General features: G+C 38.8%; 5 protein-coding genes and 1 long non-coding RNA gene across 17 annotated transcripts in view; 3 read left to right on the forward strand and 3 right to left on the reverse strand.

Annotated features, from left to right (window-relative positions):
- LOC108384345 (olfactory receptor 2D3) overlaps positions 1-715 on the forward strand; it is a 936-nt gene extending 221 nt beyond the window's left edge. The window contains exon 1 of the mRNA XM_036996500.1: positions 1-715. This exon is cut by the window's left edge and continues 221 nt beyond it. Coding sequence (XP_036852395.1) covers positions 1-715 — 715 coding nt within the window.
- Positions 716-5,365: 4,650 nt separating this feature from the next.
- ZNF215 (zinc finger protein 215) lies at positions 5,366-41,881 on the forward strand. 6 transcript variants are annotated; one of them, XM_036996463.2, is made up of 7 exons: positions 5,366-5,614; positions 9,899-10,000; positions 13,867-14,391; positions 25,041-25,126; positions 26,472-26,604; positions 26,896-26,979; positions 40,271-41,881. In XM_036996463.2, the coding sequence occupies exons 3-7, from the start codon at positions 13,992-13,994 to the stop codon at positions 41,221-41,223; spliced, it is 1,656 nt and encodes a 551-aa protein (XP_036852358.1). In that variant the 5' UTR covers positions 5,366-5,614; positions 9,899-10,000; positions 13,867-13,991; the 3' UTR covers positions 41,224-41,881. The 6 variants fall into 6 exon arrangements, with proteins under 6 accessions (XP_036852358.1, XP_073072189.1, XP_036852357.1 ...); XM_073216088.1 differs by lacking the exon at positions 13,867-14,391; XM_036996462.2 differs by lacking the exon at positions 9,899-10,000.
- On the reverse strand, positions 7,319-9,920 carry LOC140844377 (thymosin beta-4-like). The gene has a single exon (XM_073216090.1). It carries the CDS (start codon positions 9,918-9,920, stop codon positions 9,744-9,746), a length of 177 nt encoding a protein of 58 aa, XP_073072191.1. The 3' UTR covers positions 7,319-9,743.
- An 857-nt stretch (positions 41,882-42,738) lies between the features above and the next one.
- Positions 42,739-50,717, reverse strand: LOC140844378 (uncharacterized). The gene is made up of 3 exons (XR_012122594.1): positions 47,176-50,717; positions 45,901-46,029; positions 42,739-44,854 (listed from the first exon to the last, which is right to left on the reverse strand). It is a non-coding gene; the product is annotated as an uncharacterized lncRNA (long non-coding RNA).
- A 94-nt stretch (positions 50,718-50,811) lies between these two features.
- Positions 50,812-66,296, reverse strand: ZNF214 (zinc finger protein 214). Of its 7 annotated transcripts, none has more exons than XM_017643489.3 (5): positions 64,720-66,296; positions 64,289-64,347; positions 63,608-63,689; positions 54,278-54,438; positions 50,812-52,689 (listed from the first exon to the last, which is right to left on the reverse strand). In XM_017643489.3, the coding sequence occupies exons 4-5, from the start codon at positions 54,402-54,404 to the stop codon at positions 51,002-51,004; spliced, it is 1,815 nt and encodes a 604-aa protein (XP_017498978.1). In that variant the 5' UTR covers positions 54,405-54,438; positions 63,608-63,689; positions 64,289-64,347; positions 64,720-66,296; the 3' UTR covers positions 50,812-51,001. The 7 variants fall into 7 exon arrangements, with proteins under 7 accessions (XP_017498978.1, XP_017498977.1, XP_017498976.1 ...); XM_017643488.3 differs by having other exon boundaries at positions 64,716-66,296; XM_017643487.3 differs by lacking the exon at positions 64,289-64,347.
- Positions 66,297-73,739: 7,443 nt separating this feature from the next.
- NLRP14 (NLR family pyrin domain containing 14) lies at positions 73,740-110,243 on the forward strand. Its single transcript, XM_036996485.2, is given in 32 exon segments — positions 73,740-73,815; positions 73,818-73,956; positions 73,958-74,012; positions 74,163-74,168; positions 74,297-74,300; positions 74,745-74,807; positions 76,717-76,776; positions 76,779-76,878; positions 76,880-77,192; positions 77,194-77,249; positions 77,251-77,323; positions 77,325-77,404; positions 77,406-77,476; positions 77,479-77,667; positions 77,670-77,908; positions 77,910-77,949; positions 78,616-78,654; positions 78,657-78,839; positions 78,842-78,907; positions 78,910-78,961; positions 81,822-81,888; positions 81,891-81,985; positions 82,908-82,910; positions 84,077-84,118; positions 84,120-84,235; positions 84,411-84,451; positions 97,478-97,506; positions 100,418-100,585; positions 102,342-102,512; positions 109,242-109,262; positions 109,264-109,410; positions 110,108-110,243. Coding segments are annotated over 32 exon segments (2,940 nt in total).
- The last annotated feature ends 23,032 nt before the right edge of the window (positions 110,244-133,275 follow it).

Raw genomic sequence — 133,275 nt, forward strand, 5'->3', positions numbered from 1 at the left:
TACTAGCATCGTCCCTCAAGTGTTGGTCCACTTCCTTGTAAAGAGGAAAACTATTTCTTTTTTTGGGTGTATGACACAGATAGTTGTCTTCCTTCTGGTTGGCTGTACAGAGTGTGCCCTGCTGGCAGTGATGTCCTATGACCGCTACGTGGCTGTCTGCAAGCCCCTGCACTACTCCACCATCATGACCCAACAGGTGTGTCTCCAGCTGGCCATAGGGTCCTGGGTCAGCGGGGCACTAGTCTCTCTGGTGGATACCATCTTTACTTTCCAACTTCCCTACCGAGGGCTGAACATTATCAACCACTACTTTTGTGAACCTCCTGCCCTTCTGAAGCTGGCTTCAGCTGATACCTACAGCACAGAGATGGCCATCTTTGCAATGGGCGTGGTCATCCTCCTGGCTCCTGTCTCCCTGATCCTTGTCTCCTACTGGCATATCATCTCCACTGTGATCCAGATGCAGTCTGGGGAAGGGAGGCTCAAGGCTTTCTCTACCTGTGGCTCCCATCTCATGGTCGTTGTCCTCTTCTATGGATCAGGAATATTCACCTACATGAGGCCAAACTCCAAGACCACAAAAGAGCGGGATAAGATGATATCTGTGTTCTATACAGTGGTGACTCCAATGTTGAACCCCATAATCTATAGCCTGAGAAACAAGGATGTCAAAGGGGCTCTCAGGAAATTAGCTGGAAGGAAGTCCTTTTCTTAGAGACAGATTGGTCATTGGGAGCTCTTTCACTTGGCTCCTGTGTGACTTTGAGGTGCCCCAATAAATGTTTTTGAGCACTTTACTTTCTGACACTTGCAGATGCACCAGGCTCATTGTGTGTATTTCCTACCCCAGTCCTAGAGTCGGCCACTTCTCCATGGAGTCCTGGTTTCTTTTATTGAAGGATGGTATTAGAAACAATTATCTGGGAGCTAGGTGTTCTTGTTGCTCCTGGGATGTACTTGTTTCTAGGCCTGCTCAGCTGACAGCAAGGAAATATATGTGTGTGTACTAACCCTCATACATACCCATATCTATAGAAATTTCTGTATGTAACCATCTTTACCTGTATTAAACTAAACACAAGTTCATAATATCTGTGACTCTATAATCTGTGGCACTTGGATCATTTTGGCCTCCTTCTCTTGGTTTTTTGTAAACACTGAGAAGCCTGACTCATATCTTCAGTCCATTTACTTATTGTTCAGTTCCAGTATACATGTGTAGCATTGTTAATCTATACTTTTATGAGAAATAAAAAGAAATAAGATATGGCTGGAATAGTGGGGTTGGGGGTATTTAAAAATTTTTTATTTTGGATTCCTATGTTGCTCCCCACTTCCTTGAGGACTTTTTCACCCCTGGCTCACTGCCACTTTTCCCAACACACTGCTCCTGTTACAGATCTTGGTTATTTTAATTTTCACATAGAATGAAATATTCAAATATTCTGCACTCTTAAAATTCCTTAATCTTCTTTCTTCTAATGATGTCAGACATTCACTCCCACGGCCACATCTTAGAAACTGCTATTGCTGATAGTTGCTAGACCCATGTCCAAATTCTGAACCAAGAGAATCCTGAGCAAAATAAAATTGTTGCTTTTTTAAGACACTAAGGTTTGAGATGGTTTCTTATGGAGCAATGGGTAACAAACGCTGAAAGAATCATGCTCCCATTCATTCCACCAAACTCGTTGCTAGTGGGGCCTTTTCACATTCCTACTACTACTACTAAAAACCTCTACCTCTCCTACAAACTTCCGATTATAACATAAATAAGTCACAGGGTAAAAAGTACAACATAGGGAATATATTCGATAATATTGCAACAACTTTGTATGGTTACAGATTGTAACTACACTAATGTGGTGAGCATTTCGTAATGTTAATAATTGCCAAATTGTTATGTTGTACATCTGAAAACATTACAATATTGCTTATCAACTATACTTACAAAAAAAAAGACTACCTCTTCTGCTATGGAGGGAGAGAGAGAATAAAAGGCCAGAAAACCTTTCTAAAGAAAAAATTCGCACATACACCCAAAAATCATAATAACGATGAAGTATAAGTCAGGGTTCTTAGTTGCAGGTAACAGAACCAGCTCTACGTGATTTAAGCTCAGAGAAACAATACTAAAATAAAGGCAATTTCAGCCCTACAGTCAGAACCATGGTTCAAACTACTATCACAGAATGGGTCTGATGAGAGTGTGACTGCCATTTAGCAATAGATGGCACAATTTACGTTGGCGATGGCATCAGATGCTACTTCCTTGTCACCGATAGAAAAAGAGAAAAGAAATTGGGGACAAACCCTCCTCAGTCAGATGATCAAGATTAACATCAGTAGTGATGTCACGTCTGTAGTATGTACCCTTGAGGTGATGTGATGGAAAATAATACTTTATCTCTGTTATCTTCCTTGCCCAAACCCATAACCTCAGTCTAATCATGAGACAAATTCAACTTAAAATTCATGAAACATCATATTCTAATAGATGGGATTCCTATAAAATATATGACCAGGACTCCTCAAAACTATCAAGGTCATGAGAAACGAGTCTGAGAAACTGTCACAGCCAAGAGGAGCCCCAGGAGACATGACAATGAAATGTAATATGCTATCCTGGATGGGATCCTGGATCAGAAAAAGGACATACTGTAAAAAATAAAAAAATAAAGGAGAAAGGATATACAGTAAAAAAGAAAGGAAATACAAATAAAATATGGACTTTTGATAATTATAAGATATCAGTTATTTTCATAATTAAAGCAACTATACTGTACCATAACAATGTAAGATGTCAATAAGAAGGAAAACGTGTGTTGGGTGTATATGGGAAGTCACTATACAACATCTTCTCAATTTTTCTGTAAATGCAAAACTGACCTGGGAAATAAAGTTTATTTTTTAAAAAGAAAGGAAAAGACTGTTTGCTGTCCTTGCTTTTTCTTGTCATTAGATCTTAATTTAAGGTCTAGACTGGGTATATCTGATTGAATCCAAGTTACATGCTGTGCCCTAGCTGTGATGGAGACAAGGAAAGTGAATTTCAGGTCTACTCAGCTTATTTGCAGAGACAGGCTTTAACTTCCCACTAGACTCACAGAGGACTACAAATATGAAAAAGGGGATTCAAATGATCAGAAGCCAAAATTTGACAAATGTCCATTACATCTGCCTATGAAACCAAATCACCCCCACTAATGTCTGGACTACAAATTCCACACTGACCAGTGCAACTTCCAATCTACACAACACAATATTCTTAGGATATGTAGAACACAGAAGACTGGGTGAAGAGATACAATAGCTTAGCATAGGGAATGCTGTTGGGTGTTAAGGAAGTCCTTATCTGATTGTGTTTATTAATACCTATATTCCCAATTGCTAGTTCAGTATCTACCACATACTAGATTCTTGATAAATATTTGCTGAATGATTATACAAGTGGACTAGGAAAAGTGTTGGTTTAAATCAGGTCAAGTTTTCTCTGTATTTTTTCTTAAATACAGATAGGGTCTAATTCAGAAGATATGGATTTCATGAGGATAGAAGGGAAAGGAGTTTGTAAAATACAATTCTATGCATTTTAAGGATTTGGTCCAAAGGTGGCTTCAGAGTCCTTTACCTTTACAATGAAAGTCAGAAACCTTATAAAGTTGTGCCATTAAAAAACAGCTGGAGTTTTACTGAGATAACCACAAGCTGAAGATGACCCTTGTCCATTTAGAGCAGTTACTAGGTTTTGGCAGGCTTTTGAAGACACACAGTCATAAAACTCATATCAATGAGATGTGTGAGAGAAAAGCTGGGCATTCTCTCTCTGACTTGGTGCCTTTTCCATTTCCCTGTGCTCTTAATTGGGTATAACCATGTTTGAGGCTGTTTATTGACAATAGTTAGAAGATTTTTATTTTTCCCCAGATGAAGAAAAGTATCTGAGCGCAGCCCATGTCTTCATTGTGTCAATTAAGTCATGCCATTGTAAGATTTACTTTAGCTTGCTAAAAGGCCCAGCTTATTCTTTAACTTCACCTATGCTGTTTTTCCCTCTTCCAGCCCCTAATCAAGTAATCTGCAACCTGGGCAGGAGACAGGCATCACGATTAATTTAGCAAACATGCCCAGTTATAAAGAGCATAGTAAAAAGAGGAAAGATTCCATCTTAAAGCTAAAATGGCATTTTAAAACCTAGGAAGTTAAGAAGTAAGATTCTTAACATATTCTTTAGCAAATAGACAATAAGCCCACTTTGGGGGTCCGGCAGGTGGTCTTGATTGATATGTTCTCAGAGGAAAGCTACTATCCTGGGGAGGAACCAGATCAGTAAATTTATTGTCTTGTTAATTTTGCAGAATTACCTAGATAACTGATAATAGAAGAGACATAATTTCTCTAATCAAAGGTAAAGATCTTGAGAGCACTTCACAAGTCCATACCCCTAGCTCTTTGTCACATTCCTGAAAAATCCTTAAAAGGGGGAACCCCTAGTCTTTCAGTGTACCTCTTCTCTGAGGTAGCCCACACTCCCCTTTTTCCAAGTATGCACTTTTTGCTTTAAATAAATTTTTTTCTCAGCCTTTCAGGGTGCTCCTCCTCTCTGAAGACGCCCACACTTTCTCTCTCTTTAAATAAAACTTTTACTCTGTTTCACTACTGTGTCTCTGCCCTTCAATTCTTTGTTGTGGTGGCGACAAGAACCGAGGAAAATAAACAATGCCTGCCTGACAAACTCGTGGCCTAGATATAAAGCTCTCTTCCTGACTTTTCCTGATTTACTAGTTTGAGTTCTTCCTCTGGAGCTCAATCCTAGACTCATCTTCCACTGTTTCCTCTTTCTTTCTGCCATCTCATTCCCACTCAGCATCAACTACTGTCTACCTGGAATTGACACACATTCACACTTCTGGCCCTACACCTCTAAGCTCCAGACGCCTATATCTGGAGCCCACTGACCCAGATTCTTGGGATGGCACAAAGTATTTTACACGCAACAAGCCAAAACTGAACTCATGATCTGCAAGATTTCTTATCTCGATACGTAACTGCATGAATAAATGAGTCAATCAAATCAGTGAAAACCATGTTAACTCAAGTTGCATACAAGACGATAACTTTTCCATACTATGTAATTGTCTTTCGATTATGGGCAAGTTGGGTGGGAGCGGAGGGTGACAGGAAAAAAGAAACCTTTGGCCAGTTGTCCCGGGCGGGACGGGGAAGCAGGGAAGTTCGACACGCCCTTCTGCGCCCACCCCAAGCGAACAGGAACCACCCTTTCCTAGCCCTGGGGTGGGACACAGGACTAAGGGTGGGCGGAGCCTGGCTGAAGGGGCGGGACTGGGGGAGGCCCCCAGGGTCTACATTACAGATTCGGGCCGCGGGGGCTTCTGGGGACTCCTTCCACGGATGGTGCGCAAGCGCGGGAGGTGGTGGGAGGGTCCCGGGAGCAGAGCCGCCGGGTGCGTTAGAGGGCTGGGTTTGGCTTCTTGGTTCCGGCGCGATTACCGACAGCGCTCCCTTCACGACCCGGACTGCGGCTTCCGCGGCTCCTCCCGGAACTGGCTCCAGGTGTACTGAGCGGATCCCTGGCAGGGAACCGCGCTCGCAGGTATTCCCCCGGGTCAGCGGGCGGTGAGAACGCGGAATTGGGAGTCCCGCTGGCGGGCGTCCCCGCGGAGCGCGCAGTTCTCGGCTTGTCGCCGGTCCCCCGGGTTCCCACCGCACTCGCGGGCTCGGCCGGAGAACCAGGAGGCTGCGAGAGGAGGGTCGGGGTGGGTCCCCGGGGTCTGCTTCTGTCCTCTTCCGTGCGGTAGGGGGGCGATCTCCAGGCGCTTAACCTGGTAAATCTATCTTGATTGGCTGGTTTTGGAATGACTGGTGTTTATTCCTCATGGAAACACCAAATGTGACGGGTCAGCAGGAAAAGAAAATGAGGAAAAGTTCATTCCACTTGCCTCGCTTTCTCAGTCAGTCCTGGTCCCTCTCCCAAAGCATCATTAAAATCTCCAGGCGTCTTACTTAAGACATTCGTTTGCCAACTGCGTTCTGCTTCTCTAACTGGGCTAATCTCGAAAGGCTCTTCTTCCCTCAAGCCGCTGCCCAACCTATGTCCTATCCCATTAAAAACCACTCTCTGCGTAGCCAAATACTACCTTTTCCTCATAATTAGCACCTGTTCAAGTTCCTTGAAGCTGTAAAATCCTTTGAATTCACGTCGCCTGATTATTTAATCTCACTCTCTAAATTGCTGTCACCTGCGCTTTACTGCGCCCTGGCTCACCCACCCTCTGGTTTAACTCTTCATCCTGCGTCCTACCATCATCCTCAGAGGCGTCTATTAAGTACTTTAGATTTTAGACTTGAACCGTTCTTGACGTTGTTTATTTTAGTATTCATCCCTTGCAGACCACTTACGGTAACTCGCAGTCAGTCCACATTGGACCGTCTGTCATCCAAACTGTACCTCCTCCAAAATTTTAAATGCAAGCATAACATCTTGACTAGCTCTGCCTGCCATCCTAGCTCTGTAATTACTTATACTGAATATAATTTAATTGTATTTTTAATCTTTAAATCCTTAGTGGAGTTTGCTGCTCTTTGTCACTTTGAGTTGAATATTTAATTCATCTCATTCTTGTTTAATTATATAAGTAAGGCTTTGCCATTGCCTAACAGTGGGGCGTGAGCTGTGTGCCCTGCGTATTGATAAGCTATGTTTTTTATTGTTTTTGAGTTGTATTTTAGAAACAAAATTTAAATTCTGAAGTAGTTGAGAGTGCTTTTTTATGCTTGTATTAAATTCTCGTTTTTATTCTAGTAATCATGTAGTGTGTACTGCTTGTATACATACATTTTTTGTTACTTAGGAGTTTTTCGGTAGCCTAACAAATAGTGCTTTTGTAAATGTTCTTAATAAGACCTTGAATAGAACCTACATCCTACCTGGTTTTATATATCAGACTAAGCATATTATTTTATTCATCCACTTCATTACCTAATTTGTTATCTGTTAAGGACTGAGAAAGTTGATTTCATCTCTTGTTTTCTGAGGGTTTTACTATAAGTATATGACAATTATGTCACTTGGTACATTTAATAACAGTTATATTTCAATATGAGTTGTACCTTCAGTCATTAAAGTTTCCTTTGTCTTTTATTCAATATATTTTGATTCAACATATCCCTGAAGATTTTGTTGCATACTTACATTAGCTTGTTATATTTTTAATAATCCCTTTATTTTCAACTTTGTAATTAGTCTGTTTATATGGTTAAGTTTAAGTTTATACCCAGTACATTTATTAGGATTGCAATGACATCCTTGCCATTAATTCTACCTTAAATTTTTAAGTTTTTCTGTTTCCTTGGATTTTTGTTCTATTTTTAACATATGGCCTGTGAACTTTTTTCCCTCTTCTTTTACGTTGATTTTAGAAGCAGCTGGGCCTGTAGTACATTCTTTTGCAGGAGTTTAGTGATAATAACTGAAGCACTTTGAAACTTTTCTTTTTTTAAATGAACCTGTAATTTCCTTAAGCTTTGGAGAGGGTTTGTGTTGGATCTCAAAATCTGCCCTCAGTTGATACACTTTGCTCTGTACTGGTAGACATGTAATTGGGGTACTAATGAGCATTTAAATGGTGTCACTATATTCTCAAGATGGAAAGTGGACAGAAACATGGTTTTTAAGAAACAGCGTAGAAAAAGCCACAACATAGAATATGCTATGAGATGACCACAGTGGAGGTGGAAACCCATCTGCCTGTGTGTCTCATAAGCAGTTCCAACACAATGTGGGAGAATCCAACAGAATTTATGAGTCAAGTGAAGGATAACATGAAACATTTATTCCAGTCATCTCCTCAACTTCCCATTCCCCTTCCAACCTACATTCAGAAGCAGTTTAGCTCCAGTACCTTACTCCTACAAAAAGTTCTTTGCTAAAGGAGTTGAATGTACCACTTGAGGAGAACTAAACTTTTTAGTGTAGGTATTGACATTCCAAACTAAAACTTTTCACTGTGTTATGAGGGGGCCTACAGCCTGACAGCCAGCTTCCCCACTCATGCTAAACCAAAGTCGGCCAATCTCTGTGTCTGATCCTCATACACATGGCTCTCAGGGCTCTCATTTAGGGTAGACTCCCATTATGAAACCAATCTATTGATACAGCAGCAGCAGACATTCATATGACTCTGGAGTAATCACCCTAACACTTCATTCTTAAATATGAGGAGAGAACAAAGGAATACCAAGTATCAAAAAACCAAGGCAAACTGAAACCCTGATCACAGAATAAAAGGGAATTGAGGAATCAAATTAGAATTGTCAGAGAAATTTGAAATATAACAACAGCCAAACAAGCACAATGCTACGGAAAAAGAACCATCAATAAACAAGAAAGAGCTCTGAAATTTTAAACTAGGACAGGTAGAAATGTTTTGTTTTTTTAATCAAAAGGAAATCTACAACATCAAGTGATGGAAATTTTCCACAATGCAAAGAGAAATATTTCAAAAATTTTTCAAGAAAAATCACCTCTGTGGAGTAAATCTGTCCATAGAAAGGAGAGTAGAGTAAAAGACTTGATTTTCTTCATAAAAGTTATCATGTGTTTTTGATTATTTTTCCTTTTCCTATATGCACAGGTCACTTTGATATGAAGAAAATTTTCCATGATTTTAATTTGTTTTTCACTGTAAAATTTTGTTATCTCTTTACCTCCACATTTTGGAAGAGACTTTTAGGTTTGTCTACCATATTACTGGTCCAATGAAATGTCCTTTCTGCTCTTTACTGATTGCAATCAAGATATTTAAGTCTATTAGTCTATTTTTATACCTACCTTCCTTGCATACTGTTTTACCAAATGGCTCCCTGATTCCATTTTGTGAAGTAACCATGCATCCTTTTGAATCTACAGGCATAGGCAAGTGTCTTCTAATTTTTTTAATACAATTTTATTTTAGAACAATTTTGAATTTACAGAAAAATTGAGAAGATAGCAGAGAGTTCCCATGTCCCCTGTGCAATTTCCCGTTAGTAACAACTGAATATGGTACACTTGTTTCACTTAATGAATAACATAGATCTATTAACTGAAGTCCATTCTTTATTTATATTTCTTTAGTTTTACCTAGTGTCTTTTTTTCTGATCCACGATCCTATCCAGCATGCCACAATTACATTTAGTTGTCTTATCAGATTTATCAAAGACTTATCTTTCAGACTTGTTGTTAATGACCTTTACAGTTTTGTGGAGTTGTCAGGGTTTTTCCTTCCACTTTTAAAAACTTTATTTGCATATTAAAAAATTGTGCATCCCAATAATTAAAATCATTTGAACAAAAAAAATGGCACTCTGATTAAACTGCATTTTATAGCCTGCAGGATACCTTGGACCAGCTTGGTTTTTACTCTTCATTTCACTGTCGTCCCACCCAGCTTCTTCTTTCACCAACATTTTCTTTTGCTGGTGAAACTTCACCAGCAGTTTCTTTTCCTTCTCTGCCCTGGCAGCCAGGCAGGAGGGAGAGGCAAGAGCGACCTTCTTTGTCAGTAGTTCTCAATTCTTTAATGTATAAAGGGGCAGCACAGTCATTTAAACTCAGTCCAATCTCTTTACATCTTACAAAGTTAAACAATTAAAAAGTAAAATAAGAAGGCTGTGCTTGTGGAACATACAGTGCATATTGGCAGCGCACACCTCATTACTATTCGCCTGCTTGCTTCTCCTGTCAATCCTTTCTTTTGAAGGCAGTGTGTTTTTCTCTTGCATTTCTGTCTTCTTCAATTTTGCTTCTCCTGTCAATCCTTTCTTTTGAAGGCAGTGGGTTTTTCTCTTGCATTTCTGACTTCTTCGATTTAGACTTACCGAATTTCTCAATCTCAGCCATATCGGGTTTGTCAGACATGGTTGCAGAGGATGCGGAGTGAGATGCGCGAACAGTGGAGTACTATTCGCCCAGAGGCTGCTGCAGAGTGCCTGTGTCAGGTATTATAGAATTAAAATTTGAATTTGATGTTTTTCTCCTCATTAGACTGGAGTTACGGGTTTAGGGAAGGAAGATCACAGAGATAAAGTGTTATTTCTGTGACATTATCTCAAGGGTGCATACTGTCAACATGACATCACTATTGATGTTAACTTAATCACCTAGGTAAGGTAGGATATGTAAGGTTTTTCCTCTTTAAATTGACTCTTTTCCCCCTTCCCATAGAATAAGTCTTTGGAAGGAAATCACTGTGTAGAGCCCACACTCCAGGCATGGAGAGTATGCTCCACCTGCTGGAGGGCTGAATATCTACATAAATGATTTGGAATTCTGCCTGGGAGGTCGTCTGTTCTCCCCCATTTATTTACTAATTAATTCGGTCGTGTGTACCAGTATAGCTTATGGATATTAAAGTTTGGGTTAGTTATTCTGTGCTCATATTGCTTCAGCTTTGGTCATTGGGAGCTCTTTCACTTGGCTCCTGTGTGACTTTGAGGTGCCCCAATAAATGTTTTTGAGCACTTTACTTTCTGACACTTGCAGATGCACCAGGCTCATTGTGTGTATTTCCTACCCCAGTCCTAGAGTCGGCCACTTCTCCATGGAGTCCTGGTTTCTTTTATTGAAGGATGGTATTAGAAACAATTATCTGGGAGCTAGGTGTTCTTGTTGCTCCTGGGATGTACTTGTTTCTAGGCCTGCTCAGCTGACAGCAAGGAAATATATGTGTGTGTACTAACCCTCATACATACCCATATCTATAGAAATTTCTGTATGTAACCATCTTTACCTGTATTAAACTAAACACAAGTTCATAATATCTGTGACTCTATAATCTGTGGCACTTGGATCATTTTGGCCTCCTTCTCTTGGTTTTTTGTAAACACTGAGAAGCCTGACTCATATCTTCAGTCCATTTACTTATTGTTCAGTTCCAGTATACATGTGTAGCATTGTTAATCTATACTTTTATGAGAAATAACTTTATCAGTTAGAATATAGTAGTGTTGTACATTTTCTTTTGCCTTTAGTCTTACAGATTTCACAATCATTTCCAAACTTATTATTTACTTAGAAAGTCATATTCTGTATGTTTTCTTGCCTTCTTTTGAGCATTGTGCATTTTTCTTCTACTCTACTGTCTTTTCTTAACCCTGCATATATCCTTCCCCCATTCTGTTTACAAACTCTTATTCAAATATCGAATGATCTATTTAAGTGTAAATCACCAAAGGATGGGGACAGGAACTGTGCACAAACTTTTGGCTAATTTGTAAGAAGTAATAAGCAGACATAACATTTGTATACATGATAATTTATTGAGTGCTTTTTTTAAAAAAATGGATGTTATGAGGTTGCAACAAGACAATGGAATATATTGAGAAATGATACACTGTCCATTTGCTTCTGGCTTTTTTTTTTTTAATTTAACTCTTTGACCCCCTTCACCTGTTTCTCCTACCTCCTACCCCCATCCTCCGGCAACCACCAATCTGTTCTCCATATCTGTGAGCCTGTTTTTTTTCTTTTTTTGATTCCACAAGTAAGAGAAATCCTGTGACATTTGTCTTTCTCTGTCTGACATTTCACTTAGCATAATGTCCTCAAGATACCTCATGTTGTTGCAAATGGCAAGATTTCATTCTTTTTTTATGGCCAAATAATATTCTATTTATATATAATATGTCTATGTCTCATGATTTCTTTATCCATTCATCCACTGGTGGATACATAATTTGCTTCTATATCTTAGCTTATTGTAAACTGTGCTGTGGTGAACATGGTGGTACATATGTCTTTTTCAGTTAGTCTTTTCATTTTCTTTGGATATACTCAGAAGTGGCATTGCTGAATCTTATACTAGTTGTATTTTTAACTCTTGAGGAACCTCCCTACTATTTTATATAGTGGCTGTACCAATGTACATTCCCACCCACAATGCAAAAGGTTTCTCTTTTCTCTCCACATCCTTGCCAGCACTTTAACTTTGTTATGTTGACACCAGCCATTCTGACTGGTGTGAGGTGATACCTCATTGGTTTTGATTTGCATTTCCTAATAGCTAATGATGTTGAGCATCTTTTCATGTACCTGTTGGCAAGGTATGTCTTTTATGGATGTCTTCTTTGGAAAAATGTCTATTCAGATCTAATGCCCATTTCTTAATTGGATTATTTGTTCTGCTATTAGGTTATATGAGTTCTTTATATATTTTGGATATTAACCTATTATTAGTTGTATGATTTGCAAATATTATCCACAGATCAGTCAATGTGATACACACTAATAAAATGAAGGATAAAAATCATATGATCATCTCAACTGGTACCAAAAAAATATTTCACGAAATTGAACATCCATTTGTAAAAACTCTCAGCAGTGCGGGTATTGAGGGTTGACTATCTACCAAGAAGTGAAAGGAGTGTTATTTTTTAATCTTTATGATTCAGTCATAGGTATTGCTATATCCATGTTACAGTTGAGGAAACTCAAGCTTTGGTTAAATAATTTGCTCCAGTTCATACAGGCAGTAACTAGTACAGCTGGGATTTAATTAATCTCATGTCTGTATGACTCCGAAGTATGTACTCTTAGTCACTATATGCTGCCTGTACCAGGGTTTCTTTCCCTCAGAATCACTGACATTGTGGGCAGGAGAACTGTCTGTGACACAGGGCTGTTTTGTGCATTGTAGGACGTTTAGCAGCATCCCTTGGTGCCTCCTACTAAATAGCAGTGATAGCCCCCTATTGGGACAACCAAAACTGTCAGACATTGCCAGATTTTCCCTGGTAGCAAAACCACCCCTGAAAACCACAGTTCTGGAAGCATACAATGAAAGTGAATTTGGTAAATTGTATCTGGGCCAGGACAATTGTAAGTCAGATACAAAGTTGTATCTGAATTTCCCTGGCCATGACTCATAATTGGTCAGCATTTTGGAGAACCCTGAGCACTGTGCTCATAGAGTTGTTAGAAGAGATTTGGCTTTCCATTCAAGATGCTTTCTGCACAACCTATGTAGATCTCTTGACTTCAACTGTATGTATTCTTGTGAGGGCTCCTGCTAAATAAAAATGCCAGTTACCCTACTAGCAAACTGTGTTTTCTGTAATAGCTGTCTGACTAAACTGATGCAAAATATGACCCATGGTATTCTTGCAAGACTAAATGTTTAGTTGAGCCTAAGATCTCACTGTGGACATTGCAGACTGAACCACAGTGAGTCCTAACAAGCAAAAACTTCTAATTATTACAGTCTGGGAATGAACTTTGATGTATCTCTAACAATGAAATGGTTTGTAGATATTTATTCTCTTTTTAAAAATAATCATTTCTTACCTTAATTTCTAGTTCTATTGCCAATTTTAGTCATTTTATATAACTTGATTGGTTTTTAATGAGAGCATAGGAAGTTTTTTGGGCATATCTACTATGAAGCATTAATAACCTTAAAATCCTGCCTGAAGATTTGTTTTCCTTAGTTTTAAAGCAAAATGAGAGTAGTTACCTGGTATGAGAGAAAATCTAATTTTAATTAAATTAGGAGGTTTGTTTTAATCAGAGGATTATTTCATATACAGCATTTTTATGTGATGTCTGTGTTTGTTTCTTTGCCTCTTCAGTGGGTAGCTGGGAGGAAAGGACAGCATATTTTCCAGTTCTAAGGAAGGGAAACAAGAATGGAAGGCGAATCCATAATATTTTCTTAGGCAATTTTAAGAATACTTTTTATGCTGTTTTATCTTTTATCACTAGCTAATCCATGTTATCATTTAGGTTGTATTTGGGTCATTTCGCAGTTTGTCAGGTACCTGAATGTTGGCTTTGTGTCTGAAACTCCTGGAACTTTTCTCTTTTTCAGACATAATTTGGCTCAAATCACACTGCATATATAGAGAGTGGATGGGTGCTTAGCCCAAGCCTGAGAATTACTGGAATCTTCTGGTAAGACAAATTTCAACTACAACGGGAGTTCTGTCTAGGAAGATGCAGCCTCTGAATAAGTTGATGGCTATTTCAAAACCTCAAAACCCGGCTCTGCATGAACAGAGTGAGGTCCTGAGTACTGATATGTCTTGGCAGCAGGAAACCATCTCCATCATGGAGACATATGACTGTGAGGCCTCTCGTCAAAAGTTCAGACACTTCCAATATTTGGAAGTGTCTGGGCCTCATGAAGCCTTTAGCCAACTCTGGGAGCTCTGTCTTCAGTGGCTGAGACCAGAGCTTCATACAAAGAAGCAGATCCTGCAGCTGTTGGTGCTGGAACAGTTCCTGACAATTCTCCCTGAAGATGTCAGGACGTGGGTGAATTTACAGCATCCAAAGAATAGCAAAGAGGTGGTGACCCACATAGAAGAGGTGATGGAGATGCTTAAAGAGGAAGGTGAGCATAATAGAAAATTGGCAGTAGGATACTTGACTCTTATGTGGAATCTTTAAAAATACACACACACACACAAAAGTGAGCTCATTGATACAAAGAGCAGATTGGTGGTTGCCAGGGATCAAAGGGTACAAACTTCCAGTTAAAAATAAGTCATGGGGATATAATGTAGAGCATGGTGACTGTAGTTAATAATACCGTATTGTATATTTGAAAGTTGCTAAGAAAATAGATCTTAAGAGTTATTACTAGAAAAGACAATTTTTATAACTATGTATTGTAACATATGTTAACCAGACTTACTGTGGTGTACCATTTTGCAATACATATAAATATGAAATCATTATGTTCTATACCTGAAACTAATATAATGTTATGTTGATTGTATCTCAATTAAAAAGATAAAAGAGAAACCTTGAAAGAAAAAGAATAGACCCTCTCCATACAAAGAGAAATTATCTAAAGGGTGTCAAGAACCAGATCACTGATAGATTTTACTATATCAGGAAGCATGGATTTTATTCTGTAGACAAGAGAAATAGAGAATGAGATCTTACAGATTGGGTAGGGGAGTAAAATGATTTGATTTGCCTTTTAAAATATCATGTTGGTAACAGTATAGAGTAGGGGTCAGCAAATGATGGTCCACAAGCCAAATATTTTTGAAATAGTTTTATTGGAACTTAGCCACCCCCACTGATTTACATTTTGTCTACAGTTGCTTTCAAGCCATGACCAGAGTTGATTAGTTATAGCAGAGAGATTATTGCTTGCAAAAGTAAAAATATTTATTACCTGGATTTGTATCAAAAAACTTGACCAACTTGTGTGAAGGCTAGACTTGAGGGCCCTGAATAGGAAAACCAGTTAAGATACATCAAGTGTTAGAGAGTGAGGGAGCATTGGGAAAACAGAAGTTTGAACCTAAATAATTTACTGACTACATGTAAGATATGAATGGGATAAGACTTATAAATGCACATGTTCTGGCTTGTATGAATGGTGCATAACTAGCAGATTATTTTGAGTGGATGTTAATGATGTGGGTTATTGAATTTGATTTCTCTATGGGCCATTGACAATGAATAAACTGATATGTAGTTAACAATATGGCTTTAATGTTTAGAAAGAGATTTGAAAACATATGTATAAGCAGAAGTAGGAGAAATATACATCCTTAGGGAGAATCAGTATTTAAGAGCTGACATAGATCTACCTACCTGTTATAGAAATACAGAGGATAGAAGAACATGTTAAATTATACCATGGAATTGCCATTAGTAAAATCTAAACTCTGGGAAACTACAAAACAATTCAGTTTGTAAAGCAAAATAATTTCCTAAGAAGGAAAGGGGTATGGAAGAGGGATTTAGAGATTAAAAGAATTGTAAAAGATGTATAGCTAGTTGTGTGAATGTGTGGACCTTATAAAACGTGAGGCAATTGACTGGATATTTGACAAGGAATTATTGATTGAGGACAGTGATGATATAGATATTATGGCTATATTTAGTCCTTATCTAAAAAATAAAGAAAGGACTAAGAAAGGAGAAAAGCCAGGCTAGAAAGGAATAATCTAGGAAGTCAGATGACCCAGAACTACTGTTTTTTTTTTATACTTCTAAAGTTTTTTTTTTATATATTTGTTTAATTACTTGAATTACAGAATGTAAATAATACTGTATTTGCAATTTGGTTTCTATTTTCCATTTATGCTATGATTATTTCCTCATGTTATTAAACATTCCTTGATAACATCCTGTAGACATACTAAAATAAACAGATCCTTTAGAGAATATTTTGAAAGCATTATAAAGCAATATTCAAATGATTCTATCACACATAGATTTTAGAACATAAGGGATTCACTGTAGAGAGTAGGAACAGAGACTTTGTCCTTTAAAATACTTCCCCTGGCTTTACGTAATCTTGCCAACCGATAACTGTTTTTTCTCAACTTTCGTCCTAGATTTAATCTTTTCTGAGTAAATATCACACTAATTATGCAGAACTTTATTATTTAACAGTACTCTCTTCAGAGATTTCCCTCATTGTGATTCCAGAAAAAATAAGAATTTCATCAATTAAACATAATTAATTACCAGGGTTTTTTGGTTAACTAGATTTTTAAAAACCCTTCATTAATTATGTAGATATTGACCAAGACCTTCAGTACATTTTTACTTACAGAGTTTCTGACCATAGTGTGTGTGTTGTTTAAATATACACATCCACATTGACAACAAAACAAATTCCCTATTTTTAATATAGAGACCATCTCAAGATTGTATATTACAGCTCTGAGGTCAACATCCTGTGATCTTCAATCATCCTGGTAAACTGCATTTTTAAAAATCCAAATTATAAACAGTCAAAAGTTCTCATTTTAGCGTTAATTCTTTAAAAAGGAAAAGGATTATAGAACTTGTGTAAAGGCTGTAACTACCTCAGAAATTTTATAAAATGTTAGATTACAAAGGAAATCCAATTAAATAGTATCAAAACTCAGAGTTTCTTGTCCTCTAAATATTTGTTTGGATCATAGTAAATGCACATGTGGATTTATTCAAAGTTATTTACATACACGTTATAGAAAAAAATCTTCAGTGAACTGTCATGTACTCACAAGCCTTCATAACTTGCCACTGCATAATGGATAGGGTCCAAACTCCTTTCTAGATCAGGATATGTATAGCAGATCAAGCCTCATCAGACCATAACAGAAATACTGTATTTTGAGTTAATAAAGGAAAATCTTCAAAAGGTAATATTCACAAGTAGTGATTCTATAGCATTTTACTATCTGATGGACAGTGACTGTAATGGGGTATGTGGGGGGGACTTGGTGAAGGGGGGAGCCTAGTAAACCTAATGTTCTTCATGTAATTGTAGATTAATGATAACAAAATTAAAAAAAAGGTAATATTCAACAATAGTGCAACAAAAAGGTCCTTTTAAGGTGAGTATTGAAAGTAATTTATTGAAATTGTAGATACTGAAATAATTGTTAAACTTTAGATAGAACAGTTTCAAAGGAGTTGAGGGGGTGTGTATTTGTATTGAGTTTTACTAGTTTTCTTCTACTGCCATAACAAAATACCAGTCACAGTGGCTTAAAGCAACATGAATGTATTATCCTACAGGTCTGTAGATCAGTGGGTCCAGCATGGGTCTCTCTGAGCTAAAAATCAAGGCATTAGGAGGACTGCATTCCTTCCTGGGCCTCATGATCCCTTTCTCCCATCTTCAAAGCTGGCAGTGGTGAACCAAGTCCTTTTCATACTATCATGTCTCTGACCCTCCATTCTCTTGTCTTGGCATGTGTACCTGCTTTTGGTTGGCCTTGTGCTGGCCTTCTTGGCCTGTGCACATAGCTGGGACTGATTTTCAGGATTTGTGTGATTAGATTGGGACCACTGAGATAATTTGGGATGATTTCTTCATCTCTAAGTCTTTAATTATATCTGCTGAGTCCCTTTGCCATGTATCCAGGAATTAGGGTGTGGATATCTCTGGAGGCAATTATTTTACCTTTCACACGGGTCAAAAAATATAAAGTGTGAGGTGGGAATGTGATAAGTATAGACTATTCTTGAAGTTTAGTTGGGAAGGAAATGAGAGGTTGAAGTATAATAGAAGGACTGAGAAAGGCAGTTAGTTTCTTTTAACCTGTCATGGCTCTCTGAAGACCCCACTCAAACAGCTTGTCCTTTTTTAGGGTCTCAGGGCTGAGGCAGCTACCTGAGGGGTATTTGTCAAAAACATTTAATGGAAGATGTGGAACATTTGATGGAACAACTAGATAAAAGATAAAAAAGGAAATAGAAGATGTGAACAACATGATAAACTTAACTAGACATAATAAATATAGAAGGCGCCCCACTCAACAATAGCAGAATGGAGTGCACATGGAACTTTCTCCAGGTTAGACCAAATGTTAGGCCAAAAATAAGTCACAATAAATATAAACATTTAAATCATACAAGGTATTTTTTCTGACCACTACAGAATGAAATTAGAAATCAAGAGAAAGCAATAACAAAAGAAAATCTGGAAAATTCACAAATATATAGAAAATCTTAAAACTCTTCAACAACCAATGAGTCAAAGAAGAAATCACAAGGGAAATTAGAAAATACTCTGAGAGGAAAGAAAACAAAAACACAAGATATCAAAGCTTACAGGATTCAATGAAAGTAGAGCTCAGAAATTTATAGCTGTAAATGCCTATGTTAAAGAAGTTTCAATTAAATAACCATGTACCTTAAGGAACTATCAAAAGAAGAGCAAATGAAACACTTATCAAACAGAAGGAAGACAATAAGTGATTAGACAGAGATATATAAAATAGAGAATAGAAAAACAGAACCAATAAAACCAGAAGTGGGTCATTTGAAAAGATCAACAAAATTGACAAAGGTTTAGCTATACTGACCAAAGAGAAAAGACTCAAATTACTTAAAATCAGGAGTAAAAGTAGAGATGTTGCAACTGATCTTGCATGAATCAAAAGGATTGTAAGAGAATACTAGGAATATTTATGTGCCAAGAAATTTGATAGATTAAATAGAAAAGTTCTGAAAACACTAACAGACTACCAAAACTGACTCCAGAAGAAATAGAAAACATAAATTCATCTTTAACAACTCAGGAGATTGAATTGGTAATCAAAAAACTCAGGGACAAGATAGCTTCACTGGTGGATTCTATTAAACATTTAAAGAATAATTAACACCAGTCTTTCTCAAACTCTTCCAAAAAATTAAGGAGGAGGGAATACTTCCTGGCTGATTTTATGATGTGAGTTTTAACCTGTTGCCAAAGCCAGACAAAGGCATCACAAGAAAACTAGCAAACTAAATCCATCAGCCTATTAAGAGGATTATACACTGTGATCAAATGGGGTTTATCCCAGGAATACAACAATCATTGAACATATGAAAATCAATGCTATACATCATACTAATAGAATGGAGAGGGGAAAATATCACAATGTTTATTTCCATTGATGCAGAAAAAACATTTGACAACATTCATCTACCCTTTTATGATAAAAAAAACACTCAACAAACTAGGAGTAGAAGAGAATTACCTCCACCTGATAGAGGGTATCTGTGAAAAATCTACAGCAAACATCATACTTAATGATGAATGACTGAAAGCTTTACCTTCAGGATCAGGAATACAAGAAGAATGCCCACTGTCACCACTTCTATTCCCCATCATATTGGAGGTTCTGCCAGTGCAACTAGACAATAAAAAGAAAGAAAAGGCATCCTAATTGGAAAGGAAGAAGTAAAACTACTGGCAGATGACCTGCTGTTATACAGAGAAAATTCTGAAGAATACAATAAAAAATTATTACACCTAATAAATTTATCAAAAGTTTCAAGATACAGGATTAACATGCAAAAATCAGTTACTGTACATTGGCAATGATAATCCTAAATGAAATTAAGAAAATAATTTCATCTATAATAGCATCAAAAAAAATAAAATACTTAACTATAAGGAGGTGTAATACTTGTCCACTATAACTACAAAACATTGTTGAAAGAAATTAAAGAAGACCTTAAGTGGAAGACATTTTCTGTACACTTTACACAATGTTTCATGCCGTTTTTTTTCACTAAAAAATAATTTAAAAAGGACATATGTGTTCATGGTTTGGAAGACTTAGTGTTAAGATACTACTCACCAAATGATCTACAAATTCAAATGCAATTATGTCAAAATTTCAGTTACCTTTTTTTTTTTCAGAAATGGACAAGCTGATCTTGAAATTCACATGGAATTACACAGGACCCCAAGTAACGAAAACAGCCTTGATAACAAAATTTGAGGATGCACACTTCCCAATTTCAAAACTTACTACAAAGCTACAATAAAGCCACGTGGTAGTATAAGAGGATAGACTTATGGATCAATGGAATTGAATTAGGGGTTCAGAAATAAACTCATAAATGTGTGCTCAGTTGATTTCATCAAGGGTGCTAAGAAGACTTGTTGAAATCAGGAAAATAGGAAAATAGTTTTTTAATGAATGGTGCTGGAACAACTTGATATAGGGAAAAGATTGAAGTTGGACCTCATACCATGTATAAAAATGAACTCAAAACAGATTGATGGATCTAAAAGTAAGATCTAAGGTTATTCCTTAACTCTAAATCACTTTGAATTTGGTAATTGATGCTTAGACATGACACCAAAAATAAAAGCACCCAAAAAGCATAAAACATTGAAATTAAAAAGCTCTGTCCATCAAAGGATACAAGAAAGTGAAAAGAGAAACATACATAATGAGAAAATACTTGGAAATCATACCTAATAAAGGTCTAATATTGGGAAGATATAAAGAATGTTTATACTAAACCAGAAAAAGACAAGCAATGCAATTTTTAAAATGGGCAATGGACTTGAATAGATAATTCTCAGAAGATGTGCAGATGGCCAAGTATAGGAATAATTGCTCAACATCATTAGTTACTGTTGAACCTACAATATTAAACCCACAATGAGTTACCATTAGACATCCACTAGGAGAGCTGTCATAATAAAAACAACAAAGAAAAAGAACTGTTGGCAGGGATGTGGAGAAATTGGAACCCTCATATGTTGCTGTTGGTAATGTAAAGTGATGCAGCCACAATGGAAAACAGTTTGGTGTTTCCTCAAGAAGTTAAACATAGAATTACCATGTACCCAAGAGAATTGAAAATGTGTATGTTTACACAAAAATTTGACCATAAAAGTTCATAGCATTATTTATAATAGCCCCAAACTGGAAACAATCCAAATGTCCATCAACTGATGAATGGATAAATAAACATGGTATATCCATACAGCCATAATAATTAAGTACTGATATGTGCTACAGCATTGGCAAACCCCCAAAACATTATGCTGATTTAAAAGAGACACAGAAAGTTACATACCATATGATTCAATTTATATGGAATTCCCAGAATAGGCAAATCCATAAAGGTAATATGGAAGAGAGGGGAGATAGGGAGTGACTCTTTAACAGATACAGGGTTACTTTTGTGAGGTATTGAAAATGTTCTGGAACTAGAATGTGGTTGCGTAACATTGTGAATATACTAAAAGCTACTGAATTGTATACTTTAAAATGGTTAGTTTTGTGTTATGCGAATTTTACTTCAATTTTTTATGGTAGAAAAGAGACATCATTAGGTCAAACCAAAATGGGATAATAGAATGAATATAAAGGATAAGTGTTCAAGGAACTAAAGACTCTGAAAGAGTGCTGGAAGTGATCTCCCATGAAATCCAGGCTGCACAAAGTGACTTCAGAAAAGGGGTGATAGACTGGGAAAAGATTAAAGAACCAATGTATTATGGCAGGACCTTGATAAAAGCGGGAGAATGTACTAAGATCAAGAAAGTGAAAACTCAGGATAGGAAAATGTAGTTAGGGATTGATTTATTCAAATTTGTTCTTAATAGAATAATTCTAAATAATAAGGAACCAAGTATGAGCAAGGAAGTAGTTTCATTGCTGATGGTTATTAGAAATAGGGTGTTAAGAGTCCTCAGGCTGGGTTGTTTGAAGCGTCTCTGCCAGTGTTAAAGTACCTATCATAATGTTGGTGGGTTTGGGGTGGAAAGAAAATGTGAGGTAGGTAACCACAGTTTTTAGTACAATTACTTATTTAATGTGTGTCATTCACAATAGACTAGAGGCTCTCTGAGGGTGGGAATTTATGTGCTTCACACAAAGGAGATACTCAGTAAATAAGTGATGAATAAATAAGTGAGCAAAAGTTTATGAAAATCTTTTTGTAGAGAGTAGGAAAGTCTTTGTGAAGAAGTGGGAATGGAGACAAATGAGTATATCAAAACAGCTTCCAAGCCCATAGTACTGGAGGATGAAAAGAGGTGCTTGTGATGACAACCAAGATCCATTTTATATCAGAAGAGAGAAGGAATATTTTTTTGAAGAGCTTGAGAATGTATATGAATTTTTCATTGAACAGAATGAGTTTCAGGGAACACAAGTGTAAAGGCTCAAGGAGGTCAACAGAGAAGAATAATTAAAGGAAGGAAAGTGTTCAGTAAGAGCAATAAATAAGGGAACAGCTGATTGAAGGTTTTGTGCCTTCTCAAGATAATGTATTTCCAAGAATGACCAGAATAGGAAACTGTTGTGTTGACTGTCCTGGGGATTATGGGATTTAGCCGACTGAGATTTCACAATGTGTTACCAGCCGGAATAAAGTTAACAAACTAATCTTTCTGCAGCATTCACATGGTATGTTGCTGAGAAATTCAATTATTTTTTCAAATTCTGCCTTTATTTACCAAATGGTCTGATAAAATATTCCCCCTACTGGAGGGCTGTACAACACAGAGAAGACAAGTAGTGATTTTACAACATCTTACTACACTGATGGACAGTGACTGCAATGGGGTATGTGGGGGGAACTTGGTGATAGGGGGAGTCTAGTAAACATAATGTTCCTCATGTAATTATAGATTAATGATACCAAAAAAAAAGAAAGAAATATTCCCCCTACCCTTACTTAAAGTACCTATCAGAAAAGGTCTTTTCTACAGCAGGCTTCACATACTGATTTTAGCATTGTCAGTAACACAATTTATTTATTATTTAAAATCAAGATTTCATTTTGGTTACTACTGAAATTGTAATCGTTTACATCTGTAGATGAAAAAAGTGATCATACAGGGACTGTGCAGTTCCTTCTAAACAGTTGTTTGATCTTTGAATCCAGTTATAAATGTACAACGGAGGCTTAAGGCTTATTGCTATGGACTGCAAGGCTTGGTTCGTGGTCTGACATTTAAGGATCACTGGTATAACTTGCATATCTTGGAAACTTCAGGAAAGTGGTTTATTTTGGGTTTACCTTGGGTTTGCTTTTCACCAAAGGGCTGGAGAAGAGAATTGGTTATGACACAGATTTTTATGTTCTGAAAGAGTTGCTAGTTCAAGGTGGCGAGACAGCTTAAGTGTGCACATAGGCTAGACAGAATAATTTAGAGGAAAACAATCCTTGAGTGGAATTCTCCCCAGTGTGTTTGAAGAAGATGATTGGTTAGATAAAATATTCTTAGTTCTCAGTAGAATTACAGCCTGTGTCAGCTAAGCCTTAGTTAGGCCCTCTAGGACAGGATTAAAGTTATTTTTTGAAATCTGCTACAACCACAGATGAAGCCTCTGACTGAATTTTTCAACCTCTTGTAAAATATCAGCATTGCTTTTAAAGTTTTTAAAAAAATGTAAGATCTGGGCCCTGATTCCTGGCAGGGCCTGACATTTTTTTGAAGTTTTAAAGGTGATTCCTATGAATAGCATGTTAAAACTACTACTGTATCATCAAATAAAACTCTTAGAAGAAAACATAGGCAAAAATCTCTTGAATATAAGCACGAGAAAGTTTTTCCTGGACACTTCTCCTCAGGCAAGGGAAACAAAATAAAAAATGAACAAGTGGGATGTCATCAAACTAAAAATCTTCTGTAGAGCAAATGATACCATCAACAGAACAAAAAGGCATCCTACAGTATGGGAGAATATATTCATGAATGACTTATCCGATAAGGGGTTAATATCCAAAATACATAAACAGCTTACATGCCTCAACACCCAAAAAACAAAAAACCCAATTAAAAAATGGGCAGAGGATCTGAATAGACACTTCTTCAAAGAAGAAATTCAGATGGCCAACAGGCTCATGAAAAGATGCTCCATGTTGCTAATCATCAGGGAAATGCAAATTAAAATCACAATGTGATATCACTTCATACCAGTTAGGTTGGCCAACATCCAAAAGACCAGAAACAAGTCCTGGTGAGGATGCGGAGAAAGGGGAGCCCTCCTACACTGTTGGTGGGAATGTAAATTAGTTCAACTCTTATGGAAAGCAATATGGAGGTTCCTCAAAAAACTAAAAATAGAAATACCATTTGATCCAGGAATTCCACTCTTAGGAATTTACGCAAAGAAAACAAGGTACCAGATTCAAAAAGACATATGCACCCCTATGTTTACTGCAGCACTATTTACAATAGCCAAGGTATGGAAGTGACTTAAGTGTCCATCTGTAGATGAATGCATAAAGAAGAGGTGGTACATAACAATGGAATATTATTCAACCATAAAAAGAAATACTACTATTTGCAACAACATGGAAGGAGCTAGAGAGTATTATGTTTAGTGAAATAAACCAGGCAGAGAAAGACCAGTAAAATGACTTCACTCATCTGTGGAGTATAACAGCAAAGCAAAACTGAAGGACCAAAACAGCAGCAGACTCACAGGCTCCAAGAAGGGACTAGTGGCTACCAAAGGGGAGTGGCTGGGGAGGGTGGGTTGGAAGGGAGGGAGAAGGGGATTAAGGGGTACTGTAATTGGCAGTCACCATATAGGTAGGTCATGGAAAGGCAGTACAGCATGGAGAAGACAAGTAATGACTCTTAACATCTTACTACGCTGATAGACAGTGACTGCAATGGGGTCAGGGTGAGGACTTGATAATATGGGTGAATGTTGAAATCTTCATAAGATTGTATATCAATGATAGTATAATAAAAAAAATACCAACTGCTGTAATAAGTTTCTCCACAGCAAATCTTGTCCTCCTGATGTTTTCCTTCATCTTCCTCAGAGATACCCTGCAGGAAATCTGTCCTCCAGAAGGGGAGCGTCAGGACGGAAAAAATGGAAGCTGACTCACTAACAGGCAAATCCCAGGTGAATTAGGAGTCCAGTCTTCACTGAAATGACCTGCTTTTCTCTTTTGATCTTTCAGTTTTTGCCAGACAGCTCCATCTAAGGACATAGACTGTTATTTTACACAGGACATTGAACACTGGACTTATTTTATTTTAGTTAGTTATACATTCTTTGGAAAATATTTAATCTTTGTATATTCTCTGTGCATGTTTTTCCTCAAAGTTGTAAACAATAATTGTAGCTATAGAAATACAGCCTCCCAGAGAATTAAATTTTTAAGAATTTTAGAATGAGAAGTGAAGGGGGCCAAGGGCAGAATCTTGAGCAATGTTGTTTGATAAGCAGGAGCAGAGGAAACCTCAAGGATACGCAAATGAAAAGACTGTAGTGGACTGAGAAAATATGCTGTTACATTGAAAGCAAAGGCTGAGAATATTTCAAGGAGAGATTCTTTAGAATATCAGGGAAGTTCAGCCTGAGTAGTGTCTATTAATTTATCTTCATGGAGATGCTAACACACATGGGAACTGAAGCCAGGTTACAGGGGATTGAAGAATGAGAAGGTGAGAAAGCCGGCAAACTCGTGTAGATGACAGATTCGCAAGGATTGTTGTGAGGTTGAGGGAAGGATAGCGATGGGGTTGAGAATGCACAGAGCGAAGTACAGCAGCTGTTGACAGGATGGCCCTTGTAACAAGTGTTTATGCCATGCCTCCTATGCCAGACACTTCTGTAAGGGCTGGGAATATGATGGCAAGTGAAAGAATGAGTGAGCCTGCAGTTGTGCAGGTTGCATTCTAGCTGAGGTGGATGCCAGCAAGTAGGGCAATTGCAGGGAATCCTTGTTCCAACAAGAGGCAGGAACAGTGCGGTGCAGGCTGACGAGCAGGAAGGCCACCTTGGGCATCGGGAGAAGTCTGTGTGACACAGGGACACTGGGCTGTGAGACCTGAGTGATGAGGACTTAAAAGGCTGCATCTCAGGGTGCCCTGCCTCTTAAGCCAGCAGAGCCCACACCCTCAAAAATCTCCCTCAGATCTCCCTGAAATTCTTCCTGTTCTCAACTCTGTTAATGTGAATTATTTGTACTCTGTAGTAATTTTTTGTTCCACAATTACTCCAAGTGTCTTTTTCTGCTCAGCCAAAATGTAATGTAGAGCTTGGACCTCATTCACTTTTCTTCTGCAACACTCACAGGGTACCAAGTTGATAGGCCCTAATATAACTTGACGTTCACCACTTAGAGCCCCATACATTGTTCTATCGATTTCTTGTATATTTTGACTACCTATTGCAAATTTGTTCCTCCTCTTGTAATATTTTTGGGAGTGATCTTTGATTAAAAAGGAATTTACTGTTTTAGGAACCAGTGACATTCAAAGATGTGGTTGTGGCATTCAGCGAGGATGAGTGGGGGCAGCTGGACCCTGCTGTAAAGAACCTGTACAGGGATGTGATGCTGGAGAACTATAAGAACCTGAACTCACTGCATAAAGGTGGCTTCTGCATGTTGGCCTCATCTGCTCATCAGGAGTCTCTTCGTCTACTGTTACAACCTAGGACCACTAAGTGGTTCAGGGCACTGGGGTTTGGGCTCAGGTTTCCTGATACTGCTGGGCACAATAGCAAATTTCTATGTTTGATTGGAAGTCCTTTCTGATGTAGAGCTGTGGTGACCTCTGGCTTTATCTTCAGCAGCTCTTAGACTATTACATTGGGTGGACTTCTCTTCCTTGTACAAATGTCTGAAGTGCCTTCGTTATTGTTTTCATTTCCCCCATGAACAGAGCATCTACTTTGCAAACCAGTTGAGATCTCTGAGGAAAAAAGATGGATAATGAAGAAAGAAATCCCAAGAACAACTGTTTTTGGTAAGAACCAAGCCAATACAAGGCATTTGTAAGAAGCTTCTGTTTTTAAACACACAGGTTCAACCCTGCCTTTGAGTAGGTAGTTAGGGAGGTGAAACAAAAGCACCTAAGCTTTGAAAAAAAAGTCAGTATTGCTTTTCATTCACAGATTCTTTTTCTTATGTGGACAGGCAAAATAGTGTTGCAGGCTAGGAACACAGACACTTAAGGCTGTGTGGCCTGAGGCAACCTGTCCTGCCAGTTTCCTCATCTGTAGTGTGGATTTAATATCAGTATTTACCTCCATGCCCCTGTGAGGATTCAATGAACTGATATGTGTAGCACACTTAGAATGGTGCCTGGCCTGTGGTGCTAAATAAACAAATATTAGCCGACCTAACATTGAAAGCCTCTCTGTTGAAAGAAAACAGTTCTGTTTTATACTATAGACTTCAACAATTTATTTTTCCTTCTTTTAATAGAGAACTCTTTAATATGTGCCTCAACTTCCTACCATTTGTGTTTCTTTCTACCTCATCATCATCTCTTTATTAGCATTTTGTTTGTGAGATTATAAATTTATTGTGTGCTTAAGATCTAGTAAGTATAGGAAAGTATGTCATAACCTCATACCCAGAGCTATGTAATATTAACATTTTTCAAAAATTTTTATTAAAGTATCATTAATATATAATCTTATGTTGGTTTCAAATGTACATCACAGTGGTTCAACAGTCCCCATGATCAGCTTATATTGTGACTGTGAATTACTGTGCCCTTTTGTCCCCCTCCCTCTCCACCTCCTGTACACGCCCCACCCCTCCCTTTGGTAACTGCTAGTCACATCTCAGTGTGTATAAGTCTACTGGTGTTTTGTGCCTTCCTTTTGCTTTGTTATTATATTTCACAAATACTTGAAATCATGCAGTATTTGTCTTTCTCTACCTGCCTTATTTCACTGAGCATAATACCCGCTAGATCCATCCATGTTGTTGCAAATGACAGGATTTCTTTTCTTTTTATGGTTGAATAATATGCTGTTGTGCATATGTACCACCTCTTCTTTATCTATTCGTCTATTGATGGACACTGAGGTTGTTTCCATATCTTGGCTATTGCAAATAATGTGGTCATAAACATAGGAGTGAATATATCTTTTCAAATCAGGGGTTTTGTTTTCTTTTCCTAGGTATTTTATTCTTTTTTTGATGCAATTGTAAATGGAGTTGTTTTCTGGATTTCTCTTTCTGCTAGTTTGTTGTTAGTATATAGGAATGAGACAGATTGCTGTGTATTTATTTTGTATTTTGCAACTTTGCTGAATTCAGTTAGTGGTTTTTGTAGTTTTTTGGTGGATTCTTTAGTATTTTCTGTGAACAGTATCATGTCATCTGCAAATAGTGGTAGTTTAATTTTTTCCTTACCCATTTTGATGTCTTTTATCTCTTTTTGTTGTCTGATTGCCTTGACTAGGACCTCCAGAACTATGTTGAATAAAAGTGGAGAGAGTGAGCATCCTTGTCTTGTTCCTAATCTTAGAGGAAAAGCTTTCAGCCTTTCACTATTAAGTACAATGTTGGCTATGGGTTTGTCATTTATGGTCTTTGTTATGTTGAGGTACATACCCTATATACCCATGTTTTATCATGAATAGATGTTGAATTTTGTCAAATGCTTTTTCAGCATCTGTTGAGATGATCATGTGGTTTTTATCCTTTTTGTTAATGTCATGTATGATATTGTTTGACTTACTAATATTGTACCATCCTTGCATCCTTGAAATAAATTCCACTTGGTCATGATGGATGATCTTTTGATGTATTTTTGGATTTGGTTTGCTAATATTTTGTTGAGGGTTTTTGAATCTATATTCATCAGTGATATTAATCTGTAATTTTCTTTTTTTGTGGTGCCTTTGTCTGGTTTTGGTATTAGAGTGATGCTGGCCTCATAGAATGAGTTTGGATGTATTACCTCCTTTTCTACTCTTCGGAATACTTTAAGAAGAATGGGTATTACCTGTTCTTTAAATGTTTGGTAGAATTCAGCTGTGAAGCCATGATGACATGGAATTTTGTTTTTTGGGAGTTTTTGATTACCAGTTCATTGCTGGTCATTTTTCTGTTCAGATTTTGTTTTTTCCTGGTTCAATCTTGGAAAGTTGTATTTTTCCAGGAAGTTGTCCATTTCTTCTAGGTTGTCCAATTTGCATATAGTTTTTCATAGTATTCTCTCATAATGCTTGTATTTCTGTGGTATCCATTGTGACTGTTCCTTGTTTGTTTCTGATTCTGTTTATGTGTGTACATCTCTTGTTTGTGGCACCTCTGGCTATTTTGTTTATTTTCTCAACCTGCTCCTGGTTTCTTTGATTTTTTTCTATTTTATTCTTCTCTATTTTATTAATTTCTACTCTGATCTTTATTATGTCCCTCCTTATACTAGGCTTCATTTGTTCTTTTTCTAGTTTAATTTTTATTTTAGATTTTTTTTTTGGCATTGTTCTTGTTTCTTGTGGTAAGCCTTTATTGCTGTGTACTTTCCTTTTAGAGCTGCTTTTGCTGCCTCCCACAGATTTTGGGCTGTTGTGTTTTTGTTTTTGTTTCCATGTATTGCTTGATTTCTGTTTCAGTTTGTGCACTGATCCATTGGTTATGTAGAAGCATGTTGTTTAGCCTCCATGTGTTTGTAGGTCTTTTTGTTTTCTTTGTGTAATTTCTAATTTTGTATGATTGTAGTCTGAGAGGCTGTTTGATACAACTTCAATCTTTTTCAATTTATTAAGGCTCTTCCTATGGCTTAGTATGTGATCTATTCTGGAGAACATTCCACGTACACTTGAGAAAAATGTGTGTCCTGCTGCTTTTGGGTAGAGTGTTTTGTAGATATCTGTTAAATCCATTTGATCTACTGTATTGTTCAGGGCCTCTGTTTCCTTATTTATTTTTTTTCTTTTTGATATATTGATGTGAGCAGTGTGTTGAAAGTCTCCTAAAGTGAATGTGTTGCATTATAGTTCTGCCTTTAATTCTGTTTGCTTTAATTTGCTTTACATATTTAAGTGCTCCTATGTTGTGTTCATAGATACAATGTTTGTATTCTCTTCTTAGACTAATTCCTTTATTATTATATAATGTCATTCTTTGTCTCTTGATACTTTCTTTGTTTTGAAATCAATTTTGTCTGAGGTAGGTACTAATAATCCTGCTTTTTTCTTCCTATTATTTTCATTTACTGTCTTTCATCCATTCACTTTTAGTCTGTGTATGTTTTTGGTCTAAAATGAGTCCTGTAGGCAGCAAATAGATGGATTTTGTTTCCTTATCCATTCTGCCACTCTATGTCTTTGATTGATGCATTCAGTCCATTTACATTTTAGGTGATTATTAATAGATATGTGCTTATTGCTATTTTATCAGTTATTTTCTAGCTGCTTTTTATAGTTCCTCACTGTTTCTTTCGTTCTCTTTTATATTCTTGTTATTGATGGTTTTCTTTAATGTTGTAATTGGGTTTCTCTCTTTAATTTCTTCTGTTGATTGTGTGTGTATTTATTGTAGGCTTTAGTTTTGTGGTTACCAAAGGTTCAAGGATAGCTTCCTTGCTATATAATAGTCTACCTTAAATTGCTGATTGCTATATTTCAAACACAATCTAAAGGTACTTTTTTCTTCTTTTTCCTCCACATTTTTTAAAAAATTCATTTTATTATCATTAATCTACAATTACAAAGAACATTATGGTTACTAGACTGACCCTTCACCAAGTCCCTCCCCACAAACCACATTATAGTCACTGTCCATCAGCATAGTAAGATGCTGTAGACTCATTATTTGTCTTCTCTGTGTTGCACATCCCTCCATATGCCCCCCCACATTATACATGCTAATCGTAAGGCCTCCTTTCTTTTTCCCCGCCCTTATCCCTCCCGTCCCACCCCTCCTGCCCAGTCGCTTTCCCTTTGGTAACTGTTAGTCCATTCTTGGGTTCTGTGATTCTGCTGCTGTTTTGTTCCTTCAGTTTTTACTTTTGTTGTTATACTCCACAGATGAGTGAAATCATTTGATACTTGTCTTTCTCCACCTGGCTTATTTCACTGGGCATAATACCCTCTAGCTACATCCATGTTGCTGCAAATGGTAGGATTTGTTTTCTTCTTATGACTGAATAATATTCCATTGTGTTTATGTACCACATCTTCTTTATCCATTCATCTACTGATGGACACTTAGGTTGCTTCCATTTCTTGGCTATTGTAAATAATGCTGCGATAAACATAGGGGTGCATCTGTCTTTTTCAAACTGGAGTGCTGCATTCTTAGGGTAAATTCCTAGAAGTGGAATTCCTGGGTCAAATGGTATTTCTATTTTGAGCTTTTTGAGGAACCTCCATACTGCTCTCCACAATGGTTGAACTAATTTGCATTCCCACCAGCAGTGAAGGAGGGTTCCCCTTTCTCCGCAACCTCGCCAACATGTGTTGTTGCTTGTCTTTTGGATGGTGGTGATCCTTACTGGTGTGAGGTGATATCTCATTGTGATTTTAATTTGCATTTCTCTGATGCAAGCGATGTGGAGCATCTTTTAATGTGTCTGTTGGCCATCTGAATTTCTTTGGAGAACTGTCTGTTCAGCTCCTCTGCCCATTTTTTAATTAGATTGTTTACTTTTTGTTTGTTGAGGTGTGTGAGCTCTTTATTTATTTTAGATGTCAAGCCTTTATCGGATCTGTCATTTATGAATATATTCTCCCATACTGTAGGGTACCTTTTTGTTTTATTGATGGTGTCCTTTGCTGTACACAAGCTTTTCAGCTTGATATAGTCCCGCTGGTTCATTTTTGCTTTTGTTTCCCTTGCCTGGGGAGATATGTTCATGAAAAAGTCACTCATGTTTATGTCCAAGAGATTTTTGCCTATGTTTTTTTCTAAGAGTTTTATGGTTTCATGACTTACATTTAGGTCTTTGATCCATTTAGAATTTACTTTTGTGTATGGGTTAGACAGTGATCCAGTTTCATTCTATTACATGTAGCTGTTCAGTTTTGCCAGCACCATCTGTTGAAGAGACTGTCATTTCCCCATTGTATGTCCATGGCTCCTTTATCATATATTAATTGACCATATATGTTTCAGTTAATATCTGGGGTCTCTGTTCTATTCCACTGGTCTGTGGCTCTGTTCTTGTGCCAGTACCAAACTGTCTTGATTAATGTGGCTTTGTAGTAGAGCTTGAAGTTGGTGAGCGAGATCCTCCCCACTTTATTCTTCCTTCTCAGTATTGCTTTGACTATTCAGGGTCTTTGGTGTTTCCATATGAAGTTTTGAACTATTTGTTCTAGTTCATTGAAGAATGTTGTTGGTAATTTGATAGGGATTGCATCAAATCTGTATATTGCTTTGGGCAAGATGGCCATTTTGACGATATTAATGCTTCCTAGCCAAGGTTCCTCCACATTTTTTATACCAGATGTCATATTCTGCACTTTTTGTGTGTCTGTTGACTGCTTTTGTGAATAGTTGATTTGCTTGTTTTGTTTCAATTTTGTATGTGCTTGATAATTAGTTGGTCTATTACCTTTACTATGGGTTTATTTTCATTGGTGAAAGCTGTTTAGCCTTATGGATATTTCTATCTACAGCAGTTCCCTTTAACACATCCTGTAATACTGGCTTAGTTGTGGTGAATTCCTTCAACTTTTCTTTTTCTGGAAATTGCTTAATACCTTCTTCAAATTAAATGATAATCTTGCTGGGTAGAGGATTCTTGGTTGGAGTTCCTTCTGTTTCAGTACATTAAATATTCATGCCACTCCCTTCTGGCCTATAGAGTTGTTGCTGAGAAGTCTACTGATAGCCTGATGGGATTTTCTTTATTAGTAATCTTTTTTCTCTCTCTGGCTGATTTCAGTACTCTGTCCTTGTCCTTGATCTTTGCCATTTTAATTATTAAATGTCTTGGTGTTGTCTTGCTGAGGTTCCTTTTGTTAGTGGATCTCTGTGCTTCCACTACCTGAGTGTCTACTTCCTTCCCCAGACTGGGAAAGTTTTCAACAATTATTTCCTTAAAGAGACTTTCTATCCCTTTGTCTTTCTCTTCTCCTGGTATCCCCTTTACGGGAATATTGTTTCATTTGGATTGGTCACATCTCTCTTATCATTCTTTCATTCCTAGAAATCCTTTTTGCTCTCTATTCCTCAGCTTGTTTTCCTGTTCTCTAATTTCCATTTCACTTACTGTTTCCTCTACATGTTCTTGTTTACTCTTAAATCCCTCCATTGTATGTTTCATTTCAGATACTGTATTCTTAACTTCGAGTGTCTCTTTTTCAGGTTTTCTCTCTCTTTGTTGATGTTCTCCCTAAGATCTTGAATATTTTTCTGTAAAACCATGAGCATGTTTATGACTTTTATTTTGAAATTGTTATCAAGAAGATTGGTGATCTGTTTCACTAAGCCCTCTTTCTGGGGTTGTGTCTTGTAGTTTTGCTTGGATCAAATTCCTCTGCCTGCTCATTTTGTCAGGGATTCTGTGTTTCTCCCCTCAGATATCTCTGCTATGCTTTCTGGCTATAGGGTAATAGCTTTATAAAGAAGGGGTGCTGTGGTTCCCAGAAGCTCAAGATTCTTTACTCTCTAGTGCCTGGTTCTATTTTGCAGGGGCCCCAGCTCTTGGCATGCTGTGGGTGGGGCCACCTGTCTGTCTGGTGTCTGTAGTGGTCTAAGTCTGGGCAGTTTGCTTCCAGTGCTGCCATCATGATGAGATCACTATGGGTGGAGATACCCTCTGTCTGGCCTTCAGCAGTGGCAGGGCTGCAGGGATAAGGGGGTGGGCAGGCTGATGTGCAGCTCTGCCTCGGCTGGACCCACAGCACTGGGTTTGGACACCTGCAGAGAGGAAGGAGCTCTTGGGGCTGGCTCCTGCAGGCACCTCCGTGGTTTGGCTGAAATGGAGCCAAGTAAGCTGGGGTGGTCTCCCTCTATATGCCAGGCAGCAAAGTGTGATGCTGCCTCTGAGCCAAATGGGTTGTCTGTCAGCAGCACACAGGGAGGTGCCTCAGGGCTGCATTGCCAGCAAGGGGAATGGAGCATCTGGGGTTCCCGAGAGTGTCTGATCTGTTGGGCTGAGTAAGGGCTGGGGAGGTATCCTCTACCTGGCCTTTAAGGTGAGGAGAGAGAGTTCTATTCAACCCTTGCTCCTCTCATGCCCCTCCCACTGCTGGAAACTCTTTCAAACTGCCTCCTCTGCTTTGGGTCTCAGGACTGGTGGAGTGTGCCTGCCCTCCACACTGGCTGAAGTCTCAGCCTCCCAGAGTGTTGTTCTGCCTGCCCCTGGTGTCCAGCCCCACTGATCACCAGAACCTAATGTAATGTGGGCTTGTGTGCTCCTGGAGCAGATCTCCAGGGCCAGGTGTGCAGTGCCCCTGAGCTACCCCATTTCTGCTCCATTCCTCTTTCTTCTACCTGTAGGTTGGGGTCAGGAGAGGATTTGGGTCCCACGCAATCTTGGCTTTGCCACCTCACCCTTTTGTGTGTGGTCCTCTCTTCTTCCTCAGGTGCAGGGGGTCTGTTCTGCAGTCTTCAGGTCATTTTCAGGTCCAGTTGCCTTTGCTATATTTCCCATTTTTATGTGTGTTTTGGAGGAGGTTGCCTTTCTATTCCACAACCTTTCGATTGTAGTATTAACATTTTTGTTTTCTTAAACCTTTTTCTTTGTGCCTCTGTAGCTTGTGGAGATTTATTTTTTCTCAAAATTGGGATCATCAGGAATATGTCATTTTGTGTCCTGTTCTCCTTACCTAGTATGATATGAGCAGTTACCTGTTGTACTAAATAGTCTATGAAAATGTGGTTTCTAATCCATATACTACATTTCATAACATACATGCATCATAATGTACTTAACCATTCCCCACCAACTGTTGAACATTCAAGTTGTTGCCAATTTTTCAGGCATAACTCATAACTTCCATAGGATACTTTATATGAACAGAAACTACCATCAAAGTGTATAAGTAAATTTAACTGTCTTGTTACATGATGCTGTTGACTACAGAAAGACCATACCCATTCACACTCTCTCTAATAATATTATTGATTATATCTCTTTCTTTATTGTTACCCTTGCAAATAGTGAATACTGTTTACTTGAAATCTTTATTAATTTGGTAGGCAAAGTGCTCTGTTTCTTCCTTTCTAGGTAAATCCTCCCCACAAGTTACCCTTTAAACCCCAAATCTCTCTGCCTTCTTTCAGTTATATTTTCACCATTTTTTCCTCACCTTCCCTAGGTTATCACACCCACAACTGCAACTTCAATTACCACATATACATAGGTGACTTAGAAATCTATATCCGTAGCTCAGGCTGCCTCCCTGAGCTGAAAACTTACATAGACATGACATTTCTTTGGGATATCTTAAAGATGCCTTAAATTCCACAAAACCAAAGTCATAATTTTTCCCTTTCTAGTCGTCTTCTGTTGTTCTCTCTCTGAGTGAGTGGCACTGCCAACCATCCAGGTATGTAAGTGTAGTTTGTGTTGTCATTGACACAACTTCATCATCATCTCCCTAATACTTGTGTTTAACTTCCTGTACCATTCCTACTCTTCCTGGTAATGAGAATGTTATCTATCTCTATTGACACCTTAGCAAACACTGGGTATTGTTTCCCTGAAACCTTTATTAACTTGATAGACAAAGTGCTGTTTCTCCCTTTCTAATGTAAATCTTCCCCACCAGTTATCCACTTGGTGGATATCTCCACTTTGTCCATCAGCAATGCCAGTACCCTAGACCATGTACTATCATCATCCCACCTCAGCTGTCACCATAGTCTTTTAATTAGTCTAAATAAAATATCTTGGCATGCCTTTTAGTTGTATCTCTGTTTTCCCCCAACTGCACTGTTTAAGCCACATTGCAATCAGAGAGTGTAAATTTTGTCATGTACTGGCTTAAATTACTATATTGATTTGTTTTGCTTACTTCATAATGCACTAGTCCCTACCTACTCCAGCCTCATCCTCCCCTTGCTCACTGTACTTGATCCATGCTGATCTACTCTGAATAAGTCAACATCAAATATGTATTAGCACCTACTGTGTCCTAAGCACTCTGGTAGGTGTTGGACTACAGCAGAGGACAGACAAGCCCATAGGAGACCTTCCCATAGGACAGACAAGCCCATAGTTGTTCCTTGAGTGTGGCTTGCACTCTGCCATCACAAGACTTCTGTACTTTCTCCTATTCTTTGCTTAGTTGACTCCTGCTCTTTAGCGCTTAAATAGGTCCACATTTCCTCAGGGATGCCTTTCTTGATCAATCAGGTTAGTTTTTTCTGTTATATTTTACCATAGTAGCACCATATTCTTTTAGCATTTGTCACATTTGTAATTTACATGTATCTGCGTGAGTTTTTGTCTCCCACACCAGGCTTTATGCTCCTTGAGGGTAGGGAACATCTCTTTTGCCCCTCCTTTGTATCTCCAGCCCTTTGCACATATATAGGAACCAAAGGAAAAAATGGATACTGAATCATAAGAAAGATAAAAATTTTTTCATTTGTTTTCATCATTATTGATTCAGTAATTGGTTATTTTATGTCCTTTTAAAAACTGTAGATATTTTAATGTGTTAAGATCTTAATGTAAATTCTTACTCACTGTTAACCAGAGCTGTGGCAAATAAGTAATCTCTGAGAGTTCCTTTTTAAAATTCATTTTTGGTGTCTGCTGTACATATATTGTTAAAGTTTATGTTGTCAGTAATCTTCCTCCATCATTTTATATGCTAATTTATACATAAGAAGAATTTTTCCATCCCCAAACTAAGAAACATTATTTCCTGATTTTATTCTAATTTTTATCTTTTCATCATTTAAATATAATGCTTTAATCAATTTGGAATTTTCTTCAGTAAGTATAATTTATTTTCCCAGTTAATGGACTGTAGTGGATTAAAGACAGCCACAAAATCTTTGTCACTCTTCTCCATCCAGATGTAGACTTTGTTTCCCCTAGTCTTGAATCTGGGCTTGTAGAAAACTAAATATTTCATCTGCAAGATGGAGCAGAATTGATGCTGTGCCGGTTGTAGGTCTAGCCTGTAACAGTACTTGCAGCACCCTCCTACTCCTCTTGGATGTCAGCAGCCACTAATTCAACTCCCCTGGTACCACTATGCTTGTGAGAAGCCCCACTTAGCCACATGGAATGTACATACATAAACACAAATACACATATATATTTTAAAGGCTTACCAAATAATTCTGATGCACATTTGGATTAAGAGCCAGTGATCCAGGTTTATTAGAGACAGTGTAAGGTAAATTTGGATAGAGAATATAAAACCAAAGTTTTGATTGCTTAACTAGTTGAAATCTATGGGTTTTGATCTACAAGTACAGATAAGACACTAGAGTGATTTTTTAAAATTGGGAGAAATTGTCAGACCAAAGAAAGGCAGAGAGGTGGTTTGGCAAGGGCTGTTCTCCAGGAGAGTTGTAGGCAGAGACCCAGGATTCAGATTATAGGCTATGGGGTTAAAGTGTTCATTTTGTTTTAGATTAGAGACAGGGATAAAGTCTTGTAGATAAAGCACAGTTTGAGAGCTTGGAATTGGTGGTCAGGAGTAAGCCAGTAATTTGAAATGTATATAGAGCAAAAGAAAAGTCATGGGCTAATATGTGTAAAGACAAACCATGATGTTACCACTAAAATCAACAGGTAAGAATGCCTGCTACCGCAGTTACTGCAGATGACCTGAAAGACTTAGCTGTGAAAAAAAACTAAATGAAACAAGAGAAATTGAACAGAGAAGCAGACAAAAGGCTGTTACTTACAAATGATAACTATTTAGAAATCTGAGACTTAGTATCAAAAGTATCATATCTATTAAGAGTTTTATAAAGTGGCCAGATGGCAAATACAAATAGTAGCTTCCCTATATATGAGAACTAAGTGACATGAAAATAACAATACATGAAAGTGATTTTTAAAATAGAAGTTAGGGAGTTACATGAAAAATGGGTTTTGCAAACATGTGGAGAACAACAGAAATTTACTTGGGGATATAGTTAGGAATTTTGCCATTCAGTAAATACTGCTGGAACAAGTTACTGTTTGGGTTATCTAATGCTTCTAACACATTACGCCGAAATGTTGTGACTTAAAGCATTTTATTAATTCTCAAAGGTTTTGTGAGTTGACTTAGGAATTCTTATGCCCCGTTGGATGATGGCTGAGGATGCAGTGTGTGATGGGCATGGAATAGTCAAGATGGCTCCTCATGTAGCTGGAAGTTGATGCTGGCCATCACCAGGAACTTAGCTGGTTCTGTGGACCAGAGCATCTACATGTGGCCTCTTGCATGGGCTTCTAACAACATGATAGCCACATTCTGAGAGGGAACATCCTGAGAGGAACTGGAAGCTGTCGGTCTCCTGAAGGTTAGGTGCAGAAGTGGCACAGTATCACTTCTAGCACATTTAGTTGGCTAAGCGGTCACGATCAGCATGGACTCAAGGGGAAGAAAAATAAACATACCTCACTTTACTATAAGAATATAGCATATAATACATACAATGTACAAAATATGTATTGATTATTTATATTCTGGGGAAGTTTTCTGGTCAACAGTAGGCTATTAGTAGTTAACAGTTTTGGGGAGTCAAAAGTTACATGCAGATCTTCTATTGTAGGGTAGGGGTTGGCACCCCTAATTCCCACATTATTTAGTGGTCAACTGTACATAATTTTTTCCCCCTTTAAATACATTCCTCTTGCCTAAGACTTTATCTCATGGCATCAAGGTTGAAATCCAAGATCTCATCATTTAAATTAGGGCCAGGTTTGGAAGAGCTTCCTCTCTCTCTCTCTCTCTTTCTGAAGGCCTATGAATTTAAAGGGACAAGCTGTCTGCCCCCACATACCAAGTAGACACTGGTGGAACCAAGCAACAGGAAATCTGCAATTGATACTCTCATTATATTCTTAGGCTCTACCCCAGGAAATTCTGGTTTAATAGTCTAGTGTCTAGTATGGGTATTGCACAAATAATAATTTCTGCTAGAAATTAGACTAAACTAGGCTGAATTGATAGTACTTGACAAGGTTGGATGCATCAATGGGGCTGCTTTGAGATAAGTCATTTTATGAAATAAAATTACAGTATCTAAGGACAGATTCTGTATGAGAGATAAAGAACAATGGTTATTCAGGACTCTTTGGGGACTCTGGTATAAATATTAGAACAGTGATTCACTGAACAATAATGACACTGAGGGAGGGAAGTTCCACATGGATGATGATATTTTCAGGCTCTCATTTATGACACGAAGAGAGTAGAAGAGTAGTCAAGTGGAGTTGTCTTGGAGACTGGTAAAAACAATGGTTGATAATATATGTGAGACTGCAGAGCTAAAGATGTGATTTGGCTAACAATAAAGTGCAGAAGATAAAATCATTAGATACACGCTGTTATGTGGAAAAGAAAAGGGGAGTCAACTTTTTAAAAACTGCTAGAATATATAGTGTACTAGGGATATTCCTACAGAAGCGAAGTGAGAAAGGAATTTGAGAAGGGAAGTGGAACATAATCAAATGAAACAAACTGAAGACAGGTGAAAACAAGCAAACCCAATCTTAATCAAAATATTTTGAGTTCTAGGAAATACATAGAAAAATATTGTAGCTCTGTTAGAATCAGGAGTAATTTTGAGCCCAGAGGAAGGATGGTTTCCTTGCCACCTTTTACTAGTTTTGTCTGCCTTTATTAAGCACAGAAAATAATTGCAGCTGTGTGGAAAATTAGGGGCACAGTGACAGTAAGTTTGCTTTTAGCTGCTGAAGGCATGGTGCCTGTAAATGTAGACATGTTCCTAAAGATATGATTAAACTGGTATTTTAGAAGGGCTTATTTACTTATTGATGGACAGCTTGGTTTGAAAGAGATGAGATGCTAGAGAAAGGAAGATTAGGTATAACTTTCACAGACTACTTATGAACCAGTGATAATTTGAACTATGCTTTGCCACCCCAATCCTGTTCATATGCATCCTGGTTCATACTCAAGCCCTGTGTGTTCTTTCTACTATTACTAATAGCTCTCCTCATAGTTACACTCTCTTAACCCTTTTAAAAATATTTTTACCTTTATTTTCTCTGTAATTCTTTCCTAATCTTGTCTCACATTTCCATTCTGTGTTTAAGACCCATAAAGTATGCATATACCTTTAATACGGGTTAGAGTCCCATAATAACAATTAAACAATTGACCTTCTAGTTCATGGAATTTTTTATTTCTGTTTAGACACAGAGACATTTTCAGGAAACCAAGATTCAGTTCCAAAGCAGAGGATTTCTGGAGAAGAATCTTCCCATGGAGTGATTATGACAAGACTGACCAAAAGTGGACAGCCTTCTTTAGATGTCTGGACAGGTGATGACTGGTTGTATAGGAACCAGGAACACTGGGACATAAATTTGGCACAACAAGCTTTCATTCATAAGACAGTCTACCCTGAGGAGGGAAACTTTGAATGTTGTGAAAATCAGAAAAGCTTTGATGTTAAGTCAGCTAATTCAATTTTTGATAGACAACAGAGAATTTCTATGAGAAAGAGGTCTTCTAAGTGTGACAGGTTTAAAAATAATTTCAACTTTAATTTAGACTCAGTAGGTAAGCAACATTCAGAATATAATGATTGTAGGAATGCCTTGAGCCTGAGTATAGATATTCAACATCCACAAGGTAATACAGTGAATTCCTATGAATGCTATCAGTGTAGGAAAGCCTTCAGCCGGAGTTCATCCCTCGTTCGTCATCAGGTCATTCACACAGGAGAGAAACACTATAAATGCAGTGAATGTGGGAGATCATTCAAACGACGTACAAACCTTATTAAGCATCAAAAAATACATACTGGTGCAAAGGCCTGTGAAGGCAATACATGTGGAAAAGCCTCCAGTAAGAGTGAAGATGGTAATAAAAATCGAAGGTTCGTTTCTGGAAATAATCTTTATGAATGTGTTAAGTGTGGAAAATCCTTTACCCGGAGCTCGTCTCTGAATCGACATCAAATAATTCACACTGGAGAGAGACCATTCAAATGTAAGGAATGTGAGAAAACCTTCAACAGGCGTTCAAACCTTAAACAACACCAAAAACTTCATATTCAGAAGAATATGAACACAGGATTACCTTCAGTCAGAGAGCAGAACTCATACAACATCAATGAATTTATGCTGGAAGGAATCCTATGAATATAGGAAATGTAAAAGAACATCTGTTAGATATTTAATTGATGTGACTGAATTAATATTGGAAAGAAATGTTACTGTACAGAAATGTTTGAGGGAGCTTTACCAGGCCCCCAGATGAAGCCATAAGGGTTTGAAGTTGAATTTTTCAGTGTACAAGTCAAAGTCTATCATTATTCTGATAGCCATTGCTGTTGTTGTTCTCTGGTTTGTAATTGGGACATATGGCATATTTATATTTATCTGATCTTTGAAGTGGGTGGGTATTAGGGAAGAGTCAACCAATATCCTTGGAGTTGATATTTAATAAAAGTCAAACCTCCAGTCCTTATAAGAAGGTCACAAGAAACTAGGAGTTTATGAGAATATAGGGGGACTATATTTCTAAAGACTGAACTCTCTAAATTAATAGCTAGGACCACCATGACAGCCAGTGTCTCTACCCCCAATAATATCCCTGGCTGTGCTGGTGCTGAGTGGGGACTAGGATTGGAAGAGGGTTATCAACTGCAGTAGGAGGTAAACTAACAAATTATGTATTCTTCAAAATCACACTTTTAAAAGTACTACTGTGGAATATATGGTGGACAGAGAGCCATAGCCATAGGTCTATCATTTTACCGCAAACATTAAGAAGTCAATAAAGTGTCTTAATACTCTTGTGCACCCCACTTCCTCTTTCTTCTATAACCTACATCAGGATCCCTAAGGGTTTTTAAGCCAAGATGCTTAACTTAATGTGCACAAAAATATTCTTACTGAAGACATTCCCAATGAATGATGGAGGTGGTTATTTTGCCAGAGTTTATACCTTATTCAAAACGAAAAAAATTATACTGGAGTAAACCCCTATGATGAGTTAATAAATGTGAAAATGATTTTATATTCATTTATTTATCCTTTACATCACAAAAGAAGTTGTATTAGAACAAAACTCTACAAAGGTAATTGATATGGAAGTTCATATAAATAGAAAGCAACTTGTAGAGCATCTTAACAAGAGGACCACTCTGAATGTGGTCCTACTTGTTATTTTTGCTTTTGTTGCCTTTGCTTTTGGTGTTAAATCCAAAAATTCATCACAAAGACCAATGTCAAAGAACTAACTTCATATGTCATTTTCTAGGACTTCTAGTGTTTCACGTCTTAATTCAGGTCTTTAATCCATTTTGGGTTAATTTTTGTATGTGTTGTTAGGTAGTGGTCCAGTTTTGCCAACGCTGTTTATTGAAGAGACTGCTGCTTCCCATTGTATATTCTTGGCTTTCTTGTAGTAAGTTAGTTGACCATATATGTGTGGGTTTATTTCTGGGTGCCCTATTCTATTCCATTGATCAGTGTGTCTTTTTATGCAAGTACCATACTGTTTTGATTACTATAGCTTTGTAACAGTTTGAAATCAGGAAATGTGATTATGTTCTTTCTTAAGATTGCTGTGGCTATTTGGGGTCTTTTGTGGTTCCATACAAATTTTTGGTATTTTTTCTATTTCTGTGAAGAATGAATGCCATTGGAATTTTTAAGGGATTGCATTGAATCTGCAGATTGCTTTTGTATGGACATTTTAACAATATTCTTCTAATCCATGAGCACAGAATATCTTTTTATTTATTTGTGTCTGCTTCAGTTTCCTTCATCAATGTCTTAAGTTTTCAATGTGCAGATAGATCTTTCATCTCCTTGGTTAAATTTATTCCTAGGTATTTTATTCTTTTTATGCAATTGTAATTAGGATTTTCTTAATTTCTTTTTCTAATAGTTCATTGTTAGTGTAAAGAAATGCAACTATTTTTTAAGCATAAATAAAATTTGTAAATTGTCCTCAGAAGGAAAATACTTAGCTATATTAGTTTTTAAGAACATGACTGACAGATCATGTTATGCCATAGAATTATGTCACATGCTTTGAGAGAAATCTGTGCCTCACTAAAGAGCCCACAGAAGACAAACACTGGGACTTTTCTTTCAGCTTTTACAATGAACACATTTCTGGCACCATGTACTGTGCAAGATCTGAACTAGTCATCCAGCTATATATAACTTCATACTGTGACCACTGTTTAGGCCCTGGATAATTACACTGTTGCCTACTCCATTTCAGTCTCTGACCTCAGAGGAGCTGACTTTCAACATTTTAAGCTGATTCTTGTAATTACTACCTTATTTCTGAATACTGTATGTTATACTGTTGTTTCTTGATTGACAATTTGAGGGACTACCTTCTGATATTCTCTTATGGGAGATGGGTGCTCTTAGACTCCCTCTCACCCTCCCATGATGCTATCAGTGTGGTTTCTCTCAATTATTTGTTCATCTATTTTCAGTATATATATGTCTGAACTAAGACAAGTAGTATACTATGATTACATTTCCTTTTCCAATTTTTTGTTCTTTCATGGAGTTAAACTGCTTTGGTTAGGATTGTTCTATCTCTGAAAGTTCAATGCGAAATATGCATTTTCTAAGCACCATCTATTTTGCAAGACCACTACTACTACAGCCTTCTCCCTGTTTATAGACCTTTCCTTCCTTTTCTTTTTTCTATGTAGGTGAGACCCATGATCCATGTAATGTCAAATAATCTCTTCCATTCTCTTTCCCTTGATTTCTTTTCTTAGATCTGTTTGATAAAAACCTGTACCCTGGAATGCCCATTTACAAATCAGATATTGCAAACTGTAGAGGAAAAGTGGAGAACTATTAGATCAATGCCACCATAATTAAAAGTCTCTAATCTTTACTGGGCATCACTCCTGACTGGAAACCCTTTTGTTTCCCTCAGACAGCAGTCTCTTCCTCTTCCCATGACATATTTTGAACCCTTTGTTCTTCCCTAACATTGCTTAAATCACCACACCCAACACTGAGCAGATCAGCTTGCTTCTAGCAGAGAAGTTGGGTACTGTCAGACCAAAAGTGCCTCCACATCTTGCCACCAAACCTTCAGAGTGAATCTTTCTGCAACAGTGGAAGAAGAGTCCTTTCATCCCATGTACCCTGAATCTACCTTTACACCTTCTTGGGGAAATCAAGGCCAGACCTCAGGTCGCCCCAGGCAGCCTTTTTCAGTATGAAGATAGGGCAGGCGGGAAGGCTCGAATTGCCTCCTACGGCAGGTACAGTACTTGAGTCTTTCCCTCAGGAACACTGTCATGGCATAAAGGCACCTTCCGATGCGCCCCGGGTAGGACTGGGAGGCCGGAAGTGGAGCTGCGGAGAGGGGCCTGGCGCGCGCAGGCACATGCGGTTGCCTTGGCGGGTGGGTTTGTCCGTTCGGAGGCTGTTCCTGATCTGCGAATCTCGGTATCTACAGGCTTTCCCAGGAAAGTCAGGTAACCATTTTGACTCTTGGACTTTTCTTCTCTTACACTTGCTAATGGGAGTGTATAATGACCTCTAGTCTCCAATACCATGAAACACTTTTGCCGCTTGGTGCCTGAAGATTTAGGGAGATTGCCAGCTGGGTCTCTCCACTTGGTGTCTGTTAATCTTGAACCTTTATGAGGTGATTTTTCTTTCATACAGAATGCACTTAGTGGAACTTTTCTTGAAGTGATTGTGAAAATGATATCAAACTGTTGAGAAGATACCTCTGAGTAGGTCTTCAGGAAAACTACTTTTATGTGGAATTGAACTATTTGAGAGAGAAAAGATAAGGTCATTTAGGGGACCTTAGGACCCCTGTTACTTCAACCTCTGTAATTTGCAGTATACTTAAGCTCAAAGAGGTCTAACGATTATCCCGTCCCATGACAACAATAAAAGGCAGATGCTGGGGCAAACACCATTAGGTTCTTAAGCTCTGTCAGCCCCTGTGCTTTTCACTGTTCACCAGAAAACTTTTAGGATGTTAATTAAAAGTTCTAATTAACCTGCCAGTTAATTTTAAGTTTTTGTGAAAGACACCTTTACACATGGCTCATGGTAGTCTGTATTCTAAATTTTAGAACGTAAGATGGACAAAAACACACTGTAGTGTTACTTTTGAACGGGATTGCAGTTTTTTGGCCTCTGCATAAGCCTAGTACAATATTCAATAGATATTAGGGTTTCATCAGTGAATTTGGTAGGTAGGCATTTGTGACAGGACCTGCCTGACTCTGGTACTTGGCTTAATGGGATTGCTGAGGAGTCTGCATTACTCCCAGTTCCCACTGAATTATAAAAGTTTGTTGGTATTAGGTACAAATACACCTTGTTTTCATAAAAACTGATTTGAGCTCCGGCAGACTACCTCTTAACCGTTAGGCTATACTTACTCCTAAGATTTTGCTTACTGTGCTTGAAATACTTCCTTCCCTTCATTGCTTCCCCCACTCCCATTTCAGTTTATTCTAGACTAGGATTAGAATCACTCTGGAAAGCCTCAATTCCTCCCTAATATAGGCTTGCCTTTTCCTGTGGCACAATTTAAGCTTTATATTATCCAGATTAAAAAACCTTTATGCCTTTGGGAAAAGCTGAAACCCCACCATGAAGTCATTTATCTGAACAGACTATTTCACTTTTCCTAATACAGTATGTGCCCAACTGCAAGTTTTACAAGCAATTCCTACTGTCTGTAAACTTGGCCTCCTTTTTAACCTATTAAAATATACTATCTAAAGTCCAATTTTAAAACTAGCTTCTGTTATATTCATCATACTCAAAATATATCCAAAATTTGGTTATTTCTCTCACCTCCACTGGTAGCTCAGGTCAACACCATATCTCTCTTAGGCATTACTGCAATACCTCCTGACTGGAATCCCTGCTTTGGCTCTAGCCTCTACCTTCCATTCCATTCTTAATACAGCCTTCAGAATGACCCTGTTAAAATTTAAAGTTAGATCATGTCACTTAACACCCTCCAATGGCTTTTCATACTACCTGTAACCTTTTTTTAGTGAATATGTTTTCCAGATTTACTCTAGTGAACATACTATGGGGAAAAGAAACCCCAATGATTAAAAATTGCTTCCTACAAACAAAACACTGACACCACCTAACTGTCTACTATATGGACTTGTGACCTCCATTCCTGCTCACTCTCTTTTCCTCACTCTACAACATATCCAGTCTGCCACTGCTGTTAAAGTCTTCTTTTCAAAATGATAGTGTTGCTGCTTTAAGATTCTGTAATGTTTCTCCGTGACCAACAGAAATTATTGCACTTGGCACAGGAAGTCCTTCATTGCCTGACCGTCCTCTGACCTCTCCCCTCACTTTTATACTTTATGCTCCGGTAACATCAAGCTGCTTGTAGCTGGCTGTATACATCCTGTAATTTCATTATTACATTTCTTTGCACAAGTTATAGCTTCTGCCTATCTTTTAACCCAGTAATTGTATATAGAAAATTATTATAAAAATTGCTTAAAACAGAAACTTCATAATGACATGGCAATGCAGTTAATGATATAAAAAGTCTAAATCCCTGGTAAAAAGAGATAATTCAGTATTATGGTACAGCTGTACAATGGAATAGCATGTAACCATAACATTTCAAATAAGTTGTTTGTAAAGTGATTTTTATTTTTTATGAAAATAAGACCAATAAAAATATAAAAAATACAGGAAAATATGAATAACATGAAGATAACCATAACACAACCTATCAGAGAGATCCACATACACTTGCCTATATCCCATGGAAATAGCCATATAAATATATATATAAATAGAATTTTAGCTCATATACAGTTCTACATCTCTTACTTTTCAGTTAATACCCATATTACCATTAAATATTCTTGGAAAATATGTTTTAATGATTGTATAACATTTTACCATATAGATGCATCATATTTGACCTTTCCCATATTTGGGGGGAAGGGCAACACAAAAATATTACAATAAATTTCTTGAACATTTATTTTTGTGTTCTAATGTTAGTTCAGAATGCTTGGCCCAACCCACCCCTTTTTGGGGAGCCCTATTTGAATACCAGCCTTTAGCAACTGTATTTCTTATTACCCCATTTCCAGGCATGTCCGAAGGGACCAGAATGAACATCTGATACAAAGTGAGCCAAGTGAAAGGCTTCCCAGCAGTCTAGAGTTTAGCCCGATCTCAAAGGCTTGTTCAGAGGTAGTGACAGGTTGAGCCAATCACCTTTTCCTACTCAGAAATCTGAATAAAGAAATTACAAGTTAGTGGTGAGCAATAGATGAAAAAACATATATTCAGGGATGTGGTAGCAATTATAAGCATACATTGAGTGAGCAAACAGGAGGTGAATCTCTGGAGATCTCTTAAAAGAAACAAGTATGTTCCTGAAAGAGTAGCCTCATCTAAGTTTTCTAGAGCAAGTAACCATGTTGAAGCTTCTCTCCTTACATATTTTCTTGTGTGAGATTGTTATATAACTTTTTTATATGAGCTAGCTTAAGTGGATCTCTGTTCTTTATAAATAGTGGGGTTAAATTTGTAGTTTTTTTGTTTTGGATGCACCAGGCTTCAGGAACACAGCTTGAAAAGTGCTTTAATCATATTAGATCAATATATATATATGATGCTGGTCATGAGACGAAAGCCTAATTTCACCAGAGTTAAATAGTTTTCTGAGTATCGTTTACTGAATAAACCTATTTGTAGATCTTTATCATATGTAAAGTATATAAACATATGTACTAAATGTTATACATACATATGTACATATGTAATCCATACACTTGTCTATTTCTGAGTCATTCAGTGACTGAGCATTCTGAACATCTTTTAAATACACAAGCAAGTTCTGCATTACCTTAACCTCAGTATATCATTTATTGTATGTTAAGGCCATCTCACTTACCTTCCTCATAATTATTTTTGCTCTTCTCCAATGTCTGTTTTTCTAAAGATTTTAGAATTCTTTTTTAAATTTCAAATCTCATCGGGATTTTGATAATATGAAACATCTATAATTTAGAAAATTCCTTCTAAAAAAATTCAGAGACCACTCTATTCAAGTCCTGTTTCATTTTCCTCAATTAAATGTTTTGTTTTTTCATTATTTTCATTCTACCTTTCTTCCTTTTTAAGAAATTTCAGTGTTACTATAAACCATACTTTTTCCACCCATATTTTCTGATGATTGTAAAAAGTTAGGAAACTATTGGTTTCTGTAATTTTACTCACTTTAGTGGGTTTAATTAATGAATTTTTAAATTCACTGTTAAAAACATAGGCAATATTGTTTGCTTAATAAACCTTTGTCTATTTCATATCAATAAATTAATAATTGCTCAATATCATTTTCATCTTTTCAGTTGTAGAGGCATATAAGTAAAATTTTAACCCAGTCAAGGGTTTTCAAAACTTTTTAATGGGTCATTTAACCTATTTTGATAAATTTGGTTTTTTCATCTTGATGCTTGTTATTTTTTAGGTCATCTTCTTGTGATGTGTTTTTCTTTTCCTGTCTTTTGCTACAGGGAGTGAGTATTCCTTGCTTTTATTTTCTACTCTGTATTTAAGATACTTTTTATAGTTATATTAGTTGGAGTTTCTAAGTTAAAAATATATTAAGACTTTTATTTCTTGAGTTGTTAAAGTCAAAAATAAAACATAATGAGTCCCTGCTATTTAAGATTGGAAATGTAGCACACATTCTTGTGCTGAACTTCCACCAGAGGGTTGCCAGATTTAGCAAGTAAAAACTCAGGATGCTTAGTTAAATCTGAATTTCATATAAACAAATAATTTCTAAGTATAAGTCCAATGCAGTATTTGGGACATACACTAAAAAATTATTCTTGTATATCTGAAATGCAAACTTAACTGGCTGTCCTATATTTTATCTACTGTCTCACCCAGACATTTATATATAATTACTTTTTTACTCATTTGTAGTTAAATATTTTCTTGTACAGCTATTTAAAAAGTTTTGGAGTTTCATAAACAAATTAAGTTGTTCAGTTTAACTGATTCAGTGCTTATCACCAGTCCTTTTATACCATGACTTTCCGTTTTGAGCTCTCTTAAGGCACCTGTATGCTATATTTCATTTTCTTGAATATTTGTTACCTGCACATATAAAAGACAATTTAGTTGATTAAAAACAAAGTGTAGGTTATAACAGGTTTTTGTCTCAAATTCTGAAGGTTTTCCATTGTCTTTTGATATTTACTGTTCCAGAAGTCTTTAGCCATCCTCCCTTTTAAGTGGTTTTATAACCAGGATTTTTCTTTCTGTAGGCTTTCAGTTGATCTTTTTCTTAAGTTGTTTCTAAGCATTGCCTTTATGCTGGTTTTGCCTGAAATCTAGTGAGCATATGCTTTTAGCTCAGGAAAAATGTCTTAACTTCCTTGATCATTGATTCTATTCAAAATGTTCTTTTATCATCCTTAGAAAAACCTTTAGTTCTTACATTGGATCTCCACTCTCTGTGCTTATCTGTCTTTTCTCTCATTGTTTCCATCTCATTATTCTTTTCTTACACATTTAAGAGCATCTCTAGTTGATTCGTTCCTGTATTTGATATTCTGCAGTGCTAATTCTGCTCCTTCTTGCCTTTTACTTTGTTACAGTACTTATTTCCCTGTAGTCCTTCATTATATCTATTTTCATTTTTATCTTGTGTTGTTTCTACTGATGGATTTCTACTCTAGTTTTATTGACTTCAGGGACACCACATTTTTTTTGAGAATTTCTCCAGGAGACTGAAATAGCTAATTTTCAGGGCTATAGGTTTCTAAGTCTTCACACTGATAATCTCTTCTTTGGTATTGAAATTCCCTCATTTCCTTAAACAGTCCCACTTAATTTATTTTCTCTTGGGAAGTGGTGATATCTAAACATATTTATATATGAATAGTTGGGACTTATGTATCTTACTGACTCTACTCCATTTTTATAATGGCCAAATTCTCTCTTCTTATGTAAATAGCTTGAGAGTTCATTTTTACACATAGTTCTGAGTTCAGTTCTGTTTCAAACAGATATTTCTCCACTGCCATTCTGCTGAGATTAAATCAGATTCTGCTTGGATGTGTGATTCCGAACTGACAGAATAAGTTGTTTCTAGCATTCACTTCTATAAGCTTTTGTCCTCGTCTTTCACACCTTAGAGAAACTACATCTTGTACTTGTTACTTGGTGTCTGGACCTAAGAATAAATGCAGAAAACGGGGGCAGAGAATGGGCGAGAGTGCATCATGGTAACCTGACCCAGAACCCCTGCATGATAAAGATGGTTCCTGAGTGTTCTGGTAGAAAGAGATAAAATCTCTCAGATAGCCTATCTTGGATAAAGGGTCATACAGTGTTTTCTTATCTTTTGTTTTAAGCAATTTAGTCCTGCTGGCCCTATAGTTAAGCCCTTCAATATCTGAGCAGTTGATTGTCTGCCAGTTTGAGTTCAGGTTTTTTGCATGTTTTTTTCTGTGGCTTCCTAGGGAATTTACAGGGGAGTCAAGATGCTCTTTCATTGATAGCAAACCAATCTCAATCAAACCAAAATTTAAGTAAATGTTTTCAAGTCAGTAAAATAGAAAGTTGAACATACAGTATAATTTCATGCATGTGAAAATGCACAGAAATAAAAGACTAAATGAAACAGGATGAAGAGTTTTCTCCTGAGTCTTTCATAGATTTTATGACAACTATGTATAGTATTTATGGTAGAAAAAGAAAATATACTTTAAATATATAGGAATCCTCCTAAGGATCTCTTGAAGCAAATGGTTCTTACTGGGAGTTAGGGGAAATTATAAATGTTGCCTGGGATTACTTAGGTTATTTATAGAATTTTCTTCCCAGCAGCACTTACTGGGTTTTAAGTTAAGCTTTGAGTCATACTGTTACTACATGAATGGAATTATAAGTTTTCTCTTCTGTGATTATTGTAAAGATGTGAGTTCTGATCAAATCCTTTATAATACTCATGGCATTTATGAGGTCTCTCTTCTGTGTGAACTCTTTGATGAATTCGAAGGGCCGAACTATGACCAAAACCCTTACCACACCTAGCACATTGATAGGGCTTCTCTCCTGTGTGGACCCTCTGATGAATGTGAAGATTAGAGCTATGACTAAAGCCCTTTCCACAGTCATCACATTTATAGGGTTTTTCTCCTGTGTGAACTCGCTGATGAATGAGAAGATGTGAACGCTGACTAAATCCCTTACCACACTGTTCACATTTATAGGGTTTTTCTCCAGTATGTACTCTTTGATGAGTGTGAAGCTTTGAACTTTTGCTGAAACCCTTCCCACATTCATGACAAGTATAGGGTTTCTCACCTGTATGGACCCTCTGATGAATGCGAAGATCTGAGCTGTGACTAAAGTGCTTGCCACAGTTGTCACATTTATAAGGCTTCTCTCCTGTATGCACCCTCTGATGAATCTGAAGATTTGAGCGCTGGGTAAAGCCCTTACCGCAGTCATCACACTTATAGGACTTTTTGCCTGTGTGGACTAACTGATGAATTCGAAGATTTGAGCTCTGACTGAAGCCCTTACCACACTCATCACACTTATACGGCTTCTCTCCTGTGTGGACTCTTTGATGAACATGAAGTACCGAACTCCGACTAAAACTCTTACCACACTGATTGCACTTAAAAGGCTTCTCTCCTATGTGAAGTCTCTGGTGAATGTGAAGTAATGAATTTCTACCAATGTCCTTATTACACTGAAATTTGTAGAGTTTCTCTTCTGTATGGACTCTTTGATGATTGTGAAGACTAGAGATCTGACTGAAGCTCTTACCACACACATTACATATAAAAGGACCATCCCCTGGGTGGGCTTTCTGATGAAAGTGAGCACCTGAGCTCTGACTGAAGTTACCATCAACTTCATCACACCCACACAGCTTCTTACCTACATGAATTCTTGGATGTCTGTACAGGTCTGATCTCTGAGAGAAGTGTGCTGTGCTGATGTAGCATGGATAGAACTTTTCTCCAAATTGATTTCCCTTGTGGAGAATACCCTCTGAGTTCCAATAATACATTTCTTTACATTTATCACATGCACAGTATTTCTCTTCCATAGAGTCTTTCAGTAGGCCATTCTGGCACATCTCTCCAATGTACTCTGGGAGGGCTTCTTCAACTGGGATATACGAATGCTGAACTATGAGCTTCTGTTCTTTTTCCAGAGAGAGATTTTTCCTGGATAGGCCAAGAAGGTATGTGCTGCCTTGAAAACCATGTGAATCACTCATGTGAATTTCTCTACCATAGTCTTGAGAATGTTTTGTTTCTAAGGAATGCCAAGGTATAAACTTTGTATATTTTAAGTTCCTGGGATTTTTACCTTCAATCAGTTCATAGTTTCCATATCCTGATACCTGTGTGGAGAGTATTAACCATTTTTGATAGTGGGAAAAGTCTTGCTGCTTTAGGGCTTTGGAATTTATCCCTTGAACAGTTTGCACACAGGTTTGATTCTCATACATCTGAGTGCTGGCATTCCAGCCTTGCCAGCAGGAAAGATTTTCATGTACTAAATATGTGAATCTTTCTTTTTGGGGTCTGTAGCTCTCTTTCCAGTTTCCTAGAAGAATAGGCAGATAATCCAGTGGTGAGATGAAGGCTGTGTTTAAAACTTTCCAAGTATCTCAACCACAATGACCTTGATTATAGGCACATATGCACGGGTGGGTTTGAAATGAAGGGTTATGACTTAGGCTACTCCATATTTGAGTCTGAAATTCATTTGTTTGTTCATTTACATATGTATTGATTCACTTATTCATTCATTCCACAAATGTATCTTGAGTATCAACTACTTACCAGGTACTGTTAGAAATAAGAATAAGGCTGACTGCTTCATGGAAATAGTCTTAAAGACTGGGGCTTAATTAGATTATGCCATTTGAGGTATTATTATAAGAAATAAAATATTTTTTCTATTTTTGTTTTATAGTAGTATGGTAGATTGTGTGGGGAAAAAATAGCTGCATTAACTCTCATAGTGCATACCTCAGAGGTAGTTTGAGTTTGGTTTCAGACCACTGCAATAAAGTGAGTATCACAATAAAGCAAATCAAATGAGTTTTTTTGGTCTCTCGGTGCATATAAAAGTTATGTTTACACTATACTGAATCTATTAGGTGTGCAATAGCATTATGGTTAAAAAAGTACATACCTTAATTTAAAAATACTTATTGCAAAAAAATGCTAAGCATCATCTAAGCTTTCACTGAGTCATAATCACTGATTACAGATTACCATTAACAAATATAATAATGAAAAACTTGAGATACTGTAAGAATTACCAAAATGTGATGCACAGACATAAGTGAGCAAATGCTATTGAGAAAATGGTGTCAATAGACTTGCTCGAAACAGGGTTGCCACAGACCTTCAATTTGTAAAAAATGCAGTGTCTGTGAGGCACAATAAAGCACAGTATACAACAAGGTATGCCTGTGCTTTATCTACATCTTTGGGTGTTCTCCTTCCATGCAGACTTAAGGCTCAGCTGTATAATTTGCTTTGGTCACTGGGACAACAGCAAAAAAGTGACAAGCAGACTTGAAAAGTGTTCATTCATTGGGGCTTGTCCTCACTCTTACTGGTTTTAAAAATCCTCTGTCTACCCCATGTGAATTAGCCTGGGCTAGCCTGCTTGAAGAGGGCATATGGCCCCCATATCCCTATGAACCTCATTGACAGACCAACTGCCAGGCCTGTAAGTCAGGCTGTCCAGCCTTACCTTAGACCATCCAGCCCCAGCCAGGTCACTCCGTTACAGTACATCCACGTAACCAATTGGACTCATAAAAAATAATGTTTGTTTAAAATCACTAACTTTGGATAGTTTGTTATACAGCAAAAATAAAGTACAAATAGTATGAAGAGAGAACAGATATAGAACCACAAAAAATTATGTGTAATCTGTGCTTTAGTTGTAATCCAGAAAATATGCAATAATAATCACAAGTACCTATTAATTACATAGCCTAGGTGTCTTGGAAGATGTCTTGCTTTGTTTACCTCATATTTGTCATTTGATTTAAAACACATTTTTGAGAAAAGTTCTTCTACTTTAGTATAAGACCCAGATAAACAACCAAAAACTCAAAAAATCAGTCCCAGAAGAAACTAATTCTACTCCCTAAGAGCTGGGATAACTTTACCTACTGACATGACATTTGTGTAGTTCTCCCACATGACCTCTCTGTAGAGCTTTTTTTGAGAATAATCCAGGAATTTCCACTCCTCCCAAGTAAAAGTAACAGTGACATCTTCAAATGTAACTGCCATCTGGTCAAAGATAGGCTTTCTGGGAAGAAGAAATCTAGGTGAGAAAAAGAACAAAGAAATAGACATTCATCAAGTAACATAAGTGACAAGTCAAATAGAAAAAGAACTTCAATAATGAAGAAAAATAAGAAAAGTAGGGACATAATAATGGTCATCAAATAGCTAAATAATGTATCCAGTCATTGAATACCACAACCATCATAAGGAACATTCATATAGCATTTGTTAACCACTGGGCTAAGTACTTCACATATGCTTCAAATAATCCTCACAGCTGTCTTATGTGTAGACACTATTATTCCCATTTTAAAAATTAGTAAATAATGGTTGAAAAACATTAATTCCCAAGATCATGGACCTAGAAGGTAACACAGCAAGGACCCAGGTCTACATCTGACCAGAACCATTTGCCAACTGTAACAATATTGCTTAATTTTGCTTGCAGTATGCTTCATGATTTATCTTTTTTGATACTGATCACGACTGAACTCCTTACTTCCTACTATGAGATAAGGAATTAGACCCTACCCCTGATCCTATCCCATACCTCTATTCATCATTCTGTTTATCATTAACTCAATAAGCAGTGCTTACATAATTCTGAAATTAATTGTATACAGTTTGGGAGGATTCCTAGTTCTACTTAATAATTTTACTGTCCTCAAATCCTTAATTATTTTGAAAGACTCTCTATTTTATCAAGTGTCTCATTTCCCCTCATCCCTTTTATTTGGGAAATATTCACCTTCCTTCTCCAATCTGGGCTGAGTACTCTTTAGTGCTCCATTTTCAAAATTTTATAACTGTTCCTCTTTTGTGATTTACTCCATAAATGACACCCAAATGAATTCAGTCAAGCCTGTGAAAGTTAGTCCATGGCCAGTGAAAAGAGCAAAGTTGAGAAACAGGCAAGGTTTTCTTTAACACATATGTGGTTTAAAGGAAAATCTCCAAGCACGGTTACTGAAAAAATTCCCAGGAACCATTTGAATCACTATGTGCCTTAAATCTTTATTATTATTCACAAGTGGCTGGGTATGGATTTCTGGAGTGAAAATAATTTTTCTCGGAATTGCTCCACTGTTTATAGGCCTTCAGTGTTGCTCCTAAAACTGATTCTTTTTTAACTTTAATTTCTTTGTTGGCAACTTCTTCTTTTCTCTATGGAAATATTAGGATGCTCTTTTTTGCATAGCTCTAGCCTCAGATAGTATGGATGCATCCTTAGTCTCTCTGAAGTTCATAGGGTTCATCAGTTCCTTTCTTGTCTGTATTTCTCTGTTGAACATTCTAGGATGTAGTATCTCTAGCCTTATGTGGTTCTTACCACTATTCCTCGTGTTGCCTTCCAAGTTTTTGTTGAAATTTCTTATTTGCTGATGGCTTGTCACTTCATCATTGCAAGTTTATAATTTAAAAAAAATTTTTTATTATCAGAGAAGAGATAAGTGCATGTATTCAAACTGCCTAAAAATACTTTAGTGGAAGGAACAGATCATAAGTTGGTTATGTGACAAATTCCCTTAATTTCTTTGATAACATATCGTCAATTCTAAAGTTTAATTTAAAATGTTCTGTAAATACTAAGAATAAAGGAAATAGATATTTTTAAGGCATTTACCATAGAATGAAAGAAAACTCTAATATCATCATCATTGTATCATTATAATCAGAGCAGCAACTTAAATATTATTAAGCAATTATGTGAACAGGGCTATCTTATCTTATTTACTATCACAACAATCCTATCAAATAGGTATATCAACACTAAAGGCGTGAGGAAACTAACATTCAGCAAAATTAAGTAAATAATTTATATAAGGTCATGTAGTTACAAAGTAGCAGTTTTTAAAACCCAGGCCTATCTGCTAAGTCAAAGTGAGAGAAATCCAGAACAACTGGGTAAAGGGTTGTAAATCAAGATTTCCACATACGTCCATATTGTGTTAACATAGAAGGGCAAAAGGAAGATGTACTGAAATGGTCAGGGATTCAACATACACCACCCAGGTACTGTTTTCCAATTAAACTACATGAAAATCCTTGCCTAACCAATGAAATACTAATCACAAATAAGGACTCAAGAAAGAAAATTCGGCACTGCTTATTTCTGAATGTTTATAAAATATATGTGTTAATATTTTTAAATATAGTAAGTCTACTTTAACATAAATGAATGCTCAGAAACAGACTACAGGACTGAAAACTAGTGTCAGTATGGAAAAAAAATGTTAATTGGTCCCTCATTTTGTAAAAAGTACAGAAAAATAAAACCCAGTCTGTATTACCTTTGGTTATTTATTTCAAAGATTAGTAATTTATTTTTTTAATACTAGAAATTAAGCTAGTCTCTTTACTGAAAATAAGTTCATAAAAAATTTAAATACTGAAGTAATATAAGTAAAAATGGAAAGCCTACCCTCCCCAAGTAACTTTAGAAATAGCCACTGTAGTTTCACTGTGTCCTTTGTGACCTTTTCTCATTCACAGACATACATACCCTACTGATGTATTTTCTTAACAGAGACATGATAGCAGTTTGCTTTTTCAAATAATATATAGTGTACAACTTCCCATTTCAGTACATGACCGACCTATTCTGTTTGCGGTGGTTTTAAAATACATCCATTATTTGATACTCTTCCTTTCAAGAGGTGGAGCCTCGTTCCCCACTTCTTAAATGTGGGCTAGACTTACAGACTCACTTCTGATGAACAGATAAAAAAGCAGAAGTGGGTGAAATACTGTGCAACTGTGGGGACTACCTCATAGTTTCCTACTCCCTTTCTTGTGTTAATCCCTCTTGGAGAAACTACCAGCCATGTGGTGAGAACACTTAGGTAGCCCTGTGGAGAGGCCTGTGTGGTGAGGCAGCAAGGCCTGCCTTCCTCAGTGAGAAATGAGGCATCCTGCCAACAGCCATGTGAGCGAACTGTCTTAGCAGCGCACCCTCTAGCCCCAGTGAAGCTTTCCAATGGCTGCAGACCTGCGGACGGCCTGACTGCAACCTCATGAGAGACCCAGTCAGAACCACCCAGCTTCACTGCTCCAAGGTAACTGACCCTTAGAAACTGAGTGAGAAATCAATGCTTGTTATTTTTAGCTGTTAATTTATTATGCAGCTGTAGATGACTGTTATGGTAAATGTTGCATTGCATTTCACTTTATGATGTTCCAAGGTTTAACTGTTTCCATACTGGTGGTCATTAAGATTATTTCCATTTTCTGGCTATCACAATACAGCAGTGAATAATTCTCTTAAATATATCACTGAATGCTCACATGTAATATTTCTAGAAGATCAATTTCCAGAAGTAGAATTACCAGGCATGTGAATTTCAGTTTACTAAAATACACTGTAAGCCTTCCCTTGAAATTTTTTTTTAAAACGTGTTGCAAATATTTTCTCCCACTAAAAAAATTAAAAACAGGACACCTGCACTCAAAATTAATAGGTATAATAGTTCTTTAGAGGAAAAAAGGCAGTTAATAAAATTAAGATGACAAGAAAGTCTGTTAATAGAGAAAAGATTACAAAAAGTTTCAAAATACAGAAGCATACTGCTTAGAAGAGACATTATAAACAGCATAGAGCAAGATGTTTTTTCATCCAAGCTGTATGACTGTATTTTATGTATAACATATTATCTATGTTAATTTATTGTGATTACTGATATATTTGGACTTATTTCTAAAATCTTTCTATTTTTTAAAATTATTTCCTCCATCCTTTCCTGCCACCTTTTAGACAGGCTTTATTTCTTAATTCCTTTCCATCTCCACTTTTCTCTGTGAATTTGATTTCATACATGTAATGTTTATTCTTCTAGTACTTAATTTAAGTATGTTTTTAAATGCATACTCTCACCTCTCTACTTCTTTAACAAGTCAATTAAGAAGAGAAATAAATCCAGTAAAGGCTGTATGAGATATGATAAGGAAGGTGATCAAGTACGTTGGTAAAGCTTATTTCCATAAAACAGAACAAAAACAAGCAAACAAAAAAGCCTAGGATAAAAATGAAAAAGGGTATCATCTATTCCTATCTTGAACCATAATTCTTGGTAACACAAATATGATGAGGGAGAGACAGAGAGAAAGGGACATAGAGTGTGCTAAAGCAGTTGACTTTTTAGAGTAATGGCCTAGATATTAAGTTTAGGAGTCAACATGGGTTTCAAGGTAAGGGCAACCACAATAAGAACCAAAATAGAATCTATAAAAACAAAACAAAACCCAAAGACAACCTGTTCCAAAGGAAAACAGAAAATGGGAAGAGAGTGGGGAGAGAAGATGATAAAAATAATGTAACTGAAATTCTAATAATGTAAGTGGCTTAATCTCACAGATTAGAAGACACAGAATCCTAGATTAAAAAAATAAAATTCAACATGTGGTTTAGGAGATGCTAAAATGAAAAATGCTGAACAGATCAGACACTATTAAAGAAACTGCTCAAGTTATCAAAGAATTATAACCTTCAAAAATAACTGACCCAATACTTTTCTCAAATTAATTCTTCAGATTTTCAAAGAACAGATTATTTGAAGTTATTAAATTGTTCCCAGGCATACTGAAAAACCATCAAAATTTTTAAGAAATTCAGGAAAATACTGAGACAGCAAAAGTCAGTAAACTATAAATCTATATTACTAATCAATGTTTATATCAACTTCAGAAATAAAATACAAGGCCAGTAAAATCCATCAACACACCTATATTCATAATATACTGCCATAGAGCTAGTTACTCCAAAACTTAGTGGCTTAAAACAAAATAATTATTCTCTTTCATGATTTCTCTGGGTCAGAAATTCAGGAGTTGCTTGGTGGGGCAGGCCTATCTCGGACCTCTCCTGAGATTGCTCAAGTTGTTCACTAGAGCAGCAGTTATCTGAAGGCCTGACTGGGCTGGAGGATTCACTTCCAGGACAGCACACTCACAGGGCTGGCAGGTTGGCTGTGACTGTTGATGGAAGGTCTCAGTTTCTTTCCACTTGGTCATGGTGCCTGGGCTAACATGAAGCCAAGCCAAAGCTGTACCCTTTCTATGACTTAGTTTGGGAAGTCACATGGCATCACTTCCTCTGTACTCCACCAGCTGAAGCAATCACAAGCCCTAGCCAGAGTTGAGAGGAAGGGGCACAGATCCCACCTTTTGGTGGGAAAGGTGTTAAGTTACATTTTAAGAAGAGCATGAAGATAGGAGAAATGCTAGGTATGACCATCTTTAAAAAATGCAATCTGCTACCACATTAAAGCATATTGGCATGATAGACTGGTGGTTTATTGGAAAAGGTAAAGAAAGATTCCAGTGAGAAAATCTAATAACTATAAGCAATACTAATAATGTCTGTTAAGAAGTTCCATATTGTACTGCCAAACAGGTACTTCTTAAAATTCAGCATGGATCCTTCATTTAGAACTACAAATAAAACAAGTTAGCAAAGCAGAAATAAGATGAATTTAAAATCTGAAATCCAAAACATTAAAGACATTCTCATTGAAACTGGAAACTCAACAAGGATATTACAAATTCATTATTTTTAAATCACTGCTATGAAAGCACTTGCCAGTGCAAGTAGACAAAATTATCTGTAAAGGGTTTGACTGTGTATCTGGGAAACTCAAGAAAATCAACTGAAAATTATTAGCAATTATAAGAGAATTCCATGTCCTAGAAATTGTAATACTAGGCTTGTACCTAGAGAAACTTACACATGTATACCGGAAGATATGTACAACAATATTTAGAGTATAACTGCTGTAATAGAAAAAACTGGAAACAATCCAAAAGCCCAAAGATGGTAGAATAGATACCTAAGTTCTTTTTCATACTGAAAAATAGTACACAGCAGTGAAAATGAACTACAATTACATGGATGCACACTAAAAATCTGACACTATGCCAAAGAAGCCATTCACTGAAGAATATATAGAGGTTCCATTTATGTAATGTTCAAAAATAGGCAAAACTAAACAATTTTGTATAGAGATGCAGACATAGGTGTTAAAACTACTTATTAACCCACAAAGCTAAGGATTAATAGCCACAACATTTAAAATTAACAGTTGCCTCTCTAGGAGAGGAGGGAATGAAATTGTGGGGTCATCAGGGAGTTTTTAAAATCATTTGCTGGTCTAGATGGTGGTATCTATGTTTTACTGTATTTTAAATTGTACAAAGAAGTGTTAATATTCTTTGCATTTATGTAATATATCACAACAAAAGTTCAAATTAATTAACATGTAAAATCCAATTACATAATTTAGAAAAAGTTCAGACATATAATAATCAGTTTTTAAAATAGCACATGGCGATTAAAAAATATAAATTCCTAAAAATAAGCTTAACAAACAGACAAAGACCCTATATAAGAATAGCATCAGAATTTAAGAAAACACTCGTTAAACTTAGGGGAAATTTAATTTTGTTCTCACCAAAGTTACCTATATTTTCAATGATACTAACAAGCTGATTTTCAAGTGCATTTGTAAGAAAAAGGAAAAGTGCTAAAAAGGAATAATGAGGGGAGATTAAACCCAATGGTATGTTAAACTTTAATGAGGCCCCTGTAATTATAATACCATGAGGTTAACACAGGCATAGAGAAGATCAACAGTGGAAAAGACTAGAGATCTGGAAATGGACCCCAATACAGCAGTGAATTCTAAATGTGACAAAATTGATAACAAATTCATGGGGAAAAGATGGCTTATTTAATGATGCTGGGACAACTGACTAGCCATTTGGAAAAAAAAAATTTTTAAAAACAGGCTAGATTCCCTGCTTCAATTCTTAGGTCTTAGTGACTACAGTTATATCAGATATACATTATATTTTAAATAATACAATAGCAACCAATTGTTATTGAATTCTATTTGTCAAGCACTGTGCAATGTTTTTTTACATGTATGACGTTATTAGCCTTCTTGACAACCCTCTATAGTAGGTTCTATTTCCCAATTTCAGAGATGAGATACTGGTTAAGTAGTTCAATCTATTTCACATAACTAAGAAATCTTAAATGCATGAAGCAAGCTTAGGCACTGGGTCCAGAGCCTGTATTTTGACCAATATGCTATACTAATAAAACATACTGAAAAATTAATATATTCAACATTTAAAACTTATTGTAAATAACTTCTACTTGCTTTTCTCCAAAACAAAAAAAAACAGTGTTCTTCGGAATATTCCCGATATATGAACCGTCTTATTTCCTTTTCCTTATCTTCATTTAGTGAAAAAGAAAGGTAAAGTCCTTTTCATTGCCCATTAAATGCACTACTTATAAAGGAACAAAACTACACTTTGATACCAGTAGAAGAATTTAGAAATGGGTCCATGAAACAGGACAGACCCAAAAGTGATCTGTGGGTATATTTGCATATATATATATATATATAGGTGTGTGTGTGTATATACAATTTAGTAATTTGGTATATGAAAAGGTAGCATCACAATCAAAGGAGAATGCAAATGTTACTAGAAAAATAAAGTGGGAAGAAACGTTTTTGTTTTCCTGTCATTTCTCAAATCAAAATGAATACCTGATAGGTTTCAGAGTTAAACTTTTAAAATATTTGAAACTATAAAAAATAATTGTGGAAAATAAAAGTGATTATGTATTGGATTTTGGGAAGAAGAGCTTTCAAAGCGTAAAACTACATAAATAAAAAGAAATTATTTCACTTTATGAAAATTTAAAACATATAAACATGTAAGTCCTTAAAAGTAAAAGGCAAGTGATAAAGTCAGGGAAATATAGCATCTAACACATGCTTTATATCTTTTACATACAACGAGTACCTTTTATCACATGGAGACAAAAAATTCCATAGAAAAAATAACATGTCAAGAGGCATACACACATTATGTATATCAAAGAAGGAATACAAGTGACTAATAAATATATGTAAAAATGGTCAACATTACTAAGACTGAAGGAATGCAATTCAAGGCAAAATTTTAAAGACAATACTCAGATGATAAAGGTTCAGGATAGGATCTTTCATGAAATGGTTGTAGAAGGTAGTTCATGTAGTATTTCTAAAAAAGAACTCTTAAGTTTTTCAAAAGCCTAAAACATCTTTATATTCTTTGCCCCTGTTTCCCAGACTCTGTTATGTTTCCCAGAGCATATCTTGAGGAAATAAAGAGAAATACACTTAATAAGTTATAAGAATATTTATTACAAGTTGTTTATAACAGCAAAATACTGGGAATTACTTATGTTTTTCCTAAAAAAAAATTTAAATAAAGCATATGTACATAGAATGGAACACTATATAGTCATTAAAACACATGCTACCAAAAATACTTGAAAAAATATTCCTTATAAGTAAAATGACAAAATTATATATATAACAGCCATTCATTCAACAAATACTGAGTGCTTACTACATGCCAGGAACATGTCTATATTCTGGGAACATTCCATGCTCCAATGGACCCTATTTGTCATAATTCATATTATTTCTACACATATCAATCTCTCTACATACATGTACAGATAAACTTATGGGTGTATATTTGTATGTATGTGCATATATTTGCATACATATTAGTTTGTGCATATTAGTGTGTATGTATGTATATTAAGTATTAGATAAAAAACTAAGTAAATACATCCAGATGTCAATAATGACTGCCCTGGGTAGTATGCAGGGCACTGAGTAGGCCTCATGTTATACACTCATATTTACACTCTACTTCAACTAGCCTACTGTCCATATTTGCGCAAATTCTTCTGCCTGATACTAAATGATGGTCTTTCTGTCTGGAATGATATCTTCTAGTCATAATGATTACTTAAATATGAGTTCCTGTTCTTGCTGCTTAAGTACCATTCATTCTGGCACTGCTTAATATGTGATAACTTGAGAAATTTTTATTAATCTCATACAATTTATTTCCCCAATGTTAAGGAAAGACATTCTTATATTTATTTTAGAGCATCAAGAACAGTACAAATTATATTGCAGACTCAAGTGACTGGCTGGCTGACTGAATGAGTAAATGCTGGGAAAAGACACTGGGTGGGAGGCAGGGGCCTGTTGCATAGGAGGCTTAGATGCTCCTGGGGCAAGCAAGAAACATTTTCTACTCCATCTGGTCCATCTGTCCCCATTGCCACTTCGACTGGGCCCCCCTCCCCATGGAGAATTCAGGGCCACTTTATAAATGAGGCAAGGCAATCTTACCTGGGATCAGACTGTGAGGAAAATACTGAGCATTCCTTCCTTGTGCTCTTTTGCAGAAGGGTAGACTGTTGAGGAGGCTGAGCTGAGGGAGAAGAAAGGAGGAAACACTGGGCATGACTGAAATTCCCAAACTCACTACAATTGCCACATAGGAACTGGGTATGACCCCCAAATCTCCTAGAAGGAAGTCAGAAAAATCCAAGAACCCTTTTATTCCCTTTCAAGGACCATATAGAGTTAAGAAGACTGGCACCCAGGACCTTATTTCTGACCCTTTAGAAACTTCAAAGGTATAGTTCTAATTTGGGTATGAAAACACAGAATTTGATCTCAGTTCCTCCAGGGATGAAGACGCTATGTAACTTAACCTCTCTGAGCCTCAAGGCTTTCCCAGTCTATTATTAACAAGAACAATAAAATCATAGAGTAGCAGGACACTTAGTTTCTATTCTTAAAGCATTTTTCTTATTTTGTTAAATCAGCTAAGTAGATAATTCCATTGCCCTGTTCTACTTGTTACAATAGAACTACTGGATATATTAGCAGAGACCCTAGAGTCAGAGAAGGATCCTAGATCTTGAGCTCTCAGGACCTGATCATAGCCTCAACTCTGTCACCAACCACTTGTAGAATGTGGGAAACATCAAACTTCTAGATTTCCCTGGGCCTCACTTTCCTCACCTGTAAAATGGGGGCATGGGCCTGTGCCACGCTGGCCCTGCCTTGCTGATCACAGGTCCCTGGGGAAAATCATATAAAGTCAAGAGGGCTCTTTCTCTAAAGAGAAAAACGATTCATGGGTGTCCCAAGAGCAGGCAGGTTTGGGCTTCCCCAACGTGCCAGGGGCTGCCCTAAGGTCCGGTTTCAGACGTACAAACGGTTCTCGAGGAGCAGGATCTGCGAGCCTCAGGGCCACGCGTTCGCGGGGGCTCTGCTCCTCCTCTCAAGACGTGCGGCCTCCGTTCCGCGTCCAGACCCCCGATCCGAGCTCCGCCCCAACACTTCGCGACCCCGAGTACTGCCTCCAAGGCCCAAGCGGCCTCTCTCCTCCTCCTTCCTTATCCTCATTCAGTTTAAACACGGGGGAAGGCGGCTATTAAGGCCCCACCTACACTGGTGTCTCCGGGATTTCTAAACCGGAGGCGCTTCTCGGCCTCGGACCCTCCCCTTTCGGTCACTCTCTTCAGCCTCAGCCCTCGCCGCCCTTGTCCGCTTTTGGATCGGTGCTCCCGAGAGTCCGAGTCATTTATGGAGTCTCTTGGTGGAACAGGGACCGGCGGAAACACTCCGTCTACACAATGGCTGCCACGGGCCTAGGAGGCCTAGCTGTAGGCGCTCGGAGCGTTTCCACGGAGACGGGAGGGGCGGGGCTGGAAGGGAGCGCGGGAGGACGTGGCTCCTGATTGGCCAGGAAGATCCTGCGCTCAGTAGCCGGTGCTCCGTGGCCGGATCGCTGTGCTGTTCAACGCTCCGAGTCGAGGTTAGGGCGGAGTTACCCCGTAGTAATGAGCAGCACGATTCTAGGTGCTTTTAGGGCCCCTGGGAAGCTGGGATTCAAGGAAATGAGCCGCCTGCCAGGGAGAATTCTGGAACCCTGACAACTCGCCACAGCGGAACCCCCCAACAGGAATCTGGGGAAACCCTTGCTGTCAGGTTGCCTTTGAGGGCAAGGAGTGGTTGCGCCCGCTGTCCCGCGCTCTCGGCGGATTGGGCAACCCCCTAGCTCTGGCCCTAAGATCATCCAAACTCGAGTTTGGAGTCACACAGCCAAGAGGACCTTTCAAATTCCTGTTCACGGTATCCTTGTCGCTCCTGCAGACGCGCTGCTCTGGTCGTGTCGAGTCGGGTTGGGATTTCTTCTTCCCTCACTTTCTGCCAATTCCTGAGCTCTGGAGACTCCAGGCAGAGTCGGAAACGCAAGCTGGGACCAAGGTTGAGTCGTGGGAGGGAGTCTGGTCTCGGAGTTCTGGTGTGTTATCTTAGGAAAATGTTTTCCTTTCCTTAAGCATTTTCCTTCAAACGGGCTGGTTCCGTAGTAGTCAACAATATTGTAGCCAATATTGTTGGACAGTCTTTGCAAGCAAGGAACTTCTTGGATTCTAATCTGACTACACCACTTACCGTGATGTGACCTTAGCAGAATGACAACCTTTTTGTGTCAGCTTCCTCACTTTTAGAACAGGCATAACAGTAATTATTTCACAGACTCGTTAGAATTAACTGAGTGCAGCCAAAATGCTTAAACCAGTCAGGACACCTAGGAAGTACTATATAAATGTTAACTACGTATTTACAGTTCAATGTTTAGCAGGAGTGGGCAGTCCAAGGCCTCCCCTTCTGATCCCCACGGCTAAATGAGCATCAGAATTTCTTAGTACGCCGAAGACTACATGTTGAAAATCATTGTGTATGAACCCCTATCTCCCTGGCTGAAACATTCAGAGATGATATGACCTAGCGTTTAAGAGCTCGGGCTTTGGTATCGACATAACTGACTTTAGAGATGTTGGGCAAGTCATTTAATCTTTCACGCTGTTTTCTCATCTATAAAATGCAGATTTTAATATGGTTAAATAGTTACAGTTGATAGTAGAAATCCTGAAAGCGCAGATATTGAGCAGTAAGAATGAGCACTGGTAGTTACTTAAGAAGTCTCACATTTTCATTCTATTAGCATTTTAAGAAAAAAAGGCCTGAAAAATTAAATTTTAGCAAAAGTAATAAGGAAAAGATGAAACAGTTTTCTTTAATGGCAATGCAGTATGGGGCAGGCAATATCCTTCCTCATGAGGGTTGCTTTCCAGGGAAGAGCTAAATCAAAAGGGAAAAGAAACAAAAAATACTGCACTAAAATCTATGATATTGTAAAACTTGAGCATATGGTCATGTATATGTAAACTAAACTAAAAAGTCTAATTCCCTATGTTGATGGACAGTAACAGTGAACGGGGACTTGGTGAAGGGGGGAGCCTAGTAAACATAATGTCCTTCATGTAATTGTAGATTAATGATACCAAAATAAAATTTTTAAAAATAAATAAATAAAAATAAAAAGTCTAATTCCCATTTACTAAAATACAGTTTGGGACCCTCAGCTTCTAAAAGTTTGTTATTTTAAATCTTAGTTTTTTTATTTTTTGTGGTATAAGTATGTTCTATTTCATGGGTTTTGTAAGCATGTTAGAAAAATGGGCTTAGAACCAAGACATTTAGAACCAAATTGTGACATTTGTAGCCTCTCTTAAGATGTACTTGTGAACATAATATTCAACACATCACTTAAATGGCTGTTACATAAACAATACAGTAAACTGAACCAGACCAAGAGAGTTTACATTGTTTTCTCTCACCTCTATAGTGTTGGTTAGTTATCCTCTTGAGATAGTTTTTACATGACTTTTTACAATCTAGGGCTGATTTCTGACTGTGGTTGAGATTGTTGGGTCCATCTTGCTAACGAGGATGCCTGAGCCCTTTGTATCATTTGCCTAGAGTATACAGTTGCTTAATGCTGATGAGTAATGGCTCCTACTTTGCCAGTATGGTTTAAAGCTGTCCATGAAGATTCCAGCTGGAGAAATGCTACTTTATGTGCTATTATAGACAACTCTAAAATCTCCCAAATATTGCTGCTGTCAAGGAAGCAAGGTCAATAGGAAAAGGTTCTTAGAATGGAGAATCTGGAAAAAATGAAGTCATCCTAAGAGGACACACATTTACCTGTTTGACCCAGAGGTCTCTCATCTGAGAGACAATCCTAATCCTGAAGCTGCTGGGCCTCTTAGGGTCTAAGCTAGCTTTGAGATCCCTATCTTTAGGGGCCAAGATCATAAATTCACACAATAGCAATTCTAGTCATGTGGGATTTGGACGAAATTGCACTATCAACATATTAACACAGTCATGGTGACCCATGACATGGGTTCTTGTTCACAGAGTCGAAGAATGAACTTTGCAAAAGCTCAAGGTAGGCAAGCAGGAAAAAAGGCTTTTATTTAGAAAGCAATAGTGCAGAACTCCCAGGCACCCTTGGGGCGGACAAGAGAGCCCCTGTCTGGACTGTGTCCAGGGGTACATATCTCAGACTTAGCTGAATTGTCTAATTTCTGTTGGTTCCCGCTGGAATGTTGTTCCTTGTTTTGACCAGTCTTATCGAAAATTGTATTTCCAAATTTGGCATGCTCCTGGGATCCTTACTGCAGCAGAAAACAAACAAAACAAGGGCGTTCCCACCACAGACATCCTGTTCTTGTATATTCCTGAGGCCCTCAGTAAACTTCCGCTTTTGTTCTTTCCTGAGGCCACTTACTGGGCTCTAAGTAGACAGGGCTACCACTGTCTTTTTCCTGTCTCACCATAATACTTGATTTGATTCGAACACTTCTCACCCCCTATCCCCTACTCCCAGCATTAGATCCCTTTCCCCGTTCTGTTTTTCTCCGTAGCAATGATCACCACCTGATAGACTACAGTTCATTATCCGTGCTCCTTCAATACAATGTAAGCTCCATGGGAGGTGTTTGTTTGTGTGTTGGGGGTGGGAGTTGGGGGTAAGCAAAACTTTAGATGTTTTGTTTCCTGCTAGAAAGGGCCCAGAAAATCACCAGGCATGAAGTAGGTGCTCAATGAGTATTGGGATTACTGGGTGAATGAGTAACGGGATGCTGCTTATAGGGGAGTCAGCCAGTCTGGGAAAGGTCATCCTAAGCCAGGTCCAATTCCCAGAACGCCTCTTCCACACGTTTTTGTTTATCAGGAAAGAAAGGAGGCTGTGCATCTCCTGGTGTGCTGCACTTCGAGGATCCTATACTGAACGATATAACTTCCAAGAGCAGTGGCTGGTGGAGGAGTGGGCGGTCTGGCAGGACGTGGGAGCACTTCAGGGCCAGCCAACGGCAGGAGACACTCACCGGCCAGCCGAAGGCTCTCCGCCCGGGTTGGTTCCGCTGGCGGCACAGCAGGGAGGCTAGGCGTAAAGGGCCGAATAGCAAGTTCCCCTGCTCAGAACTGCAGTATCTGTTGAGTTGTTAGTTTCATGGTCTCACTTCCCTCTTTGATTCGTGGCTTTCTGAACTGGGAATTAACCTTCGCCACCGATGCCCACTGTGACCCAAGGTATGGAATGACCCTCTTCTTCTCTGGTGGTGTTGTGCCCCGTTTCCTTGAGTCCCCAGTGTGGAGCCGCAGTCACCAGGCTCAGTCGCAAGATGCAAGAACAAAATAGGTCTTTATTGCTAGTTCGAACTAGGGTCTCAGTGGCCCGTCAAAACACAGGACTCAATCTGAGACCCTGAACAAAGTTCTCTTTTTGCTTTTATACTTTTGGAAAGACAGGTAGGGGCTTTCCAAGGGGGTGGTTCATTGTGACCTTAGCTGATTGGCTGAGGAGCAGGGTCTTGTTGCACAGGTTGCTGGGCATGGTTTCCATGGTAATGGGCGTGGCTTGAGCAGGAAACTTCTTACTCAAGATGGAAGACACAGAACAAAATGGAGGCAGGGCGTCAAGCTAAGTTATTCAAGATGGAGGACACAAGATGGAGGCAGGGGGTCAAGCTAAGTTATTCAAGATGGAGGACACAAGATGGAGGCAGGGGGTCAAGCTAAGTTATTCAAGATGGAGGACACAAGATGGAGGCAGGGGGTCAAGCTAAGTTATTCAAGATAGAGGACACAAAATGGAGGCAGGGGGTCAAGCTAAGTTATTCAAGATGGAGGACACAAAATGGAGGCAGGGGGTCAAGTTAACCTTCCAGGGGTCCCACAGTGTATTTTGCCTGATGGAAAAAGAAAGTTAGATCCCGTGAGAGTCTTTCCAGCGCCCACATTCTGTGTGGAAGACAAGGGGATGCAGACCCTAAGCCGAGGCCCAGGGGAAGGAGCTGCTGGCATCCCCGGCGGAGAACAGAAGGCGCATGGGTGCCGACGCAGCAGGAGAGGATGCAGTCACCTGGTGGGGGGGGAGCCCGGATTGGCGTGCACGTGGGTCCATCCACTTGGGGTGGGGCCCTAGTGTGGCCTTGTGCTGGTGTGCAGTGCCTGCTCCTTAACTTTCCTGAGGCCAGGTGGTATGATTAATCCCGTTTTCACCAGGCAGGCTTCTCTCGTCCTTGCCCCGGAACAGGGGTGTTCGTCCTGCAACCCGAGAGTATTCCCTCCACCAGTGCTCAGCCATTATTCCTCCATTGGCTGCCTTCTATGAGCAATTCTGCCCACTGAAGAAGAAATAAACAGCTCAAAACTTTACAGACCCTGTGCTTTATTCTGCCAGTTTCTCCCACTCCTCCTTCCTAGCAAAGTTCTAGAAAGAATACGCCTGTTTGCTTCCTGCACCGGTCACCTCTACCCATGGTGGTGAGGCTTTACTATTCCCCAGCAGTGACCTAATATTGGCCTCTCTACAGAGGTTACCAATGAGCTCCCACCCTCCATATTCATTACAGTTGGCAGGCAGGCATTTCTTTGCCTCTTTATGATTTGATAACTCGGTATTACTTCCTTTTGCCTTTTTATTTTTCCACTTACTTAAGGAATATATTCTAATTAAAGTTGTCACCTGTCGTCCTAAACCCAAAACAGAACCATGGATAATATTTTGGCATATTTTCTGTCATTTTTATGTAAAGGTTTTAATTCTTTAGATATAATCCTCATATTTCTCATATGCTTTTAACCCTGCACATGTAGCATATTGCTTGCTGCATAAAGAGGTCATTTTAATGACTGAAAAAAACCAAGTGTGGGCCAAATTTTTATGCATATTTCTCATTAATCATAATTGAATTTTAACTTGACAATTATCCATGATTTTAAATAAACATCTGTCTTGCCAATGGGTTTCAGCCCCGGCAAGTTCGCTATGGACTCAATGTGACCAAAGAAATTGACGGCAAAACGTTCTTTGGGGTGAAAAGGTTTATTACCTGGCTAGTTCTCTGGGTGGTAGGTCGAGCACTAGCGTCTCCGCCTCCACCCAGAGCACTGGGCCGAGCTCTCTATATAGTGCAATAATAGCTTATTGCCTAAAGGTGTGGAAGCGGTAGCCTAGCAATGAGCCAGTTACATCATCAAGTGGTTTAAGTTCAGTGAGGATCCTGGCCATAGGAACCCCAACTTCCCCACAACACCTTCATGCACTGAACTTCCTTTTCCGAATTTGGGATTCTTTACATTGGATAATTTCCCAGAGAAAGGTTACTGCATGAAAAGTTATGCCTGGTTTTAAAGTTCCTCAGAGTTGCAGACATGCAGCTTTGAAAGAGTGTAGCAATTAACATTTATACTAACAATATCTGTCCATTCCATTCTCATCCTCATAGGGTATTTTTAAGCTTATTTTTGCTGTTTTGATAATTTAAAGTGGTATCACCTTGTTTGTATTAGATCTTTGTCTGCTTAAGTCTGATCATTTTCTGAAATACTAGTAAGCAGTTTGCCTTTTCTTCCCACTCTGTGAATAGTTTATTAGCAAGAATTTGCTTTTAGTGTTTTCCTAATCTATTTGTATTATCCTTCTGGTTCTGTGAACCTTCTTAAAACCATATGAACTACACTTCATATAGGAATGCATTAAACATAAATGTGCAGCTTAATGAATGAAGAACAAAGTGTCATCCATGTGAACCCTAAGCAGTCAAGGAAAAAATATTACCAGTGTTCTAGAGCCCTAGGAGCATCCCCCTGATCACAGAGGCTTCCACCCTGAAGAGCTGACAATGAACCGACTTTTATAGGTAGTGTACTACTTTACCTCTAGCTTGTTAAAAAAGTTTTCGCTTTACCACCTATACATGCATACATAAACAGTACAGTTTAGTTTTCTGTTTCTTGGTTTTGATCTTTATAAATGGAAACATTAGTACAAATTCCTTTTAGGTTTGGCTTCTTTTGCTTGTGTTAGATTGATCCTAGTGGCACTTAGCTGCAGATCATAGATTTTCATTGCTATATAGGACTTCATAGTATGAATTTACCACAGTTTATTTACTGTTTGTACCATAGGTGGACCCTTGGATCTTTTTCAGTGCTTAGGAATTACAAACGATGCTGCTGTGGCTGTTCTTGTATATCTCTTGGTATACCTGCACACATATTTCTGTTGCATATATTCTGAGGACTGTAATTGCTAGGCCATAGGGTGTGTGTATCTCCAGTTTAAAAAAATAACCATTTTATTTTAAAATAGTTTGAGTTCTCAGTACTCCACTTACCCCATTTCCCTTATTTTAATATATTGTGTTACAACTAAGGCAGTAAGATGCTTAACCAAATCACAATTCAGATTTCACTAGTGTTTTCCTGGGTATATAGGTAAGGTATAGAATAAGTTTCTGAAGAGGTTTGACTATAAAGATGAAGGGAAACACTTATAAAAGACTAAAGTCGATGTGGGCATGTTTAAATCTTAATGAGAAGGGCTTACAGGAAAGGGAGAAGTTGAAGGTGGAGAAGAGACATCTCTAATGAATTAGTCCCTTAGTAGTTGGTTGCCGATGAAATTCAGATCACAGGTGGAGAGATGAGCTATACAAAAGGGGAGAGAGCCCCCTTCTTTTGGGACAGTAAAGAGGAAGACAACAATTGGCCCACATGCAGCAATATCTATAAATTTCCAAGCAGGAAGTTGAGGGTGTTGTGTGCTATGCTTCATTTTCCCTCACCTACCATAGTCTATGTTCTGGAGAAATTTCAGTGTTCCTTTGAAGTTTCCTGAAATTTGCCCCTTTATGCTGCTTTAAAAATAATTACTATGGAATATTTTGGTCATAGCCTAAAATCTAATCTGGAATATCCCTCCAGTGCAGTTAAACAAAAAACAAACCCTAAAACTGATAGCTCACCAATTACTGTAGGATAAAATCCCGATTTACCACGTAATTTTAAAATCATTAACTTTATGTTTAAGAAGTAAAATCGCCATCTGTGAATTTTTATTTTCCCCATCCAACTTTTCCAATCCCATTATCAAGAAGAGGGGGAGGCATTGTGAAGGATGGGGAAGAGGAGAGGGCTTGAGAAAGCCAGATGGAGTTTCAGCTGCACCCCTCACTAGGGCTGTCTGTTCAGGCAAATCACCGCTGAAGAGATGAGGAACTTGAAGGTACGGTTTAAGTGATTAATTGGAGTGCCTGTGCTGAATAAAAAATTGAATCAGGCTCTGAAGATGCCTGATAAATAAGAGGAAAACACACAAGGCTCAAAAGACAAGGATTTGATAGTGTTTGAAGAGCTGTCAGAGTGGGCATGGGGGCATAAATAGTGAATTAACTGGGAGGTATTAGTAAAGAATGGGTTATGGGAGTCTGCAGTTAAGAGTTTGAGTTTTAGTAATTGCTGTTGACAGAGTCTGGAGTGAGAGCATTGAGTGAGATGCTGGAATGAAATAAGGTCATGGGAGCAAAGGTCAAGGATGGTGTGAGAGAAGGCCAATCACGTGGGCTTTACAATGAATTCACCAAGAATAATTGTGGTGTCGGGAGTGGATGTGAAAAGAACTTGTGAATGCAGACCCTTTGTGACTAGAGATGACATGACAAGAAGAGGTAGATAGTGATATATTACAGTTGCGTGTACTTTAAGAGCAATAATAAGTTGGTGGGGGCACAGTAACAATGTTTTATAGGCTGAGATATATGTTGGGTGTTGGTGGGGGAGAGAAACGATGAGGAGAGTTGTCAAAACTTAGTGGGAACCTGTTCTGTGCCAGGTGATATATGAAGTCCACCTCATTTAATCCATGGCTTAGTTCTGGCTTCCTCACTTTGCAGAAGAGTAAACTTTAGCTCAGATATATGAACTGCCTTCCATTATTTCTTATGACTCTTAAGTGGTGGGACTGGAAGTAACTTTTGGGAAGGTGGAAGAAATACACAGGGATCTATAGTAGAGGGATTTTTTAATGTCAGAAAATGTATTACAGAGGACACTAGGTCAGTACTGAGCCTGTTATAGTGAACTCCACACATATTTGTTGAGTTAATCTATATTTTTATAGGTATTTCCTTTTCCTTTGTTTTTGAAGTAGAGTTGATATATATATATATATATATATATATAATTTCTATAGGTCCCATTTATTTCTTGCCCTTTGGATTGTTTTCCCCCACTGAAGCCTGAATATTGATCTGTGGACGAGATGGCAGATACATCATCTTCCTTCCTTTCTGATTTTGGTCTGCTATTATATCTGGAATAGCTAAACAAGGAGGAATTAAATTCAAGTTACTTCTGAAGAATGAGACCATGGAACCCAGGTCCTGCTAGATACCCTGGGCTGAAGTGAGGAAGGCCAAGTGGGAGGATCTGGCTAATGTGATGAATAAGTGTTATCCAGGAAAGCAGGCCTTGGATGTAGCTCAAAATCTTTGGCAAGATGAACCCAAAGGATCTATGTTGAGAGCCAAAGCAGGTGTCAACTGCGAGTGATGCTAGGGACATAACTGAGGGTAGGAGAAGGAAGGTCTTCCTGAGGCCCATTGGAATGAGTCTCTGAAAGGGACTGGAGGATTAAACCACTCTTCCTATGGAACACAGCTTCCATGGTGGCCAAGTATATCAGGAGCTTGTAGATCATTCGAGGAACACTGAAGAGACAGGAGGGTATTGGTTCTGGTACTCAGCCTGGCTCTGTAAGGGGGTAGGGGATTCATCCATCTTGTACCAATTAGAATGATTAAAGGATTGGATGAAAAGAATTGTCCTATCTAGTGTTTATTTGCCAAAATTGTAAATAAAGTTGTTGGTTAGGCTAATTTTAAGGAATTTCAAGTATGATTTCAAATCTCTGCTGAAATATGAGGAATGGGTAAAAAATAACTTAGGGCATAAGCTAAACCAGTATTTTTAGTCATTCCCAAGTATGATATATTGTAGACATCTAAAATACTTAGGTTTAGACTAGACCACTTGCCCCAGAGTTATACGGTGGGTGTATGGCAAGAGTCTCCCACTTCAGTGTTGTTCACACCACATCTCTTCTCCATCAGCTAAGCCATGGAGTCTAGGATTCTGTTGGCTCTAGTTTTGCTAAATCCAAATGGTCATGGAATTGGACCATTGTGAATTCTGGCCCCCGTTCTGACCATCACCAAAGGTCTTCTTAATTTTGGTAAACTCATGATGGTGTTGGCACCTGTTGCAGGGACAGCCCAGGCCACAGAACCAGAGGATGCCAGGGCCCAAGGGGAACATGGTGATCAGGAGGCAGGGCTGGGTGTGTAGATGGGAGCAGTTTGAGATTTTGAAGCATATGGGGGTTTGTCTCCCAGGAGACCTTTGTTCAACTCTTGTCAACTTCTTCTAATGTCCTACCTGTTCATTGATTATCATTCAAAAAGCGTCAACAAAACTGGCTTTCTGGCCAAATTCAGAATCAGGGCCATGTTAATTCAATGCCTTAAGAGAGCAGCATTTTGGACATGTGCAGTCAAAAGTTGACAGTCTGATGAACAAAGGTTATTCACGTCTTGTTTTACGGCTGCAGAGTTCCTGTACTGGAGGGTCTCTTTGGGTCATATCTGTTCCCTCCCTTTAGAAATGCAAAGGGCAGCTGGTTTAGAAATGATGCTCTGACTGAGTTCCTTGGGTGGCTACCATCTGATCCATATAACATGTAATTTCTAGAACCAGTTCTCGATCTTAGTCCAATATGATTTCCATTTCCCCTACTTTGTTTTTTGAATTCTATGTAGTTGAATTTCAGCTTATATAAATGGAACAATGGGAAAAAAACTGGACCAGGTGAGAAACTGGTATTCTTAACCCAGTTATGCTGCTTTCTAATGGGCCACATTATTTCATTCAAGAAATGAGAACCTACTTCATTCCAAGTACAAATAAATAAAAATTGCTCATTGTATTAAGTGATCTTGAAGATAACTTCCCACTTTTACCTTAATTTATGATTCAATTTAAGGAAGTTTATTTTTGTGGTATAACTGGCCATAAATTTAGGAAACTTAGGGAAATTAACTGTCAGAAAATTTGCAAGATAGATTAAGGTATAATGAAGAAAGTAAAAATTGTCCTTATAATCCCAATTTTCTTCTAAGTCTTTGTATCTCCAGAGGGAAATATTTTCCCAGCCCTGAGCAAATTACCTTTAAAAACAAAATCAGTCAAAGGGAGAAATAAAATGAGAGAAACCCATTTATTGCCTACAAGCAGTCATCCACTTCTCGCCTGTGTCTCCTGTGACCTGACTGCAAAAAGGGACCCAACCCAACCTCTCTAGTCCAGACATGCCCTTGCTTCCCCCATGTAATCACCTATTTATATGGTGCAAGACTGTACGAGGTATTACACAATAAAAAGAAAGAGTACCTCTATAATACCATACCTTCTCCTGGGAAAGGACTAAGCATAATTTAGTGGGATATGAACTGTGTTAGATGTTTGTACCAAATGCCTTAGTAGAACAAAGAAAATAATTATTTAGTTTAAAAATTAAATAAATTGCATCTTGTGATATGCACTGTGAATGAAAAATATATTGTGTTTTGAAAATACAGAAAAGAGAACTGTTCTAGCAGTGGGATTCAGAGAAGGCTTCCCTGAGCTGGTGATGTTTAAATTGAGATCCGAAAGAGGAATTGGACATAACTAGGTAAAGATGAAGCTGTATTTTCATTTTATTTGGACACTTGGGAATATTTTTTTTCTTTAAAACATTGTTCAGGCTTTCAGTGTTCATTTCTGTTAATGTTTTATGATAAAGTGGATTATTTTGGTGTGTAGATTCAGATCTGTCTTCAGATCTTCCCTGGCTGCTACTGTGGATTGTTGCTTGTGTTCTTTTTTCATCTGGATGACGACTATGTTCTCTACATGTATCATCTTTTTTTTTCTGTAGAGGAAAAGACAAGAGAAAATATTTCTAGAGCAAATTTCAGTTTTATTTCCCATTCTAAATTCATTTTTCTGCATGGTCAGTTTTTTTTTTTCAGGTTCTAATGCAAGTTTTAAATCTATAGGGATATTTTTATTTTATTTACATTCTCAATCTAACCCAGCTTCCCCTTGATACCTTGCTCCTAGCTCCAAGTCCCACATTCTTAACACTGAGAGTCACAGAGTTTGTTTTGATCATGTGTCTCTTTCTTTCCTGCTCCATTCTGACTTGGGTGATGGAATGGAATACAGAATTCAAATAGAGAAGAGGGTTTGCATGCCATGGGTAAGAAGGGTTTGCTTGGAGAACCTGAAGAGTTCCTCTGTAGATTTGCTCAGGAAGATGGAGAACTGTTGGAGCGTTTGTTTGATGTCGATGTCGGAACCCGGAGAGCCCGAGGCAGTGGTGCTGCAGGGGGCTGCTAGAGCTGGGAAAACGCCCTTGGTGAGAAAGGCATTGATGGATTGGGCACCGGGCAGTCTCTGTCAGCAGAGGTTTACTGAGGGTTTTTATCTCTGCATGAGATAAATCTCTGCTGAGAGCAGCTTGGTGCACATGATATCAAAGGACTGGCCCAGCACAGAAGGCAACATTGAAAGGATCACGTCCCCACGGAGCAGTCTCCTTTTTATTATCGATAGTTTCGATGAACTGAACTTTGCATTTGAGGAACTGGAATTGATACTGTGTGAAAACTGGAACCCAGGTGTACCCAGTGTCGTTCCTCATGAGGAGCTGGCTGAGGCACATGGTGCTCCGAGTTGTTCTTATTGGTGACCACAAGGCTCACAGCTTGTAAGAAACTAAAGCCTTTGTTGAAGAATCCGCATTCTGTATATAGAGCTACTGGGTGTGTCTAAGGATGCAAGAGAGGAGTATACTTACCAGTTTTTTGAAGAAAAGAAGTGGGCCAGAAGTATTCAGTACACTGAAAAGTAATGAGATTCTTTTTGCCATGCATGAAGTCCCCATAGTGTGCTGGTCATTTGTCCTTGTCTGGAGCAACAAATGGAGAAGGATGGTGATCTCACATTAACCTGCAAAGCCACCAAAGCTCTGTTTACCTGCTGTATCTCTAGCTTGCTCACACCAGAAGATGGAAACTCCTAGTTTACCCAGTCAAGTCAACTGAGGAGCCTGTGCCACTTGGCTGCCAAAGGAGTTTAGACTATGACAAGTGTTTTACAGGGAAAAATCTCAGAAAGCATGGGTTAACTAAATCTGATGTCTCAGTTTCCCTGGACATGAGTATTCTTCAGCAGGATGTGCAGTATGAGAACTGCGATGTGTTTACCCACCTCCACATTCAGGAGTTCTTTGCAGCTGTGTTCTATATGTTGAAAGGCAGTTGGGGAACCAAGGACCATTCCTTTCAGTCTTTACAAGGCTTGAAGCTGTTACTTGAAAGCAACAGTTGGTTATAAAGATCGCCATGTGACACAGATGAAATGTTCTTTGGCCTTTCTTTTTTAATTAAGGTATCATTGATATACGCTCTTATGAAGGTTTCACATGGGCAACATCGTGGTTACTACATTTACCCGTATTATCAATTCTGGCTCCCACCTCCAAGCCCACTGCAGTCACTGTTTGTCAGCTTAGTAAGATGTTATAGAGTCACTACTTGTCTTTGTGCTATACTGCCTTCCCCATGCCCACTCTACACTATGTGTGCTGATCCTAATGCTCCTTAATCCCCTTCTCCCTCCCTTCCCACCTGCCCTCCCCCTCTGTTTTTCCTTTGGTAACTGCTAGTCCCTTCTTGGAGTTTGTGAGTCTGCTGCTGTTTTGTTCCTTCAGTTTTTTCTTTGTTCTTATACTCCACATATGAGTGAAATCATTTGATACTTCTCTTTCTCTACCTGGCTTATTTCACTGAACATAATACCCTCTAGCTCCATCCATGTTGTTGCAAATGGTAGCATTTGTTTTCTTCCTATGGCTGAATAATATTCCATTGTGTATATGTACCACATCTTCTTTATCCATTCATCTACTGATGGACACTTAGGTTGCTACCATATCTTGGCTATTGTAAATAGTGCTGTGATAAACATAGGGGCGTCTTTTTGAATCTGGGATCGTGTTTTCTTAGGGTAAATTCCTAGGAGTGGAATTACTGTGTTTGGCCTTTTGAATGAAGATCAAGTAAAACAACTGGAAAAACTTTTAATGATAAAATGCCACTGGATATAAAATGGAACATCAGTGGATGGAACCATTAGGAAACTGACTATTTTTCATCACAGCTGGGATTTCTGGAGTTGTTCCACTGTCCACATGAGACTCAAGATTACACATGTATAAGTCAGGCAATGAGATATTTCCAAACGGTTGCTGTTAATATTCGTGGAAACTCCATTTGCTTGTGTCTTCATTCTGCCTTAAGCACTGCCAGGATTTATGGACCATAAAACTGTAACTGTGATATCTGAGAAGATGACCTCACACTCTCCAGCTGAAGCATGGTTAAGTGTGTTAGGTCAGTTCCCTGGAAGTGCCTTTTGGGGGAGTGAGGGAAGTAAATTTCACCTGGGAGCTCCCAGAGCCAGGGTGACCCTTCAGAGTTGCTCCACCTTGAGGCAAAGAGGCCAGTCAGGGCTACTGGTGAGGAATGGGGAAAAAGTTGCCTGAAGTGGGTCTCTTGGCCTGAGGGCTATCAGGAGAAGGGAGTTAGCTGTCAGTATTCCCAACAACTACGAATAACCTTCAGACCTCAAGGAGGGATTTGGCTTAGTGCAAAATTGTATTTACTATAGCATGTGTATTTAATTTTTAAAAAGAATGCCTTCCAGAAGAATAAAGGCCCAGGAGTTTCTTGCTGAACCTGGTGTACATAGGTCATCTCTCTGTTCTGTGTTCCACTGTAATTACTGACCTAGCTCACTGTCCTCATTGCCTAGACATTAGGTCTAGACTTAACTAACATCTAATTGAGGGCTTACTATGTGGTGTAGTTATACAGTGCACAGGATATTTAGCATATTATCCAATTTGATGCTGGTCAAAACCATATCAAGTTATTTTTAAGATTATAAAACTGAGATTCAGAGAAATGGACTAGAAAGTAATGTACAATTATTGATTCAAGCACACTTCAAATAATAGCTAATATTTACCTATAGCCTTAGTCCCAACTCATTTAGTCACCTAACTATCCCAGGTAGATGCTATTATTTCCATTTTACTTACTTAAAAAAATACCTTCTTAATACTTCCATGTATAAGTTGGCTGAGGTCACACATCTGATTATAAGTGCTTGGTTTTCCAGCTTTCCCCAAGTTGTCCCCTCGCCATTACCACAATTTCAGAAGCATTCCTCTTACAGGAACGTACATTTCATTTCTCTCTGCACTGTGGGAGTAGGGATTGTAGGCTGGGTGGCTATAACCTTTCCTGTCCTTGGGGAGTTGTAAGTAATCTGATTCACTTAGTTTTTAAAATTTTGACTGCAGAATTCTACTTAAAGAAGATGTGATTTAACCTAGGGCACTAGAGTGTATTTTATACCTAATAATAAATGTTAGGAAGGCATTCTGCCTGGTATATTGCTGGTCTTTGTGCTACCTTCTCCTTGCCTATGTTGTAGTGTTACCTAATACTAGAGATGTCGTGGTTGCTCACATAAGAGCCTAAGAAACCAGTGTTTTAAAAGGGACATTACAGATGACCTCGGTCCCTTTTACAACATAACTACATTGTAAACTTAGCTGGATCTGTGACTGTCTTGTTCACCATTATATCCATTGTATTTGTATGTAGTGAGCACTTAAATGTTTGAATGAATGATTCATTGCCTACTTTTATGAAATGTAAGACTTCAGGTGATGTAGAGACCAGCAATCTGTAATGTCATTCATTCCAGTTTAAGGTTTGGAGGGGGCCAAACAATATTGATTAAGTTGTGAAAGGGATCAGGGTATGCCACTCCAAAATGTGCCACTTTTACCTAAGAATTATTTTCAGTTCCAAAAACCTCCTCTCTGCCTAAAAGCGGAGCCTCCCAAAGAAATCACCTGTCATGAACCCCCTCCCTGGGAGCACCATACCGAGACAGACACTGTCACAGACCTTCATGTCTCCCATCTGTTCTCCTAAGGGTGCATTTATCTTTCCAAAAAGCTGTTTGATTTTAAGTGCACTTTCTCTTGCCTTTCTGCTATTAGGTTAGGGATATAGACCCAAATTCAAAATACCCCTTTGTGCTACTCATAACTGAGTTTCTCCCATGTGTATCTGAGATGGATGGGCTAATACAGTGTGTATGCTTTTCACTTGTTAATCTGTCTCTTGTCAGTCTAATTTACAGGGTCCCAGTCAAAACACCTAGGAGGGCAAAGAGAACAAGATTATTTTCTCCCCTGCTACAGTAGTTATTATGTATAAGGCAACATGCTAGACTTTTATATCTTAATATAAATAATAGCAGCTACCAATTGTTAGGAGAATTTACAATGGAAAGCATTTGCTAAGCATTTTCTATAGATGATATTACTGAATCTTCACAGTAATCCCAAGAAATAGATACTGTTATTTTCATCTTTGAAGATGATGAAGCTAAGGCTCGCATAGGTTAGTAATGTTGCCAGAATCTCCCAGTTTAGTGATGGCAGAGTTGGGACTCGGGACTGCTCTGGTTCTAGATCTTATGCTTAAAATCATGATGCTGTCCTCTGTTCTATTCCTTATTACCCCTTATTTCTTTATAATGAGTCTATTGATGGTGTGACTAATAATTAAATTATACAATATTTAAAAATTACAAAGTTCTCTTGTGTACCCAATCAAGTTGACTGTTAAATCCTCACAACCCTGTGAAGGGAGATGGCATTTCCACTTCATAAATGAAGAACACTGAGAACTCATAAAATCAATGTGACTTGCAGTAAGTAAGATACCTAGCAAGTGGTAGAACTGGGGCTCAAAGCCCAGATTCTTACACTACACCACAGTCCCCTGATGTCTACCCATCACTTCTTATCTTACTCTTTGTGGTCATATATTATTTTTCCTCTTGATTTTGGCTCTTCAGGTATTTGAAGACTTTTCTTTTATCTTTCCAAGTCTCTTCCTCCAAAGTGAAGTCTCTATAGTTTTACTTTTGTGTGTTGAAAGAGTATGTTGTGTTGGGGTGGGAGGGATCCATTGGGCAAATAAAGCCTCTGAAGTGCCAATAGGAAGACTTCCTGGTGGACTATGCCCATGCCAGACCTACAGAGGATGCTCCATTAACAAAGTCCAGCTGCTTTTTACCCAGTACCATCTTCTGAGAGTCACCTGGACTGAAATGGATTTATTGGTTTTTTCTTTTCCCCATTTAGGCAAAGGGATGGTGGCTGCATTACTTGTTGCTGGCAAGATCTCTGTTCTGTACTTCATACAAATGAGCACTTGAGAGAGAGTTGGACCTCTGTCTTAGCAACCTAGATGAATTATCAATGAAGACTTTCTATCAAGAACAAAGACACCCAAATTATAAACTACAAAAGCTGTTTTTTTTAAGTGTGGCATGAGAAAGTTTAACAGAATTGTTATATTTTCTTTTTGCCACACTTCCCACTCCTACTTGTTAGGGAAAACAAACAGTAAACAAATACATACAATACACTGGGTAAAATGCACTCAGGATGTGAACAGTGGAAACCTCTAGGGCTGTACAGAGTGTGGTAGCTGTTGACAGGGATTTTTGGTTTGTTGATTAGGAATTTTCTAGAAGAATACAGAACTAAGGCATTCTAGGCAGGTCAACAAAGCATTTTCAAAGATAGGTTCTGGAACATACTATTTTTTCTATTCTGGAATAATTTACATTCAGTAAATGCAGATACTAGGTGTTCAGTTCGTTGAGTTTTGACAGCTGCATACACCTTTGTAACCAATACCAAGATAGAAAATAATTCCATCTCCTCAGTTTCCTTGTACCACTTTCAATGTGGTCCAGTCCCAAAGGCACCCACTTCCTAACCTCTGTCACTATGGATTAGCCTTTTCTATTCTTGGAAATAATTTAGATTGAACACAAAAAATCACTATATGAATCATCTTGTTTGGCTCAACAAAATGTTTTTAAACTTTAAGTTCAGGGTACAGTCTCACTTGATAGGAAAAGGGACTTGAGTAAGAAAGGCCCCATGGAGGTGGGAAGACTAAGCTGCTTTCATGGTGTCATCCTGCCAGTGGACCCTTGTGTTCTAAAAGAAGAAGCCTCTGTAGGCTATGGATTGGTGATGGTTAGTTCAGGGAAAGTTCTGGAAGATGCTTGGGGTGAGCAAAAAGGACTTCTAGAAACCCCTTAATTATAAGGTATGTGTAATCACCTCCCACATCTATAGGCAAGGCCAGACGTAATCCAGTTATTTGAAATCTGAAGTCAGATTTCACTTAAAACACTAAGGGAAGTAATTAGGGGAAAGCCTGTCTTCCTCCCAAAAAAGAACATTAATCTTCAGTGCCCAAGGAAACAAGTATCTAACATTTGTTCATCATTCAGTACATATGACTGAGCACCAATAAGGCCTTGAGCACATTGATGGGCACTGAATACAGAATTAATAGGATCATTTCCAGCTTCTGGTAAAGCCAGTAGACAAGAGGGAAAGAAACCTGTAAACAAGCACATGTAAGAAAGGGATAGAGTATCTAGAGTCAAATTAAGATATAATAAATACTGAAGTGGCAAATGTTGACAGGGATGAGGAGTAGCTAGAACTTTCCTGTATTGCTGGTGGGATTATAAAACGGTACAACCACTCTGAAGAAGCAGGTGGCCATTTCTCAAAGAATGAGCACATCATGCTCTTTCACTAGGTGATATCAGTTAGTGCCCTGAATGAGTAAAGCCTTTATTTTCCTGTGCTTGGCTGGAAAGGGGGTGAGGGTGAAGGGTAGGAAGGTGTTGGGCAGAAGGGAGGGCAATTGATACACACAGGGAGGTTTCAAACAGTGAATAGTGTGAACTTGCTGAACATCTGGGGCTGGCAGAGGCACTGTAGGAGAAACATATAACTAACGGACTGAGTTGGGGGATGGAAAATAGGAAGAACAGGCAGGTTTAACTTCCTTCACATTTTGCTTTGGACTGTCCCTATATACCTAACAAAGTCCACGAGATGACAGGGCATATTTTACAATAATATGTTTTGCTATTTATGCACACCAAACAGTTGATATTAACTGTGAACTCACGTTGGATAATTTAAAAGGTTAAATATTGTGAATTGATGTTGTAATTGCTGTATTTGAATAGCTCCAATAATTTTTGGGAGTCATTCCTGGATTAAGAGTTCAAAACTCCTCTTCTGCTTTTCCTGATGTTATCACCTTCTTGTCCTTCAAGGTCAAATGAAGTTGAGAGTATCAGTTGTCAGGACGTAATGGGCATTGAGCAACCCAGATTGTTTTTCTAAGCAAAGTCCTGAACCTTGTATTTATGATCAGACCTGAGATGTAAGAAACCCGGAGTATGATAATAGATGGCAGTAATATTGGATAATACCTAAAAGTTGGGTTTGCAAAGAAAGGGATGCTGTAACCAGGGACAGAGATGATTTTGTAACCCCTCCTGAATATTTTTCTTCTGAAGATTGCAATTTCTTTCTTTCCCTAATAGTTGTCAGAACATCTCTAGCTTTGATTCACAACCAGAATCTGATGCATCTCAGCCTGAAAAGGAGTGACATAGGGGACAATGGAGGAAAGGCATCGTGTGAAACCTTGAACTGTCCAGACTGTGAACTGCAGAATCAGAGGTAAGTTAGGAGTTTTGTAATATAGTGGAGACTTTAGTCCTTCCAAGTAGCCACTTTCAGCCTGGACTTGCTGTTCATAGGACTAGCTTAAATCTGCTTGCATGACCCGGAACAGCAGGGATCGGTAGATTCAGGCTGATTTCTTCCTGATCTGACTTCTGACTTCACCTCTTTCCCAATTGAAGACTCCTCATTGTACAGTTTTCTGTGTCTTCATTTCATAAACCTGAAAAAAAAAGCAGACTCAGAATTTATAAAGATGTGATACTTTTCCTATTTAAATGCAGGAATATGTGTATTCACATATCTTTGAACTCTCCTGAAAAAGAATACACTAATGGTACCTGGGAGCAGTGGTGGGGCAGGTTTAGTTTTACTCAGTTCTTGATAGTGAATTCCCCCTCACCTTGTAACTGCAGCTCAGTGACCAGTACAGGAAGCTGAGGAAGAAACAGCATCGCAGCTGTCAACTGTTAAGGTGCTCGCTGGCTATCACCTGCCACTGATCCCAGTGGTAGGTGAGCTGCCGGTCCTGTGAGACTGGGAGGCTTAGCCATCCTACTTGGTCTTCACTTGTGTGACAGCTTTCAAAAAGGTCTTACTTCCCAATGAAAGGTGTTTAAGTTTCTGACAAAATAAAACCAAAAACAAAAGCATAAACCAAAAAAACACTGTAGTAAGTTCTACCTTCACAGTTTTAGTGATCCCTGGATTCAGCTGGGGGTACAGGTCAAGACTGAACCTTGATGCATGAAAGGCCAAGATAGGTCTGTATTTGTGGGAAGCAAATTATAATCTATGTGTAGAAAAAAAGCACATAATATCTGAAAGACCGTTTTGACAATGGGCTGATGAACTATGTTGCCTTTGAGAATTTTTTTCAGTCTCACCAGTTTGTATAGGATGAAAGTCACCTAAAGCATGCGTGGAGAGTGCTGGAGAATTTCTTTTTTAAAATTTTTATTAAGGTATTATTGATATATACTCTTATAAAGGTTTCACATGAAAAAACAATGTGGTTACTACATTTACCTGTATTATCAAGTCCTCACCCATACCCCAATGCAGTCACTGCCCGTCACTGTAGTAAGATGCCACAGATTCACTGTTGGCCTACTCTGTGCTACACTGTTTTCTCCGTGACCCCTCACACTGTGTGTACTAAACATAACACCCCTCAATCGCCATCTCCCTCCCGACCAGTGCCCCACCCCCTTTGGTAACCACTAGTCCCTTCTTGGAGTCTGTAAGTCTGCTGCTATTTTGTTCCTTCGGTTTTGCTTTGTTATTATACTCCACAAATGAGGGAAATCATTTGGCACTTGTCTTTCTCCACCTGGCTTATTTCACTGAGCATAATATCTTCCAACTCCATCCAAGTTGTTGCAAATGGTAGGATTTGTTTCTTTCTTATGGCTGAATAGTATTCCATTGTATATATGTACCACATCTTCTTTATCCATTCATCTACTGATGGACACTTAGGTTACTTCCATATCTTGGTTATTGTAAATAGTGCTGCAATAAACATAGGGATGCATATGTCTTTTTGAGTCTGAGAAGTTGTATTCTTTGGGTAAATTCCAAGGAGTGGGTAAATTCCAAAGGGTCAAATGGTATTTCTATTTTTAGTTTTTTGAGAAACCTTCATATTGCTTTCCACAATGGTTGAACTAGCTTACATTTTCACCAGCAGTGTAGGAGGGTTCCTCTTTCTCCACATCCTCACCAGCATTTGTTGTTCTTAGTCTTCTCGATGCTGGCCATCCTTACTGGTGTGAAGTGATATCTCACTGTGGTTTTAATTTGCATTTCCCTGATGATTAGTGATGTGGAGCATCTTTTCATGTGTCTGTCAGCCATCTGAATTTCTTCTTTGGAGAATTGTCTCTTCAGATCCTCTGCCCATTTTTAAATTGGGTTATTTGCTTTTTGGGTGTTGAGACATATGAGTTCCTTATATATTTTGGATGTTAACCCCTTGTGAGATATGTCATTTACAAATATACTCTCCCATACTGTAGGATGACTTTTTGTTCTGCTGATGGTGTCTTTTGCCATACAGAAGCTTTTTAGTTTGATGTAGTCCCATGTGTTCATTTTTGCTTTTGTTTCTCTTGCTCAAGGAGATGCTTACATGAAGAAGTTGCTCATGCTTATATTCAGGAGATTTTTGCCTATGTTGTCTTCTAAGAGTTTTATGGTTTCATGACTTACATTCAGGTCTTTGATCCATTTCAAGTTTAAAACAATAATCCAGTTTCATTCTCTTGCATGTAGCTGTCCAGTTTTGCCAACAACTGTTGAAAAGGCTGTCATTTCCCCATTGTATGGCCATGGCTCCTTTATCATATATTAATTGACCATATGTGGTTGGGTTTACATCAGGGCTCTCTAGTCCATTCCATTGGTGTATGGTTCTGTTCTTGTGCCAATACTGAATTGCCTTGATTACTGTGGCTTTGTAGTAGAGCTTGAAGTTGGGGGGCATAATCCCTCCAGCTTTATTCTTCCTTCTCAGGATTGCTTTAGCTATTCAGGATCTTTTGGGGTTCCATATGAATTTTACAACAATTTGCTCTAGTTCTTTGAAGAATGCTTTTGGTATTTTGATAGGGATTGCATTGAATCTGTAGATTGCTTTAGGCAGGATGGCCATTTTGAAAAGATTAATTCTTCCTATCCATGAGCATGGGATGTGTTTCCATTTATTGGTATCTTCTTTAATTTCTCTCATGAGTGTCTTGTAGTTTTTGGAGTATAGGTCTTTCACTTCCTTCATTAGGTTTATTTCTAGGTATTTTATTCTTTTTGATGTAATTTTGAATGGAATTGTTTTCCTAATTTCTCTTTCTGCTAGTTCATCATTAGTTTATAGGAATGCAACAGATTTCTGTGTATTAATTTTGTATCCCACAACTTTGCTGAATTCATATATTATATCTAGTAGTTTTGGAGTGGATTCTTTAGTTTTTTTTTATGTACAATATCATGTCATCTGCAAACAGGGGCAGTTTAACTTCTTCTTTGCCAACCTGGATGCCTTTTATTTCTTTGTGCTGTCTGATTGCTGTGGCTAGTACCTCCAATACTGAATGGAGGAGTATTGAATATAATTGGGGAGAGTGGGCATCCTTGTCTTGTTCCTGATCTTAAAGGAAAAGCTTTCAGTTTCTTGCTGTTAAGTATAATGTTGGCTGTAGGTTTGTCATATATGGCCTTTATTATGTTAAGGTACTTGTCATTTATACCCATTTTGTTGAGAGTTTTTATCATGAATGGATGTTGAATTTTGTCAAATGCTTTTTCAGCATCTGTGGAGATGATCATGTGGTTTTTGTCCTTCGTTTTGTTGATGTAGTAGATGATGTTGATGGATTTTTGAATATTGTACCATCCTTGCATCCCTTGAATAAATACTACTTGATCATGATGGATGATCTTTTTGATGTGTTTTTGAATTTGGTTTGCTAATATTTTGTTGAGTATTTTTGCATCTATGCTCATCAGGGATATTGGTCTGTAATTTTCTTTTTTGTGGTGTGTTTGCCTGCTGGCCTCATAGAATGAGTTTGGAAATATTTCCTCTTCTACTCTTTGGAAAACTTTAAGGAAGGTGGGTATTAGGTCTTCACTAAATGCTTGATAAAATTCAACGATGAAGCCATCTCATCCAGGGATTTTATTCTTAGGTAGGTTTTTTGATTACCAATTAAATTTCCTAGGTGGTAATTGGTCTATTCAGATTTTCTGTTTCTTTCTTGGTCAGCCTTGTAAGGTTGTATTTTTCTAGAAAGTTGTCCATTTCTTCTAGGTTATCCAGTTTGTTAGTAATTTTTCATAATATTCTCTCATAATTCTTTGTATTTCTGTGGTGTCTATAGTGATTTTTCCTTTCTCATTTCAGATTCTGTTTATATGTGTAGACTCTTTTATTCTTGGTAAGTCTGGCTAGGGATTTATCTATTTTATTTTCTCAAAGAACCAACTCTTGCTTTCATTGTTTCTTTCTGTTGTTTTATTTTTCTCAATTTGATTATTTCTGCTCTAATCTTTATTATGTCCCTCCTTCTACTGACTTTGGGCCTCATTTGTTCTTCTTTTTCTAGTTCCAGTAATTGTAAGTTTAGACTGTTCATATGGTATTGTTCTTCTTCCTAGGGAAGGCCTGTATTGCAATATACTTTCCTCTTAGCACGGCCTTCGCTGCACCCCACGGATTTTGTGGTGTTGAATTATTGTTGTCACTTGTCTCCATATATTGCTTGATCTCTGCTTTTATTTGGTCATTGATCCATTTGTTATTTAGGAGCATGTTGTGATGCCTCCATGTGTTTGTGGGATTTTTCATTTTCTTTGTCTAATTTATTTCTTGATATGAAACCTTTGTGGTCTGAGAAACTGGTTGGTACAATTTCAGTCTTTTTGAGTTTACCAAGGCTCTTTTTGTGGCCTAGTATATGATCTATTCTTGAAAATGTTTCTATTCTACTGCTTTTGGGTGTAGAGTTCTGTAGATGTCTGTCAGGTCCATCTGTTGTAATGTGTTGTTCAGTGCCAATGTGTCCTTACTGATTTTCTGTCTGGTGGATCTGTCCTTCAGAGTGAGTGGAGTGTTGAAGTCTCCTAGGATGAATGCATTGCATTCTATTTCCCCTTTTAATTCTGTTAGTATTTGTTTCACATATGTAGGTGCTCCTGTGTTGGGCACATTGATATTTATAATGGTTATATCTTCTTGTTGGATTGACCCCTTACTCATTATGTAATGTCTTCTTTGTCTCATGTGACTTTCTTTGTTGTGAAGTCTATTTTGTCTGATTACAAGTATTACAACTCCTGCTTTTTTCTCCCTATTAGTTGTATGAAATATCTTTTTCCATCCCTTCACTTTTAGTCTTTGTATGTCTTTGGGTTTAAAGTGAGTCTTTTGTAGGCAGCATATGTATAAGTCTTGGCTTTTCATCCATTCAGTGACTTTATGTCTTTTGTTTGGTGCATTGAGTCCATTTACATTTAGGGTGATTATCGATAGGTATGTACTTTTTGCCATTGCAGGCTTTAGATTCATGGATGCCAAAGGTTCAAGGCTAACTTTCTTACTATTTAAGAGTCTAACTTAATTCACTTAATATGCTATTACAAACACAATCTAAAGGTTCTTTTCTTTTTCTCCTCCTTTTTCTTATCTTCCATTCTTTATATATTAGGTATCGTATTCTGTATTCTTTGTCTATCTCTTGATTGACTTTGGGGATAGTTGATTTAATTTTGTATTTGCTTAGTAATTAACTGTTGTACTTTCTTTACTGCAGTTTTATTACCTCTGGTGACAGCTATTAAACCTTAAGAACACTTCCATGTATAGCAGTCGCTCCAAAATAGACTGTAGAGATGGTTTGTGGGAGGTAAATTCTCTCAGCTTTTGTTTATCTGGAAATTATTTAATCCCTCCTTCAAATTTAAATGATAATCTTGCCAGATAAAGTAATCTTGGTTTGAGGCCCTTCTGCTTCATTGCATTAAGTACATCATGCCACTCCCTTCTCACCTGTAAGGTTTCTGCTGAGAAGTCTGATGGGCTTTCCTTTGTATGTGATCTTATTTCTCTCTCTGGCTGCTTTTAATAGTCTGTCCTTATCCTTGATCTTTGCCAATTTAGTTACTATATGTCTTGGTGTTATCTTCCTTGGGTCCCTTGTGTGGGGAGATCTGTGCACCTCTATGACCTAAGAGACTATCTCCTTCCCCAGATTGGGGAAATTTTCAGCAACTACCTCCTCAAAGACACTTTCTATCCCTTTTTCTCTCTCTTCTTTATCTGGTATCCCTATAATGCGAATATTGTTCCATTTGGATTGGTCATACAGTTCTCTCAATGTTCTTTCATTCTTAGATATCTTTTTTTCTCTCTGTACCTCAGCTTTTTTGTATTCCTCTTCTCTAATTTCTGTCTCATTTATCATCTCCTGCACCATATCTAATCTGCTTTTAATATCCTTCATTGTGCTGTTCAATGATTGGAGCTGTGACCGGAATTCATTTCTGAGTTCTTGAATATTTTTCTGTATCTCTATGAGCATGTTAATGACTTTTGTTTTGAAATTCCTTTCAAGAAGATTCATGAGGCCAAATTCATTTTAATCTTTCTGAGGTGTTGTATTCATAATTTTACTTTGAACCAGGTTTCTTTGGTGTTTTGTATTTGTATATCGCACCCTCTAGTGTCCAGAAGCTCTACTCTCTGGAGCTGCTCAGCCCCTGAAGCAATGTCGGAGGTGGCAGGGGAGTGGTATTCGTGCCTGGGGGGAGAAAAGAGCTGTTTCCTGCTTTCTGGCTGCTATGCCTGACTCCACTGCCAGAAGCAGTGGGCCGAGCACACAGGTATAAGCCTCTATGCTTTGCGTTTGTAGTTGCTGTAGATGGGGCTTCCCTCTAGCTGGCCTAATGCCAGGGTAGGGTTTGCCAGTTTGGTAACCAGGTGGGGCTGGCCAGGAGAAAGGCACAGTAGGCTGCATATCACAGAGGGCATCCTTTGAGCTGTGTAGCAAGGCAGGGAGCTGGAGTACCTGAAGATCGAGAAAGTTCCCAATCTGCTGGGCAGAGTGCACCTGGACAATTTTGTCCACCTGTCCTTTCTCCTGAGCAGTAAGCTCTGTGCAATTCCTGCCCCTTTAGCAGCCCTCTTGCTGTTAAGAAGTCTCTCAGACTGCCTGCCTTTCTTTTGTCCCAGGGCAGCCGGATATGGAACCCTGCTTTCCACAAGTGGCTGGAATCTCAGTCTCTTCAGGTAGTCTTAGCTTTCCAACTCCTTAATCATGAGAGTACCATGAAAGCACCATGAAATGTAGGTTTGTGCTCTCAGAGCAGATCTCTGGAGTTATGTATTCAGCAGTCCCAGGCCTCCACTCCCTCCCTGCTCCATTTCTCCTCCTCCTGCTGGTGAGCTGGGGTAGGGGAAGGGCTTGGGTCCCGCTGGTTCACAGCTTTTGAATGTTACCCTGTTCTGTGAGGTTTATTCTTTTCTCCAAGTGTATACAGTTTGGTGCAGCCCTCTTTCCTGTTGCTCCTTCAGGATTAGTCGTATTAATTATATTTTTGTATTTTAGGAGGAAGCCTCTGTCTCACCTGTCATGCTGCCATCTTTAATCCTCTCCAGAACTGTTCTCTGGAGAATTCTTGAATGTGTGTTGAAAGTTGTCAGGCCAGGTTTGGGTATTGGTTTTGCTATCTGTGAAGTAGTTTCAGGAATTTCCTGTAACCTGCAGCCTCTGGCCTGGAAGCAGGTGAGAAGGAGGTCATTTGCGTTTGTAGTTGCTGTAGATGGGGCTTCCCTCTAGCTGGCCTAATGCCAGGGTAGGGTTTGCCAGTTTGGTAACCAGGTGGGGCTGGCCAGGAGAAAGGCACAGTAGGCTGCATATCACAGAGGGCATCCTTCGAGCTGTGTAGCAAGGCAGGGAGCTGTAGTACCTGAAGATCGAGAAAGTTCCCAATCTGCTGGGCAGAGTGCACCTGGACAATTTTGTCCACCTGTCCTTTCTCCTGAGCAGTAAGCTCTGTGCAATTCCTGCCCCTTTAGCAGCCCTCTTGCTGTTAAGAAGTCTCTCAGACTGCCTGCCTTTCTTTTGTCCCAGGGCAGCTAAAAATAAAACATTGCTACAAAAAGCTGTTAAATGCAGAGAAAGATGTTTCCTTACAGTGGGAGCCATGGATCCAAGACAATGCCTTGGCACTTGATGGATCAGCAAGAACTTAATGAGGTCTCTTTCATCAGTTGAGGTTTCAACAATGCCTTCCACTAATATACTTTCATGCAGACCCAATTACTAGGCTTTTAAACAGGAAGCCATCTGCCTGGGTCAGCCAGTAGGGTTTCTTGCACCAGTATATCAAGTGTTTTGGCAGAACTTATCAGAGCATTGCAATCATCAAATACTATATTATGTAGGCCTGGATGTTCTCCCACTGGGGAAACTTTTGTGGGGTAATAAACCACAGTCTTATAGACCTCTTTTTAACATTTCATGCAGAAGTTCAGTTTTATGTTTGCTTTAGACCTCCTGTTATAAGAGCTGTGGACAGTTGACCAGCCACGTTAGTCTGGTTCCATGCATGGATCATGCTGACCTTAACATTGAAGAATTGGATTTTGATGTTTTCCTCTCCCTAGATTCTAGATGATGTAGACAGTGAAAGTGTTGATAAATTAGGTCTTTGTCAGTCTTTGTCAGACTACTTAACAAAATATGATCCTCAGTTACTGTAGGAACTTTGCTAATTTAGAAATAAAGTACTTTAGAAAACTAAGTTGCTGAGAGATTCATACCATCCCTTGCATGAGCATATTGGAAAGGTACACACAGTCACTATCATGTGAATATTTCACTGTAGTATTTCCTAAAGGTTCCCATCAAGAAGGGGGAAAAAATCTACTCTCCTTGTCTTGATAATTTTTTCCATATTGTGGGCCCCATATTAGGGTAGTTCTTAAAATATATTGAACAAGTAGGGGGAAAAACAAAAAACTTAGACATGCTATTCATGCCTAATCATGCCCAGAATCTCTCCTAGTTTGCCTGTGCTGTGCCATTGGGGTTACAGAGGTCCAGGAAGGAGTTGCTGGTACCACCAGATAGCCACCTGAAGAATGCCCTTTGGAGTATTCTTTCTTGATTAGCCCATCCAGGGCCACCATATGGACCATACACCAGACACCTGGTAAGAGCCACAGATAGCATTCAATAAGAGCAACAACAAAAAATATAAATTATAATTTGCTTAGTTTTAAGGGGCTTTGGAAACTTTCAGCCAAGGGCATTATTTTAGTGGCACTGTTGAGAGATAGTTGGGTCAGTTCTCCAGTAGGACCCAAGTGCACATTAATGTGTCTCCTCTGTTTTATTGGCCCATGTTTAGGGATCAGTTTGGAGCCACAATACTCAGCTCTCAGCTTTTGATTGAATCACTGGTGATTTTTGTTATATATGTTAATATGATTAAGACAAGACCTTTCAACTCTGAATAAAACCAGAAACAAGAGTTAGATTTTTTTACTACCATATGCATATGAGAGGAGAGGGCCAATGATCTTCTTTCTGATGTGACAAAATCTTTTCAATATATGTAATCTTTAAGAATTCAGAAATATCAACTTGAATAAGAGTGATACATCATAAAATAAAAAAATTGATCTAAATTATGTACTTAAATAGTACTTAAGGGCTGTTTTCAAAAAACATAGCAATAATTTCTGAAGTTCAGGGGTCTTATTCCCTTATGATAAAAAAAAATAAAGCAAAGCATAACTATTCTTACAAATATTTTCTGACTTGTAACACCATCTGCTTTTCTTTGTAGTACAGGGGAAAGAGGTAATATTTTCTTTTTATGAGGTTGAGGTTTCAGCTTCCTAATCAGAATTAGGAGGTACATACCTAAATTCTATTAGTTAGCATTAATTAAGAAGAAAGCTTGAGAAGCTCAAACTAAACAGTATGAAAAGGATAAGAGTAAAATAGATGATGAACAAAAGTACTATGGGGCATGTAATATATTTCCAGTTAAAAATCTTTTCTTGATGTTTTCACCATTTCTGAGTTTTGCTTCTTAAATAAACTACATTTTATTTCACTTTTGTTCACATGTGTTTATCCAGAAATTTACAAATTATATCACATGCTTTTTTATTTTATTTCTCTTTGATTTTTATTTTTAATTAAGATATAATTGATATACAATCTTATGAAGGTTTCACATGAATAACATTGTGGTTTCGACATTCACCCATATTATCAAGTCTTCCCCCTACCCCACAGCAGTCACTGTCCATCACTGTAGTAAGAAGCGATAGAGTCATTACTTGTCTTCTCCGTGCTGTACTCCCTTCCCTGTGACCTACCTATATTGTGATTGCTAATTGTAGTGCCCCCTTAATCCCCTTCTCCCTCTCTCCGAACCGAACAACCCTCCCCAGTCTTCCCCTTTGGTAACCATTCGATCCTTCTTGGAGTCTGTGAGTCTGCTGCTGTTTTGTTCCTTCAGTTTGGGTTTGCTGTTATACTCCACAAATGAGTAAAATCATTTGGTACTTATCTTTTTCCACCTGACTTATTTCACTGAGCATAATACCTCTAGCTCCATCTATGTTGTTGCAAATGGGGGGATTTTTTTTTCAGTGGCTGAATAATACTCCATTGTGTATATATACCACTTCTTCTTTATCCATTCGTCTACTGATGGACACTTAGGTGGCTTCCATATCTTGGCTATTATAAATAGTGCTGTGATTCATATAGGGGTGCATGTGTCTTTTTTGAATCAGGAATCTTGTTTTCTTCTGGTAAATTAACAGGAGTGGAATTACTGGGTCAAATGGTATTTCTATTTGTAGTTTTTTAAGGAACCTCCATGTAGCTTTCCATAATGGTTGAACTAATTTACATTCCCACCAGCCTTGTAGGCGTGTTCCCCTTTCTGCACATCCTCACCAGCATTTGTTGTTCCTTGTCTTTTGGATGTTGGCCATCCTAACTTGTTGAGGTGATATCTCATTGTGGTTTTAATTTGCATTTCCCTGATAATTAGTGATATGGAGCATCTTTAAATGTGCCTGTTGGCCATCTGAATTTCTTCTTTGGAGAAGTGTCTGTTCAGATCCTCTGCCCATTTTTTAATCTGGTTACTTGTTTTTAGGGTATTGAAGCATGTGAGCTCATTATATATTTTGGATGTTAACCCCTTATTGGGTAAGTCATTTACGAATATGTTCTCCCATACTGTAGGATGCCTTTTTGTTCTGCTGATGGTGTCCTTTGCTGTACAGAAGCTTTTTAGATTGATGTAGCCCCATTTGTTCATTTTTGCTTTTGTTTCCCTTGCCTGAGGAGATGTGTCCAGGAATAAATTGCTCATGCTTATGTTCAAGAGATTTTTGCCTATGTTTTCTTCTAAGAGTTTTATGGTTTCATGTCTTATATTTAGGTCTTTGATCCATTTCAGGTTTACTTTTGTGTATGGAGTTAGACAACAATACAGTTTCATTCTCTTGCATGTAGGTGTCCAGTTTTCCCCAAACCAGTTATTGAAGAGGCTGTCTTTTCCACATTGTATATTCATGGCTCTTTTATGACATATTAATTGACAATATATACATGGGTTTATGTCTGGACTCTCTCTTCTGTTCCATTGATCTATGGGTCTGTTCTTGTGCCAGTACCATACTGTTTTGATTACTGTAGCTTCGCAGTATAGCTTGAAGTCAGGGAGTGTAATACCCCCAGCTTTGTTCTTTCTCAGAATGGCTTTGGCTATTTGGGGTCTTTTGTGGTTCCATATGAATTTTAGGATTATTTGCTCTAGGTTATTTAAAAATGCCATTGGTATTTTGATAGGGATTACATTGAATCTGTAAATTATTTGGGCAAGATTGCCATTTTGACAATATTAAATCTTCCTATCCATGAGCATAGGATAGATTTCCACTTATTTTTGTCTTCTCCAATTTGTGTCTTGAGTGTCTTATAGTTTCCAGAGTATAGGTCTTTCACCTCCTTTGTTAGGTTTATTCCTAGATATTTTATTGCTACTATTGCATTTGTAACTGCAGTTGTTTTCCTTGTTTCTCTTTCTGCTAGTTCATTCTTAGTATATAGGAATGTAACTGATTTCTATATATTAATTTTGTATCCTGCAACTTTGCTAAATCCAGTTATTAGTTCTAATAGTTCTTTTAGTCATTTATGAATGGAGTCTTTACATTTTCTATATGTGATACCATGTCATCTACAAATAGTGACAGTTTGACTTCTTCCTTACCCACTTGGATGCCTTTTATCTCTTGTGTTGTCTGATTGCCATGGCTAGGACCTCCAGTACTATGTTGAATGAAAAGTGGTGAGAGTGGACATCATTGTCTTGTTCCTGATCTTAGAGCAAAAGCTTTGAGCTTTTTCACATTGAGTATGATGTTAGTTGTGGGTTTGTCATATATGGCGTTTATGGTGTTGAGGTACATCCCTCTATACCCATTTTGTTGAGATTTCTTATGAATGAATGTTGATTTTTGTCAGATACTTTTTCAGTATCTATTTAGATAATCATGCCATTTTTATCATTCTTTTTGTTACTGTGGTGTATGATATTAATTGATTTATGAATATTGCACCATCCTTGCATCTCTGGAATAAATTCCAATTGGTCAAGATGGATGATACTTATGATGTATTTTTGAATTTGGGGTCTAATATTTTGTTGATTTTTGCATCTGTTTATCAGGGATATTAGTCTAAAATTTTCTTTTTTTGTAGTGTCTTTGTCTGGTTTTGGTATTAGAGTGATGCTGGCCTTGTAGAGTGAGTTTGAAAGTATTCCCTTCTACTTTTGTAATACTTCAAGAAGGATGGGTATTAGCTCTTCTTTAAATGTTTGATGAAGCTATCTGGTCCTGGGATTTTGTTTGTTGGGAGTTTTTTGATTACCAGTTCAATTTTGTTACTGGTAATTGGTCTGTTGAGATTTTCTGTTTATTATTACATCAGTCTTGGAAGGTTGTATTTTTCTAGGAATTTGTCCTTTTTTTCTAAATTGTCAAGTGTACTGGCATATAACTTTTCATATACTTTTCTAATAATTCCTTGTATATCTCTGGTATCCTTTGTGACTATTCCTTTTTTGTTTTTAATTTTGTTTATTTGTGTACTTTCTTTTTTTTCTTGCCAGGTCTGGCTAGGGATTTGTCTATTTTGTTTATTTTCTCAAAGAAACAAGTCTTGATTTCATTGATTTTTTTTTGGCATTGTTTTATTCTTCTCTATTTCTGCTGTGGTCTTTATTATGTCCCACCTTCTAGTAACTTAGGGTTTCATTTGCTATTATTTTTATAGTTTCTTTAATTGTGAGTTCAGACAGTCTTTTGGGGATTGTTCATGTTTCTTATACTGCAGTGTTCTTCCTTCTTAGAACTGCTTTTGTGGTATCCTACAAATTTTGGACTGTTGTATTTTTGTTTTCATTTGTCTCCATGTATTGCTTGATCTCTCTTGTGATTTGTCTATTGATCCACTGAATATTTAGAGGTATGTTGTTTAGCTTCCATTTGTTGGTGGGCTTTTTGTGTGTGTTTGTAATTTATTTCTGGTTTCATACCATTGTGGTCTGAGAAGTTGCTTGACATGATTTCAATCTTTTTAAATTTATTGAGGCTCTTTTTGTAACCTAGTATGTGATCTATTCTGGAGAACGCTCCATGTACACTTGTGAACAATGTGTATCCTACTGCTTTGGGGTGGAAAGTTCTGTAGGTTTGTGTTAAGTCCATCTGATCTAATGTGTTGTTCAGTGTTTCCTTATTTACTTTTTTATTTTATGTTTCGTTGATCAGTCTGTTGATGTATGTGGTGTGTTAAAGTCTGCTAATACATACAAATTGCAGTATATTTTCCCCTTTATTCTATTAATGTTTGGTTTGCATATTTAGGTGCTCCTATGTTGGGTGCATAGATGTTGGTAATGGTTATGTCCTCTTATTGGACTGACATCTTTATCATTATGTAATGTCCTTATTTGTCTCTTGTTATTGTCTTTGTTTTGAAATCTAGTTTGTCTGATATAAGTACTGATAATCCTGCTCTTTTCTTTCTACTATTTGCATGAAATATCTTTTTCCATTCCTTCTCTTTCAATCTGTGTATGTCTTTAGGTCTGAAATGAGTCTCTTGTAGGCAATATATAGATAAGTCTTGTTTCTTTAGCCATTCTGCCACCCTATGTCTTTTGATTGGTGTATTCAGTCCATTTACATTTAAGGTAATTATTGATAGGTATATACTTGCTGCCATTTTCTTATTTGTTTTCTGGCTGTTTTTGTAGTTCCTTTCTGTTCCTTTCTTCTTCCCTTATACTCTTCTCTTGCTATTTGATCATTTTCTTTAGTATTGTGGTTGGATTTCCCTTTTTAAATTTTTTTCTGTATTAATAGGCTTTAGGTCTGTGGTTACTGTAAGGTTCATGGATAGTTTCCTAACTTTATAATAGTCTATGTTAAGTTGATGATCGCTCTATTTCAAACACAATCTAAAAGTACTTCTTTTTTTGTGTATACCTTGACTGATTTTGTGTACAGTTGGTTTTATTACTTCTGTTTTAATTTTGTACTTGCTTGCTAATTGGTGTACTAACTTTATTGTGGGTTTATTTTCACTGGTAAAAACTAATTAGGCTTACGAACATTTCCATCTACAGAAGTCCCTTTAACATATCCTGTAATGTGGGTTTAGTGGTTGCAAATTCTTTCAGGTTTCATTTCTCTGGGAAATATTTAATCTGTTCTTCAAATTTGAATGATAATCTTGCTGGGTAGGGAATTTTTGGTATGTCCTTCTGTTTCAGTATATTAAGTATTTCATGCCACTCCCTCTAGTCTGTAAATTTTCTACTGAGAAATCTGCTGATAGCCTGATGGGTTTTCTCTTATATGTAATCTTTTATCTCTGGCTGCTTTCAATACCCTCTCCTTACTGTTAATCTTTGTGATTTTGATTATTATGTCTTCATATTGTCTTCCTTGGGTTCCTTTTGTTAAGGGCTTTCTGAGTTTCCAGGACCTGGGTATCTATTTCCTTCCTCAGACTGGGGACATTTCCAGCAATTATTTCTTCCAAGAGACTTTCTGCTCCTTTGTCTCTGTCTTCTCTTCCTGATACCCCCTATTATGCAAATATTGTTTCATTTCATTGCCACACAGCTCTCTTAGTATCCTCTCATTTCTAGTTTCTTGTTTGTTTTTTCTCTTTGTTCCTCAGCTTCATTGTTTTCCTGTTCTCTAATTTCCATCTCATTGATTGTCTCCTCTGCTTGCAGCAATCTATTATTCATTCTCTCCATTGTACTTTTCATTTCAGTTACAGTATTCTTCAGTTCAGAGTGGCTCTTTTATCTTTAACTCTTCTATTTTATTTTAACCCTTCTATTATTTTAACTCATATCTCTGTTGAAATCCTCCGAGATTGTCAATACTTTTCCACAGATCAGTGAGCATATTTATAACTGTTACTTTGAAATCTTTATCAAGAAGATTGGTGATCTCCATTTCACTTAGCCCTCTTTCTGGTGTCTTATCCTGTATTTTTGTTTGGAAAATATTCTTTTGCCTCCTCATTTTGTCAGGGTTTCTGTGTTTCTTCCTTTGTATTAGATAGATCTGCTATGTTTCCTGGTCTAGAGAGTAATGGCTTTATGAAGAAGGTGCCCTGTGGTGCCCAGAAGCTCAAGACTCTTTCCTCTCCAGTGCCTGGTTCTCCTTTGCAGTGGAGCCCCAGTTGCTGTTGGGCTATGGGTAGGACCACTTTTCTGTCTGCTGGCAGTGGTTTATCTCAGTCCACCAAGGATGAAAGTTTTCCTTAGCTGGCCCTTTGTGAGTGGAGCAGGGGAGCTTCATTCTGTTGGGGTCATTGTGGATGGTTTGCCCTCTTCCTACCCTGCAATGATGGCCATGCTGCTTTGCTAACAGGGTGGGTGCAGTGGTCGTGGGGCTCTAGGGTGGTACATGGTGTCAGAGTGTACTATCTTGCAGTGCACTGCAGTGGGGTGTAATGGTGCATGGTTATGGCAGGGTGCTAGGGCATGTGGCACTGGGCTGGGCCGTCTGTGAGGAGGAAGGACCTCTTAGAGGTGGCTCTCCCGGAAACCTCCCCAGTTGGGCTAAGATAGGGTCAAGAGAGCTTGGAAAGCCTTCCTCTACCTGCTGGGCATCAAAGTCTGATGCTGCTTGGCTGAGCAGGCAGAGTGGCTGGCAGGTAGTGTGCAGGGACACTCATCATGGCTCAGCCGTCAGCAAAGGGGATGGAGCATTTGGGCTTCCAAGAATGCCTAACCTGTTGAGATGAGGGAGAGTTAGGGAAATGGGATGGAGCAAGGGCTTGGGTCCGGATTGATTGTGGCTCTGCCACTTTACTCTTCTCTGTGTGGTTTTCTTTTTCACCATTTTTAACATTTTTAACATTTATATATTTAGTTATTCCTGAATTATTTCATTAGAAGGCTTAAACTTATTTCCCCTGACATGTCAGGTCTGTTGTCCCAAAATCATTTGTGGTACAATACATATTTTCCCTACTGAATGGAAATATCACTTCTATTTTGATATGATCCCATCTTTCCTCATATTGTCCTTCCTCTAGGCTGAGGCATTGCCATTTCACTGCTCTTAGCAGTGAACACCTGTCATCCTCTCTCCTATACAAGAGCCTGCCACATCTGGATCTCGGGTCTAACCAGCTACACGATGATGGAGTGATGCTTCTGTGTGATGTCTTTTGGCATCCATGCTGTGATCTTCAGCACCTGGAGTAAGTTTTCTGTGACCTTACTTTTGCATAGCCTTAACTACTGTGAGGGCAGGGGATTGATGTGGAAAGAAAAGCTGGGAGCTGAGTATCTGTCAGAGAAGAATACACAGCTGATTACCTCTCTCTCCTCCTGCCTTAGACATCCTGGGAAGTCTGTCCATCATATTTTTCTTAAACAGTTACTCCAGTTATTAAAATCAACTTCCTTCAGGTAGTGGGGACCAGAGACATCAGGCTGAACAGTAGCCATTTAATTTTTTACTTAACTGTGGCCCAGTGAGTGTAATGTGTGTCCTCTACTTTACATCCATGAAACTAGAATTGTGCTCTACTAATTTTTATTTCTTAAATTAGATTAATAATTAATTCAACTCTTAAAGAAACTAGGAGGGGAATATTTTAAAATATCCAAAAATCCAGTCATTCTTAAACACCAGTTTTTATTCCTATTATGTTCTCTCTTACTCTGTGAATGGGCAAACACACTTGTACATGGTATGTGTATATGTAGTTGTGGCTACTGTATTGACATAACTTTGAGGTTTCCTTTTCACATGATAGTGTTTCAGTGTTAAACACATTTAACTACTTATTTATGATATCATATTATTTAATGGCTCAATAAGTTTAATAATTCATTGTATAAATCTTGTGGCTACAGTGAAACAAGATACAGTGTCACTAGCAATATTGGTTCCTACTTTCCCACTAGGGCCTCCTATGGAACTAGAAGCCTTGGGGAGTCATTAAGGGACTAACCCCCATGCTGTGTTTTAGAACTATAAAGCCAAGATTGTTAGACCCAGAGGTGTTTGGCTTCACTGGACTGACTCACAATAACCAAATTTCTAAATGAGTTTAATAGTTGGTTGTCATATCTGTAAACACTAAGGTGATTGAACTCTTGGGTCTAACAAGCACCAGTACTTCATTTAGGAAAACATATATGAAATGGGTTATGATGTGATTCTCTGAAGCTTCTTTGTTCATTATTCAACTGGAAGACAAAATCTCACTAATGGAAATTATTAGTAAATCCAACACCTTCAGTACAGCTACAGACATATGACTTCTAAGTAACCTGTAAACACAAAATGTTTGCTTAGCCACTTTCTCTCCTTAGCATTGCTGTGAACACATAGACAAATGTGTGCTTTCTCTGCTACCTTCATAGCCTCTGTGCAGTTCAGGCCAGTTCTCCCCACCAGTATTTATGACACATGTGAGCTAGATGCTGAGGGACTAACGGTTATTGCTAAAGTGATGCTTTTGACCTCAGGTAACTCAGGAATGCTGGTGACAGGGAAACAAGCCAACTATAACATATTCCATATGCTGTTACAAAGATATGGCAGAAGTCCCAAGGCACAAGGAGCAGGACAGAGGAGATTGAATTACTTTATGTTGAAAGCTGAAGGGGATTTTGTTATGTGCAGATACCTTAGGCAAAAGGAAAGGAGAGAGAAAAGAAGGAGACTGAGAATAGGTGTCATTTATTTATTTGTAAAAAGTAAATGTGTATGGTTGGAGAATAGGTGGGAGAAAATCTAGGAGGGTTGATGGGAAACCTGAGAAGAAACAGTTTTATTCGCTGGTCTTTTTCCTCAGTGAGAAGTACTGTCTGTTTCTGCTGGTAATGTTAGACCTTCCTATATGTGTCCTGCATGGTAGATAGAAAGGGTCAGAAATAAGGCTCAGCTATCAGGGCATCTTTAAGCTTCACAACTAAATGTCTCCTCTTTTATATTTCCGATAGATTGATGGGCTGTATTCTTACTAATGCACGTTGTCTGGATCTGGCTTCTGCTATTTTGAACAACACAAACCTGTGGAGCCTGGACCTTGGGAACAATGACTTGCAGGATGATGGAATTAAAATTCTGTTTGAGGCTTCGAGACATCCAAACTGTAACATTCAGAGGCTTGGGCGAGTTCAGTTTTCATTACCAAGTGATACCTGTTTGGTGGCTTGCAGGGCTAGAAGAAATTTAGTATATGGAGAAAGCATGAAAAGTAAATGGGGCTAGAAGGTAAATTATTCTCAGAAATGAGAATCTGAATTTCAAATATATGGGATCAATGTATATTACATTAGCTTAGAAAGCATAGTTCATATTTCTTGGACACCTCCTTAGTACCCTGGACAGGTGATGTGTTAGGTAAGTGGTACTTGATTGAGGTCATCCATGTTCCATCATCCCCTTCAGATAGTCCATTTGTCCCTGAATTTATTTTTCTTTTTAAATCAAAGATTTTACTAATCATCTATCTGGAAAAATGCTATCTATGCTCTCAAGGATCTTGCAATCTAATAAAATCTCGCCCTTTGTTCTGAGTACTTTTTATGTTCAATCATATATTTTGTAGTTTTTTATTTCCTTTTTAAATCTTGAACTGATATTGCCTAGTACAGTTTTACTTGCACATCATAAATTATTGTCTTGGGATCAAGAACTTTGTATGTTGGAAGCCCAGATGATATGATGTGTCTCTTTGACTTTTCCAAGAAAGTGCTGCTTTTTCTGTTTCTATTGACTGTTTATATATTTTTATCACAACAATGATGATGATATAACCGTTGAGTCTGAAATTAAATTTTATCCTGCTTACAACCTAAAAAGTTTCATGGATTCTGGCAGGAAATACAAAATTCTGTGAGACAGAGGACTTTAATATTCATGGCACAGAACATAAGCATTAGCATGTTTGTGCCAGTTTTCATTGTCCCTCTTGCCCCACAGGGTCCATGGGGAGGGAGGGCCTGGATAGATGCCTGCACATGCAGTGGGTTGCATCCCAGGAGAGAAACACTGAGCTTGGGGAGCCCACCGTTTTACAGCGGACAACAAGCAGGCCTACTCTCTGTCCTGGAGGAAGACATTTCCTCTTCCCTCCAAGTGGCTCAGTGTATGCACACTTGGAAAATGCCCCAGGTGAGGGGGGTCAGGGCCTTGCATTTTTTGTCAGCCAAACATGTAGGAGAGTGAAATGGAAGAATGTCTCCCATCAATACCCACCCCTTTTTTTCTACCCATTACAGTCTTGGTTAATTTTCACATGGATACGACACTCCTTTGACCACTCACATCAATCTGACTGACAAAGGCTGGACCAATCTGTTTACTTTGTCCTTTATACCATTTAGTCAAGGCCACTATCAACAAGACTCCAAGCACAGGATGAAGTTAAATTCCAGTACTGATTTCTATGCCCTCAGGGTCCTGGATTCAGCCAACTGAGTAAGACCCAAGGAGGACCAGTAGGCCTCGTTACCATGACAGCTCATGAAAGGGAATTTAGAATGACTGACTGACCTTGGAATCATTGGCAGTAAATAGAGGGGGCAAAAAATCAGCCAAACACAACCCCATTCCCAATAAAGAGACATTCAGTTGTTCAAACTTCTACATGTATAAACATAACCTGAAGGAACATAGGTCACTCCAGTGGGGGATTTGTTATATGTGACTTGGGTCACCATTATGTAGGTTTGGTTATGGGCAGTGTCACTGAGTAGTTACAGATGCCTTGTTAGCCATATAGCAAAACCCAAGTTGTTCAGGCATCACAAGAAGCTTACAAAGGTGTATCAGATGGAAGCAAGGTTGTACCAGTTGCTGTGTTGGTACACATATGATAGGGGTCCACATTTGGGGGCATCAAGCACAGCAGAATAGTTCAGGACCTGCCATGTCCACATGAGACGGTATTTTCATAGCTTATGGACAGCATGACAAACCAGACAGTGGGTCGGGTTGCCCACCATAGCTGCTATTTGACTCAAGCAGACCACATAATTGTTTTGCCAGTGGCAGTATTGGGCCCAGAGGAAAAAAGAAATCGTTAATTGTTCTCTCCATTCCCTGCAGCTCTCAGGTTCTAAGATGTTCTTTCCCCTGGTATTGGTGTCACTGCTCTTCCCACACAGCCCTGAAATCAGTGTCTATAACTAATGTCTATCACAGTTCTGGTGTCTATAACTTCCCTTGCTCTCCAATCATCCCCCACTTGCACCCAGGCCTTTACTCTCGGGGAGTCAGGTGGGAGAGGAACAAAAGCAGTTTTGCAGTATTTACAGAAAACCATTATATTCCACACCTTGGCCAGTAGGGGGACTCGTTGAGCAATATGCTCAACCAAGTGATTATTACTCATGATCTAGGACCTTGTCAGTCCGAAGGAGGCTCCAGGTGTTTGACCCTGAATTAGATTTGAACTCTATTGACCCTTTTTGGCTGGCCTGCCTCCATGGAGGGTGTACCAATCAGGCTGGCCTGGAGTTGCTGATAGAGAAATCATCATGCCCAGGATTGGTCAAGATGTAGTCTCCTGAAATTTCAAAAGTTATATGTAACTTACCCTTTCATCCTAAACATTACTCAGGAGGTGGCCAGATACTAATGAACGATTTCAGGAGATAGCTGCATGTAGTGACCAGAATGCCCTGCTAAGGTACAGAGATGAGGAGGAGATGAGGGGACGCAGCATTAGAATCTTTTTAGTATTTGAAGGGGCATTCCAGCTGCCTGTGGATGGTAGGGCCCATGTACTATTAGCTGAGCACCTGGACCATTGGCCCAACTTCTTTCAAAATGGGCAACATGGGTGCTCACCCCTTGCCTCTTTGCGTATCTGAGAATGTCTTATTTTTCTATGAACTTGAATGGCAGCCTGACTGTTCATATTTTGGTCATCCTTCTTCTGAGAGTTTTATAGAAAGAGTTCTAAAGAAATCCCTGGTAGCACTGAATCTAGTTACAGAAAAGTCTGAAACCAGTTGATTGTTCCTCAATAGGGTTCTTACTGGTGAAAAATACTTTTAGTTTATTTGCCTGGATGTCCGAATTGCTCTTTAGGTACAATAATATGTCCTATGTTGAATTTTCTTATTAATATTTTTCTGGGGAAATGGTATGCCATTGCAATCTGTAGATTGAGTTTATTTTTGTAAGCTCTGCTTTTCTTTAATTTCTGCTTATCTATTTAATATTTTTGAGGTTCATTACCCTTACGTTGGATTGCTTTTGTCTGTCTGCTTTATAATTTTTTTCTAATTTTTTAAAGCTTGTTCTCCTTTTGCTCGATTTTTCTCTAACCCATCCTCCATATTCCTCTGTATTTTCAGCAGTTTTTTTTTTGCTTCTTCTAATGTCATTTTCATTCTGTAATTTTTATTTTTCTCTTCTGATATTTTTAAGATCTGCCAAATCATATTCTAAACATTTTCATTGTGAAATATAAAACACAGATAAGTGAATAAAACTAATATTTAAAAAAATCAAACATATGTATAACCTCATCCAGGTCAGTAAATTGGCTTTCCCCAGTAAATTAAATTCCCCTCAATCATCCCTGACAGATCACTTCATCCCTCCTGCCTAAGAAGTGACCATTAGCCTGACTTTTGTGGCCATCATTAATTGGTTTTTCTGTGCAGTGACCTTGAGTGTATCTTATCCTAACCAAAATATTGTCAACATTTGCCTGATTTTGATCTTTACATATGTAGAAACATATTGAGAATCATAGTCTAGGTATTCCTTTGTGCTATGATTTTTTAAGTCAATGTTATGACTTAAGAGTCATCCGGTTGTTTTACATAGCTGTAGTTAATTCATCTTTATGACCATAAAATATTCCAGTGAATGACCATATCACAGACTATATTCTATTGTAGATGGACTTGTGGGTTGTTTTCATTTCTTTTCTTGCTAATGCTGCTATGAATATTTTAATATGTCAATTCTGAGGCATGTATGTAGACCTTTATGTAGGGTGAATAATTAGGAGTGGATTTGTTACACTGTGGGGAATATGTCTTCAAATTTATCAGGTACTGTCAAAAGGATTGTACCAATTTATTCTACTATTGGCAGCGTGTAAGAGTTCCTATTCTTGGGGAGGGAAAAAAAAGAGTTTCTATTCTCTATTCTCACCCATGTTGTCTGACTTAATTTAAATAATTTTAGGCAGTTGGGTGGATGTTTTGGTATCTCATTGTGGTTTTAGCTTATATTTCTCTGATTAAAGAGAGGTTCAACCCTTTTTCATATGTTTAATAGCCATTTGGATTTCCTCTTTTGTAAAGTTCTTTTTCAATTATTTTGTCCATTTTCCAAAGGGTAAGCTATTTTTTCCCTTACTGATTTGTAGGGTTCTTTTTCACCTACAGTATATTCTGGTTATGAACCCCTACCACTTAATGTATGTGACAATAACTTGGGCTTTTTTTACTCTTCATGGTGTCTTTTCCAGAAATGAAGAACTTAAGTGTACCATAGTTAGATTATTCCTTCACTGTTAGTGTCTTTTGTAATTGTTTAGAGAATATTTCCCTGTGGTTAGAAAGACATTTTATTGTCTTCTAAATGTAAAAGAGAAGTTATAAAGCTTTTGGGACTTTAGCTTTTAAAAATATGGTTGGGAGATACAGTCTAATTTATTTCCTATATGGATAATCACTTTTCAACAAAATTTATTGAAACTTTTTCTCTTCTGTTTGGCAAGGCCACCTTTGTTATAAATGAAGTCTTCATTGGTGCATGACTCTATTGCTGGGTGTTCTCAATTCTTTTCCATTGTCCTGTTTGTAATTTCCCTGTCTCAGCAATGTACTGATTTAATACAACTCTGTAATGAGCCCCGAGGTCCAGTAGAGCAAGTCTTCCCATCTTCTTAAGAGAATGTTAGCCCTTCTTCCCCTTTGCATTTCCAAATAAAAATTTAAATATCAGCGTATCAAGTTACACATGCAAGCACAAGCACCTTCCCACATCCCTACCTATATATTGGCATTTTGTTTGGAATTGCATAAAATCTGTAAATCAAGGAGTGTCCTGATACATCAAAATGATATACTCCTTATTTATTTAGATCTATCAATAAAGCTTAGTAATTTTTCCTTTTCATAGTCCTTTATTTTGTTGTTTCACTTTTAGTAAATACTTGCTATATTTCAATGTTATTGTAAATGGCTGTTTTTGTTTTCTCATTTATTCATATACATAAAAACAGTTGGATTTTGTATGTTAATTTCATATCCAATAGACTGTTACATTCTCTGGTTGGTTCTGACTGCTTATTTGTAGATTCATTTGGATTTTCTAGATACACAGTCATATCATTTGGGGAATGATAGGTTTTTTCCTTTTCTGCCCTTACGTTTTTTTTCTTTTTATTGCCTTAGTGACTGCTAAGACATGCGACATAATGTTAATATGTTGGTTGCTTAGCTCATAAATATTTCTTCTTTTCCAACACTTAAGGTTATGATTTTCCTTCAAATCACTGCATCCACTTCATCCTACAAGTTTTGGTAGTATGTGCAGTTGTTTCTCTATCTTTGAGTCTAAAGTGTTTAACTTCCCTTATGATTTTTCCTTGAACCTATGGGTTAAGGTACTCCTTAACTTTCAAAGGTGGAGGCATTTTTTACTACCTCTTTATATTTAACCTCTAGCACTGGGGTTGGAGAACACACCATTTATGATCTCAGTTGTTTGGGGTTTGTTGACATCTGCTTCCTGGCCCAGTGTGTAGCCAGTGTTTATCTGTGTTTCACAGGCACTTGAAAAGAACATGCAGAGCTGCTGGTTGCAGTATTCTATATCAGTTTATTAAGACTGTTAATTCTGTTGTTCAGATCCATCTATAGTTTAATGATTTTTTTGTCCAGGTAACTCAATTACTGTGAAAAATGTGTTAAAAGTCTCCATTATAATTGTAGATTTGTGTCTTTCACTTTGTTCTGTTTTTGTTTTCTATGCTTTGAGGCTCTGACTAGTAACTATAGATTTAGAATGGTTATGTTTCCTCATGAATTTTTGTTAACCTTTTATGTCTCACAGTGCTTTTTACATGAGGTAATAAGACTATTGCTCCATCACATTAACGTGAGTTCCATGTGGAAAGTAATGTGGGGAAAAAATAAGGTTTATATACTCAGCACTGATACAGGCACTCAGTTGTTGAATGGCTAGGTAAACGTAAGGTGAAAATTAAAATTAGTTGGTTGAGGGCATCATCAGGTGCAGAAGGTTGAGTTTGACACACTTTCTAAGTTCATAGTATTATATGGTTGGTTTACGCAAGAGTCCTCTATTGACTACTGGTTGGTTGGTTAGTTGGTTTATTTATCTCCATTAACCATTCTCTTTCCCCTCTCTCGGCAAGTGACCTAGTGTATTTGAAGTATGCCATAGAACTGTGAGTAGCCTTGTAAAAGATGTACTACTGTTTTTTGGTGAATGCCTTTTTATTTGTACATATGGCATGGTGCTGGAGGCCTAATTATATACTTGCTTTTTAAACACTCAATTCCGTATTTCTAAAATCTGCTTATGCTGCTATCATCTTAATGATATTCAAGGATTCAACTACTTCATAGTTTTCCTTAGTGTGTTTCCATATTTTATTTATTCCCTGGACTCCAATTATGAATTTGCAATTCCTGATTTGGGAAGGCACTTATCCAATCTATACATATCTAGTAATCATAATATTATAAGTATTTATATTCTTTGAATTTACTCGAATTGTGCTCACTCTTTTTTTAAGTTTCTGGTATTATCCTACACTCCCAGCTCACAGATCTCTTGTGTGCTTGCTCAGGGTAATGGGATAAAGTTAATTTTATCTTGAGCCTCTCTTTCTGCAGGCTGAAATACTGTGATTTGACCTCTCTGTTGTCAAAATCTGTCCTCTACTCTTAGCAGCAACCAAAAACTGATAAAAATAAATCTGATGCAGAAAACTTTAGGGTGTGAAGGCATTATGAAATTATGTGAAGCCCCGAGGTCTCCTGAATGTGAATTACAAGTGCTAGGGTAAGTCTTCACTGGTTTCTCAGGGGCAAGTTTCCTGTAACAAGGGCCTGGGGAGCCACTGGTATATTATAGGCCTCAAGATCAGCCTGACTGTGGATCCTTGGTATTTTCAAGGCTCTTAGTTGTGTTTTCCCTATAGAACACTGCATTTTGAAAGACTTAACATGGCATTGCGGTTAAGTGCCAAGACCTTTAGAGCCAGACTATCTGACTTTGAAATCTGGCCTTGACACTTATTAGGTATTTGAACTGGCACTAGTCCCTAATCTCTGTTTTGGTTTCCTTATCTGTAAATGGCTGAAATGATAATATCTACCCATGGGGTTACTGTGAGCATTAATTGACTTGAGTCTATACAGGAGGTGTTAAGAACAGTGCCTAGCATGTAGCAAACAATGTGTGCATGTGTCAGCTGTCCTCAGCATCATCATGAGTAGTAATACTTTGCTTGACTAGAAAAAGGCTCTTGGAGGATCCTTTAAAGTTTAATCGATTTCTCTCTTTCTACTCTATATTGCATTTAAATTCGACTGCTGAATCTTCCTCCCTGTGGCCCTTGGTTTCCTTTCCCACTCCTCAGCCATGTCATGTGACTATTCTCTACTTGAACAGTTTCCCCCTGAAGTAAATCCTTCAGAGACAGTAAAGAACTGTGAGGAAAATGGATGCAGGAAGAGATGTTTCCTTGTTTTCTCAGGTTGTGCAAAGAGGCATTAGATGAGGAAGCCCAGAAGCTGCTGGAAGCTGTGGGAGTTAGCAGTCCTCACCTAGTCAGTCAGTCTGATTGTAATGATCACAGTGAAGAAAACTGTTCCTGGTGGCAGTGTTTCTGACTTAAAGAACCTGGTAGTCTTTAAAATAAAGACCTCAGAGTGACAAGGCTTAGGGCTCAGCTGTAGATACTCTATGCCCAGACATACTGCATTTGATAAGCTTCATATCAGTTAGTCCCTTCTCTGTAAAATGTCTGTTGTGCTTCACATGGGGGTTGAGACACTAGAATGGAAAAGATAAAGTTCTGTGAAGAGTGTAACAGGATGTTTTTAACTGGATACAGAGCTTAATAATTCAAATGTGAGAAGCCTAGAAATGGGACTGGAAGCTGAAGCCAGGGAAGAGTATGTTAAAGTATGTTAAAGCAGCTACTTCTTTTCTCTCTGTTCCCACTGCCATGGTTACTTTACAACCTCACCACCTCTGGCGCATTTTGCTGAATGTTTCTCCATCTGTGTGTTTGAGACCACCAGCGTCAGAATAGCTTGGGTGTTTTTCTAAAGACAGATTCCTGAGCCCCCATCCAACTTACTGAATCTGAATATCTGGGTGAGGGTTCTAGGAACTGGCATTTTTAGGAGCTTCCAGGCAATTCTTAGGTACATTAGTATTTGAGAATCACTGGTCTCAATAGAAATGGGAATCCACTTCTGCAGTGAACATTTCCAGGAGCCTACAGTGAAGGTGTAAAGAGATAGGATTATTGGGTACAGAGCTAAAATGGGTTCCTCTGTTTGGCAGAAACATGTGCAAAGTTTTCTGTGAAGGACTATTAATACTGTGCAAAAATACCACCCCCAAATTTAGTGGCTTAAAACAATAACCACTTTGTTCTACCTCATGACTTGGTAGATGAGAATTCGGAAAGGGTGAGCTGAGCATTACTTCCGTGACATCTCTTGGAGACCCTTGGTCCTCCAGCTGGCAGCCAAGTTGTTTTGGAGGCTCCAGGAAGACTTCACTCACATGCCTGGTGCCTTGGCATGCCTGGTGCCTTGACAAGGATGCATGCAAGGCTGCGTTTGGCTGGGCACCTCTTCCCTCTAGTCTTAGGCCTCCCTAGATGGTCTCTCCAAGAAGGAAGATGAAATTCCTCAGTGGGGGTTTATGGATGGAAGCTGCCAGTTCTTTTAAAAGCTAGGCCCAGGACTGGCATAAAGTCACTTCTGTCTTATTCCATTGGTCAAAACAGTCCAGGCCAGCCCAGATTCAAGGGCAGTCACTTCTTGGTGGGAGTAGTGACAAAGAACCAGTGGCCTTCCTTTTGTCTACCACAAACTCCCAATTTTTTCTCCCTGCCCCTTAGCTGGTGTAATAGCTCCTTAATCTATGTGAGAGGATCGGAGATAAGAGTGAACCATGGCAGCAAGAAGGGAGCAGATGGCAAATATGAAAATTTACAAGTAGTGTTAGTGGATCTGATATCTACACAGGACAGTGGTATGGCTGACCTGGCACTTATGTTACCTAGAGAGGGGTCATTACTGAGGCTGATTTTCAGTGTTGGCAGTGCTGGCTAGGGAAAGCTAGCCTTGTATTGTCAACAGACTCAGAAGAGAAAGGGTGCATCAAGAGAAGGGCTTTCCTTTCATCTGGTAGCCTTGGGGTGCAGTGAACATCTTATCCTTCAGAGACAACAGTCACAGAATCAAATAGGGTGGTTGAAACAAACTATAGATTGTCTATTCTTTACAACTTATCTGTTTTCTTTTTTATAAACGAATTATTAAATTATTTATATTGTAAATTCAGTTATCTTTGAATTTGTTAGTAAGCTAATTAAGTTAGATTCTTCCTGATTTCCAGCTTTCTCTCTTTTATAAGCATTAAAGCTATAAATTTCCCTCTGTTTACATTTCACCTTAATTCCCCTGCTTGAATGTGGAGTATTTTCATTAGCATTCATGTCCAAATAGTTTCAGATGAACACTGAAATATTTTATGTCACACAGACCTATAGAAGTATGTTTGTAAGTTTCCAAACATTGGGGTCTTTAAAGTAAATAAGGAGGGCATTAGACTGAGTGGTTCTCATACCATAGTGGCCTATATAAGCAAACCAAAACATTTGCCTGTAAATGCATCAAGGTCCAGAATTCAAAACCTAAGTAAAACCAATCAAACAGCCAACTAGACCTTTCCAAATTAGGTTAAAAAGCTTAAACTCTAGCCAATCAAATAATTTCCTTACTTCACCTTTCCTTGTTCTCTAAAAGTCCTTCCCCAAGCCTTTTCCCTGGAGCACTTCTTACCTCTTCTGGTTTGGAAGTGCATGATTCAAATAAATTTATACTCAAATACTCTGAAAAATTTTAATATGCCTCAGTTTGTCTTTTAGTAGTTCCCTGACTCTTTGTTGGCTATCAACTGCTGGCTGACAAGAATTATTTGCATTGCTATCAGGTTTCTACAAGATAATTTATACTCATCCATGGTTGTGAATCTCCTGTCCTTAGGTTTTGAATTCTGGACCTTGATGCATTTATAGGCAAATGTTTTGGTTTGCTTAAGTAGGCTATTACGGTATTAGAACCACCTCAGTCTAATGACCTCCTTATTTACTATGAAGATTCAAAGATTCAAACCCCTAGAAAATCAGATAATCCCCAGCCTGCTAGAGAATGCCTAGTACTGCAATAAAAGGACACCAGTAATCTGTTTACCTATTTTAAAGTTTGGAGTAATTTTTCTTAACACTCACCTCTTAAAACAGTGAGTCTCAACTCTGGTCTGGTTATTTTGTTCCAAGGAAGGGTCTTTCTCACCCCTCCTCCGGTGCCCATGGACAAGGAATACAAAGCAAAATGTGAAGGCTAGAAGAGTTTTATTTAACAAGGAGAAAGAACACTCTGGAGAGGGAGGGCAGCCTGAGAGGTCAGGACGAGGGCTGTGTGTCTGATATTTTATAGGAAAGTGTGAAGGGCGGGTTAAAGCGGGGTGGTTGATTGACAGGCAGATTATAACTGCTCTGGCTCTGCGCATGCTCTCACCAGAAAAGCCTATAGAAAACTCCCCAGGGGCTGGGGAATCTAAGGATCATGTGAATGGGCCAAGGCCATTCTCAGACAAGTCGCAGTGTCCTCTGTGCACGGGACAGCGTTGGGGATTTCCTGGCTCTTCTCCTTTCAGGCAAAGAGTGGGTGCAAACCCACCTAGAAAGCTTACCAGCTTCCACCTCCCCCTACCTTTCTTCCGCTCATATCTTACTAATTGCCAACTCTGACAACAGCCTCCAAAGGTTTTTGTTGTCACAGCCTAGAGTTGCTACTGGTATCAAGTGGTTTTCCACACATCAAATGATCCTGGGATCAAAAGATTTGCGATTTAATCCTGTTACCACCAGTTATGAGCTCTCTAATGTTGGTAGATCTTTGGTATTTTCATGCAATTGAGTTATTTATAAAATGGAGGTTAAAAAATACTACTTGTTTCACAAACACCATGATTCTTTTTTTTTTTTTTATAGTTGTCCTGTATTTTTACTTGCTAAATCTGGTAACCCTACTCCCAGCAACATGCATTGAATGCAAAATTAGGAGATGTTCACAATCAACTTGTATTTTTTCTTGTTGTTTTTCTATTTTTTTTAAATTTTGGTATCATTAATATACAGTTACATGAGCAACATTGTGGTTACTAGATTCCCCCCATTATCAAGTCCCCACCACATACCCCATTACAGTCACTGTCCATCAGCATAGTAAGATTCTGTAGAGTCCTTACTTGTCTTCTCTGTGCTATACTGCCTTCCCTGTGCCACTCCTGGCTACATTATGTGTGCTAACAGTAATGCCCCTTATTCCCTTTCTCCCTCCCTTCCCACCCACACACCCTAGTTCTTTCCCCTTTGGCAACTGTTAGTCCATTCTTGGGTTCTGTGACTCTGCTGCTGTTTTGTTCCCTCAGTTTTTACTTTGTTCTTATACTCCACAGATGAGTGAAATCATTTGGTACTTGTCTTTCTCCACCTGGCTTATTTCACTGAGCATAATACCCTCTAGCTCCATCCATGTTGTTGGAAATGGTAGGATGTGTTTTCTTCTTATGGCTGCATAATACTCCATTGTGTTTATGTACCACATTTTCTTCATCTATTCATCTACTGATGGACGCTCAGGTTGCTTCCATTTCTTGGCTAATAGTGCTGTGATAAACATAGGGGTGCATATGTCTTTTTGAGACTGGGAAACTGCATTCTTAATTAAGACCATGGTTCTTAGCCTGGGAAAAAATGAACTTCAGGTTGGAGGAAGAGGGTGTAGAAGGCAAGACAACCATCTATATCCTATTGTGATACTATGATTTACCATTAATGTATATTTCAGTCTTGGTCCAAGGTTCCTTGCTTACAGCTCCCAAAAGACTTGGAATTTTGTAAGAGGGATAGGAGCATCTTTTATTATAATATTTGTTCTTTTGTCCTGAGTTCCTGAAATTGTTCAGAGACATAAAGGTGAAATGGGTGTGTTGTTATTCCTAACAAGTCCCTTTCAACCACAAATGAATTCATGCTAATGAGGTAACATTTTGGAACTCCACTAAGGATGTGGGCAGGTTGCCAGGGGAATCAACCAATTTGAGGGGTGGAACTTTGTTACTGCTCTGACCTAGAGGAAGGGTGGGGTGCTGCAGGTTGAATTAATAACCAGTGGCCAGTGATGCAGTCAATTATATCTATGTGCTAGAACCTCCATAAAAACCCAAGAGGGCATTTGGAGAGCTTCCAGGATGGTGAACCAGAACATATTCACTTGCCAGGCTCCCAAACTCCATGGGGACAGAAGCTCCAGCTCTTTAGGACCCTGTCCTGTGTACCTTTAAATCTTGCTATTCATTCACATCCTTTAAATCATTTGTAATTGGCCAGTAATCTAGTAGGTAAACTAGTGTCCTAAATTCTGTGAGCTGCTCTAGCAAAGTAATCCAACCCAAGGAGGCAGTCATGAAAACCTCTGATTTATATATATAGCCAGTCAGTCAGAAACACAGGTTAACAGTGTGAATCTGGGATTGTTATCTGATGTGGGGGCAGTCATGTGAGACCGAGCCCTTAACCTGTAGGATCTGATGCTATCTGTAGGTAGATAGTGTGAGAACTGAGTCAGTTTGTGGGACACCCAGCGTCCAAGGAGAACTAATGGGTAGTGTGGGGAAAAACACATCTAGCTTCTATTGTCAGTATATTTCTTTAGATTGAAAGTGAAAATTCTAAGGGAAAATTCTATTCAAAAGGTTTCTTCTCCCAGTCTCCTTACTCAGCTTGCTGTAGGTGAAATTTCCTGTCTGGTCTCCTGGCTTCTCTTTATGGTATTCTTCTACTCTATCCTCCCCACTACTTTCAAGGGAGCTTTCTTTAAAAGCAGAAACCTATATTCAAGTTTCTTCTCCCCCTCCTTCCATTTCTAATGCTTACATTTAACCTCACCTACATTTAACTTTGACCCATGAACACAATGTAAGCTACTAACAATCCACATTACTTCGACACAGAATACAGTGTTTATCTTATTTTTTCTGTTCTCCTTTGTACATATTGTTCCCTCTGTAATATTTTTTCCCTTCCTTCCTTGCTCTTCATTCCTTTATTTTTGGATTACCTTGGATCCTCTCCCAGCAAATAAGTAAAGTTCTTTTAGAATAAAGGGTGAAAACAGGTTCCTATATAACAATAGGGGGAAATGAAAAGACTTTGGACTCACATGTTATTATATTTTTGTCCTTCAGATGTAACTAGTTGTTGTATTAAATATCCGCCTTTCCTAAATTTGTCTTCACCTCAGAATCTTCAATACCAAGTACAGTGCCTGCTATATAGTTGGTGCTCAATAAGTATTTGTTGAGTGAATAAGTGAATGCTAGAGCTGGACTGAATTCTTCTTATTCAAAAGACTGCATAATTTGTTTTCAGCTTTCCCTCTCTTCCCCTTTCATTTAAAGAACACATAATGCTTTCTTCTTAATTCCTTGAATGTTCTAAGTTTTCACCACTGGTCTTTTGCATAAGCGATCCTCCCTGGCCACTCTGCTTTCATTCTGCAAACCTGGCGGGACCATCCTTTAGACTGCAGCTTAAATCTCACCTCCTCAGAGGGGTGAGCACTCCTCCTCTTTTAAACACCGCTGCCACTCCCAGCCCTCTTCCTAACAAAGCACAGGTGTTTCATTTCCATCACTATCACAAAGATTTCCTTATCCTCTGTCACCTGCGTGGTGTAAGTTCAAGGAGGACGGGGACCATGTCTCTTTAACATATTTCCAGCCCACAGCCATGCCTTGCGCCTTGTCTGGGGTATCGCGGGCTCTCAATGAAGGAAGGAGTGACAGCAGTAATAGGCCACTCCTCCTGGGAACATCCTTCCAACTTACTAGCTACTCAGTGAAGCAGGTGGGCTTGTTAGGGGGAAGCCCACCAACTCCCACATCTTGGGACCGGCAAGCTCTCTGGAAGCTTCTGGGTTCGAATTCTCCACTTCATCTGGTGGTAGTCTGGTCCTGTATTTCTAGTTGCCTTTTGTGAATTGTGTGGCATATCTGTCCTCAGGTCCTCTGAGGAAGCCTGGAAGGCAGGGTTGCCTGGGTAGTGCCGCGGGGAAAGGCCAACTCACAGCCTGGGGAGGGAGCAGGTGGGGAAGTGCCACGCCCGGGTCGAGCTTTCAGATGGCCAGGGCTCAGGAGCCTCGGGGCCGGTAGTTCAGCCTCGGCGTGGGTAATTCGGCCGCCGGCCCGCCGTCCGCTTCCGGAGCTTGGGTGTCTGAGCCAGGTCCCGTCTGGTCTCCGAGAAGGACGGGCTTGGAAAGGAGGCGAGGCCAACCCTCGTCTCCGTAACCCGAGAGCAGGACCCTGGACAGCGCTCCATTTCCTTCAGATTCCAGATTTTGACGACTTCAGCAATTTTCTCCTTTCATAATAAAGCGAGGGCCCCAGATGTGATGGGCAGAAATGGATTTACCAAAACTGGACACCTGTTACTCACGAAAATAACATCAGTCTGTGTGAATTAAAGGAACAGTCTTTTGCTTTATATTATGATTTGAATAAATGAAGGAGTACTGGTAGATTCCTAGAGACAAAAAGGGAAATGATGATTGCCAGGGGCTATATAGCAGGCACTATATAGCAGGCACTGTACTTGGTATTGAAGATTCTGAGGTGAAGACAAATAGGAAAGGCGGATATTTAATACAACAACTAGTTACATCTGAAGGACAAAAATATAACAACATGTGAGTCCAAAGTCTTTTCATTCCCCCCATTGTTATATAGGAACCTGTTTTCACCCTTTATTCTAAAAGAACTTTACTTATTTGCTGGGAGAGGATCCAAGGTAATCCAAAAGGTGGTGTTGTTTAATGGGTATAGTTTCAGTTTTACAAGGTAAGAAGAGATCTGGAAATTGGTTCCAGAATGTGATTGTACTTTGCACTACTGGAAAGAGAAACACTTGTTTTCTTTTTTTTTTTTTTTTTTTTTTTTTTTTTTTTTTTTGAGAGGGCATCTCTCATATTTATTGATCAAATGGTTGTTAACAACAATAAAATTCAGTATAGGGGGGTCAATGCTCAATGTACAATCATTAATCCATCTCAAGCCTAATTCTCGTCAGTCTCCAATCTTCTGAAGCATAACGAACAAGTTCTTACATGGTGAACGAATTCTTACAGAGTGAATAAATTCTTACATGGTGAACAGTACAAGGGCAGTCATCACAGAAACTTTCGGTTTTGATCATGCAATATGACCTATAAACCATCAGGTCAAATATGAATATTCATTTGATTTTTGTACTTGATTTATATGTTGATCCCACATTTCTCCTATTATTATTATTATTTTTATTTTTAATAAAATGCTGAAGTGGTAGGTAGATGCAAGATAAAGGTAGAAAACATAGTTTAGTGCTGTAAGAAGGCAAATGTAGATGATCAGATGATCAGGTGTGTGCCTATGGACTAAGTATTAATCCAGGCTAGACAAGGGCAGCAAGACATCCACGGATGCAGAAGATTTCTCTCAAAGCAGGGGGGTTGAGGTTCTGAGCCTCACCTCTGTTGATCCCCAAATTCTCACCTGATGGCCCCCCTGCGACTGTGCCTGTCTTAGGTTGTTCCTCCCTTGAGGAATCTTACCCGTCTCTGGCTAACCAGTCATCTTCCGGGGCCATACAGGGAAATGTAAAGTTGGTAAGTGAGAGAGAAGCCATATTGTTTGCAAAGGTTAGCTTTTTACTTCTTTGCAGATTTATGCCCTGTGGCTTCTATGCCCAGCACTTGTCTCGAGGTATCTTTACCACCTGGAGGAATTATGATACTTGGTAAATTCGATATGAGGCACGAATTCTATTTAAAGTTTGTAATTAGGAAGGAAGAAGAAAAGCTATAGATGTAGCATATGAAGGAAACTTGGGAGGATTGATTATTTCTTTGACATATCTTCTTGTATAGTACCTTAAGTATGTATAGGTTTTAAACTACTAACTAATTTGCACACACATATTGACATAATAGGAATACGGTGACATAAACAAAGCAAATCTATAATCACCAGCCATCTCCAGTGAAGCCAAGAAAACCATTTAGGCACCCTAGGCATTTGTGAAAATTTATCTATGATATGATGGATATTTTCCAACTGTACTTGAACCATCAGACAAATTAAAGCAGCCCATTTCTGGGATCTGTTCACATCCCATATGTTCTTTTAACCATAGATAGTCTTTAGTCATGAGATTTTGGGGTGCTACAACTTGCACCCCTCCCAACTCCTGGTTGAGTTCCAACAGTACAGATCCAGTCAAATTCGTTGTCTCACTGTATGCACATGCCAGCCTAGACATCTCCCTCCTCCTTCTCATGGCAAGTCCAGGAGATGGTGGGCTGGATGCAGCCACAACCGCAGCATCGTCCGGATCCCTGTGGAGGCTTTTTGATGATCATCCCCCGGCACGAGTCCTCCAGAGAGTGCTGATGCCGGAAGCTCCTCCTCATATCGTATCTTAGTTCATTTTCTGGGTATCCAAGCTAGGCCTTGATCTTCTGCGTAGAAACAAACAGACCCTTTGCCCACACTTTGACATGCCCTCTATACCACTGTGCAGAACTCATTGGAGGTCAGCACACAGTAACTGCTTTTTTTTTTTTTTTTAATTAAGAGAAAGGAATATTATCAGAAAAGAGTACCTCCATAGCTGATCATCTGACACCCTTTAAGTGATCAACATTAAGGATATTTAAAGCATGCGTTGATCTTTGATTTACCAATAGTTTTATCCTGTTAAGGAGTAATCCCCCTTTTCTTTCTTTCTTTCTTTTTTTTTTTTTAAATTTTTAATCTACACTTACCTGAAGAATACTATGTTTACTATGCTCTCCCCTATATCAGGTCCCCCCTAACAACCACATTACGGTTACTGTCCATCAGCTTAGCAAAATGTTGTAGAGTCACTACTTGTCCTCTCTGTGTTGTGCAGCCCACCCTCCCCTTTCTCCCTCCCCCCCACCATGCTAATCTTAATACCCCCCTTCTTCTTCCCCCCCCTTATCCCTCCCTGCCCACCCATCCTCCCCAGTTCCTTTCCCTTTGGTACCTGTTAGTCCATTTTTGGGTTCTGTAATTCTGCTGCTGTTTTGTTCCTTCAGTTTTTCCTTTGTTCCTATACTCCTCAGATGAGTGAAATCATTTGGTATTTCTCTTTCTCCGCTTGGCTTATTTCACTGAGCATAATACTCTCCAGCTCCATCCATGTTGCTGCAAATGGTTGGATTTTTCCACTTCTTATGGCTGAGTAGTATTCCATTGTGTATATGTACCACATCTTCTTTATCCATTCATCTACAGATGGACATTTAGGTTGCTTCCAATTCTTGGCTATTGTAAATAGTGCTGCGATAAACATAGGAGTGCATCTGTCTTTCTCAAACTTGATTGCTGCGTTCTTAGGGTAAATTCCTAGGAGTGGAATTCCTGGGTCAAATGGTAGGTCTGTTTTGAGCATTTTGATGCACCTCCATACTGCTTTCCACAATGGTTGAACTAATTTACATTCCCACCAGCAGTGTAGGAGGGTTCCCCTTTCTCCACAGCCTCGCCAACATTTGTTGTTGTTTGTCTTTTGGATGGCAGCTATCCTTACTGGTGTGAGGTGATACCTCATTGTAGTTTTAATTTGCATTTCTCTGATAATTAGCGATGTGGAGCATCTTTTCATGTGTCTCTTGGCCATCTGTATTTCTTTTTTGGAGAACTGTCTGTTCAGTTCCTCTGCCCATTTTTTAATTGGGTTATTTGTTTTTTGTTTGTTGAGGCGTGTGAGCTCTTTATATATTCTGGACGTCAAGCCTTTATCAGATCTGTCATTTTCAAATATATTCTCCCATACTGTAGGGTTCCTTTTTGTTCTATTGATGGTGTCTTTCGCTGTACAGAAGCTTTTCAGCTTAATGTAGTCCCACTTGCTCATTTTTGCTGTTGTTTTCCTTGCCCGGGGAGATATGTTCAAGAAGAGATCACTCATGTTTATGTCTAAGAGGTTTTTGCCTATGTTTTTTTCCAAGAGTTTAATGGTTTCGTGACTTACATTCAGGTCTTTGATCCATTTTGAGTTTACCTTTGTATATGGGGTTAGACAATGGTCCAGTTTCATTCTCCTACATGTAGCTGTCCAGTTTTGCCAGCACCATCTGTTGAAGAGACTGTCATTTTGCCATTGTATGTCCATGGCTCCTTTATCAAATATTAATTGACCATATATGTTTGGGTTAATTTCTGGAGTCTCTAATCTGTTCCACTGGTCTGTGGCTCTGTTCTTGTGCCAGTACCAAATTGTCTTGATTACTATGGCTTTGTAGTAGAGCTTGAAGTTGGGGAGTGAGATCCCCCCTACTTTATTCTTCTTTTTCAGGATTGCTTTGGCTATTCGGGGTCTTTGGTGTTTCCATATGAATTTTTGAATTATTTGTTCCAATTCATTGAAGAATGTTGCTGGTAATTTGAGAGGGATTGCATCAAATTTGTATATTGCTTTCGGCAGGATGGCCATTTTGACGATATTAATTCTTCCTAGCCATGAGCATGGGATGAGTTTCCATTTATTAGTGTCCCCTTTAATTTCTCTTAAGAGTGACTTGTAGTTTTCAGAGTATAAGTCTTTCACTTCCTTGGTTAGGTTTATTCCTAGGTATTTTATTCTTTTTGATGCAATTGTGAATGGAATTGTTTTCCTGATTTCTCTTTCTATTGATTCGTTGTTAGTGTATAGGAAAGCTACAGATTTCTGTGTGTTGATTTTGTATCCTGCAACTTTGCTGTATTCCGATATCAGTTCTAGTAGTTTTGGAGTGGAGTCTTTAGGGTTTTTTATGTACAGTATCATATCATCTGCAAATAGTGACAGTTTAACTTCTTCTTTACCAATCTGGATTCCTTGTATTTCTTTGTTTTGTCTGATTGCCGTGGCTAGGACCTCCAGTACTATGTTAAATAACAGTGGGGAGAGTGGGCATCCCTGTCTGGTTCCCGATCTCAGTGGAAATGCTTTCAGCTTCTCGCTGTTCAGTATAATGCTGGCTGTGGGTTTATCATATATGGCCTTTATTATGTTGAGGTACTTGCCCTCTATTCCCATTTTGCTGAGAGTTTTTATCATGAATGGATGTTGAATTTTGTCAAATGCTTTTTCAGCATCTATGGAGATGATCATGTGGTTTTTGTCTTTCTTTTTGTTGATGTGGTGGATGATGTTGATGGATTTTCGAATGTTGTACCATCCTTGCATCCCTGGGATGAACCCCACTTGGTCATGGTGTATGATCCTTTTGATATACTGTTGAATTCTGTTTGCTAATATTTTATTGAGTATTTTTGCATCTACGTTCATCAGGGATATTGGTCTGTAATTTTCTTTTTTGGTGGGGTCTTTGCCTGGTTTTGGTATTAGGGTGATGTTGGCTTCATAGAATGAGTTTGGGAGTATTCCCTCTTCTTCTATTTTGTGGAACACTTTAAGGAGAATGGGTATTATGTCTTCTCTGTGTGTCTGATAAAATTCCGAGGTAAATCCGTCCGGCCCCGGGGTTTTGTTCTTGGGTAGTTTTTTGATTACTGTTTCAATTTCTTTGCTTGTAATTGGTTTGTTTAACTTTTGTGTTTCTTCCTTGGTCAGTCTTGGGAGGTTGTATTTTTCTAGGAAGTTGTCCATTTCTTCTAGGTTTTCCAGCTTGTTGGCATATAGGTTTTCATAGTAGTCTTTAATAATTCTTTGTATTTCTGTGGAGTCTGTCATGATTTTTCCATTCTCATTTCTGATTATGTTGATTTGTGTTGACTCTCTTTTTCTCTTAATAAGTTGGGCTAGAGGCTTATCTATTTTGTTTATTTTCTCAAAGAACCAGCTCTTGGTTTCGTTGATTTTTGCTATTGTTTTATTCTTCTCAATTTTGTTTATTTCTTCTCTGATCTTTATTATGTCCCTCCTTCTGCTGACTTTAGGCCTCATTTGTTCTTCTTTTTCCAGTTTTAATAATTGTGATGTTAGACTATTCATTTGGGATTGTTCTTCCTTCTTCAAGTGTGCCTGGATTGCTATATACTTTCCTCTTAAGACTGCTTTCGCTGCATCCCACAGAAGTTGGGGCTTAGTGTTGTTGTTGTCATTTGTTTCTATATATTCCTTGATCTCTATTTTGATTTGTTCATTGATCCATTGATTATTTAGTAGCATGTTGTTAAGCCTCCATGTGTTTGTGAGCCTTTTTGTTTTCTTTGTAGAATTTATTTCTACTTTCATACCTTTGTGGTCTGAAAAATTGGTTGGTAGAATTTCAATATTGTGGAATTTACTGAGGCTCTTTTTGTGAGCTAGTATGTGGTCTATTCTAGAGAGTGTTCCATGTGCACTTGAGAAGAATGTATATCCTGTTGCTTTTGGATGTAAAGTTCTATAGATGTCTATTAGGTCCATCTGTTCTAGTGTGTTGTTCAGTGCCTGTGTGTCTTTACTTATTTTCTGCCAGGTGGATCTATCCTTTGGGGTGAGTGGTGTGTTGAAGTCTCCTACAATGAATGCATTGCAGTCTATTTCCCTCTTTAGTTCTGTTAGTATTTGCTTCACATATGCTGGTGCTCCTGTATTGGGTGCATATATATTTAGAATGGTTATATCCTCTTGTTGGACTAAGCCCTTTATCATTATGTAGTGGCCTTCTTTATCTCTTGTTACTTTCTTTGTTTTGAAGTCTATTTTGTCTGATATTAGTACTGCAACCCCTGCTTTCTTCTCACTGTTGTTTGCCTGAAATATGTTTTTCCATCCCTTGACTTTTAGTCTATGCTTATCTTTGGGTTTAAGGTGAGTTTCTTGTAAGCAGCATATAGATGGGTCTTGCTTTTTTATCCATTCTATTACTCTATGTCTTTTGATTGGTGCATTAAGTCCATTTACATTTAGGGTGACTATTGAAAGATATGTACTTATTGCCATTGCAGGCTTTAGATTCGTGGTTACCAAAGGTTCAAGGTTAGCTTCTTTAGTATCTTACTGCCTAACTTAGCTCGTTTATTGAGCTGTTATATACACTGTCTGGAGAGTCTTTTCTTCTCTCCCTTCTTATTCCTCCTCCTCCCTTCTTCATATGTTGTGTGTTTTGTTCTGTGCTCTTTTTAGGGGTGCTCCCATCTAGAGCAGTCCCTGTAGGATGCCCTGTAGAGGTGGTTTGTGGGAAGCAAATTCCCTCAGCTTTTGCTTGTCTGGGAATTGTTTGATCCCACCATCATATTTAAATGATAGTCGTGCTGGATACAGTATCCTTGGTTCAAGGCCCTTCTGTTTCATTGCATTAAGTATATCATGGCATTCTCTTCTGGCCTGTAGGGTTTCTGTTGAGAAGTCTGATGTTAGCCTGATTGGTTTTCCTTTATAGGTGACCTTTTTCTCTCTAGCTGCCTTTAAAACTCTTTCCTTGTCCTTGATCCTTGCCATTTTAATTATTATGTGTCTTGGTGTTGTCCTCCTTGGATCCTTTCTGTTGGGGGTTCTGTATAATTCCATGGTCTGTTCGATTATTTCCTCCCCCAGTTTGGGGAAGTTTTCAGCAATTATTTCTTCAAAGACCCTTTCTATCCCTTTTCCTCTTTCTTCCTCTTCTGGTATCCCTATAATACGAATGTTTTTCCTTTTGTATTGGTCACATATTTCTCTTAGTGTTGTTTCATTCCTGGAGATCCTTTTATCTCTCTCTATGTCAGCTTCTATACGTTCCTGTTCTCTGGCTTCTATTCCTTCAATGGCCTCTTGCATCTTATCCATTCTGCTTATAAATCCTTCCAGGGATTGTTTCACTTCTGTGATCTCTTTCCTGACATCTGTGATCTCCTTCCGGACTTCATCCCACTGCTCTTGCATTTTTCTCTGCATCTCATCCCATTGCTCTTGCATTTTTTTCTGCATCTCTGTCAGCATGTTCATGATTTTTATTTTGAATTCTTTTTCAGGAGGACTAGTTAGGTCTGTCTCCTTCTCAGGTGTTGTCTCTGTGATCTTTGTCTGCCTGTAGTTTTGCCTTTTCATGGTGATAGAGATAGTCTGCAGAGCTGGTACAAGTGACCGCTGGAAGAGCTTCCCTTCTTGTTGGTTTGTAGCCTTTTCCTGGGAGAATAGCGACCTCTAGTGGCTTGTGCTGGGCAGCTGTGCGCAGACAGGGCTTCTGCTTCCTGCCCAGTTGCTTTGGGGTTTATCTCCACTGTTGCTGTGGGCTTGGCCTGGCTGGGGCTGTTCCTCCAAAATGGTGGAGCCCCGTTAGAGGGGGAGCAGCCAGGAGACTATTTATCTCCGTAAGGGGCCTCTGTGCTCCCTGCTTCCCAGGGGGTTAGAGTGCCCAGAGATCCCCAGATTCCCTGCTTCTGGTCTAAGTGACCTGTCCTGCCCCTTTAAGATTTCCAAAAAGCACTCTCCAAACCAAAACAACAACAGCAACAATGAGAGAGGGAACAGAAAGGAAAAAAAAAAGAAAAAACACGCGATTTTTTTTTTTTTCCTCAGGTGCCGGTCCCAGGCACCCGCGCACTGGTCCTGCTGCCCTGTCTCCCTAGCACCAGGGTCCCTGTCCTTTCAAGGCTTCCAAAAAGCACCCACCCACCGGTCCCGCAGGGAAGGAACGCTCAATATTCTTTGTCCTCAGGCACTGGTCCCACGCACCCGCTCACCAGTCCTGCCGCCCTGCCTCCCTAGCACCGGGGTCCCTGTCCCTTCAAGGCTTCCAAAAAGCACTTGGCAAAAAGAGAGAAAAAAAAGGGGAAAAACGCGCGATTTCTTCCGTCCTCAGGTGCTGGTCTCAGGCACCCACCCACCGGTCCCACAGGGAAAAATGCGGGATATTCTTTGTCCTCAGGTGCCGGTCCCAGGCACCCGCTCACCAGTCCCGCCGCCCTGCCTCCCTAGCACCGGGGTCCCTGTCCCTTTTAGGCTTCCAAAAAGCACTCGCAGAAAAGAGAAAAAAAAAAGGGGAAAAACGCGCGATTTCCTCTGTCCTCAAGTGCCGGTCTCAGGCACCCGCCCACCGGTCCCGCAGGGAAAAACGGGGGATATTCTTTGTCCTCAGGCGCCGGTCCCAGCCACCCGCTCACCAGACCCGCCACCGTGCCTCCCTAGCACTGGGGTCCCCGTCCCTTCAAGGCTTCCAAAAAGCGCTTGCCAAAAAGAGAAAAAAAAAAAGGGGAAAAACGCGCGACCTCCTCCGTCCTCAGGCACCGGTCTCAGGCACCCGCCCCCAGGTCTCGCAGGGAGAAACGCGGGATATTCTTTGTCCTCCGGCGCTGTTCCCAGGCACCTCCTCACCGGTCCCGCCACCCTGCCTCCCCAGCAACGGGGGCCCGTCCCTCTAAGGCTTCCAAAAAGCGCTCGCCAAAAAAAAAAACTGCTCCGGTTTCTCTCCACCTGCCGGGAGCCGGGGGGAGGGGCGCTCGGGTCCCGCCGGGCTGGGGCTTGTATCTTACCCCCTTCACAAGGCGCTGGGTTCTTGCAGGTGTGGATGTGGTCTGGATGTTGTCCTGTGTCCTGTGGTCTCTATTTTAGGAAGATTTTTCTTTGTTATATTTTCATAGCTCTATGTGTTTTTGGGAGGAGATTTCCACTGCTCTACTCACGCCGCCATCTTGGCTCCCGCCCCACTTGTTTTCTTTTATGTTACACACCATACTGTGAATACACTATTAATGACACTTCTGGTCACCAATGTGTATGTGGTTTTACACACGTCAGACAGTTCTCCAGCACCAGCAGGCGTCCTATGGTTAACTAAGTTCTGATACTATCTACATGGAGATGCCATCAGATTCCACATGTTAAATACTGTGTCCTACAAGACTGCCCCCCTTCCCTCCTACTTTAGACACCAATCACAAGTCCATGTTATTATCTCTGATTCTGATTCACCAGCTATAAATCAGAGATCTCCACTGTCCCCTCCTTAGGTTCAGTTAATTCGTGAGGGCAGCTCACAGAATTAAGGAAAATATTTTACTAATCAGGCTACCATTTGTTTTAAAAGGATGTAACTCAGAAACAGCCAGATTGAAGACATGCTTAGTTAGGACAAGGAATGGGGATAGGGCATGGCACTCCTATACTCCCCCTCAGCAAGGGTGCCACTCTGCGGGTACCTCCACATGTTCACCAAACTGGAAGCTCTCAGAAGTAGTGCTTTTGGGTTTTTATGGAGGCCTCATTACATATGTATGGTTGATTAAATTATTAGCTATTGGTGATTGAACTCAATCTCCAGGTCCTCTTGCATCCTGAGAAATTGGGGTGGGTGGGGCTGGAAATTCCAATCCTCTAATCCCATGTTGGATTCCCAGGCAACCACCTCCATCCTTAGGTGTTTTCCAAAAGTCATCTCATTAACCCAAACTCAGGTGTGGTTAAAAGAGCCTTGTTACAAGTAACAAGGCACTCATTTCACCTTGATGGCTCTGGAGCTCCTTCCAGAACTCAGGACAAAACAGCAAATACTGAGACCTGCTCGTGTTGCTCAGGAAATTGCCTGGGTTTTAGGAGCTGTGAGCCAAGAACAGTGGACAAAGACCAAAATATGTATTTATAATAAATCACAATATCACAACTATTAAACTGTATACCTAAAAATTATTAAGATAAATTTTATGTTAAATATATTTTACAACATTACAAAGAAGAGGCACCCCAGCTGCAGACTGACTGGGAAGCTCCCTCCTGACTGTCAAGGAGCTTAGAACCCTGAGATCACTCTGTACGTCTGGATGGTTGGACCAGAACCCAGTCCCTGAAGATACTGGGAAGAGATTCAGAGTCCTGGACCACAGGCACCAGTGCTACTTCCAGAGAAATTCCTCTGAGCTTCTTATTAGGAAGGATGGGAATGTCATTCAGTTGACTTAGGGATTCGTTCCCTGAGGAGCTGCTTTAAGGCAGTTCCTTGAGTTCTCCAACTTTTCCTTTTGTGGCCATAGCCCTTTACAGAGATTTTTTTTTTAGAGGGAGAAGGCTGATTCTTGTTTATCTTTTTTGAAACATCATATCCATTTTCTGGTGGAAGATACATTTCTTTTCTTCATCTTGGAGCTTCTCTGTCCCCCAATTGCCCATCTAGGGCTTCCTGGCCCAGTTACTGTCTTGGAGGATACTGGTGCCAGTGTAGACAGTGAGAGACTCCACAGGGACGCACCTTGTTCCTGCTCCCCTCCTGTCTTTGGTGTACCCTTCTTTGTTCACCAGTATTCACATCTTCATGAATCAGATCTACAACTTTGCTGCCAGTAAAAGTTGTAAAAGGAGTGTAAAACAGTATGAGTTTTTCATGGGCACATGGGGAACAATTATAAACACACAAAATGGTCATCTATTTAGTGTCTTTCTGCAGTTTCAGGTATTATAATTATTACTTAAAAATGTTTCAAAATGAGTGGCCCAGACCGTAAGTGTTAAAACTTACAATGACCATGTATATGAACCTCTTCATTGTTACTGGCCTGGCAAAAATTCGGGTGGCCTGGGAATCCCATTTGCAGCTGGCATCTGAAGTGAAGGCAGTTCTGTTAGGACTGAGCATTAAGCTGTGGGGTCTGCGCTAACTTCAGGTACTTAGAATCACAACAAACAGGAGTGACCTCAGCACTGTACAGTTTCACTCTTTCAGGAATCTGGTGTAATTGAGCTAAGAGATATTACCATCTCTTGCTTTTAGCCTCTTAAAAAGTGTTAATGTAATATTGGGTTTCCCTCATTATATAACCCATGTATTCATTCCTTTACCGTCCTCTTCATTTCTACCCAAACTTTTCCACTTGTGGAAGGGACATCAGGTTCACCCACTGTGCTGCTCTGGATTGCAGACAATACTAGTCTAGTGAGTTCCTCCCCCTCAGTCACTCCAATTCATTTAGAGTAGGGTTACACAGGTGCAGAACTAGTGGGCTGCTTTTACTAGTTGGCAATATAGCTGCATTTGCCATTAATCCTAAATTTGCCAAAGAGCGTAGAGTCACAACCCACCCCATCAGGTCCTTAGGAATTCTGACATAAAACTTTAAAATATAGTTGCAATTTCTTGCTTAGGAATTATCCCTGCTTTTGGGACTTGTAGTTACAATTCTAGTTCTGTGACCATCAGATAAGAAAAGAAAGATGAGGTAATGTGGGGAAGAAAGAAAAAATTAAAGTCATCAATCACCTTCCCTGTGGGAAGAACTGTGTAGTTCTTACCAACATCTTCCTCCACCCTCTCTTCCCCAGATCCATCAGGAAAAAAAAGAGGAATATAGTTAGGGAGGATGCTTCCTTAGCCCTGCTCAAGTTGAGTGTGAGCACACACTCATGGAGGCATGTAAGCCAGTCCTTCATGCTTGTATCTTCCATATTAGAAAGTCAGTGTTTTAATTGCCCATTCCAATTCTCTGTCAAACTAGTACTCTGAGGAGGATATCTCTGCTCTTTGTTGGACATTATGTGCTGTGAAGTATATTCCTTGGTCTAAAGAAATGGGACTTGGTGATCTAAATTGGTGCAGTATCTTCTGTTATGGTTCTTTTACAGTACTCTGAAAACTCACTTCTGCCGCTGGGTAGGCAGTCTACTTCAGAGTCAGTGTTTATTCTCAGTGAGTCCCATTGACTACCATCATCAGTTTCACTTGCCAGCTATGTTCAAGCTCTCTCCCCCGGGGCATCTGCCACATAGCCATCTGCAGTTTCTGTCACTTGTTGGCAGAACAGTTCTTAGTGGCATTTTGTGCTTCAGAGGTGCAAGAGGAGTAGTATGTCTAGATTCTGTCCATACTGGTATTATGTAGTCCTCCTGCTCATTTCATGTACCCAGATGGCCTCCTCAGGCAGGCACATCAGGTATCCACTGGTCAGTTCCAGTCACCTTTCATCCAACTGCAGGTTGGTTCTTCTGCTGGGCATCAGCATGTCCTTCACGCATCCCTCAAGTTCTCACAGTGACTCAACAGGGCCATGCCTCATAGAGGCAGCCCTTTATTAGGCCAGTTTCCTATTGCCCTTCTGCCTGACCATATGGCCAGGCCATTGAACACCACCCATGAGTCAGTAAAAGCTCAAACCTTGGGGGGCTTATCATTGTTCAAGTCTTCAGTCACTGGAGAACAGCATGTAATTCAACCCAGCAAGCTGATTTGTTCTTACCATCTTCAAACACAGTGTTAGCCTTCCAAACAGGATGCTGTCTATTCACCTTAGAACAGCCATCCATAAACTGCAAGTCTCTGCCGGTCAACTGAGAAACTGTCTCCAAGGCAAGGGCCATAGAATAGAATCTGGCAGTTCCTCCTGTGCCTCCAAAGGCAGTCCTAGAGAGAAAGTCTACCTGCTTGTGAATCACTGAGTAAGCCTCTTCATTTCTCGGATAGCACATTCCTATACAAACCATTGCCATTCTATTAGGGAACTCTTCATAGCATTGCCCTCTGACCTCACCCAAGACATCACTGTTTGTTTATAACTAATTTCTGGAATTTTTTCATTTTGTAAAACTTAAACTCTAGACCAATTAAACAACAACTCTTCATTTCTCCCCCCTTCTAGCCCCTGGCAACCAGCTCTCTACTTTTATTTCTATGCATTTGATCTTCTAGATACCTCATATAAATGGGAAAATCATATAGAATTTGTCTTTTGTGACTAGCTTATTTCCCTTAGCATAATGTCTCCAAGGTTCATCCATTTGTAGCAGGTGTCAGTATTTCCTTTTTCAAGGCTGAATATTACTACATTGCACATTCTCACTACATTTTTCTTATCCATTCATCTGTCAATGGACACTTGAGTTGCTTCCACTTGTTGGATATTGTAAATAATGTTGCTGTGAACATGGCTGTACAAATATCTGAGATCCTGCTTTCAAATCTTTTGGATTTATACCCAGAAGTGGATTGCTGGATCATACAGTAATTCTATTTTTAATTTTTTGAAGAACCACTGTACTATTTCCTACAGTGGCTGCACTATTTTACATTCCTAGCAAGAGTACACAGGTGTTCTAGTTTCTCCACATCCTTGTCAACATTTATTTTCTGGGGTATTTTTTTATTTTTTGGTTTGGTTATTGATAGTAATCATCTTGGTGGATGTAATGTGAGATTCTTTTTTTATATCCTTCAGTCCTAGGGCAGTTTCAATTAATATCCAATAGGAAGCTAGTAACTGCTCCTAAAATGAAAATTCTTTAGTCAAAGTCCCAGTAGTCATTACCGTGGGGGCATTCACAGGCTTTCTGCCATAGGCCCTAGTTTCCACTCCACATGGGTCTATGGTGTAGAAAATCGACCCATACCAGCACTCCAGGCTTTATTCTATATTGTGTGTGCTTGAGCAACTTAAAAAAATTTTTTTTTATTGAGGTATTGTTGCTATACAATCTTATGTTGGTTTCAAATGTATAACACAGTGGTTCAGCAGTTACCTATGTTATTAAGTCCTCACCCCGTCTAGTGTGGTCACTATATTGGGCAATCTTATTTGTTCCTGTTTAGCATATCTAACTAATATTGTTTGAAGGGCAGCTGTACATGCCTTGTGTTTTATGATACTTATGAAACATTGCCCAGAAAGACACAATACCTATCCACATAATACATTCAGGCAAAAGACAAAGAGACGCAGTCACCTCATGTAAAGCCTGTTTATAAACATTCCAATTTTCACCTAAGCCTCCACTTTAATCCTGTCAACCCTTACATTTCTATATTCTTCTCTCAATCTAATTGCAGCTTCTTTAAGGATTCACCAATGGGTTTTGATACCACACTGCATATGGCTCTCTTGTCTAGGACTCCAGAAACATCTCTTCTCCAGCCCTGACCATTTTATCCACTCATAATAAGACTTTGTGTGCCCAGCAGGTGTTCAGTTAAGGGCCCTAGGCCCTTTTGTTTATCTTTATCTTGATGAATCTGCCTATCGCCCTAATTGATCCAGGTCAGGCTTCTCACTGTAACCTTTGCCTTCAGGCTTTAAAAATTCTTCTGAGGTATAGAGCAGACTTACTTGAGGCTCTTTAATGTTGAGGAACTACAAGGAGGTCCCATTGGTCTACCCAACCTTAGGTACCAAGACCTTTGTTCCAACGTCATCAATGCCCATTTTATTCATTCCACTTCTGAATAACCATCTGAAGATGTACACTTTGCTGGAACAAGTCCCTTGACTCTCCCCTCTGCCTTTCTCCATTTCATTATTAGCTAATTCATTTTATCAACACCTGTAAGCCCCATGAGGTGAAGCTGAGACAACCAACACTTTCTGTAAGGCTTTTCATCTGCCACACTGTGTTGCAGCCTGGGGCATCCATGCAACAGGGCGCCTAACCACAGGATCTGCTGTGACCTGGGTAACTAGCATTCTCAGTGGGTGAATATCATGGTTATTATAAAGGCAGTCCCTCACCACTTGCCTGTCAGGTGTATTAGCTGCTTCATGTGGGTGTTCCCCTCAGCAGTTATAGGGGGAGCTGGACTGTACTCCTTCTCTGGGTAAACATTATACCCAACCCCCGAGGCTGGCTGTTTTCTCAAGAATAACCTGCTCAGTGTGTCCGTATCATGTAAAGCCATTCATGCTTGCTCTGGAGTGAGCTGCAGGTCCTGTTAGTACAAACATGCTCTTCACTGTGCAGCATTCAGAACCAAATTCACCACCCTAAGTTAGTCACTCTGTAGACCGTGGACTACTGCGTGGCACAATGGACCTGCCTGAACACTGTGCTAAGAGATCTGACCACACTTTAGCCTGGTTTCCACCTTTCCACCTGCACGAGGGCATGTCGTAAAGGTGGCCCCTGTCCCTTTGCTGAGTGTACAAGAAAGTACAGTGCTGCCAAACTGCAAAATGTATATTCTCCCATCCATGGTCCCAAACTATTGTCAGAATTTGCCACTTCTGTAATTGCCTGTTTCACCATAACCCCATTGTCCTTTTTATGTTCCCACTTTTTCTCTGTCACTCCTTTGTGGCCCCTCTCTGCTCTCCCTTTAAAAACCGTTGTCAGCTTTATCTAAGCTGGAGTTGAGCTCAGTTTATACAGTTTAGGCTTACACTTAAGTCTTTCTTGACACCTTTAACAAGGGTCCAGTGCTGCTTCTCTGACAATTCTTGGATCTGGATCAGAGCCACCATTAGAACCTGGGGTGAGACAGCTGGATTCAGCAAACACCAAGGCCTGTTGTCTCCAGTCTGCTTGCTCGTTTGGGTGTCTGGGGGGGTGGGTCTGACTCCTGACCCAGTGCTCTGGCAGCGCAGTGAGGACAGATTTTGACTCTTAAGATTCTGGGTCTACTCTTGAGGCTGGGATAAAGGCCCAGGCCTCTAGTTTGTAAGGTGCCATTAGTTGAGGACACAAGAGCTGCTCAGTTGATGGAGCCTCCCTCTCCAATCCCTGATGACTGTATGCTTTGCAACCATGGCCCTAATACTCTTCACTTCCTTTCTCTCTGGCAAAACTGCACTGAAGGCAGTACTGAATTATAGTGGCCCCTTGGGGCTCCTGGGACAGTCCCAAACTAGATGACCTGAAAGGAGCCCTGGAACTAGAGGCTAGCAATTGTTTTG

This window comes from Manis javanica, chromosome 11 (assembly GCF_040802235.1).
Source record: "Manis javanica isolate MJ-LG chromosome 11, MJ_LKY, whole genome shotgun sequence".
In the NCBI taxonomy this organism is placed as follows: Eukaryota; Metazoa; Chordata; class Mammalia; order Pholidota; family Manidae; genus Manis; species Manis javanica.

What these genes read in the sequence shown, in the direction of transcription:
- ZNF214 (XM_017643487.3), bottom strand. Translation starts at nt 54,404, where the DNA reads ATGGCAGTTACATTTGAAGATGTCACTGTTACTTTTACTTGGGAGGAG. An exon ending in CACAAATGTCATGTCAGTAG is followed by an intron (nt 52,690 to 54,277) that starts GTAAAGTTATCC and finishes CTATTCTTCTAG; the next exon opens with GAAACTGGAAAGAGAGCTAC.
- ZNF215 (XM_036996463.2), top strand. Translation starts at nt 13,992, where the DNA reads ATGCAGCCTCTGAATAAGTTGATGGCTATTTCAAAACCTCAAAACCCG. An exon ending in CCTGAACTCACTGCATAAAG is followed by an intron (nt 26,605 to 26,895) that starts GTGGCTTCTGCA and finishes CCCCATGAACAG; the next exon opens with AGCATCTACTTTGCAAACCA. An exon ending in CCCAAGAACAACTGTTTTTG is followed by an intron (nt 26,980 to 40,270) that starts GTAAGAACCAAG and finishes ATTTCTGTTTAG; the next exon opens with ACACAGAGACATTTTCAGGA.
- LOC140844377 (XM_073216090.1), bottom strand. Translation starts at nt 9,920, where the DNA reads ATGTCTGACAAACCCGATATGGCTGAGATTGAGAAATTCGGTAAGTCT.